Raw genomic sequence first — 133,090 nt, 5'->3', positions numbered from 1 at the left:
ACCGCATTTCCCACGGACGCTGTTTCGGCCCCGGGATGAGCAGGAGCTGCCACACCGGCTGCCCCGGGGCTCCGCCAGCCCCCCCACGACTCAACCCCCCTTCCCGAGGCGTATACTGAGACCTGCACGTCCCAAAAGCACCAAAGGGTTTGTCCCACCCCGAGCCGACGGCAGCTTCGCACCGTCCTCGGCGCTGGGAGACCCACCTCTTTCACCATCCATTGCAGCCACCGTTCACTTCTAGGTCAAAATTCTTGGAAAATCATGCTACGAGGCAAGGTTAATTTTTCCAGAGGTTTATCCTGTTATCAAGCCCCACCCCGTACGGCTCTGCCCCGATCCCGGCACACACAGTGAGCACTGGTTTGGCCATGGGACACCAGTCTTCCCACCGCAGCCCAGCTCACAGCCCTCTGCTAACCAAAGCGTCCGCTGGTCTCGGTGGAAAACAAGACTCGGTCGTTTGCAGCACATTTCCCTGCTGCACAAAGCGACTGGCAAAACCCCTTTTAGCCATAAATATAAATCGGGGGCATTGCAGGGATTGCAGCTCTTACATTTGACTTTATATTTTCAGCAAACACGCTGCCAGACTCTTCCGAGGAGTGGGCGATGAATTGCCAATCTCTCCTTTCCCGACAGGCAGGAGACAGTTAGCAGAGGAAGTTTGCTTCAGATCATTTTTCTTCTTCTTTTTTTTCCTTTTTTTTTTTAAGCACCATTTTCAGCGAGAGGGGTTTTCCACCATTCAGATTCATCTTCCACTTCTTAGTTACAGCCCTCAAAAGCTACATGGAACGCAATAACCAAAAAGGGACAGAAGTCCCTGATCCTGTTACCGAAGTAAACCTTCCTCAGACTTCCACAAAAAGATAAATCCTGGGCAAACTGCCGAAGAAGTGCAGTGAGACCAGCGCTGAGCAGAAGCGGAGCAGACACCCCAGCTCCCACAGAGGGAAGCAGGTGATACCCCTGGGACCAATGCGATTTCAGTAATAGCTTTTCAAATGCTGAACTCTACTGCTTTCATAACTCAAGTTCACATTTTCTGTGGGTCTCTGTAATTAAGATACCTCATGGGAGAAACAGCCAGGTTACATCACCCATTCTCTCTGTAAAAAACAAAACAAAACAAAAGAGAGAAAACAGAAGGGGGATCTGAACACGTGGAGGTAGAAAGTTATAAACAAAATATTTAAAATGCCCGAAACCTCTGAAAAGCACATCTGATGGACCATTTCTTAACGAAAAAATCTCTGTTTACATAGGTGAGGTCAAGCTAAGGCTATTCTTCCTCCCCCTACCCATGGCACAGCTGGACACGCACCCTGTGCTGAGGCTGTTAATTAGAAATTCCTCAACTTAAATAAACAAATTCAACAGGAAAAAAAAACCCTAGCAATTCTGTTTTATTGCATTTTTCTCTGAAAGGGCAGCAGTATCAGCAGCCTCCAGGCTGATTATTCTGGGAATCCGCATGATGAAACTTGTTCCTTTTGCCCTGGCTTCTCAGAGGGGCCTCCGAAATGTCAGATTTGAATACAGCCTTGCATGGCCATCACTATTTCTTTTCTGGTTGAGTAACGCATCGGCTCAGAGCCCGGGCTTCAGCCTGTACAGAACGGCTCGCAGGAGAGTCCCAGGGGCCATGGCGTTATCACACTAATGATTTCGGAGCAGAAAGCCACAGCGGGGACGCGTGGGAAATCCCCCAGCGGCACCGGTGATGCTGCAGCATCCCTTGCGGCACCGGGGTTGATCCGCCATCACGTGCCATCACGTGCGGCATCGCCAGCTGCGGCACATGTTTTTCTGCGAGTTGGGGGGTGGAAAAGAAAGCCCGGGATTTCTCAAGCCACAGCGTAAGCTGCTTGGCACCGTGCAAAAATACATCTCAAAATTCCACCGCGTGAGTGACCCAGCCTGACGTTTGGCTTCAGGCCGAGGGCCTGATGCTGCTGTGGAAACTGAGTGAGGTTGCCTCCATAATTCACCCCGACGGTCATGTTACGTTTCTGAGCAGCTGGTTTGCATTATCTGATTTCTCAAACCGTGATAACTAGTTTCTGTCTTATGACCATTCATAACTATAAAGAGTTTGTATTTGTTACATCGGTCAGCACGTTGATGCTAAATCATGACAAAGACAATACTCTCCAGAAGATCCACACCCCAATAATACCAAAACTAGAAAAAAGAAACTCATCAAAACAGCACTTGTGAAATGACTTGTTCAAGACAGGAGTTACTCAAAATTGCCTCTGTAGGATGCTCAAAAAAAGGCAGTGCAAGAAATATTTGGGTAAGTCAAAACGGGCCATATATTCATGGGGTTTTTGCGTACTTTTACATTCTTAACTTACCTGCAAACAAACTTGTCTGAGAAAGCCTCGTTCATCCTCCCTGCTCGCTCGGAATACGTACTCCCCACTCCCTGAAACGCCAGTGCTGAGATCTCATTGGTTTCTATAGGGACAGAAACAGGACAGGGCTGTGAGCATCAGAAAATCCCTGCCAACAACTTATTTTAGGAGAAAAGAAAAGAAATGAAAGGAAATAACACCTCCGTTTGTAACTGCTGCCTTGCGGAGCAGGAAATAGCCTCGCCTGGACGAGGGCAGCATCACTCTCCTGGCAGGCGGCCTGATGCTGCTTCAATGGGCTCGTTAGAAGAACCAGCAACAAGAGGATATTGTAGCAGCACTGACCTCACCCACCACTCCATGCACCCCTCGCAGAGTGGCTTAAAATGGCAAAGTACATGCAACCTGGGGGAAAAAAGCAGAGCTCGCTCTTCTAGGTTGGCAGAGGGCACCCTGAAATCCCAGGGCAGGACATTGAATAGGGATGTTATTCTCTGTCTGCCTTATAGACTGCAGCAGGCTTCCAAATTGGGAGTTTTATGTATGCAATTAAAAAAGTGCAAATATTTCTCAGCTAAGTTAATCACCAAAACACTGAATCTACAGATGAGAGGAAGTCTCCATTACTTGATGCTTTTAGGTGATGACTCCAGCTTGATTTAGATCAAATGGAAGTTCTGGGACTGCTAAGAACTTCTTATGTAAGGCGCTCTCTATGTCATATGAGAAGTCACATTAGAGGTCACAATAACATCTTCTATTCATGATTAGTAACCTGTTTCTGAACACTTAGATGTTACAAGACAAAACAATGACATTGGTTAAATTTCCAAAGAGTAATTTGGGATTTACCTGTTGAGGTCGATATGAGTCACATTGCAAATTCTGACAAGGGTGCTACAAGGGTGCTAGGAAGCAGGTTTCCAGAAGTGAAAAATCCGACGTCAAGCCTTGCCAGCGAAAAAAATTCTTGAAAAAAAAAAAAAAAAAAGGCAGTCCACTTTATGCTTCACCCATCAGGAACTGTTAGTCATCAGCGATGAGGCTGCTGAGAGAACAAAGACCATTGCTTCAAAACTGCTCTTCACACAAGGTGAGCAAAAGGCCACCAAGTCACTGCTTCCCCCAGAGCGTCACTGACAGCAGATCTCCCAAACCTGAAGGGATGAGAAATGGGGAATTTTTAAAAAGGAAAGAAAGAAACACACTATTATGATAGCCTGGAAATCTAGGGGATCCTTCAAGCTATATCTAGAATAGATAGTGCATAAAATACACAATGTTCCTTTGTCTGAAAGCAATGACAGAGACCAAGAAGGCAAAAAAATGTAAAAACCACCCACATGAATGCTTGCCAACATAAGAAAAGCTACACACAGGCAGCCCCTTTAATAAGAGGTGTGAGATGCCATCCTGCTCCAGAGGATGGGACCTCTGAAGACCACCGAGCCCAAGCCCTGACTGTGCAGGGTCAGCCAGCGCAGGTTGCCCAGGATCACGTCCAGGACAAACCTTTCCACATGCTACGCTGTGGGGGAAAAAGCATTTGCCTAAATGCCTCTGTTTTACCGCAGAAACGCAATTCTGCTGTCCTGCCGAGTATTTCTTGTGAACATGCAGCTCTTAGAAGTTTGTGGGAGGTGGGGTAAAAGTGTATGAATGGCTTTTGAGTAACACTTTTTCCTTCCTGAAACGATCTTCTTGGCAAACATGAAAGCTGCTTCCTAAAGGTTTAGAAATACACCCACGTCCCCCGGACACTCTTTAGGAAAAGGTGCTTTATTCATTCATGCAACCACTCTGTAGTACTGCAGAGTCAATGCATTTCCACAGCAGTAAGCAAGAGTGAGTCAGAGCGAAACTGCACTGTCAAGATCTCTGACACGGCAAAGGAAATACAGGTAAACACAGCAGAGTATCATCCGTGCGCAGGCCAGAGTTTCCTTTGTGGAATGGACACATCTGGCTTACGCTCGTATCAAAAAAAAATACAAACCAGGTTCCAAAACAGAGAGGAGGGAATTGCACAAGACTGAGAACCGCTCTGCACACTCCGGGTGTCAAGCTGAAATGACTTAATGGAGACCCACAGATTGCTCAAAATAAGAGAAGTTTGGAAACGAGCGCTCAGCTCCTCGGCAGGAAGAAAGGAGGCTTCCCGGTGCCGCGCCGCTGCCGCACCGGCTCCCGCTGACGGCAGAGGAGATTCCCTTGTGCCCAAAGAGCCTTTGTTAGCATCCCCCAAAAGTACCAGCACCCAAACCTACAGCTGAGGCTGAGAGTGACCGCTCTGCTGCAGGGGACCCGATGTGCAGAGGAGTGCCCGGGGCTGCATCCTTCACCAAAGGGAGCGGGTTTCGCTCCGGGCTTTGGTCGAGGGCCAGGCTGCCCACGGACCCGCTCCAGGGCATTGCCTCCTGACAGCGTCACACCCACTGACCTTACCCCGTCAGTTTTGATGCCCCGATGAAACTTAAGCAGCCGTCCAGGTCTTGGCAGTGAAGTTTTATTGACCCATGGCAGATCTGAGCTAATCCAAAACAAGCAAAAAACCTCCCAGGGTGGGAGCCAAGGGGGAAGCAGGGAAAGGTGGGATGCTACCAGTGGAAATAGGTTGAGTTTAAAATTACTCGGTTTTGTCTGAGCCATCTGCTGCTGCTCGCTCTTCTCCTTTCTGACAGCTTCTGCTGGCGGCTGCGTTAGAGCAGGGAAAGAAAAATTGGTCACCAAATATGACACACACTGTCATTCAGATAAACTAGTGTGCCTGCAGTGATTCACCAGGAGCAGGCTTCCTCATCTCCTCTGGAAGAGGCAACATCAACAACAAAAGGAAAACAAATCAGAACACAAAATCCCACGTTGTCTCCACCTCAAAACCTTCAATTACGAATGTTTCATCCCCTTTGCTCTGACTCATACATACGTATACCAAACATTCCTCTCTTTTGCTCCTAGAAACAAAAAAAATCTAAACATAGGGTAACAAACAGTACTTTGCATTTTTCCAGCATTTTTTTTGCAACAAGGTCCTTCACAGAGGTTTGCAAATTCTACTTAAAAGAAGTTCAGTGCGGTGAAGGAAATGAGAATTGATTTGTCTAAAGCAATGTATTGGAGGCAGGCTGGGAAGAATGCACTATTTCAAAATAACACAGGAACTTTCAAAGAAAACCCTCTGATTTCCGAAAGGCCAACTTCATCTCCACTTTCTCTTTCTCAGACAACAGATTCCCAAATTCATCAGTGCAATCTTTATCACAAGGAAGCAAGGGTGTGTGTACTGATATATATACAAAGAGAGCATGAAAGAGAGGAAAGCGGAAAACGATACACGTCAGAGGAATTATCTTCAGCTCTGAAATGGTAATTTTATCAGAGCTGGGACAATAAGTCTCAGTTAACACAGTACACCCGGTTCATAGAGCCAGCACTGGGTTGCTTGGATGGGGCTCGCATCCATTTCTAGGAAACGAAATCGGATTAAAAAGCCAGAAACATGAGTTCATGACCTGCTTATACACTTTAACACCACACACCGATGTTAAACCAGTGGTCCCCATGGCACAAACCCTGCTCCCACCCAGCTGCTGTGGGTAAGCGGCCAGGCAGCCCCGCACGAGCCCAGAGGGACCCGAGCAGCAACGCAGCCCAGCCGGGCTGGGCTCCTCCACCGCATCCCGGCACATCACAGCACTAATCCCGTTGGCAGTTAGGCACAACACCGGCCGAAGTTTGGGGGCACAGCCTTTGAGTTTGCTGAAGGCAGTGAAAATTCACATTGACTTCAACAGACGTACGCGTTAACTGAAAAAAAAATTTAAAAATTAAGATTTAAGATTATTATCTGTATTTGCAGTAGAGCATTAGAATGCCAAAGAAGGTGACAATGTATTCGTGCAGGTTCATTAAAAGCAACGCTGCTGAATTTTGCATGGTGCTCGAGATCCTAAGTGCAGGTTTGATATGGAGGTTTAAAAATAGAAACACTTTTTTTCCCCTAACAATAGGCATTCATCTAAAAATAAAAAGCAACTGTGAGAATACAGAAGTAACCTCACACAGCACCTTTTCTTCTTCGCATTATATCTGAAGCTTTCCTCTTCTGCCACATTTAAATTTACAAGAAGCAAGCAATGAAAAAAAAAATGCAGAGTCTAAGCACAAAAGATTTGATGGGGTGTGAGGAGAGGAGGGGGGTCAAGAGAACAGGAAACCAAGTTGACGGGAAACCCAAGTGACATTTGGGTTTAATGAATGACTTAAAACCCCAATATTGCTCGCCAGGAAATGGGGAGAGGAAATTGAGCGATGTTTTGAGAGTATAAATTAGGGGCTCCATCAAGGTGAAGGCTGCAGATCTGCTTTTTACCCTCCTGTGAAATTCAGCCGAGAGCTGGACCGAGAGGCAAGCAGCTCCCTTGCACAGCATGCAAACCTGCTCAGCCCTGGTCTTGCTGCTCCTGGCTGCCAGCACCCTGCCTGCCAGGTGCTCGCCTGCCCACCCCAGCTGCCTCCACTTCTCGGAGCTCCTGCCTGCAAAGCTCAAAGAGCTGAGGATCAAGTTTGAGGAAATTAAGGATTATTTTGTAAGTATAAGCCTGCTAGTCTCTTCTTCTCGTTTTGCTCTTTTTTTGCAAAGTTCAGTGATTTGGGTGAGGGGGAAGACAGCTTCCTCCTGGCAGAAACGATTTGGTCGTGCATTGTTTAACGGGCCGATGGGGGTGAGCAAGAGAAGTTCAGTTTCATTGCACGCCGAGAGACAACATGCAAGGCTTTTCTTCCTAGTTTTAGTTACAATGAACTCAAGAGATTTCATAATGAATCTTTGTGCACCTTACTAGCCAGACTTCCTCCTAAATGTCTCAGACCAAATTATTCACTGAATTAATCGGAAGGAAATAGTCCTTTCTTCAGGGCAACGAGGTCCGGCCTCACTGAAGTCAATGGTAGATGGAAAGGGAAATCTTTTGCTACAGACTTTTTCTTTGAAAGAACCACAAAAGCCCGAAAACGGTATTTTATGACTGGTGAAACGCTACAGTAACTAGCACTTGCTTTGGTGCCTGTAAAAGGTCACTGCTTTGCATCGCAGCTAATGGGAGCCTCAGGGTTGCTGAGAAAGCAGCACAAGATGTGCTCAGAGCATTTGTCATTGCATCAGTACCGATAGAGATGGTTGGTCGCATCTTTGTTACTATTTTAGTTGTTGTCAGTGTGTTTTAGCAAGAAAACAAGATAATTCTCCAGATTAAATCTCAAGCTAATGTGATGGCCATTTAAATCTTGCTGTAAATCTCCCAGTTAACGTTGGGAAGGAATATTTTTAACCTCTGAGGAAAGTTTTTAAGTACCTCGGTGCCATGGGGGGATGCTTTGGGTGGTGCCAGCTCACCCCCCCGCAGCACTCTGAGCTTCCAGAGCTGATGGTGCAACAGAGGCACCACAGGAACAAACACCCTCTGCAGATCGATCCCTTTTCCCCCATTGACTGGAGACTTAGGTAACAAAACCAGGGGGATTAACCCCTCCTGCCGGCAGGCAGCCCGGCTGGGCTGGATTACCTGGCTTCCAGGGGCTGCCGTGACCTTGACGCCTATCTGCAGAGCGGTGGGGTTTGCATCAGCACTCTTACACAAACACCCTCTGCAGCTGAAGCCAGCGTGCAGCGCTGGCAGCCGGCGGGAGGAGTTTCACACTAACAAAATCGATGGCACTGAGGTTTGAGATTTCATTATCTTGCTGTCTTGACCTGATGGTCGTTGCACTGCAAGGTTACGGACCAAAGAATTGGTGACTCCTGTGTCCGGTGTTACTGTGCTATGCACGCAAGAGTGCTGGGTGCTCTGAGCCTTCGCTTCAGGGAGACCGTAAACGCAAACAAGCAAAACGATCGTTTGGTAAGGCAAAGTGAAAAATAGTGGTGACTGCCTGTCTAAGTAAAGCTCATGTTTCCATTGCATCCTTTTACAGCAATCAAAAGACGATGAACTTAGCATCCAGTTGCTCAGCTCCGAACTGCTGGATGAATTTAAGGTAAGAATTATAATTCCCATCTAATTAAGTCCCTTACCCTTCTTCATCCTTCGGTCAGTGTTTTGTAAGAAAGGAAGCAGATTGGAAATTGGGGCATTTCCTAATGTCACACAAGGACAGTTCTGCAGCCAAGCAGTAACACGTGTGTCTGCAGCAGGGCTGACGCATGGTTCCCCCCCCACGGCAGCTGCAGCCAGCGGTGCTAACATGCTGCAAGCGCTCTGATCGCCACCGCGATTTTGATTTTTTTAAAAACACCCATGCACCTCGTGGTGCTGGTGGCCGGCCCCAACACAGTTACCTCCTCTCGCCCCAGGGGAGCTTCGGCTGCCAGTCGGTGTCGGAGATGATGCAGTTCTACACGGAGGAGGTCCTGCCCAGCGCCATGAAGACCAGCACGCACCACCGGCAGAGCATGGGCGACCTGGGCAACCTGCTGCTGAGCCTGAAGGCAACGATGAGGCGCTGTGTGAGTGGGGCTCAGCATCACGGGGGGGGGATGAAATCAATGCTCGGGTGAGGCAGGGCCAGTCCCAGACCAGCAGCAGGGTGGGGAGCGGGTGGTGGGTCTTCCCAGGAGCGGGGGGCAGGAGCGGGGGTGTCGGGATGGTGCGGAGGAGCAGGGCTCCTGGCAGGCAGGGGCTGGCAGAGCCCGTAAGGATGGGGTTTCTCCTAACCCCCGCTCTCCAGGCTTTCATCGGTTAAATCAGGATGACTCAGAGGCTCTGGTCAGGAGCACCACTTATTTACAGCCAGCCCCATCCAACGGAGTCTGGCTGAAGAGATAAGGGGAGGGGGGGTGGAGGGTCTGTCCCTTACCTGGGTGCCGGAGCAGCGTGGCTCTGCGACGATACCTCCCGAAACGGCGGCTGGTACGGCCGTGACCCCATCACCCGCCGCAGGCTGAGTCAGACCGGGCGAACCCTGCCCCGGGCAGGGAGAACCGCAGGGCTGCCCTCACCCGGGGCCGGCGGCAAGGGGCACGGGGCTGGGAAAGGGCTCGGGGTCCGGGCTCGGGTCGCGTTGGGTTCCTTTTGTCGGTGCCAAGCGGCTGCAGGTGCTGCCCCGGAGAGCCCCATGGCCGCACGTGGGGAAGGGGAAGGTGGAGACCGGTGGGGCGGCAGTGACGAGGGGCAGGAGGAGGGGAGAGCGGCTGCCGTGCGCCCCGGGAAGGAAACCCGTGTGGTTGAAGCCGTTGCTCTTGTCTCTTTGCAGCACAGATTCTTTTCGTGCGAGAAGAGGAGCAAAACCATAAAGCAGATTAAGGAGACGTTCGATAAGGTAAGGTCCTCGCTCACATGGCTGCGCTGAGGTTGGGAGGAACCCACCGTCTCGGGCAAGGCAGTAGGTTTTACTGCCGGCTTCAACTTAGGACAGAGAACAGAAGCCAAAAAAGTCTATAAATACTTAAGGCAGAGAAATCCGGAGAGCGATGCTCGAAGGAGCAGCCAGCAGGTTCCCCTGAGGGGTTGGGCAGAGAAGCTGGAGATGTCGGTGGGAGGAGAATACGTGTAGCGATGGTACATCGCGTACGTCGTCACATTCAGACTTAAACAGATCTGGCTTTCACCTGCAGATGAACGAGCACGGAATCTACAAGGCCATGGGAGAGTTTGACATTTTCATCAACTACATCGAAGAGTACTTGCTGATGAAGAGAAGGAAGTGAAAACGTCCATGGGTCTGCATCTTTCACACAAAATCCTTCTATCTTTTCAGAAATCACTTTAGGCTGCAAGAGCTCACGAGAGATTAAGTTATCTTAGGGTTCAAGTCAAGAATTACAGGTCAATAACTTCCAGTTTAGTATTGTATTTAAAAGTTATTTTTTTAAGAACTGAATTTAATATTTATTACTTCTAATACCTCAGTGTTTATGTTTACAGTATGTTTTGAAGAAAAGGGTGATGAGCTTATGAAATACTATTTATTGTCCAATATTTTTATACTGTTTATGATAGTGCTGTTTTATTCATAGCTTCAAAACACCCAAAGAAGCATTCTTCTGGGGAGCAGATAATGAGCAGCGCTTACCCTGAGCGCAGTTTCACTGCGCACGGTGGCCTGATCAGGAGCAATTCCGGCTCTGAGTTCAGCAAAGTTTAATTTTAAGCAAATGAGCACTCTCCTCACGTTCTATCCCTCTATTTATTTATGCAATCAAATATTTTTATGCATAACAATGTCACTGCCTCTGTTTCTGCAGTTGGAATTAGGCGCTGAAATATTCAAAATTATGCCATGGCCTTGCACTGAGAAAAATAACCATAAATGTAACCAAGGACATTTTTTTTCTCCTGTGCATGCAAAGCAATGGGGAGGAGTACCTGCACTCCTGTGAACAACATGTGATCATGCCACAGCAATAGATCGGTTAACCCCACCTCTATACTTCAGCCTATATATTAGTCCAGATTAAAGAAAAAAATAGTAGTAGGAATGAAATATTTGGTTCTAATAGAACTTGACTTCAATGTTGCTAACGACAGACTTCCAGAGCTGCTGGGTTGGCCACCCTGCACTTTCGAAAGTTAATCTTACTATTTTCCAGTCTTTGATTGGGTTTTACTTGCTGTTTTGTTGGGTTCTTTTTTTCTCTTTTAGAAGTTAGAGGATATTTAATTAACCACCATTTTAAGGTGGCTTGGGTAATTTGCATTCAAATTTATAAAGCTGCACGCAGCACTGACAGTATTCAGGTTTGTGTTATTTCTAATCCTGCGCACGAGGAGCCACAGAGGCCGAGTGCTACGGAGGGGAGGCTGCAGCGAGAGCAGCGTCGGTGCCCCTGAGAGCTCCTGAGTTTCGGGCTCCCTTTCCTCCTTGCCTCAGTCTCCTGCGTGCCCCCATGGCAGGAAAATGCCATAAACCAGAGGCATATGCTTCTAATATTTAGAAGTATTAGGGCACCAACATGATGAAACGCTGTCGGTTTGTTGTTTGCTTTGTAAGTTACCACTGAAGAGAGGTTATTTATACTTGATTTATTCTATTTTTAAGTTAATGGTAACAGAAGGGCATTCCTGCTGGCAGCCTGCCCGCACAGGAACTGGTTATCCCAGAGCGAGGGCAGCCCCAAAGCAGGAATGCTGCTCCATGGGTCGCTCCTTCCGCTGAAAGCAATCGGGTGGCATCAGCTCAAGTGCAGCATGGGAGCCAAACACTGTAAAACTTTAATTAAGCTTCTTACTAGGAAGCATTAAGCTCCTGTTGAGCCAAGTCTGTACTCGTTTTTCCACCAAACATCTTGACTTCAGTGTTGTAGGAGAAGCAAGGATGGCTCCGGAGCCGTGGCGAGAGCCAAGAGCATCAGGGTCTCCATTCCTGGGGGGGAGTCGCGTTGGCGGGGGACACGGCTTCTGTCACTGTGTGAACGTTTGCATGTTTATCTGTATGAAAAGAAATCTTCTATTTTTGCTAATAAAGACCTCATAATGAGTAAAGCCTGTGTTCTGTTCTTGCAAGTTAACAGGGCTGTAAATCAGCACCAGCGCATAGGTGCTGTGCCCACTGTCACCATGCCGGGGCAGAGCCCAGTGGGCACGGATCCAGGCGAGGAGGACCACTGAGGATGTCTTGCATGCATTAATGACCAGGGAAGCAAGAAGGCTGTGGTCCTCACATTTAAATGCAGATTTCTGACAAAATTTGCTGGAGCAAAATGCCTGCCAGTGATTTCTTGCACTAGAGGAACACTGGCCCCAAGGTACTCCGTGAGTCACTCCAGCCTCTTCAGCCTCTAACTCTAGCACGTGTTTCAGCCATTGCCCTTTTCAGAGCAGCCTTTACAGTTAAACAACTGGTTGTGTGCCTGAATGTCATCGATAATCACCAGCGCTTTAACATCCCTGAGCCTCCCTGGCCCTGATTTACAGGAGACAGCACTGCTGCCTCTGTTTATCTGCTGAGAAGTTTTTAGCTTCTTATTTGTTCTCAGTCAGGATGAGGCCTTGATACTAGATCAGATCGTAGATACTAGCTAAAAACTAGACTGATATAAATTAACAACAGAACCGCTTGCTTTTCCTCAGGCTGAGGATTATGTATCTATGCACATGGATCCATATGCATGGCAGCTGAATCCCAAACAAAACCGAGCAGGCATGCATGCGAGAATTTACAGCTCTGTTACTAACAAACCCAGAGTTGAACCACTGTAACCATTTCCAAACTCCAGCTCACACCGACAGGCCTGGGCGGCTGCTGGCAGGTACCTGCCCGGCCACGTTCCTGTTTCACTTTCGAGCCCTTTTTGTTTTCACCGCTCTTAGCCCTTTAGTTGCAAGTCCAGCAGGCTCCAGGTTTCTTTCCTCACTGCATTAGAAACAAAAGTTTTTTTCAGTTAATATGGTGATTTCAAAGTCTGTTTCTGCCCAGACTTCAGTCTGGCGTTGGTCAGTGGAATTGCTGAATTATCCCAAGAGATTATTTGTGTTCTCAGTAAAACCTGCACTTACGAGCACTGCTTGAAGCTTCACTCCAGGCAGATCTGGTCCGCATGCTCCCCTGACCCCTCTGCACCTATTTTCATCCCTTTTATATAACTTTTCTTCCCTAGGGAGATAGGAAACAGCTCTCGGAGCCCACGTTGCCAGCTCGAGGCAGGAGCCCAAGGACCCTCGTGAGCGAAACCGGTGCCTGGGCTCTGCCCTGCGCAGAGAAAAGGGCAGCATCAGCTCAGCTGTGGTGAGTTTTTCAGTAAAGCTCAGTCACTCTGGTTAAAGTAACCACAGGAAGGAAGCAGATGGGATGCCTCTTGCTGTACGGCGAATGAAGGTTTCCAGTTACCTGATGCTACAGGAGTCATTTGATTCAGAAGAAAATGGAGGCAGAGCAAGTCAGCAATCTGGACGGGAGGGCTGACTGCTCGCCAGGGCATCAGCACGAGAGAGGAGCCGACACGATGGGGACATGCAGCTCCGCTCCTCCAAAACTGGGTTGGAAAGCTGGAGGGACTGCGGAAAGGTGCTGCGGGGTTCCCAGCCAGGGGCACGGGTTCGCTCGAAGGAGAGAGAAACAAGGGCCAGGGGACATTTAGTGCTAGATCACCACGCAAGCCATGTGCAAATAAGCCTGTGCCATTTGTCACTAAAACACGGGAATGTTTGCATCATGATGCAGATCTGGTGGGCAAAAGCACGCAAACACACCTCTGACTAAACATATGTATCATCTCTAAGAAGTTTTAGGAAGGGTGTTCTGGAAATCCCAGCAGAAGCATCTGGGCAACCAAAGGCACCATCTACCATGGAGAAATGACATTTCCAGTGGAGGAACAGTCGCCGTGATTCATCTCTGGCCATTTCCTCAAGCAGCCTTTTCCCATTGCTAGACCAGCCCTGTCCACAACAGTCCCTCCCCGCCAGGACGCACTGCTTAAAAAAAAGAAAAAAAAAAAAAAAAAAAAAGACCACAAACCCAAAGGGCAGCCTGCAGAGCTGAGGCACCCAAGGCACCGTTAGAAGTCATCCATCTGACTCATGACACCTACCTCAAACCAGAATCACAGCACCAGCATCACCCAGCTCCCCGCTCCCGGCATCTCGCCAGGCTGCGCCCAGACCTGATGCCTGCTGCACCCTCTTGGGTCCCAATGTCAACTAACATGTGCCAAAAACATCAGTGTTTGGGGGAAAAAAAACAAAAACAAAACGTCTTTTACTATGGCAGCGTGATGCCATCACGGTGCGAGCTCTGTGCGTGCCGTCAAAGCTGACTGAAGCAGCAGTGGGCAAGATGAGCTGAGCCGAGAGCCGGAGCGGCGCTGGGGCTCAGCCCTGCCTCTGCTGTGCCAGATCCAGGGCGAGCCGCAGGATGAGACCCCAGGCACAGCATCCCCTCTGCAAAACGAAACGGGACAGTGCTCCCCTAGCACACCTCTTCTGTGTGCAACCATCTGCTTCTCCTGCAAAAGCTGCTGCAACGGGGAGGCTGCATGCCCCGGCGCGGTGCATTATCCCCCATCGCTTAGTGCTGATGTAGTTCCTGCCAATCTCCGTGTCAGTCTTGGTGTTACAGTAACAGCACAAGACTGTCACATAGATCAGAGGTGGTGGTTTTCTGTTTTTTTATCCTACAGAAGCAAACGGTTTCCTTGCTGGGTATCTTCTTCCTGAGAGCTCAGCCCACTGCCTGATCAGCAGCCCTGGTACCTGGGAGCCTGAGTCACTCTCCCACCCTCGGCCGCTCCTGCCTGCCTAAGCAAGGCTGAGCTTCTCACGGGGCCAAATGCTGAGTCTCAACCGAGCGCTGCTAACACCACAAAGATTTCCGTCTGGTGCGGGCTGCACGTGGTTAAGCCACTTTTTGGGTTAAAATAAATGTTTAAATACAAAACCCTAGAGGAAAAGAATCGGACACTTGGTCTAAATACAGAGAAGGGAGATTATCAGACCTTCAGTTCCCGAGGGGCGGTTGAAGAGCAGAGCATCACCATCAGGCCAGAAACAAACCCTCTGGGAATGGCGTGGCCAATCCATCCCATTAGAATGCAGCCAAAACTACATAAAGATCCCATTTCTGCCTCCCAGCACACCCCATCGGTCAGTGGCACTGGTGCTGCTGCCTTCAGACAGTAACACCAAGAACCACCGCCCGATTTTCATTTTCCTCTTTAGAAAGTCCAGTCGGTGCTCACTCAACAGAAGCTCCATCTGTGGTTGAAGCCGCACGTTTCCGACAGCCCGGTGCGGAGCAGCGAGCCCCGAGTGGGCTCTGCGGCACAGGACCGGTGGACGGGGACAACCCACTGCGGCTGGCAAAGTCCAGGCTTGCCTAACAGTGCTGTCACGCAGGCAGGGGTTTTCATGGTGAAACTGGCTGAGCCGCAGCGGATGAATCACTGCCAGCGAGTGCCGGAGCAGGCGCATTGGTGATCGTCCCCGCTGCCAGCAGCATGGCGTTTGCAAAGTGCTGCAGTGCAGGCAGGCAGTCACTTCTTCCACTCTTCCACCCCCGCGCCCCATCAGAGAGAATCCCGGCTCGTGGGAAGATGCAACACCCAGCCAGAGAAAAGAGAATGTGGATGCTGGGTTTGCACAGGGAAAACGTTAGTAGTTTCACAAACGCTTTAGATGGAGAAAACTCCTGAGGACTCCAGAAGTGCCAGAGCATCAGCTGCTCCCTGGTAGACAAGCAAGTTTCACTTCAAATAAGGAACATGCTAAAAGTGGCAACACATGAGAGCATCTGCTGCCTGAAGAAGCTGTTTCTTCTGCTTTTTCTTTTTTCTCTTTAGAAACTTTCCTGAAAGCCATAAGCACCCTGGTGCTGGACAGTATGTACTTGCTGTCAAGAAAGCAATTTAACTTCTCGGTCATCTCCTGTTGGCCAAATCAGCGAGGGCGTATGAGCTGATCCCAGCTGAACTGGTGGAAGTGTCTCCTGAATGCAGCAAAGCAGATACAGATATCTCCTCTCAGGGGCTGGGTATGAGGAACAAAATCCCACTGGCCTCTTTCTTTTAACAAGAAAAAAAGGTGTTTCTTGGCACAAGGAAGACAAACACCTGCTCCGGGACCCTTCAGCCTTCTGGGGTGCCACGAGGACCAGGAACCTGGCTTTTAGTGATACGAGGGACCTTAAGCACTAAAGGGACAAAATCAAAAAAAGTAAACTCTATTTTAACTGTTTTTAAATGGCAAAAGCTTTCAGAACTTTCCTGATTTCGGCTGTGGTTATAGTTAATGCTTGTCATTTAATTTTAATTGGCTGTACCACTCAGCCCCATGCAGCTCGTGCCTCTCTGCGTCCTAGATTTTAGCAGCACGTGACTGAAATTGGGGCTTTTGTCATGAAAGAGGTCAGGCAGAGCAGCGAAAACAGGGTGGCATGCCCCGGCTGGGCACACACGTTCCCCAAGGGGAGCAGGGGGAAGCAGGCACGGCCCCGGCTTTGCAGGCTGCCACTTTCTTACCTCGGCTGTGCCTGGGTGGCGAGAGCCTGACTAATACCGGGTGCGGGTGGGCGCAGGATTACTAAAGCCAGGAGCGTGATGCCACCAGCACCCCGCTCACCGCAGCCACGTTTTCGGTGCTTGGGGGCCAGGTTTCTGGGAAGGGCTCATCTCCATCTCCCAGGGCCAGCATCCCGTGGACCCACTGGGGCATGGCCGGAGGGCAGGACGCCAGCCCCGAGCATCTCTTTGAGCTCGGGGAACCGGCACATCCCACCCCTCCCCGTGGGGCACCACTTTCAGTATTTCAGCAAGCGAAATCTAAGCCCGACACCTATTCATCTGTGCTCTGGCTTTACCCGTAAGGTGGAGGAGCGGCAGCTCCGGCTGTCTCATAGCGAGAGGCGTGCAGGGGCATGCGCGTTCCACCCCGCGGCGGGGGGTCTGGCACACGTCGGGTGGCCGGGGGCTGCCCTGCCCCGCTCTCGGCATCGCCGGGAGCCTTTTTGGTCTCAGCATGGGTGAGGGTGGCAAGCGGGGCTCCCACGGGGATCACATGCGAGGCTGAGGAGTGGGTGCTCTGCTTTCAAGGAGCAACAACGGTTGCTCAGTAAGTGCAGGTCCTGCCTGTGCCCCTCTCTGGGGACAGAGCCCAGAGCATGGCACGCTGCAGGGTGGGAACCCCACAAAGCTATGGGTTATATAGGAACAGGCCTTGCTCCTTTAGCAAGTCAAACAACTGTTCAACTGTCGTTTTGTCCCCTGCAAAAGCCCAACCATCAGTGTTCTGCAGGCTTTAAAGTTTGAGGGCAGATTATTCGGGAGAAAGGATTTCATCAGCTGCCCCAACATCAACATCTCTTCTCTCCTCTAACACCACGCAGCGGAGTTTGTCCTAGCCCTTTTCTGAGCTCTGCAGGTTCCCATCACAAACTCATCTACTCTCCAACAGCATGGGAAAACGCAAGGCAAATAATAGAAAAAAAGAAGCGTAGGTTAACACCCCCCGCAAAAAGAGCTCTTAACAACAAGCAAGCATACTGACTGTTGGTCAGGCCCTGTACCTGGCCGTTTCCACACGGCTTCACCAGTAAGGGTCTCGCATTCCAGTGCGGAGCTTCAGGAGCCACCCGCCTTCCTCTCCAGGTGCAGCACCAGGACAGCGATGGGAAGCCGGAGCCGAGCAGCCCCAGGGCTGCACCCCACGCTCCCCGTCGCTGAATTCCCCGGGTTACATGCGTGGCCGGTGGAGACGGGCATCCCAGAGGGACGCATCCAAGGCCGGCGGAGGGGATGCAGCCCCGACACACAAAAACAGAGGAAGCGTTGCACCGTTTCTGCTGCTGCCGCAGATAATGTTTAGAGCAGAAAGTGAATTACAAACAAAATTAATAAAAGGGGCTACGGGGTAAGCAAAGCCAAGCAATTCCCCCGGTTGCACCTGCAGCTGGTGAATGGGGGTTGTGCAGGGCTGCAGAGACTTTTGGGAGCGAACGGGCCGGTTCTCAGAAAGGCGCCTGGTTTCGGTGAAGCTCCTTTCCCATGCGGCGTGCTGGGCTCTGCCGCCAGCCGAGCCCCCGGCGCGCCCCACCGCCCGCCGAGGAGCCGAGCACCTTCTGCCTGCATCTCCTCCGCACACGGGCAGTTTCGCAATGACTAAGGACTGGTTACCCTCAGCGATACAGAGACCCGTGGCAGGCTGGAGAAGCAGCCACCTAACAGGAACAGCAGCCGCTTGCTTTCTCCTTTGCGCTAAATCGCTTTATCCTGATACGTCCTGAGGCTTTGGGGAGGATTCAGCTCCTGATATTGAAACTCAGCCCCAGGGTGGTTCACATGACGCCTGTCAGAGCGCAAAGCGGCAGACTGACAATGTGATGCCGCAGAGATGCACGAACCCCATGACATTTTTGGGTCCTATCCCAACTGGCAATCTATTAATTTGTGAAAGAGCATGGTACAGATGCACTGACTCACTCTTGGGGCTATTAGATGATGCAGAGAAAGGAAGGGAATTTGTTGAACTGGTTCCCATCCATGCCCGCTCTTCGGGTGCTTAAATCCGAGCCCTTCCCTGGGCTTTCTGATGGAAGAGGAGACGAAGATTCCAGCCCACAACGTAGGGAGAAAACCTCAGTTGGATGGGGACAGCAATTCAGCGGTTTAACCCAGCCAGTTCTCATTTTCCACCTCTGCCTTCTGTGGTCTGTTGCCTTTTGCCTCTTGGCAGGGTCTCTCCACCATTTCATCACACCCTGAAGCAACAAAATAGTCGTCTTTGCTCCAGACAATGGAGCTGGACTACAAGGTTCCTTTCCTGGCAGTAGTGCCAAATTTCTTTTTCCTTGAGCTGAAACTTCATTTCCTGAATCTTTTGCAATGCTGACCCCAGCTGCTGTGATCGGCACATCTTGCACAGCCTCTCCATAACCTGCTCGCAGCTTCCCACTGCTGGGTCAGCCAGAGTTGCTCTGATTTTCAGGGCAGCGAGGAACACCTTTGCCTTTCCTGGTTGAAAAAGGTGCTGCAAAAGTCTAGAGCAGGATTCTTGTGGGCCTGTTGTAACCTAATAGGACAATTTCTGGAGAGCACATTACTGTTAGTGAAAAGTACATTTTGTTCCTGGGCACCTTACTTGTACAGCTGGGTTTAAATCGTCAGCCATCTCCGCCTGCCATTTTACGGTCAGCTCCAGCAAACCCTCAGCAGAACCCCTCTAACCCCAGGTTCAAGCAAGCCTGACAGTAACAGGTCCTTTACGAATCTGGCATTTTTGAGCATTAAGGAATTTAGCTGTGCCAGCACGGCTCATCCCAAGCTCCACAGCAGGAAATCCTGACAACCCCCTGATGTGCCTTATCCCGATTCCTTGAAATACAACCATCATCTGATTTTTCACAGAAAGTTTTGCTTTTTTAAATTGTACATCTTACCATCAGCTGTACCTGGGGTACAAACCAACCTAGGACAGAAATGCAACCTAAGTCAAAGCCTGCTTGGCCAACAGAAGACTACAGTTAGCTTCCATTAGATTTAGAGCAGTCTTGCAAGTACTAATAGCCCATGTATGGGAAAACATCTACTCTCACTCAGTCATAATCCTTGTCCTTAGAAAACTAAGGGCACTAGCAAAATAGCAACCATGCACAACCGCTTAGTACTCCTCTCGTCTCAATTGCACAACGTGCCTTCCTGTCCCACACATCCCCAAGGGCCCCGAGGACAGTTTGTCCTTCTGGGGTTCTCCAGGGTTGGCCAACACTATGGGAGTGCAGCAAACCGCCGCTGCAGCCGTGTCTCGAGGAGGGGGAGATGCAGTGCTGTCAGCTCTCCGGGCCTTGCCTCTGTCCTTGCAAGAGCAGCAGCGGCTTCTCACATTGACAGACTAGGAAACAGAGATCTTTGTGATTCACCTCTCAGGTAGTAGCAAGCACTGATGATCTACCTGGAGCAGAGCCAGGCTTTTGATCAAAACCAATCCCCTCGATAGTGAGAAATAGAATTTTTTTTTTCCTTAGCAGGAAGTTTGCTACTAAAAATAAGAAGGTGGGGTGAGGAAAGAGGGTTTATTTTCCTACTAACTACTAAAAATTAAAAATGTTGCGGTGAATCTTTCACACATTCCTTCAGAGTCAGCAGGTCACACGTACAGTCCCTTGATTTTGTGTGAAGCGTTAGGCGGCTACGTCATAGCCCATACGTACATGGATTACGTGGTGGACGAGGATGCTAAAAGGTTACATTAAATTTAAATTCAAGTTGAATTCTGCAGTTTCAGCTCCAAAATGAGACACAACTATTGGCACAAACCACATCCCTTCAGCATCTGCGGCAGCACGGGATGCAGTTGGATACCTGAGAGCTTTCATTTGTAATTGTGAAAGTACGCTCGTCAGACAGGAGGGCTGTGTTTCGTTCAGGGCACCCAGCCTGGCAGCGTAGGGGAAAGGGAGAGCTGTGCGAGTGAGCATCGGCTCAGCTGGGGCTCCCTGGAGGCAAAGGTCAGCCCTCCTGACCAGCTCCAGGTACGAGGTGTGGAGATGAACCTGCCCAAAGGCTCTCCAAGCCCGATTCTGAGCCATAGCAGGAGGCTCCTAGGACGTGGATAAAATGCAGCCAGCCCAGTGCCAGCATCACAGGAATGAGAGCAAAGTCAGAGGTCCCACAACAGCACAGGGCATAGCAGGGAAAGAGGCATCAAGGTCATAACCCAACCGTGTAAGAGGACAACAGTCCTCAGCACTCCCAGAAGACCTTAAATGAAGTTCAGAAGCAAGTCCTGGGTGGTGGGAAACCTCAGGAAGGAAGCTGCAGGCTGCTTTTGTCATTTTGCTTGGATCCAGGCATCTACTGTGTCTAGAGCCACAAAATACAGCCTTCGAAGCCCAGGGATGCCCTTCGCAGTCTCTCTGTGACATTTCTCCAAAGCTGGAGACAAACCCAGGGCAATGGGAGAGCACTTTGGAGGAGGACTGTATGAGCAGACACCGGGGAGGGTGTCCAGCTGTGGGTCCAGGTTCTGGGAAGGAGTAAGAATGATGACCGAGGAGCAAGAGCGATAGCCAAGGAGCCTGCTGCTGCAGAAAGAAGGGACACTGAGGCACACTTTGGTGGAAGCTGACCCAGCTGGTCCCTCACGTCGGGCTGGGGGAAGCACGCGTGCCCAAGGCACTCGCACACCAGAGCAGCCTCTGTTCGTCACTGTCACCCAAAAGCACTGACAGTGGTCACCAGGGTCCAGATGGTGGGTGTGGGATTTCGTTGTCTGCATCACCACTCCTCGTTTCCAGTTAGGCTTGAAGTGTTTTCAAAAAGAGTTAGCAAGAGAGACTCTCACATGCTTATCTCATTGCCCTTTATCTTGGTGGCTCATCTCCAGCTTCTAGTTAAAAGAAGACATACATGGCTGATTTCAAGTCAAGCAAAGGTCAGTATGAACCAGGTGACAGCAGTACAGGTGTGCAGACATTGCAGGGGTGTTATTTACCTGCTAGAGCTACTGAGGAGGAGATTAAGACCTTCACAAATTCAGTTCTGTCAACTTCCTTCCTCCTCTTTCCAAATAACTTCTAGTTTCAGAGCATCTCCACTGCGAAAAGGGGGAAAAGAAAAAAGCCTTATTCAAAGCTCCAGCCTCTCCCCAGCACACAGGCTGGCAGAGTCGCTCCGATTCACAACAGCCGGTGCCCTGGGCCTCCCACCAGCCACCCCATCATTGCAGCATCCCCCCTCCCCACGGGAGCTCTCTTGGCTGCAGAGACAAACCGCAGATCCCCCAGGGGAGGAAGCTCTGATGCGATAAAGCCCAGGGCAAGCAGGGCAGATTACCTGCTTTTCCTCCATGCGGATGCACCCTCTTTGCCAGCCCGGCAGCGACGGCTGCTCACAGCGCGGGAGCCTCAGAGCCGGGGCTGGCACGAGCGGTGCGGGGGCTGCAAAACCCCATCTGCCAAACGGGGCCGAGCGAGCTGGAAATATCGCTGTGAAATGACAGCAGTGGCAGTGCTTAGCTGGGTCACAAGGTAACAGGGGATCCACCCGTAGCAGAAGGCTCAGATATGTCCTCCGCGAGGACTTAACCCTGCACCAAAGCGCTGGAGAGCCCGGGATGCCTGTATCATGGGTATGGGGATGTGGGGGGGGCACTGGGTGCTTGTAAATCCAAACCTGCTTCACTGGCCCCAGCCCTGCCCAGAGCATCCCCATGCTGCCCCTGCCCCACGTCCCCAGGTTTCCGTACCCTGCTCCCACCGCAGCTGGCAGGGCGTGCAAAGAGTTGTGGCCACCATCTCTCACATGTCCCACATCGGTGCCTTATTCAAACATTTTATATCCTGGCTCCCCTTTGAGTGTTTTTTTCCCCAAGCATGATGTGTAGCATCGGTCTCATCTCCCCCAAACAAAACTGGATTCCTCCATGCTGCTTTTTTCATCCTTACCTGATAACGGTGAGCAAACGGCACCGAGCATTCCCCCAGCTCGCAGTTGCCCTCTCCTCTGTTCTTCAGCCTATTTATTTACAGCGCTTTGTGAACAAATCTGTCTAAAAATTTTGCTTTCAAACCCGAGGCAACAAAATATCACCCTGTATGAGTAAGTGTCTGTTCTCACCCAACGCCCACACTGACCCAGCTATTCCTTTTAGTATCAACAGCTTTACAGAAAACAGACCTCTGTTTTTATCCACCTAGACAGACACTATGAAAGCACTGACAGAAAGAAAGAGTCTGGCGCGTGCTGCAGCGAGCGCACGGCCCCTCCAAAGAGAGATTTCTGCTGGGGCAGGAGGGAGAAGCAGTGGGTGGAGAGGGGTGACACCGTGCCCACCCTTTCCTCTCCTGGAGACGGGAGCAGGGACACGCAGGAGACCCCAGGGAGCCGCAGCAGGGCCACCCTTGGGAGAGCTGCTCTCCGCTGCTGGCTTCAATACTAATGCCAAAATGGGGGGGTGGGGGGGGTCGTGCAGCCCTGGGAGCAACCCCCTGCCCCGGGCGGGTGGTGCGGGTGGCTGGGCAGCCGTCGGTGCCCACTCCGCTCTGCTCTTCCCTCCCCAGACACAGACAGAAAACATTTCAAGCCGCAAATCTTCCCGCCGGAGTTGAGGTTTGTGTCAGTAAGCACTGTAATTTCCAGAACAGGCTCTCAGTAATAAAGGAAACCTAAACCTCAGCCCCCCACCCCCCAAGGCAACCTTAGGGTTTTATTACTAGGACTATGTTTGTTTAGAAAATCTTTTTTTTTCCAAAACATTGAACCTCCACAAGCCCGTCAGACCTAACAGCAGCTGCGGGCTGAGCCCCTGGAAAAATCTGCCTGCGCTTCACACCTCTCAGCGCTGTGCACATTTGTACAGTCCGTGTTTCCACTTCGGTAGAGTGAACGGCATCATGCAAGCAGACGTGATTTACTGTTAGGGTTTTAGGTATTAGCTCACTGTTTTGGAACTTGGCAGCTGAAGACGCGACTTCTCCCTGCTTGGCTTTTGCAAGTGGGAGCGGAGGAGGTCGCCGAAGCTCCTCTTCTCATCCGTCACCAGCTCCCATCTCGCAGCACCTTCGTGGGATTTTACTTCGTTCCTTCCTGCCCATTTGCACAGCAGCATCACGCAGCCGCACTTCTCGGAGCAGCTCACGTACCCTCCAGGAATAGGACGAACGCTCCCGAGCCTTCCCTGCTTGACTGCCACACGGCCGGTGCCACCACTGCTCACACCCCGGCGTTAAAACACCTTCTTAAGCAAAAGCAGCAACGTGCCATCCTGCACCCTCCATCCAAGAGGCACGGCCTTGTGGTTAAAGCAAAGCTGGGACTTTGGTTTTGGGATGCTGTGCCAGCCGCTCAGCGCAGCGCACGGACCCCACAGCTCCAGCCTCTCCTGCCTCCCTTACACCCGCAGGGGCGAGGGGAGGTGACACCTCGACAGCCCAGCCCCGGTTTACAGCCCCCAGCCTGTAACCGCAGCTCAGCATCGTTTACACCTTGAAAAACACGACGCAAATCCAGCCGGATTTCTTCTCCCACCCGTTGGACAGCGAGGGAGCATCCGGAGGCACTCAGGTCCGGGCTCCATCAGCTGCAGAGCCGGACACGGCGCTGCCTGAACGGGACCAGGCTGCTCTGCCAGAAAGCCCATCGCAAGGCTTGCTCTGCCCCGTCCTGCCTGCAGGCAACTGGGGGCCATCGTGGCGGTCACAGCATAAAAATCGCAGGGACAGAGCACCAGAGGCGATAATGGGATGCTGAGGGTGAGGGGTCCCACAAGGCTGGGCTGGGGCCACTGGTGCACCCCGCATCCCACCGATTACACGGGCAAACTTGCACTAACCTGAGCTTTTCTAAACCCGCACAGGGACAGCACAACGTCAGGTTTTGCAAACGCGTTAAAGGCACCATAAAGAGATGCAGCCTACCAGGCTTTTCTAAGACAACTCAAATGTTTCCTCCTGACAGATACAAGAGCAAGCTGTTTGGCAGGGACCAGCATGTAAAAAGTGCTTGTTTAAGCATTTGTAAGTGCAAAGGGGCGGGTTTGCGTCAGGCGGAGGCAGCTCAGCTCGGGACCCCGGCAGCTCCGAGTTCCACTTTCAGCCTCTCACGTTACACTTTGTGCAAACGCCGCTGCACGATGGTAGCGTTTTGCTAACTTGTTGAAAAGACGAAAGCTTTTCAGTCAATGCATCTCCAAACCGCAACATGTGCCGACAGTTTTACTGTGCTGCCGGCGCATGGCCGGGGCTGGAAGCTGCCATGTGGGACCTGCAAACCACCGCGGCCAAACTCTCCCTCCGAGCTGCTGCTCCTGCACGCGTCCCTCCTGGCAGCACCCCGTGCTGGGCTCAACTAAACCCCATAGGCGACAGGGAGGGGGAACAAAAAAAAAAGAAAAAAAAAAACCAAAAAACCAAAACCCCTCAGTTGAGCAAGAAACAGAGCAAACCCTTGGCAAACCTAACGTTTCAAGGTCACAAGGAGTTGAGGCGTGGGGAGAAACTTGGGACTCCCAGGACCAGAAGGCTTGCAAGAAGGGAGCAGAGCCATGTACCGCTCCGGGAACCGCAGCTGCTGGGACCGCAAAGCTCCAGGTCCTTTGGGGGCCGATGCCGTCCCCTCCCCACCACCACCTGCACACGGGTTCCTGTCCCTGCGCCTCAAAATTTGCCCTGCGTAAGCTGGAGGGAAACATTTTAGCAGCAGCAGCAAGAGGTCACAGGGCTGACTTCACTGGAGAGACACTTAAAGGCATAAAAGAAAAAGTAGTAGGACCTACAGAAAAGGTCTGTCTGTCTGCAGCAGCTATCCTGCGCCACGGGCAGGGGCTGCACGGACCCACAGCTCGCCAGGTCTTACCTGGGCCAACGCGGGATCCTCCCAGGCCAAGAAATGCTCCAAGTGACGGCTTTGATGAGCTGCTCAGAACTGGGGAGATGCTGGGGAAGCCCCCGGGACCAGCCCCGCTCTGCCGTCAGCAGCGGGGGTCCCGCACAAACAGCCGGGCACAGCCCTGTGGTCTGGTGCAGCACTCCAGACCCGATGGCACGGCAGTGAGCGTTGGAGCAGATTCAGGCTGAATTTCACCCAGATGTAGATTGAAAAATACCTCTGGGCACTCCTGCGGGTGGGGCGAGAAAAGCCTATTGCATCCCATCAATCCCATTAAACCCAGCAAGAAGCGGCGTGAGAGTCAGGGCTGAAGACGTGGTTTGAGCAAAGGAGCCCCCAGTAACTGGGGGGGGGGGCATCGGGGCACCCCCCTCCAGCTCACCGTGGCTGGTCCAAAAACCTGCATCATCCGCACCACAGCCTGCCTGCAGCCAACCTGCATTGTGGGGTGCACATCCCACCCCACATTTCTATATCCCCAAAAGGCCCAGAGGCACCTGGAACACCGGGACCCTTTCCGGCAGGGAAGGAAAGGCTGGGAGACCCCCCGCTACCCTCCCCACGTCCCCATCCCCAGCACTTACTGCCCTATCCCAGGACGTGCCGGAGCAGAACCACCAGCCGCTTCGCCCCAGGGATCTCGTGTGGTTCTGGGGTACCCGGGTGCTGCAGGCGAAGCAAAAACCCGCAGCCGGCTCGGCGGAGAGGTTTCAGCAGCTCTGGCAAGGCTCATTCCGCCAGCGCTGTCAGAAAACACAGCTCCATCGGTCGGAGCGAAAAGAAAACTAACCCGGCTCCAAGCGTGAAATAATGAAACAAATAATCAGATAAAGCCCTTTGTATCGCACGCTCGGAGCCTTCCTGCTCTGTGGTTTGGCAAAGCCCGTGGGCAGCGCTCCCGTACTCCCACCTGCCCAGCGCTCAGCTCAGGGGCTGGAAACTCACCCGGGGGGGGGATGCTCAGGGGTCCCCAGCCCGGCCCCGAGTCCCCCAGGGAAAAGCCGCACGTGCGGGAAGCGGAGAAGCGATGGTTTGGAGTCAAACAACCCAACGGGACCCGTCCCAGCCCCTCTGCGGCCCCCACTGCTGCACCCGCACCCCCCCTGCGCTGCCCACCCCGGCAGCCCCTCCGCTGCTTCTTCACCAACAAGAGCAGGAGGAGGAGGAGGAGGGTGATGAGGACGAGGAAGGCACCTGGGGATCTCACCACTTCCTCCTCTCCTGCAGGCACTGCAGCCGGCACCGGTCCGAGCAGCAGCTCCCAGCAGCCATAAACCCCGGGGCTGCCAGAACGGAGGGGACAGCGGGGACCGGGCACGGCCGGTGGCAGCCCCAGTCCCCAAGGGCCACGCGTGTCCCAGTACCCGCAGCCGGGCCACGATGTCGGATGCGCAGTTCCCCCTGCCGGCACCCAGGCGCAGCACCCGCATCCCACGACGTCCCACATCCCACAACGTCCCACAATGTCCCACATCCCACAAGGTCCCACGATGTCCCACAAGGTCCCACGACATCCCACAAGGTCCCACGACATCCCACATCCCACGACATCCCACATCCCACGACATCCCACGACGTCCCACATCCCACAAGGTCCCACGACATCCCACATCCCACGACGTCCCACAACGTCCCACATCCCACGACGTCCCACAACGTCCCACATCCCACGACGTCCCACAACGTCCCACATCCCACGACGTCCCACAACGTCCCACATCCCACGACGTCCCACAATGTCCCACATCCCACGTCCCCAGAGCCCCAGCCCAGGAGGAGGCACACCTACTGGGGAGAAAACTATTTGCAGCAACCGGGATAGACACGGCCACAAGATCTCGAGTGACTGTCCCCAAGCCAAGGGATTTTGCAAGGACTGAAATGCTGTGTCCCCAGAGAACAACCTGGGGGAGCTCAGCTGGTTTGGTGGAAAAAAGAGCGATTTTGAGACATCAGGAGAGCGGGCAGCTGCCCAGCCTGGAGCACCGGGGTGTTTCTTCACAGCCACGCAAGCAAGGAGGAGAGACTGGGGTGACGTGTTAAGTGTCTTTAATCCAAAGGACTGAAGAGCAGACCGGGAAGATTAGTATAAGCCAACAGACAAAAATTAAAAAAAAAAAAAAAAGGGGGGGGGGGTAAAAACCGGTTTTTAAAACAAATTAAAATTCCATACAGTGTCTAAAAGATCACCTAAAAACTAAACATTGCCTTAAAAAATTTTTTTTCCCCATTCAAACACATTTAACGCAGTGAAACATCGTGACAAATAATAATAATAATAATAATTCATGGACTAAAGACTTCAGAGCAGCCGTCCGGCTCCTGGGGAGCAGAGGATCGCTCCCAACCCCCCCAGGAGCTGGCGGCAGGAGCAGCCCCCTCAGCAGGAGCCATGCCGGGGCGGGGGGGGGGAGCAGCACGACCCCCAGCCCCAGCCAGGGAGGGGGCAATGCTGCCGTCCCGGCTCAAGCTATGGCCCCACGCCATCTCCACCCCCTCCCCATGCCACCCGCTTTTCCCCAGGGACGCCCCAGCACAGCATTTCCCCCGGAATTGGGGGCTGCGGGAGCCGGGGGTGGGGGGCGGCAGGGGAGCATCTTTTCCCCATGTCCCTGCAGAATGGGGGGGGATATGGGGGGCACTGGCCTCCTGCTCGTCCCCCCCTTTGCCCACCCCTGAGGTCAGAACTGGATTCCAGGCACAGGTACAGGCTGCGGTGGCCACGGCGGGGCGGTGGGGGGGGGACGGGACACCCACGAGCAGCTCCGCACCCACGGACGCGACACACACCCCACGTACAGACAGACAGCGACACAGACGGCGCTGGCGGGGAGCCCTGCGTGCCGCTGGATAAAGTCGAGGCTTCCAGGTCAGGGAGGGGTGGGGGGGTGGTGTTTTTTGGCTACCCTGCTTTAAAAGCAGCGGTTTTCCTGGCCAGCGAAGCACGGCAGCCACGGGGACACCCCCCCCCGCACCAGCCCTGCCACGCACAGCGGGATGGGGGAGAAGGCAGCTCTCCTTCCCCTTCCCCCCCCCAACCCGCTCCCCAGCCCAAAGCCCATCTCTAGCCAGCATCCACGCAGGGAACACGCTGTCTGGGTTTCAGCTCTACAGTAGTTTTTAAAAAATATTTATACGTTATATACCCTAAAAAGGTCACCACAGGAATTTCCATGTCTTTGGAAGGAAGGAAAAAAAAAAATAAAAATCAAAACTGTTTCACAAAAGAAAAAAAAATCCAATTATCGGCGGCATTCACCTACAGGACAAAACCCCCGGCCGCAGCATGTGAATCTGACGGGGGGATTTTACCGCCTGCTCCGGAAAGGCCAGAAACACAGGTGAGTAGCTAAAAATAACTAGTCTGGTATAAATGTCTGAATTCCATGCGCTTGATATAACAGTCTGTCTCTTTTTGTCTTTTTTCTTAAAAAATATATATATATAGTTATTGCTTTCTCAAGGGCTGGTGGGCGCGGGGCACCCTCAGTGGGGGAGCGTGGCAGGCTCGGTGGGGTTTGCTTTCTTCCGCCTCTTCATCAGCAAAGGGTTTGAGGAATCTTCGATTTTCTTGATCTTGATTTGTTCGTAGTCCACTCGCATGGTGGCCAGCGCGCTCGTCATCTCCTCCTGCGGGCAGGAGGCACAGGCAGCGCCGTCAGCAAAGCCCCTGCACCAGCACAGCCCCCAGCCCCCCGAGACCCCCAGGGCAGCTGTCCCCCTCCAAGCCCCCATGGGAACAAACTGCAGCAGGGGCCGAGTGTCCCACCGCCAATCTTTCCAGCCTCCTCCCGAGCACAGATCTCCCCAGGAGCCAGCACCCTCGCAGCGAGCCCGAATTCGCCCGGTTTGCAATGAGAAGGCAGAAGCGTCCCCAGATGGCACCCGGGGTGCAGAACATTTCAGACAGCAATGGAGGGAGGTTTTTACCTTCACATCCTCCCACAGATCCTTCTCCTCTTTCAGCACACGACTGGTGTGCAGCGGGGTCTGGGGCACCTGCATGGATTGCTGCCGAGAGAGTGGAGGAGTGTGAGCTGGGAGCTGCGGGCATCCCATCCTCATCCCATCCCATCCTTACCCCATCCCATCCCCATCCCCATCCCACCCTCATCCTCATCCCCATCCCCATCCCATCCTCATCCCCATCCTCATCCCCATCCCCATCCCGCTGCCTGATCAACCCCGCACTCACCATGATCCAAGGGTGGTTCATGAACTCCGTTATCGTCATGCGCTGGGTCGGGTCTGTCTTCAGCAGGTTGCGGATCAGCTGCTTAACTGGAAGGATTTGCGGAGGGCTGGGCATTAGCAGGTCCGAGGGGGGTTCTCCCCGCACTCCAACCTGAGCCAGCAGCCCCAAAACAGCCTGCATGCACCTTCCATCCCCTGTGTGCCGCGGACCTCACCCTGGTCAAACCCTTCAGCAAAAGCCTCTTGAGCAAAGAGGCGAAGCTGCTGCCTCACCGAGAGGCGAGCCGTGACGTGCCCAGGCTTCCCCCAGCCTTCGCAGCGCTGCTGGACGCAGGGCTGACCCCAAAGGGAGACCTCAGCCCAGGGACAAGCTGTCACGGGGACCGCGTTTACCTTCCTCCGACACTTCGGACCATTCGGGATTGGGAAACTCGTACTGGCCCATTCGGATTCGCTTCTTCATGCCGGGCGAGATGGCCAGGCCGTGGTTGGAGTAGAAGGGGGGGTACCCGCACAGCCTGCACCGGGAGAGGGAGCAGACGGTCAACGCGTCGCCCCGGCAGCACCCACGGGGCACGGGGCAGTGCCAGGAGCAGGAGCAGCGCAGCTGGGCAAGACTCAGCCCCGCTGGCCCGCCGACGAGCTCGAGAGCTGCATCCCCCCCTTCTGAGCCCGGCGGGATGGAGAGGGACCCGTCAGACTCACAGAATGTACATGATGACGCCGAGGGACCACATGTCGCAGGACTTGTCGTACTTCTCCGGACCCAGCACCTCCGGGGCTGGTAAAGAAAGAAAGAAAGTCCCGAGTCAAAGCGGCAGCACCAGGCGAGAGGGATCTGACCATCCCATGGAGCGGTCAAAGAGCTGCCCGCAGCTCCGCGCCGTCTCGGCAGCCCTGCTCAGGGCAGCGCGAGCGCTGCTGCGCGGGATTCGGCACGGCGGTGCAGGCAGCGGAGGCAGGGGGGTGCGGGGACGTGCTGCCTTGCAGCCCCGAGCACAACACGAGGGGGGCTGCAGCACGGGTAGGAAACATATTGGCTTGCGCACGCAGCCCGTCCTGCACCGCACCAACGAGCGGCGAACCACAGCACCCACCCGCACCCAAAACGGCCCCCGGTCCCAAGCATCCCGCACAGGAGTTGCCCCCAACACCAGGCTGCGACTGAGGCTCCGGGCTGGATGCAGAGGTGATGGGCTGCGCATGGCACCGTCCAAACCTCCCCGGCTCTGCCCAACAGCCCTGCAAACCACAAGCTCAGACCCCCCCCCCCCCCCCCCCCAGCCACTTACCCACATAGTACGGCGTGTAGCACGGAGTGGCCAAGGAGTTGTGCGTGGTGGTTTCTTTAGCAAAGCCAAAGTCCGTGAGTTTTAGCACAGCATTGGGCCTTTTGGAGGTGTACAAGAGGTTTTCCGGCTGTGAAAACACAGGGAAGAAGTAGTGAGCCGAAAAGCCGGAGCAGCCTCGGCACTGCCACGGGCCGAGCAGGGCTCGGCACCGCCGGGCGAGCGTGCAGCACGGTACCTTCACGTCCCGGTGTGCAATGTTGATTGAGTGCAGGTACTGGATGGCTTCCCCAATGCTCTTCATTATCTCTGAAGCCTCTGAAGCAGGAAAAAAAAAAAAAAAAAAAAAAAAATCAGAAGCCCTTATAAGCAAGTTACAATGAGCACTACTCCTTGGGTTACTCTTCAAACCAGGGGCCAAAGAGCCTGGCTGAGGCCAAAGGGGTTTCCTCTACCTGAAAACCCCTTTCCAAGCCGGGCCCCCGCCAGCACCCATCTCCAGGTCAGGAGCCTGCAGCAAACGGGAGAGAAGCTCCCAGGAGAAAGGATGGGGCAGGCTCCAGCCTCTGACCCCAATACCCAACCACACAAGCCCCAAGCTGGGGCTCATTCTGGGGTGGGGGGGCTGACCCAGCCCCCAGCACCACTAGGGACCCCAAATCTGCAGGAAAACCAGCTGGGAAGGCTTTCCCCATAGGGTGGGAAGCCAAAGGGCGATGGGCTCAGCATTTAGGTTGTGCAGACACTTTTCCTGGCCACAGGAGCAGAGGGGATGAGATTAATGAGATCTATGAGAACCACAGCCCCTGGACTTCATTTTTGGAGGGAGGTGGGCGTTTCTGAAGGTCGCTGAAGCTCCTGCCTGTGCTGGAGCGGGATGGACGGGGTGCAGGGGCAGCTGAGAAAACATTCCCTAACCCTGCTCTCAAGTGAGCGTGAAAAGCAGGGCTACTCGCACCCACATTCCTCATTCCCCAAGCGCAAAGCCCTGCTGAGGATTCAGAAGAGCAACTGAGGGAACAAGCTGGACCAAAGACACTCCTATAAACATCAAGACATCATCCAAAGACGAAACCCCAGGTCCCCGCGGGCTCCGTACCCCGTTCTGTGAAGGCCTGGTCTCCCCTGTCTTGAATTCGGCTGAAGAGCTCCCCGCCGTCCAAGCTGGAAGAGAAGCACGCGGCGTTAGATGCTGCGGCATCCGTCTCACACGGGCGCAAGTGGTACCAAAACCTCCGATGCTCAGCCAGGAGCTGCACGAGCTCAGCAAGAAACGAACCCCTTCTTCATCCAAGCCCTTGGGTCGGTGCTTCTGGGTTTCAGAGCCTCCTCCTTCCAGAAATGAGCAGGGCAGAGGCTTCGTGCTGGCGGTGGAGATGCTGGGTGCAAGCGGACGTGGTCTCCCCACCAGCCCACAGAAACACATTTACAGTAAAGACAGCAAACATGGCTCGAATGTGGCGAGAGCGCTCCCAGCACGCCTGGCCTTGTTTAGTTCAGAAGCCAACCGCCTCGCCGGCATGCTAACCCCGCGCAGAAGTGCTGAGCAAAGATCGCGGCACGGGCGAGGTGTCAGCGGCGCCGAGATGGGCTCACCGATGGGATGGGGGAGGCAGAGACTGAATCCCCCCGCAGCAGAGCAAGCTCTCACGCAAGGTGTTGGAGAAGGACCATGGAAACCTTGGCGTGGTTCCCTCCCCAGTCAAAGGCTCCCCAGGTACCCTAAGGAAAAACTCGGCTCCCAGAGATATCAGGGGTGGGATCAGGGATAACGGTGCTTCCTGCCCCTGCCTTATCTAACTCGAGCAGAAACAGCTTCTGGCTTTCCCAGCGCAGATAGCATCTCCAGCCAGCGCCCTTGACATTCGCTGGACATCTGCAATACAGATAGCGCGCAGCCGCCGGGGCCAACCGCCGCACGGAGCTTGCGAGGAGACGCACCGTGCTCATACTGAGAGTCAAACGCTGCCTCGTGACAGGCGTTACACCCAGAGCATCCCTCGGACAGCAGGGACCTGCCGCAGAGACGCGTTGCAGGGAGCTGTCGCTGCCCCGGGGACTCGTTTCCTACCATTCAGCTACCGCTTTTCTTCCCACGCAAGCAGATGTGCCGCACAAACCTTTCCCATCCCCGGCTGCCCAGCGTCCTGGCGCGGTTCTCAGAAGCCTCTTCCCACACAAGAGCCGCTCGGGCGGCTGCCGTGCCGCCTGCCCCGGTGCTGTTCACGGCAGTCCTTGCACCCGCTGCCCCCCCAGGCAACCTACCGGCTTGCCAGAGGAGAGGTTTTGGCAAGGAAGCTGCATCAAATCACAGCTGCGGTTGGGATGTGGTTTCAATACTTTCCCCTTCATTCCTCCTCCTCCCCAGGTTATATCAAACATCTACCCAAATCGGAGCCGCTCAACTGCTGCTGCAAGAGGTGCAACGGCGTCGAGAGATGCATCAGCTCGCCTTGGCTGCGCGCTGCCCAGCAGACCCCACCGCAGGCTGCCGGGGTGCCAGGAACCCGCTGCCTACCCCGACTTTCAATGGCCAAAGCGAGTTTGGTTATGATCTATCTGCAGCGAGAACCACGGGCCTGAAGCCTCTCAACAGCCAAGTGAGTTTTCAGAATGACTCAGAGCCAGCGCAGCTCCCGCCATCCCTCCAACGCCAGCAGCGCAGCACCTCTTCCAGGGCTTGCATCCCTGCGGCTCGCAGGCTGCATCCCCCAGCACGGCATCTCCCCGGGGTCCCCAGCACCCCGGCAGGGGTGCAGGAAGGTGCTCGCCCCCCCTTTTGGCATCACCCCACCGCCCCGCAGGGCTGCGGGTGCTGCTGCGGGGAGAGCCCACCCGCAGCGGTGCCGATGGGAACTCACCACTCCATGACGATGAGCAGACACTTTCTCCCCTGGTAGAGGTTCTCGTAGACGTCCATGATGCGGACGATGTGCGCGCATTGCGACGCCCTCCAGTGCAGCTCCACTTCCCTGCGGGCCTTCGGGCAGTCCTGCAACATCTGCGAGAGAAGCGAGACCCCCATCAGCCCCCAGCCTCCCACCCAAGAGGAGCCGGGCCGTGACCCCCCCCACTGGCACGGTGCCCACCCAGAGAAGACGCAGGGGCGAAGGCCAAGCGCAGGTGCTCTCCGCGGGCGAGCTCCGGCGCGCTCTGTGCAATGCCTCCATCCCCATCTAGTGGGAACAGCGCGAAGCCGCCCGCTCTCATAAGCTTCTTGCCCTCCTTTTCCAAGGTTGGTAAAAGTTTATCCCGACTGCCTGCCACCTCCCTGCCCTCCGAGATGCTTCCCCGGTGCCCAGCCAGCCTGTGCCACCAGCCAGCAAGACTTCCTACTGCATTTATGAGCAAGCTTCTGCGCGCTAGTACCTACACCGCTGCACCCCTGGGTGCCACCAAGCATCCTCGCTCCCCTCTTCGCAGTCCCCTGCCAGCGCTGCCCACCCACCACCTCCCGTTCATCAGCCTTCCACGCCGGGGGGCTGGCGGGACCCCCCTGCTCTGTGCCCTTAATGCACAGGTTGGGCACAAAAGCACCCTCACCGCGGCTTCAGAAGCCGCCGGCAGCCAGCCACACGTGCCTGGGGAGGGGACAAAGCAAACAGCCAGATGTTCCCGAAATAGCAGCTTTTCTCACAAGCGGCAGCAGCTCTTTAATGAGGCCCCTGCCCTTCCCAGAGACAACTCACAGTTCTCAGGTGCAGGAAGGATTTGCTCGTCTGCCACAGACTATTAATTACCATGTTTGTCAGGATAAACAACCAGCCTTAATTATTATACTCCTAAATATAGAGCAACAAACGTGTCTATCTTGAGCACAGTTCATTTTCCTTCCTGTCTCCAGCAGCTCTTGGGGCCGGGCTCAGCAAAACTCCCTGGAGCAGGTCTGCACCTCAGTGCAGCAGCTAGCAGGGGCATGTGGAAAGGCATCCCACCCCCGCGTGCATCAGAAGGAAACAGCGGGTTTCGTCATTTTACCAAGACAGAGACAGAAATGTACTTTTTGCCCCTCTGCCCTCTCCCGGCCGAGCTCCCGGGGCTGCTGGGTGAAGGCGAGTGCCCAGGTGACAAGCGGCAGAGCATCAGCCCCCGGGATGCTTTGCTGTCCTGGCAGGACCCGAAACGGTGCCCAGCACACGGCAAGGACCCCTCTGCCCCAGGAGGGATTTCACAAGAACAAGGATTAACGCTTGCTGCAGCCCCAAAAGACGCACACTGCCTGTTTATAAATGAAACGCTTGCTGACGGCGCTCGCCTGAGCCCTGTCAGAATAACGGCAATTTGCATTCCTGCCTGCAACAGCGCTTGCCCTTTGCCACAGGGAAAGGGATAAATAGGATGCGGGCTTCAGCCACCCACCCGTAACCCCGTTACGGGGGTTTTGGTCACACCTCTCCCACCTCCTCAGCTCTCCTGCTTCCCGGCGCGGAGCAGACCCGTGCTGGTGGATGGGGTATGGGGCGGCTTCTGGCACCAAACCGCCTGGAAGCTCAGTGAAGACCAAAGTGGGCAAGCCACCCTTTGCACAACCGTTCAACATCATTTGCACCGACAGCCTTGGGGCGAAAAGAAGACAGGGCAGGAGGTGGGACAGCCCCTCCTCGCTCCTCTATTGCTTAATTACCCTAAAAACCGGATCCTGCTAATGCCGAGGCCGTAAGCAAGCGCAGTGCCAGCCCCCCCAGCAGCCGCGCAGGCAGGGAAGGGGCCTGGATTAAAGCCTGGCTATTTGCAGCTCCGCTCCGAAGAGCCTGGCGTGGGGAGCCAGGAAGCTGAAGAGAAAAAAACAATTTGTAATTATGCGCTGGGAAAATTGAACAGCAGGAAGCAGACAGTTAACATCATTCTACACAAGACAAACAGGAGATGTACAGAAATACATATCCAATTTTTTTAGAGGTCACTCAGAGTGCTTTTAGAGGAGCTTAATTGCGTACCTAATGAACTAGGAGGCAGCAGCCTCGATTACCTGTACCGGCACAGCCCTGACGTTTGCTTTTGTACTCAGGCACCCGCAGGCGAGCAAACAACTGCCCCAGCGCTCTCAAAACACCCCGGCTGCAATTCAGCCACACCACCAGCCGGCCTCCCTCCACTCCCCTGCCAGCGATGGGATGGAGGGGCTGCTCACCCGGCTGGGAGCAGAGCAGATTAAGCCTCGCTAAGAGAATGATTTGGTCTATTTAGGAAATGTTCCCAGTAGCAGGTGACAGCGATGTGACGGGGAGCTGAAGGCTAGATGCAATGAGGCTCTGTGGGGATGGCCATTACCACCGCGGGGGGATGCAGGAGGGACACGGCGATACCCAAACCACGGTAGAAGCAACCCACAAGCCCGGCATCACCCATCGCACCCGCACAACCTCCATCCTGCCCGCGGCACAAAGCGCCGGCCCCCAGCACCCCGTGCCGCCGGGGATGTACAGAGCACGGCGCTGGGGTGGGAAAGCACCGTTTGCTCCTGGTCCGGGCACGGCAGCGCTTCCACCAGTTTCCCTTCTTTAGGCGGCAGCCGACAGCTCCCGCAGCCGACGACTTTCCCTCCTGCTCCCTCCTCGACCACAGTCAGCAGTGAAACCACTGGTGGGTGATGTCCTGGCGTGACAGGCATCGCTCCGGTCACGGGAACTCCACGTCGAACATATTTGGGGGGGTGTGGTAACGCTGCCCAAGTCCCTAATTTAGCTCCGGTATCCAGGGCAGCCTATAGCTGCAACAAGATTTATATTTCTTGGCTTGCAGCGAGGAGGCTGGGATGGGAAAAGCACCCTGGGTTTCCCTGAGGTTCAGCAAGGGTGAAGTGCCCCCACCCCACCCCAGCTGAGGGTACCAGCCTGGGGATACTGTCCCCTCCCACCGGCTTCAGAAATAGGAGATTTTGCAACCGCAGTAATCCGGAACACAACCAGACTTAACCCTTCGCAGAGGGGAGACGGCAGCAGACGGACAACCTGCTAGAAACCCCTGACAGCCCACAGCTGCTCTCAGTTCAGCTCTTCCCTCTCTGTTATCTCCTGTTTCCCTTCCAAGGGAGGGCTCCTTGGAGATCAAAGTCTTCGTTATTCCAGATGCACTACCTGCTTGCTCTCACCGGAGCAGAGAGCTCCGGCACCGAGGCAGCAGCTGAGCCCAGCAGCCCGGGCACCGCAGCGGGCAGTAATCGGATCCCCGAGTTACACAAGCGTCCCCGGGGACAAGGGCAGCGCTGCGGAGGGGGCTCAGCCACCGCCTCCGACCAAAACCGGGTCTCGGGCACAGAGGAGTTGGCGTGCGTTTCCCTTGACGGTGGTTAGGTGCTTTAGGTGTTAGCTTTGCAGCCGGCGCAGGTCTCCGAACCTCCTCTCATCGTCAGAGAGCGATTCCGCGGCCAGGTATCCCTTCGGCACTACACGGGACAGGGGACAACCAGGAGAGCTGTGCCACCCCAGGGCCCTGCACCGTCCCGTCTCCGCTTCCCACTGGGACACCTACCCGCAGGAAAGGAGGGAGAGCAGGGAAAGGGCCGCTCCACCCTCATCGCAGTTAGGGAGGAAACTCAGATTTCAGCCGCGTTTCAGCCGTATTTCAGCTCTCCTTGCAGCAGCTTGACACCTCCGAGATCTTGGCAGATGGCATTTGCTGCCATCCTGTGCCTTGGCTCAGCCCAGATCCCCCAGGAGCCATCACACGCTGCGAGAGAAATTAGTTACGTGCAAAGCTAAACACACTCATTAGCTTCACTAAAACCCTCAAGCTGAGGGCTCCGAAACCGGCCCCGTCAGTGGACGGCACAGCCCAGCCCCTACGTGCTCGGGACCCCCCCAGCAGCAAAGGCTCTTCCCGGGCTCCTGCGGCAGCTCTAAGCTTTTCACCACCTTTGAAAGACAAACCCTGGAAGCGGCTCCTGAAAACAAAACAGCTCATCGGGGCGTCTGCAGGTGGGCATCACCCACCCACCTAATCCAAACCCCGGCAAGCTGCCTTTGCGGTGCAAGAAACAGGGCTGCAAACCGAGGGGGCTCCAGCCAGCCCTGCCGCTCTACTGGGTCATCGAAAATGAGCTTCAGCTCAAATGAAAGGGCTGGGGCCCCATCCCGCTTGCTCGGCACCGCGTCGAGCTGAATTCCTCCCCCCCCCCCGCCATCATCTCACGCCAAGCGCAGCGAAGGTGGGTGGGTGCAAGGAAGGAAGGAAGATGCCAGAGAAAACAAGGGGGCTGGAGCCACCCGCGCTCACGTTCCCTCGCCCGTGCGTTGTCCTCAGGTACCACTGGTTCAGTCTCGCCTCCTCCTCCTCCTGGGATGGCGTGCCACGAATCGCGGCAGGTTCGTAAAGGAAGCTCCCTCCTCCACCGGCACGGCAGGACACCCCAAATGACCCCATCCCACTGCTACTCGCCGTGGGTGCCACCGCAGCCCCAAACGGTGCTGCCCCTCGGCGAGCCATGAGAACAGACCGCGATCGCTCACATTGGCAAGATATCCCTGTCCAAGAGCTTGCAAGGGAAAACTCACCTCCCACGGGCAATTTCCATGAAAACTGAGGATCAGGCACATATCGGCACGCCAAGCTGTTCATTTTCCAGGGCTGCCCCTCTTTGCTCTGGCTCCACGCTCACCCCAGGCGCTCCAGCTGCTCTTGCAAGCAGGGTATTTTTATTTCCGCGTGTATTTTGATCAGACCCGATTCACCTCGGTTCCCAGCAGAGCAGCACATGCTGCATGCCTTGCCTGTGCAGCAACCACCCCTCGGATGACCGCCTGCAACAGGACCCGCAGGAGCGTGCCCATGCCCCACGCCACCCCGAGGAGCTCCCCTCAGGACCTGTCTGCACCACGGGGGTTAAAATAAACTCTTCTTAAGTTGCAATAAAAATAAACCTACAGTGAAGAAAGGCAGGCTATCATCCTCCCAAGTTATCAGCAGGAAAGCAAAGCAGAGGTTCCCCTGCCTGTGTTGCACACTCGGGCTCCGGGTTCGCCTGGCCGGGCTAGCACAGGGCAAGGAGCATTTTTTCCTAGTAAAGCAAAAAGGTATCTCTTCAAAAGATTTGCCTCTTCTAATCTTTCCATGCGAACTGGTTGCCAACTGGCATCAGCTGCTTAACGCGTTTGTAGAGCTGGTGCTGGATGCTTTGCACATGCTGTTCCCACCTCGCAGCGCCAGGAAGGCAAAGCCCCGTCACCCCCCGCACCCTGCTGCCGGTCCCCAGCGCCCGCCCGACGAGGCACAGTGCTGGGGGACCTGCATTAAGCTGATCATGGCCCACATGTCTTTTTTCTGCCTTTAATGCCAGTGCATTTGGGGAGCCCCCAGGTAATCGCCCCACAGTCCCAAAGCTGCTCCAGCCTCTGCTGGAGATGCTTCGGAGGGAGCAAGCAGCAGAAGGGCATGGAAGCAGCAAAGCTTTGTTCTACTTTTACTGCTTACGAACTCCAGAAGAGAAATAAAATCATGAGTCCCAAAGCCTGTAAGAAGAATTACGTTACCAAACACAGGGAAGTTTGTGGTTCAGTCACAATGCAGTAACAAGGAAAGGTGCAGCTCGGGAAACCTCCCCCACATTATCGTGGCTCTTATATAAACCTTTACATTAACCCCATCCCCGCTGCTTACATCCACTACGACCAGCAGCGCTCGGAGGCGATGGAACTTTCCTAAGCTGGGGATCATTTCTGCTCTGCCCATGCACACGGAGACACACAGTCCCTGCTTGAAGAGCTTTAAGCTGCAAGAGAGCAGGCAAAAGCCTCATCCTCACGTTCGTTTTGCCCAGGGAAAGCCGGGGAGCAGAGGTGACATGTCTGGAGGAGGAGCGGCGCGTGGGTCCCGCAGCGTGCCCCAGCCTGCCGTGCCGGGGCGACTATTTACAAGGGTGGCTGCTGATCCCCGATGGAGATGGCTTCATCCAAGCCTCGTGGTTTGCAAGGCAAGAGGACAGTACCAGCCTTCTGGAGGGATGGCGGCTGGTGCCATCAGCGCCCAGGCAGATGCCGAGGCTCTGACCGTTCGGGCAGGACTCGAGCGCAGCCGGCTCCGTGCATTAGCGGCTTCATCCCCCAACGCTGCGAACAAAAGGTCATCCTCCGCATTCACTTGCCTCAGGGAGGATGGAGAGGCTGGAAAAAGCGTCCCAGCGAGAGAGAATTATTCAGATTAGACAGCGCTACAAACGGGGAGCAAGACTGGAGACGCAATTCAGGCCGAGCAAACACGAACTGACACACACGCTCGAGCTGCTTGGCCGCATTCTCCGAGTCTGAATTATCGGAGCGCTTGGAGGAAGACCCGGAGCCACCGCGGCAGGAGCAGGGAAAGCTTTCCCACCGTGCGGCCCAAGACAAGCAATAAGCCAGGCATGAAGAGGCTGCGTGCGCGAGGGCCGAGCTAAAAACCCCCCCAGAAGCATCTTGCACGCTCACGGAGGCAGATGTCGGAGCGGGCAGCCTTGTCCCTGCTCCTGTGGGCGATTTTGCAATGGGGCAGAGGATGGAAACGGGGCGAGGGAAGAGGTGGCTATTGCACCACGCTTTCACAAGGAGACCCGCCGCGCTGGGGCCTCCCAACGCTTGCACAACCCTCCGTGCCCCGTGTGCTGCCAGCTCCCCTGCCCGCAGCTCCCACGGGGGTCCATGCCCACCGGGGGATGCTCGGGACCCCCCACCCCGCAGTCCCCCCCCTTCCCCAGGGCATCTGCTGAGCCTTTCTTCGCCCCCACTCTTCCCCGCGACAGATGCGGCAGCTATTCAGCCTTTTCAAGCTGCAACAAAAGCCTCTCCAGGCACACAAAGGCGAAGAGCAGAAGAGAGGCCCGGGTTTTAATAAGAGCCACCTGCCAGGGGCCCGTGCCCCCCCATGCAATCGGGGCGCTGCCCGCCAGGCAGCCCCGCTTCGCAGAGCCCATTGCCCAGCAGCAAAAATATTCTTGGCACGTTGATTTCAAGGAGATGAAGCTCCAAAGCGGGTACCAGGAGCGGTGCCCTGGATGCCAAGGGCCACCAGCGCGGTGGGGACATCAGGGATGAGGGCGTAGGGAGGGGATGGGGAGGCAGCGGGCGGGAGGGGGCTGCAAAACTCATGGGAAAAGTCAAAGCAGGTAAATGGCAACAAGGCGGCAGCACGAAGCATCCCCGCTGACTCATGGCAGCAGGCTGGAGCTGGTGTTTAATGAAGAGAAATAAATAGTTTCAGCCTCACTTATCCAAGAAAAGCAAATTTAGGGACCCATTCAGTCCCAGGTTTTTGTTTTTGGGGATCATCCTCCTCCTCCCCATACATCAGCAGCAGCACTGGGTGTTGGTGACCCACCCCATGCTCGTCTCTCCAGGAGGCACCGGGGCTGGCGTTAGGAGCCAAGATCTCAGCCCAGGCACTAGCGACGGTCCTGTCACGCTGGGGGATGCCCTGGGATGTCCCAGGGAGCAGACCTGGCCGGAGCAATGGAGCCATCACCCTGGCCAGGACCTCCTCGTGAATCCAGTGAGGAAGGGGGTCGTCACGGCCAAAATGCCCCAGCCCAGCCCGTCCCTTCCTACGGGCATCCGAGACGTCGCTTCCCACCAGGAGCCACTGTGACGCCGGGCTGGGAGATCTGAGTGGAGAAAGGAGGCAGCTGCTCTGGGGTGGGGGGATGCTCAGGGACCCCTCTCTGCAAACCGAACCACCGCATCCCCCCGCACCTCCACTGCAGCACCTGCCAAGGACACGCTGCAGCCGCCAGGGCCTTTTATCCGCACAGTACAAAGCAAAAGGAAAATAAGAAACCCCGGGAGGGGCGGATATCTTCATGTGAGGCACGGCTGCGGCCAGCAGATCTGCTCCACGCACAAACCCCTTTATTGCTGCCTCCTCGCAAAGCTTCGGGGCCGGGGTCAGCTCCTCCTCCCAACCCCTCCCCAAACCCCATCCCTTGCCAGATTTCCTACCGGAGCTGGCGAGCTCGTGAACGGAAAAGCACGCATATGTGTTTTTATGATAGGAAGCGGTTGATATGCGCAGGCGCGATTAATACAGGAGTAAACAGTAATGTAAACCATTAACTCAGTGCTGACCTATGTCCTTTGCACTTCCCTCCTGCAGGCACAGCTTGAAAAAAGCCCTTATCGTCACGCCGGAATCCTCGCTCCCCAGCACGGTACGGTGCCGTGTCCGCCAGCCCTCTGCACTGTGGCCGGGGGCTTTCCCTCGCAGGTCAGAGGGACCGGCTCAGCCTCCGCCACGCAGCCCACGGAGGGCACCGGGCGCTCGAAGCATCTTTTTGGGTCCCTTGCTCCATCAGCCTCGCAGCAATCCTGGGGACAACCTGCTCGACCTCGCCATTACCTCTGACCCCAGGGACAGCTCGGGAGGGGATCCTCCACACCTACATCCCAGAACTGCTTTTATTTTTAGACATGCCCACCCATTCCTTACTTTTAAGCTGGAAGTGATTTAGGGGAGAGGCTCAGACTGCCCAGACCCACGCCTGCGAGCGGAGGAGCCATGAAGCCCTGCCAGAAGCCCCACAAACACCCGCCGCTTCCCAGCAGCTCCTGGGTTCATGCTCTGCACAAAAATGAAGTTTCTTGGGGCTCAGCCATGGGCAGGACCCTCCGTGGGACAGACGGGTGGCTGCCACCCCCTCCCAGCCCAGCGATCCCGCCTGCTGCCTTTCAACACAGATCTTAGAGCCGTGTAAATAAGTATCTATTAAAAAATACATATATATTTAAATAAGAAAAAAACCCAAACCAAAACACAAAGCCGCATCGAGGGCAACCACTCTGGAAGCACCATTCACCCCCGGCGCTGGAAGCTGTACGGCCTCAGGATGCATTTCCTCCACCAGCGCCAAGCCTGAGGAGGGTTTCGTTTACGCGCCCTCAAAGCTCGGTGACAACAGCACGTTTTGCGTCATTCTGTCCTTTCCCCAGATGTTTACTTAATAGACTTTCACCCTCGTCATGGGCTTTGTCAACACCAGGGCACAGCAAACACCTTCCTGAGATGAGGCCAGGGATGCACAACCCGGCTGCGGTGCCCCGCAGGCAGCAGCTCTGCCTTCGCCGGGCGATCCCTGCGGGGCTGCAGCGAGGAGCAGCCCCCGGCCGTCGGGACCCACGACACGAAACCTTGGAGGCACCCGAGCGGTGCCGGTCTAAGGGGTTGGCATCGTGCTCCTGCAGGGTGAACCCGCACCAGGCACGACGTCCAAAGCGGTTTGGAGGCGGCCAGGGACTGCAGCTCTTCCCTGTGCGAGATAAACAGTTCCCGTGATGGGTGGCCGCCGCTTTTGTTGACAGCGGGGTTTGTTTTGTGCAGGGGAAGGCCAGGACAGGAGCGACACGGGGATTTCGTAACTCGCCTTTGCCTACGCAGGTGCTCGGCAAGGCAGGGGCTCCGCAGCCACCAACCACCCTCCTCCCGGTGCTGCTCCCTCCACCTCCGACATGGCACAACAGATATAAAACCTCCAATGCAGCCAGCTCCGATGCAGCAGGGTGCACGAGCCCACCTCCGGGCATGCACGGGGCAGACGGTACTCCGGCACGTGCGGGGCAGGGAGAGGGGCTGCTGCAGCTGACCCACAGCAAGACCCGTAACGAGAAGGGTTGCTAATGAAGGGGCAGAGGGACCGGGGAGGATTGCACCCCGCTGGGTGATTAAGAGCTGTTCGGGGGTACGAGTCACCCACCACCCTCTCCTCCGCCATCACCCCCAGGCAGAGCTGCTGACGGCTCTCACTCGCCGCAGCCGCCCTGCGCTGGCGAGGCTGTCCCTGCACCGCAGGCTGCCCTCCTCCTCCTCCTCCTCCTCCTCCCATCACACGGCTCTTATGCATCCTCAGCGCGTAACGGGACCTGCCGAAGAGCTGGTGCGACCACCCGTTTGCAATGAACCCACCTGGGTTAAGAGCCAAGCAACGCTCCAGACTCGAGACCCAACACTACCTATGGTCACGCGCTCCCACTTTACCCACCACAGCAGTTAGTATTTTAGGGGAAATCCTGGGCCCTGAAGCAAAGCAATGCTCCTGCCACCCCGCAAGCCCGAGCAGGGTGCTCCTCCTCCACCAGCCCCTCTTCCCTCTGCACCAGCCATCCTGAGGCTCCTTCAGCCGGGAGGAAAACACAGTTGTGCTTCTATTTAGAAAAAAAAAAAAAAAACAAAAAACCTTCTTTGCATCCTGCTGGCACCTCGTTAAAGCTCTCGGGACACGGTGGCTATTATTAGCTCCCTCCAGGCTTTCGGCAGCCCCGAGAGCCTCTGTGGCACCTGTTGGCAGCAGCCGCGCGGCCCCAGAGCCCGGGAGGTTTGGTGAAGCCCGGACGGAGCCCAGACCACCAGCGTCTCGGTCAGCACCGTAACCTCAAAATACCTCACTCAGCCAACAAGCGTGCAAAACTCATCACGAAGCGCCTCGGTGCACACGCCTCCGAAAACACCATCAGAGGAGAAACCTGCCTTCACCCCCTTGGTGTTGCCAAGAGGGAAATGCCGGTATCTCCCATTAAAATACCTGCCCAACAGACAACGGCACAGAGTAAGGGGTCAATAGCAGAGCTTTTATGCTCTCGCATCTTTTCAATATACAGCAAAAACACACGCACTCTGGGAAAGGTTTGCTGATCCTCCCACGGATGCCCAGTACCCCACTGCTAGACAGTGTCTACCAGCAGGCTCCTTGATTTCTTACCAAGTACAACAGAAAGCAAGCGCTTTGGATGCATTTTGCCTGTTAGATTAGAACAGAAAGTGGATAAAAGGATAAAAGCAGGGACATTTAAACAAACTAACAAAAAAACCCCCTACTCCTACAGCTACTGCTGCTCCCCTGCCAGACCAGGCTGTTCATCTTGGGCATCCCATACCCAGCCTTTAAAAAGAAACCTCACCCGACAGACAGCTTTACAGTCACCAGCTCACCCCAGGGCAGCATTAACCGGGGCCCCCGGGGAAGCAGAGGGCACAGGGTGGCAGGGGGAAGCTGGGGGCTCCTGGGTCCTGCTTTGTATGAATTTAAGCTTTTTCAATCCCACTTATTCACAAAAAGGGCTTAGGGCTGGGGGGAGCCAAAGAGCAGACAGGCCAGCCTTTGTACGGCTCGGCCGCCCGCCCACCCGAGGGCTCCAGCAGCCCCCACGTTTCCCCGTGCAATCCCTGCAGCAGACTGGAGCACACTGGTAAGCAGCAGCGCTGGCATCGCCACAGCCCCTGTGGCCCTGCAAAGCCTGGAGCAACGCCTCGAGTCACCAGAGCCTCTGTTTCCTAAGCAAGAGAGAGAAATTAAGTCTTCAACAGCCTGTATGGACGGCACCCCCATTGCATTACCCCCACCTCTTCCGCAATGAGGTTAAAGGCTCTTTCCAAGGCTGCTGGGAGGGTTTGGATTCAAGGTGGGTACAACAGCCAGATGTTCATCGCTAGTTTGGAGTTAAGTCACTAAAACCCTCGAGGCAACACCACCAGGTCCCAGCCGAACCCTCCTTCCAGTGACGTTCTGGTTTGTTTCAGTGCAGTCTTTGGGGAGAAAGAAATGCGAAAAGGATGTTTTGGTAAAAGCCAGAGGTGCTTGACCTGCCAAGCACAGGCTGCCCTTACTGCCGGAGCCCGGCAAAACAGAGTTAACTGGCTACACCGAGAACAGCCAGAAAACTCTCCTTGCTCTCGTTAGCTGGACCCCACAGGGCTGGAGCCCTCCCTGCCCTGCAGTTCCTTGAGGTGAAGCCCAGAAACAGGAATATCAGCCAAAAGCACTGCCCACCGAGGCACACGGAGGACGTCATCTTCTGTGAACTCTTCCAGACTGCGGCGGAGGGCGCGAGCCATAGACCTGCTCCGAAGCTCCCGGCGAGCAGCTCCAGCTCCCAGCCCTCCCGCCCCACAGGCACCAGAGCTGCTGCTCAGCAGCATGCAAAGACCACATTTTAATCCGTTCATAAAATCCCCAGCATCTTACTCACCAGGCTTCATCAGTCCACTGTTTGCATCTCTAACGACATGCATCCGAGGCCGGGCTGGCCGTCTCCTCCAGCAGCGAGGAGCTGGGGAATAGGAGCATCAGGACACTTCCAAAAACCCCCAAGGACCTGGAGTGCTTCCCTGCTGAGTCCCACCACCCACAGAGCACCTCGCATCCCGGCAGAGAGTTGTTCTTTATCAGCAACTCTTCCTTACAACAAAAGATACTGGGAGTTTCAACCCCAAAGTGGAATAAGCAGGGTGGGAGAGGAGACGAAGAGGGAGGTGTCAGCAGTCCCGCTCCAACAGAAACGCAGAGCCCCTCACTCCAGGAACAGGGTTGTTCCTTGCAGGGAAAAGCACTGAGGACAAAAGCAAAGGTCTCTGCAAGCCTCTTCCAAGCTCCTGGGACAGCAAGGAGGAAGACGTCCTCTCCCGGAGCCCAGGCAGGTGCCCGGCCAAGGGCTGCAACACCCCCAGGCTCCCCAAAACAGCCGTTCCCCCACGTCGACACCGCTCTGCCCATGGCACGGGAGCTATCCACCCAAACCCACCGGATTTGCGGCTCCCATGACTTCCAGGAGATAACCTGGGTTTAAATTTCCTGGCAAGCCCGCCCTTCCCAGCACCGCGGCAGAGCTACTTATGCAAGAGCCGCCCGGGTTTTCTTAGCAATCTGCCCAGCGCAATGGGCAGCAAGGTTGCGAAATGGCTGAAGAGGAAGAGAGAGTCACACCAGAGCCTGGAGGGAACCGGGCTGCCCGGAGGAGGCTGTTACAGCCGACGATGACTCCTGCAGCCTGGCCGTATCTGAAAGCAGTGGCTACGGGAGCCAGCACTCTGCAGATGACAGGTTGCTGACACCCACAGCGGCACCGCCTGAGAGCCAGCACAGCCCCTACTTTTTGCTAAAACAAGCGGAAATACAAGAAGTTAAAATTGTTCTTAAACGCTGAGCTGGTAGATGCAATAAGGCTGTCATTACTACTGAAAATAAAAACATATCCCTGCTACCAGACCACCTCCCCCTCGCTTTTTATTTTATTTATTATTTTGGTTAAATTAGGTTGAGGGTAACATGCATACTTTCTGGTTTGTTTGGATTCAATTGCATCTGCTTTCCCCCCAGCCCAGCCGAGATACCCCGGGCAGTGCCACTTGGACCCGGCTCCCACCCGCACCTATGGGCGCGAGGAGCGACGAGCTGCGGCTACTGGAATTGCAGGCTGACGGGACGCGCTGCCAAATTTCCACAGCAGCCTCAGCTTGTGTTCCAGCCGCATTTCCCCGAAAACACACATTTGGCAGGAGGTCCAAAGGAGCCTTCCGAGAGGCTGCCCTAGCTCGGTGCCGCGTACCAGGGCCAGAGGACGCCGGGAGGACAGCAGACGGGCAGAGCGGCTGCTCCATTTCTGAACGCTCAGCAGAAGATGCTCCCACCCGTGTCTGCCCCACAGAAACCCAGGAGGTGCTGCAGCCCTTGGGACAGAGACAGCGCAGAGTCCCGACCTGCCGTTACACAGATTTAGCCCGTTCCAGCGTGAGAGGCATATGGCAGTGATGACCCCGGGCCCGACTTACCCCCCTCTTCTGGGGCCAGGGAGAGGTTGAACCGAAGAGGGGCACCCACTGGAGGTGGCTGCAGCCAGGGGCACACAAAGCAAGGCAGCAAAGTTAATTATGATGACGAAGGAAATTAGTCCATCCCTCCGCTGATCCCGAATCTATAGCCCAAACCAGGTAAGGATATCTAGCAAGGGCAGAGCTGTAAAGTCCCAGCCTGGCTGGGCGCCCCAGGAACATTCAGATCTGGGTTTGCATTTTGAACTTTATCTCTAGTTTAGGCTACAGCTCGCTGGACAGCCAGGCACATAATCACATGCAGCCCTGACGCCAATGGCTTAAATAATCTCATTACATATGACGGCAAAAGCTGTGCCAGCTGCAGACCGCTTGAGCCAGCGTGCTCACCTGCCCTCTCCGCTGGGAGAGCATACTTTGTCACAGCAAAGCAGCGTGCTGACGTAACACCTTAATTCACTGGAAGATGCCGTCGTCCTCCCCGGCAGCATCAGACCAAAGACGGACACAGCGGAGCTCCACGTGCTCCCAGCAGCGCTCAGAGAGGAGCCACACTGGCATCCCATCCTGTATCCCCCTCCTGACAGCAAGTACCGTCCCACCACCCTCCAAATGACATTTTTGTGGCTCACAGCATCTCCAGCAAAATTCGTGTTTCAGGTCCTCTCGGGTTGGGGGGATCTACCAACACGCAGAGACTCGCGGCCGTTAGTCCCTTCCCAAGGCCACAAAGGAAACAGCAAGTTAACGCAACCATTAAACCTGCCAGTCGCTATAATCCCTACCTCAAATTGGTAAGATCTTAAAAGGCTGAAATCTTTGAAATGACTCAGCCATGAGGTACAAAGAAACAACAGCTTAAAAGGCTGTTAAAGCTCTCTGCATTCAGACTTGCTCTTGCGTGCCCTGCTCTAACCCCCACGCGCTGCTCCCCGTCCATCTCCGTAGGGGAATCGGCCGCTGAGACGAGAAACGTCTCAAAAATGAGCCTCCAGGCACCGGTCACGCACACAGTCCTTGTGCCAGCCAGAGCTGAAAGAAGAATATATTTTAGCATCCTGCAGCCATGAAAGACGAGGGGCATCCATGGAGGGGACGGGACCCACTTTCAGTGGGATACAGGTCTCAGGGGCTTTTAAAACCCAACGCCAATGTCACCACCAGAGATGACCACGATGCTCAACAGCTCTGGACCACGCTGAAACGCTGACTCAACATGACTGCCCAGGCTCGAAACAGGTTTCTTGGGGAGCGGTCAGGCAAAGCTGCGTTCCCGTACCAGTCTCTGGAGCTGGTGGGGAGGGATTGCCCTGGTCCTCACGGATCCACCCCCCCAAACCCTCCCTCCTCCAAAACCAGCCGGCGCGCTCAGCCGGGTCCCGAAGACCCTCTCCCAGTTCCTGCCCCGTCTCTGCTGCCCGCACCCCTGCCCACAAAGGGCAGAGGAGCCGAACGGCGTGGGGCAGACATGGGGCTGCCCGGGGGGAATCTGGCAAAAGCGGGGCCCCAAGAACCAGCCCGTGCCGGGCTGCGGCAGCCGCCCTCGCCCGCTGCAGACAGCCCCGGCGCGGCGGAGGGGAGGCAGCACGTTATTCTTGGAAACCAGGAGGTGAGGTCATGCTGCCTGAATGCTGCAACTTGAGGCCAGACGCGCGGGGCCAGTTGTGCTTGGAGAGGAGCCTGACTTCTGCAGCAGGCGGCCGAGCGAGGGCCGTCTGCAGGTTGGGAAGCCGGTTACGTTCAGAGCTAGGAGGAGGAAAGGGGTTCTTAGTGAAGGAGGGCTCTTTCCTCCCAGTTTCTCAGCAGACAGTGCGAACTCCAGCGAAGGGATGGGTTTTAAAATAGCATCAGCTACTGCCTCTGCTGCAAAGCCCTCGGACCACCCCGGTGTGGGGCACACGAGCCCACCATGAAGGCTCAGGAGACGCCAAACGCCAAACCCAGAGCCACTCTGCCCTCCGTGCCGCTTCCGACCCAGCCACTCCTCCGGATGCCTCCCATGTACCTGCACCATCCTGCAAGCCCGGCATCGCCCATCCGGAGTTCATCCATCCCATCAGATCCCAGACCACATCCTGGAGGTTTCTGGGAATAGAGGAGTCACCAACTCACTCTTTCAGGCTTCCCAGGCGGAACCTTCTGGGAGTTTTCATCACCGGTGCCTACCCGTCGCCCAGCAAACGCGCTAGAAGACGACCTGGCTCTCAGTCTGCACAGCTTCAAATTATTATTTATACACTGCTTTAAATGCTTTGGAATAGGCAGCACGTGTCTGATAAAGCTCAGCGCCTGCTCTGCACCGCTCGCTCCCCCGAGGCAGAGCCAGCACCTCCGCAGCCCGGCAGAGGAGCACTGTCCTATACATGGGGCTTTCCTGACGTGTGCGCTGGCAGATGGCAGAAACCTCACCAAAGACCGGCGGGAGCTCAGTGCGAATGATAAAATAATCGTTTTACCTGGCTGTATTCAGCTATGAAATCACACACACAGGGGCTGTATTTTTGTCCTGCTGCCCGTGAAGGATTCACCCCGGAGCAAGTAGCTCAGCTCCTAAGCCCGGGTACCGCTTCTGATGGGCTGCAAGACCTTCAGTAAATCACTGCATCTCAGTTCCCCACCTCTGAAAATGTGGGAAATACTGATCTTCTTTTGCAAGATCTATGGCTGATGGCATCAGATTATTATTAAGAAGAGCCCCGCCACTTGCTGAGCACGTGCCAAAGCAAAAACCAAGTCCCTGCTCCCAGGCCGTTATCAGTCCATCTCAGTCATAGGTTTGACTGCTCAGAACATGTAATGTATTTAGAAGAGATTATGGCAAATCCTAAATTGTTTAAACAAACTCAAACCCCAAGTCACTAGACTCCTTTGGTCAATGAGATAATAAACCACTGCCTTGGAAAAGCCCCAATGATGTCACTACACTTCCACAGCTTTTCAACCACGGCTTGCACAGAACACCACAGCAAAGACATTTCTGATTATATAAAATACATGGTAGAGTTCAAAAAAAAAAAAAAAAAAGAAATCCCCCCACTGAGAGAGGAGCAGAAGTACAGCAGACACACAGAGAGCTGTTTCCCAGGAGCGTGAGCCCAGGATCTTCATCCACTCCATCACTTAGGAGTTATTTTTCCAGCTGGATGTTCTGGGGGACAAAGCATTTGGTCTCAAATGAAGCTGCAGGAAGCCATGGGAAACAGGGTGCTTTGCTCCTCTAAACATCTCTGTAAAACACCCTAGCCATGACAGCAGAGAGAGCACGAGGCCACCAGCTACACGAACACGCTCATCCACAAAGCCGCAGCTACAAGATGCCTGCCCTATTTCCACGACAGATATCTTAGAAGAATAATAAACCGCAAAAGTACTGGCCTCCTTCCTCCTTCTCCATCAGAGGAACCATCGCTCACAGATTATCTGATGAGGCTGAGAGCGAGACCGAGAGTGTTTTGCAAACGCGCCCCAAAGCGCCGAGGGTGCTCCAGAAACAGGGCTGCCAGAGAGGGGGCAAGTTCGCAAGCAGTCTCCACCACCCTGCGAAGCTCTTCCAAAGCTCACCAATCCAGGTGAGGATTTCCTGCTCTGAAGTTGGGGTTAGGAGTGAGGTTTGTTAATTTGTTTTAAGGGAAACCTGCTCCACAAAGAGCTCTATCGAGTGACGCGCGTGACGGAGAAAAACTCGCCACCTGCCATTACTAGTCCCCACTCTCCGGTCTGGCTTACCTGTGATTTCCTCACCAAATTCAGGCAGCCAGCCATCTACCCAGTATCTTGCCTAAAGATTAGTCTTAAAAGTGGAATTTGCAGTAGGCGAGACAGACCTCGCTCCCAGCCCCACTGTCGCAGTCTGCGTCACTAATGCCAACAGCCTGACCACAACGAACAACGCCAAGTCAGGTCAACCATGACCTACATACAGCAGGCTTTACAGAAATTACAAACCTAATTTTGCCTAATAATAAATCACGCCAAGGCACAAGGAAGAAAGGGGTGAGAAAATACCTAAACCTCGCATTTCAGTTCCATTCATCACCTCTCCACGGACTTCATGGTCTCACCCTGCAGTAAATCACTGCGCATCAAACAGAGTCGGGTCACAGGTGAGCGGGACTGTCGGTGGCCTGCTTCCCACCAGATAATTCAGGGATGCCACACTTCAGGTATTGCTTGGTACCAAAAAATAAAATAAAATTGGGGGTGGGAAACTGCAAAATAAACAATAATGATCTATAAGAAAAGTCAAGGAATATCTCCTGTTTTCACCTAGGTACTACACAGCAAACAAAACTACCATCCATTAACTCGCGCGCAGCACCATTTTATTTAATGATGCGTCTCTGCCACGGACTATTGGACTGGCAGGAGAAGAAAATTGGCTGTAACATTTTCACTGCTGCTGGAACACTGTCTCCAAGCTCAAACTCTCCTGGAGCACTGAAAAGTTCTCTTAAGCAAAGTGACTCTCAGCAAAACCCTAACCTAAGTGCATATCTCAGTTTGGGAGAAAGAGGTTTAACAACATAATAGTTGCTCATGATCCAAGAGGAAGCACAACGTAACCAGAAGACACCGTTAATGTCAGGGAGAGACACAACTGTTTCCCTCCAGTGGAGGTTTGCATTATTAAACAAGATTTTGGAATAGTAAATGTAAAGAGCAATGTTCCAAATGGAAAGGTTTGCTACACAACCAAAGCAGGCAGCACAGAGAGATTTCAGCTGTGGCTTCTGGCGATGGGCCATCAGGATTCTTTTAAGCATCATCTGAAACATGACAACCCGATGCAATCACTTCTGCGGATCCTGCTTTAGGTCATCTTTCCACACTGATGCAGTCCATGAGTAATTCGGATCCAAATACCTCTCCGCAGGTCTCTAACAGAGGCGTTATCCCAGCTGCATACCAGAGGAGGGGATGAAGTCAGCACGCATCACGTCTAAGGCATCACCCCCACCATGTTTGGGCTCAGCAGTTCAGTCCAAATATCGTAACCAAATAACCCAAGCCCGTAGCTCACACTCACCAGGGCAAGCCAGGTACGCACCGGCTCGTCTAAGAGCCCAAACTCACAGCGTAGCAGTTTTCAAGGTGCTGGAAGGAATCACAGCAGCAGCTGTGCCGCTCTTTGAAGAGCCAGAGACGCGTCCAACCACTCAGCTGAACTCTTCTCCCCCCGGCAGGGATGTGTGAAGAGGCCGGGACAGGGGACAGGGAAGACGACCAACGCTTTTCCAAAACAGCGATTCAGCATCGAATACACCTCACCCTCCGAGAGCCACGCAGACACTCTGCACCACCCTCCTACGTTACAACGCAAAGTCCTGTGCTCCAGGATGCTTTTCAACACGGCTAAGGAACCGACACGACTCACGGCGCTAAATCCTGACCCCAGCGGCTGCCCCGCGCTCTGGTACGGGCAGGGTAACGGCACCAACCCCAGGCCCCCACCATCCCACCCGTGCCTGGGCAGAGGGGAACCGCCGGCGTTCGATCTCCTCATGCCATCCTTCCCCTTTCAGGGGCGCAAAAGGGAAGTGCTGGAATCTGCACTTTAAACACGTGAGTCAACCGCAGAAGCGAGGAGGAGCCCGTCTGTCAAAACAGAAGAGGTTTTCACTAATTTCCAGCCAAACGAGATGACAATACATGTCGTCTTGGAGCATGACGTGGTGCAGCTCATGAGAAATGCCTGCGTTTCCGAAGGAAAAGTCAAACTTTTATTGCTCGACTGACCCCCCCACTTAATCACGGGCGTTCAGCACCGTCCCTCGCTGACCCCACCACCCCTGCGGCGCGACTTGTGCCTCCAAAGCCCCTCGTTCATTCATTCATTCAGGTTAGGAATCCCAGATACCAACAGATGGGCAGCACTAAAAACAGAAGAGGTGGGGGTTACAGATTTAGGTGGGGTTTTTTTAGCCTTCACAGTTCTCAGGGTAATGCCGTGGGTTTGAACAGCTCATGCGTGGGCGCAAATTGCATCGATGCTAGAGAACACGGCGCTCCCGCCGAGCAGACTGCCTGTACCCGCGTCACCCAGCGCCGTGCTTGGCGTGTCGTGAATCCATTCAAACTTCCCGAAGTCCCTCCGGCAGGGAGACACGCTCCCCCCTTCGCTCAAAAAGCTCATTTGAAAACAAGGAAACCATCGCATCACCTAGCGTGTGCTAAAATACACCTTTGCAGCCGCTATTTATCTACGCGTCTTTCAAACAGAAGCAAGTTACGGACGATGAGTAAATACAATAACAATGAAATATTCCCTGTCTGAAGCTGGGGGATGACAGCCGCTCGGTATTACACGCTGTTCCGTACGGCTGGAGCCAGGAGAGACCTGCCATCAAACAGGGACACCAGGGCAGCTGCCTGCGTTTACGCAAAGTGCTACGAGCGGCTCCGCGCAGGGAACCCCGCGTTCTGAGACATGAACCCCACGTTCCAAGACGCGGACCCCGCGGGGTGAACCCTGCGTTCCGAGACACAAACCCCGCGTCCCAAGATGTGGACCCTGCGGGGTGGACCCCGCGTTCCGAGACACGAACCCCACGTTCTGAGACGCAGACCACGCGTTCCGAGATACAAACCCCGTGGGGTGAACCCTGTGTTCTGAGACACGAACCCCAGTCCCGAGATGCGGACCCCATGGGGTGGACCCCACGTTCTGAGACATGAACCCCGCGTTCTGAGACGCGGACCCTGCGCCCCGAAATGCGGACCCCGCTGGGTGAACCCCACGTTCTGAGACGTGGACCCCACGTTCTGAGACACGAACCCCGTGTTCTGAGACACGAACCCTGCGCCCCGAGATGCAGACCCCGCTGGGTGAACCCCACGTTCTGAGATGTGGACCCCACGTTCTGAGACACAAACCCCGTGTTCTGAGACACGGACCCTGCGCCCTGAGATGCAGACCCCGCTGGGTGAACCCCACGTTCTGAGACACGGGCCCCCTGGGGTGAACCCCGCGTTCTGAGACAGGGACCCTGCATTCTGAGATGTGAACCCCACGGCGGTGACACCGGCCAGGCCGAGGGCTCCTCTCCGCTCCGGACCCCCCAGGCACGCTACCGAGATGTCATTTCGCTTCGTTTCACATTAGAAAGCCGGAAAGCCACGTCTCGGCGCTCTTAACGGGGGGAGAAAAAAAAAAAAAAAATAAATTAAAGCCCGGCGGGACAGACGGACGGGCAGCAGCCGGCTCCATTGTCCCGCCCGGCTCCGCCGCTCCCGGTTACCGCTGTCGCTGCCCGTTTTCCCGGGACCCCCCCCCCCCCCCGCCGTCCCTCCCCGCAGCAGACATCTTCCATCACTGTCAGGCAGCGCCGGCGCTGCCCGCTCCTCCTGCCCCTTCCGCAGCCCGGCGGCGGGGCGGGGGCAGCCCGGAGCCGCCCGCCCGTCCGTCCGGTCCCCGGTTCCCGGCCTCCCCCCCACCTCCACCGCGGCGGGCAGCCCCCCCCCCAACCTTCCCCAACTTCGCACCTTGAGAGCGAACTTCTCCCCGCTCTTCTTACTGAAGATCTCCAAAACTTTCCCGTTGATGCCCAGCCCCAGCACTTGCGTGGTGACCTTGTAGTCGTCCGTGATGGCATTCTTCCGGATCTGCAGGCCGCCCTTCACCGGGAACGGCGGCGGCGGCGGCCCGTGGGGGGGAGCGGCGGGCGGCGGGGGCGGCGGGGGTTGAGGCGGCGGCGGGCTGGGGAAGCCGGCGGGCGGTGGCGGAGCCCCGGAGAGCATGGCGGGCGGGCGGGCCGCGCCGGGCGGGCTCCGGGACTCTCGGCCGGCGGAGCCCCGCGGGAGCTGGATGGGGCGGCGGGGAGAAGGGGAAGGGGGGGGGTATGGAGGCGGGGGGGGGGGGGGGGGTGAAGCAGCGTCGCCGCCGCCGCCGCCCCCCGCCGGTGCGCCCCGGCCCCGAGAAGAGCGATCGCTCCGGTGCGGCGGCGACTCCTCCTTCCTTCCTTCCTTCCTCCTCCCTCCTCCTCCTCCTCCTCCTCCCGGCCCGGCTCTGATGTCAGCGCCTCGCCGCGGCCGGCCCCGGCCGCCGGGGGAGGGACGGGGCGGGGCGGGCACCGGGCCTGCGCCCGCCGGGGCTGGGGGGGGCTGGGGTAGGGGGGGGGGGAAGGCAGCTCGGCTCGGCCCCGCCGCTTCCCCCGGGGCGGTTGGGGAGGGAGGGGGGTAGTTCTTGCGTTTCTGAAGGGGCTGGCGGGGGGGGTCTTAGTGCTTGAAAGGGGCTGCGGGACATCGCCGGCGGGGGGGGGGGGGGGGGCAGAAGCGAGCCCCCGGCCCCGGTGGGGTGCGGGTCTCAGCCGCCTGCCCCAGAACCGGCGGGTCTCCTGGAACCCGCGGTGGGATGTCAACAGGTCGCGGCGTTCCCAGTCACACACCACCCCCCCCCCCCGCAGTGACCCCCAGTTAACGCGTCTGTCGTCTTCCCGGTGCTCCAAAAGCATCCCTAACGTGACGGGATTGCTCTGCCGAGCCAGGAACCACCGGTGCCCGCACACCGTGTTCTCCAGTACCTCCATCCATAAGCGATGCCCGGGAAGACGAGAGATGTCAACACCGCCACAGGCACACAGAGCACCAGGGCCAAGGCAGGGGGTGAGAAACCGGTCCAAAAAGAGTAAAGGCCCTCCTGACCCTAACAAATTAACCCCTATTTCCATGTTCAGGCCGGAATCCAACAAAGACACTGACAAGGCTAAGAGAGAAGGGATCCGTGCCGAGGTGCAACGTGCCGTTGAGCTGCCTGGCATCCTGCAAAATCCAATGAACATTTCTGCAGCTGGAGCACAATGGGAAATGAAGACTTTTCATTTATGGACACAAAAAGCACAGCCTGCTTATCACTGATAATCCCTGTTTTCCAAGTAAAGAACACGTTGGTTTTGACATTCATCCCTCTCTTACCCAGCTGTACCACAAAAAGCAGTGAGTGCGCCCTGGGGAAGAGAAATGAAGAAACATGCCCAAAGCCACACCAGGAGCAAACAGCAGAGCCTAGAGCAATCTCCAGAGGCCCAGCCGCTGCTTTTTGGCGGGCGGTACGCGTCCAGCCCCACACACAAGCCCACCCTGCGTGGCACAGCCGAGGGGCTGACATGCCACCGGGGCAGCGAGGGGCAGGACACGCTCCCAGGCCCTGCGGATCGGGCAGCCGTGTCCACGGGGCTGCGAAACGCCAGGCAGCCCCAGCCCCAAGCCACGCATGGGCTCCAGTCTCCCTGTGAACCACAAAGAGCTCTGGAAGCCCCTCTGAGATGCCCTGACGGAGGGTCCTGGTGAGAAACCACCATCTCCATCTGCACTCATGTCAGCAGTTTCACTGGTGTCACAAGGACAGAGCAAGGCATGGAAGTGGGACTTCCCTGTTCTGTTTGCAACTAAAGGAAAGCGATAGCAAAATAAAATGACCACGGCATTCAGGAGAGGGAACGCCAGGCCCACGGTACACAAGACCCACACCAAGTCCTCAACAAGCAGCTGCCACCAGAAGAAAGCGGAATCCAGAGCCTGAAAGGGGCAGGACAGAGAAGGGCAGGACAGAGAAGAGCAAGCCATCATCTCTGCCGGTCCCTACACACAGGCAGAGCTGCCTGCACCGGAGCAGAAGGCATCTAGTCCTTGTCTGCCATCCCAGCACCTCCTACGATCAATAACATCCTCTCGGATTTTTTAGTCAAGCCAATAAAACCACCCCACCTGTTAAAAAAGCCAGCTCACGCTTTTCAAAAGCCAGTTTTTAACTAGTGACTGATCAATAGCTGGGTGAAGCAGCGGATCCAGCTAATCAAAGTACGTCATTAGCAGCAAGAGACAGAGCGTCTGTCGGGAGGTGGCAGCGATAGTCACCAGATGGGAGAGTGAGTAAACCTACACCAGGCGCTGGCGGCTTTATAAATAAAACTCTTGTCGAGTTGCCTGTGCCTCTTGCTGCGGGTCCCGAGTTTCCCCCGCGAAAGCCGCGGAGCAGCGGGAGGCCTTCGCCTGCTCCCGGCACATCGCGGCGTAAGCGTTTGCAGCAGGAAAATTTCCTACTGGGAAAGTGGATTAATTCTGGGACTCGCAGCACCTCCCAGAACCTGATCCTGCGTCCTTCACCCCAATTAACAAGGGACTTTGGGGGGGCTCAGAGTTAGATCCAATGTACCCTGTAACAACGGATCACAGATCAAAGATGCTTTAAAGCTGCCAGCACACTCTGTGGGGTTTTCCCACCATTTGCCTCCCCTTACTTGGGCTCGTCTCGGCACGTCTGGGGAAATGAGCCTTTAAGCCCCAGTTTTTCTTTACAGAGGAATCTGGTCAAAGGAAAGCGATTGACCCATTTCGCTACTCCGTTTCCTTTCGCTTCGCTCATATTTGCTTTGTAACCCGACCCCGCAGCTATTTCAAAGATAAACACCACTCCCGCGGAGGCACACTTTGGGGTCCCAAGTTTCCCATGGAAACCTCCTCCATTTACTCATCCGACGGGAGGGGAGGGCTCCCCGCTCCCATAGAGGTCCCGGCCAGGGCAGCCCTCGTCCCCCCCCCCAAAAAGCCGGGGCACCCGGTGTGCTTGTCCAGCCTGGGGGGAGTGACCCCGGGGGGGGGGGGGTGACCCCTGGGGGGGTTGTTGAAGCGAGGACACCCAGCAGATTGCAAACCTCATCCCTCCGAACCGCGTCCCGCCGCCGCCACGAGGTGGCCCCCGGCCCCCGCGGAGCCCGGCGGGGCCGCGGTCCGCCCCCGGGGGGTTGAGGCTGGGGGGGTCCGGCCGCTTCTCCGTCCCTGCGCTCCCCCCATCACCACCCCCGTACGGGGGCGAACGTTTTGCAAGGTGCGTGGACCGCGGGACGGAGCCCTCCCGGGAGGCAGCCGGCAGGTTTGGGGTCCCCGTCCCTTCGCAGCCCCGGGGCAGGGTGGGACCCAGATGTACCCCCGACTCGTGTGTTCCCCCCCCCAAAAAAAAAGGGAACCCCGTCCCGGTGTGCTGCGTGGCAGGTTGCTCTCCCCCAGCGTCTCTCCCCCCATCCCAGGACAAGAGAAAGTCTCTCCGGGCTGCAAAGCCGCCCTGTTCATCCCTTCCCAGGGCAGCTCCCCAGGCCTACTAGGAAGGAGGCCAACACCGTGATTTATTGTGCAGGACCTGCCAAACGCTTTGCAGACCGTCTGGGCTGGACGTGGAAGCACCGAGGTGAGCAGCACCCAGCCGCTGGCACACATATTCACAGCCAAACGCTTTCTCCTAATCCTGCAGATGGGCTAGAAACAGGCTAGTCCTCAGATTTGGGGACCTATTTCCAGGTTCTCCATTAACCGATTAAAATGTGGCCCAGAAGCACGGAGGTATCCATCTCCCCTGTGATCTTTCAGAGGCAGAGGGATGCAAGTGTGGAGCGCAGCCAGATCCCCTGCCATCCACCCACTCCCCTCCCAGCACATCACGCAGCTTTGCACAGCAGAGGAAGAACCACCATACGGGGCCCACCACAGGAGCAACCTCTTCTGCACAGCCCACCAGATCTGGCTGCTTCAGCCTTTGCCGTTTAAAAAGAAAAAAAAAACACAACCCAAAAAACCCTCCCCAAAACAAAAAACCAAAACAAATTAACCCCCCCAAACACCAAACAACGACAACAAACACCAAACAAACAAACAACCCCCTACGAACACCAAACCTAGCAGCAGTGGCCTCCACTCCTCAGCCACGAAAAAATTCATCTGGATGTGAAGGGGAAGCGATTTTTCCCTCCTTCCACTCCCAACTCCATTAGAGAAAAAAGCAATGGCCAGCAGCAGGCTCAGCCTTTACATCTACATGACACAAGTGGCTGATCTGCTAACGCACTTTCCCTGGCAAGTAATAAACTAGATTGTTATTTGATTATAAGAGAGTTACCAGGAAAAATAGACCATGAAGATTAGGGTAATGATCATTAAGGCTGTATGCATCCTGTTCTCTCTGGGTAGATTTATATGAGCACAAGGCTTGTGAAAAGCTATCCCACTTAAAAAATGGTAATACCTTTAAATAATCCCGCATGCTTTTAAGATAGGGGTAATTGAATTGGAAAGATATTGTTAATCCCCATTACAGCTGTTAATGTCATTCATAAAGCAAGAGGAGGATTGGAATAAGGATGGGAGGTAGCACTGGAAGTATGACACTGCAAGTTTTTTGCCATGCAAAGGGAGTGTAGTGTAGTTCTCTATGTCGGCAAGGGAGACGAGCTCCGTGCAGACATGGTGGGATGCGAGGAGCTGCTGCCCTGCTGTGCTCTGAGCAGCCAGCCCAGCTCTCCGAGTTGCTTTGCACCAGGCTCCATCGCTCCAGGAGCTCCAGCTCTGCTCCGACCAGCTGCTCCGCTCTCCCAGGAAGCGGCTGCATCTCAGTGCTTGGAAGTGATCCTTGTGCATGGTTTGCATATCTATTTATAAAGCACTGTGGGATCCTTTAGGATGAAAGGAGCTATTATAACCTGGATTTATTACCCAAAAAGTAACCATGAATTTTTTTTCCATTTCACCCTTCATTTGCTTGTCTCGAGACCAGCCTGAGCAACAGCATTTAGATGGTGACCCTCTCCCAACCCTGTCAGAGCAGGGGATGTTTCTGGCTGGCAATATCAGTCCCTTGACAGGGATATTCCCCACTGGCACCACCCTGCTGTGGCAGGAGAAGGAGAAAGGCCCCTTGGCACATGGTGGGACGAGGCAGCAGCTCCAGGGCTGGGCTTCCCCTCGGCAGATTAGCACCCGGCAGGCTCCGGCGTTGCTCGCATACCTGAGCGGGACGGCTCCGCAAACCCTTCCCGCTGGACATACTCTAGCTGACACACAGAGCCCATAATTGCAAGACATGTCAGGAAATATTGGTCAGGATTATATCTGTCTGACTGACGCATACGAGGATTTTCCTCCCCCTTCCCTGGCCAGCCGGCCACCCCTAGACACAGCGCAGGGGAGGACGCACACCCCACGGTCGCTGGACTCCGGACCAGCACTCAGCGAGACCCACGGGACAGACCATCGTGCCATGGGTGCATCTTACACGAGTCCACCTCGGGCAGCGTCCCCACTGCCTCAGGGAGCATTCAGCCCAAGGGAAGAGCACATTAAAAATACATAAAAGCCCCCAGCCCTGACCCGTTACGCTGCTTTTCTCAACACAGGGTGACTTTTCCACCTGGAAACTGTATCCTGATTCATTGCCCACAAGATGATGCCAAATGTACTTCCTTAACTTACAGTCACAAAAACCGCTACTCAGAAATATAGAAATATAGATCTTCTAAAATAATTTGCTTTGAAAGGGATGTAGTCCAACTGACAAGCAAAACCACAGATCCCACACGAGGGAAAACTGAGCTTGCAAGCAAATATTAGTTCTTGCCTAAGGCACATCTGAGCAGCAGAGCAAACCCGTGGCCTTGGAGTAAGGAGCAATCAGCATCTCATGTCTCGCCCTTGCATCACTTTTTCTAAATGCAGATTTATTTTATTTATTTTCTAAGAAAATCCACAGCAATGCCACTATGGAGAGAGGACGGGATTTCAGCTCAGCGATCAGAGAGCCTCTGATCGTTTGATTAAAAATGGGTCCCTCGTGTGCCAGGGATCCCATCAGAGAGGCACCCAGTTCTCTGCAGCTCCTGGGTCTGTGCACAGCCACCGTGGTCCCTGGGGGTCTCCAGGCAAACGTGTCATGTTTTGTAGGACAGAGCTGTCTGCTTCGCTGCCCGCCACCTCGATGACAGGCGGGAAGGCAGATCCTGCCTCATGCCTCCACATCACTCATCGCTATATGCAATTTAATGGGCAGCTCTGGAGCAGAGATAGGGAGCCCAGAGGCTTCTCTGAGTGCAAAATAACTCGGATGAACTTGAACAGACTCAGCTCCTTGTCAGCAAGAGGTGGCATTGGAGCGGGTCAGACTTCTAAGGTCAGAAGCAACCGTGTGCTCCTGCACGGCACAGAGACCCCTCGCAGGGGCCCAGCCAGCAATATTTGTGACCTGCAAAGATTGCCAGAGGCCCGACAGAAGGAAATAAGCTAAACCAGACCCAGAGATGGACCGACAGTCTCCCCAGTCTTGCCCCAGCCTGAACCCATCGGCCAAGGGCAGGTGAGCCACGGGAAGACGCGCTGCAGGATCGCCCAGAAACTTGGCGATCGCCTTGGGGGTAGCAGCAGGATGGGTGAAAAACATGGCATAACCTGGAAAAGGACACGGGACGGGCGCAAGGCCAGAGGAACGGCGGCACGCAGGGGTTACAGGCACTGGGCTGGGGCAAAGGGGCTTGCTTTTAAACCGAGCATCCTGAGGTACATTTTCCCAGGACAGCAGCTCACCCTGCACTGCGGAGGGACGACGGGGCAAGACCCCGGAGCAGAGCGCAGGAGAGGGGTCTTCACGCGAGCCGAATGCAGCCTGGCAGGGCCCCCACGAGCTGCAGATGTGCCTCCTCTCCGTGCCACCTCCCAGTGCACTTACATCTGCTGGCATCCACATATAACCCAAATCCCCGCCGGTCTGCCAGCAGAGAAGAGGCATTTGTGTGACAAGATTACAGAGATTAGCTTCATTAGCATAAATAGCTCCTGGGCTGGCCCTAATCCAGAGGGACATATGCAGCCCATGTGCCACCACTTGCAGTCTTCCCTGGCCTGGCCTGAAGAACCTGCGTGAGCTGGAGGAGATGATTTTCACCAGTGTCTCTATGTCAGGGCAGGCACCGTGTGCCAGTGGGGACCCCGCAGATGCTCCCAGTTCAGCCCAGCCCCTGCTAACAGGATGGCCACACTGGGGTGGCTCTTTCTGCTCCCGTGGCTGCCTCTCAGCCCAGCGGTCGCTCTAACAGGAGCGCAGGGTCCTCAGGGCAGAGTTTGCCCTCTGTGTTTTTTGACACAGCCTCTCCAGGTGCCTTGTACAGCAAACAAAGGCGGTGCTAGCTAGCTATAACCTAAAAATGCCCCACATACATGACAGCGACTGCTCTCTGCAGGTTTCCGTACAAACCTGGGCAGTTACGCATCCCAAATGGAACAGCTTTCTACACCCCGCTGCTTGACTTTCACCTGCAGAAGGCTCGCTGCTGGGAGCCCAGCTTACCTGCGAGCAGAGCCCAAAGCGAAGCGCTGAAGGGCTCGCAGGGATCAGCTGCAGGGCAAGCGGAGACTCAGTCCTCACCCCTCCACAGCAGCAGTTACTCCCTGGTAGGAGGGAGGACTAGCACTGCTGGAGGGAAGCTTCTTCCATAGCAATTAATACCATTAATTCCCAATAATCAGCAGCTGGACCTCACTGAACCCCAGGCAGCCACGAGCGCTGCCTGCCCTCCCTGCAGGGAGGGGGGAAAGGGGAATGCAACCCACGAGAAGATAAAAATTGTGTGGTCTCCTGAACCCCACGAAAAGGCGGCCGAGAGGGGTTGTGAGCGATGCCTCAGCGTAAAGCACAGAGCGGCCAAAGAGCTGAGGGTCGGCACCGGTGCGAAGAGCCGCAGCCGGGGTGCAGGGACCCCCGCAGCCCCCGCTCTGGGCACGGCCGAGGTCAGGGGCTGGGGGGGCAATACAAGAGGCTGGCGGTGGCTCACCTTGAGCCTCCCACCCCGCCGGTTCAGCCCTCACCTCTCCCCTTCGCCTTCCCGCACGGGTGCTGGCGGCAGCGGGGTGCTGACAGGGCTTTATCTGGGTTTCTGCGGATGGTGGAAAAACACTTGGGCCACCGAGCAACAGGCTAAAAGTGCCCAGGGTCAGGCCGAGCAGCTGCCGGGGGCCGTGCTGGAAGGGCTTTGCTCTGAAACCGCCGTATCCGCCCCAGCGTGCTTAAACCAATAACACGAGATTACATTGCAGCAGGCTGGGACCTGGCATGCGGTGCAGGCCAGAAATAAAACTGTTTGTGTAGCAACTGAAAAAATAGCAACAGGAGCTAGGTGAGGTGTATCTCTCTTTTTTTTTTTTTTTTGATGCCAGAAATATTTATTTATTTGGGTGGAAGAGATTTGTTTACAATTCAAAGGGGTTTTGCTTGGGATGTGAGCTCCCCAGGCTGTGCTCCGGACTCTCCCTGTGCTGCAAGTGGCAGCGGGGGTGTTTCCATGCAGGTCTGGACTCACTGGTCCCAGCACCACCTGCATTGCCCTTTCATGTACCACAGGCTTTTGGATGCTGGTGTACACTGAGAGATGCTGCATATAGCACAAAACAGAGCTAGCAGGATGCAGATACAGGCTTGAACGAGGCTGCACCCCAATGTTCAGAAGACATCACCTACATTGCTGTGTTCTAGTCCCTTTCCAGCTGTTATGCCCACCTTACGGACAGGGAAAGGGAGTCACTGGGCTTCTTCAGACTGACTTCAGGCTCAGGACTGAGCAGTGTGCCAACGCACCCCCTGCGGTGGCAGGATCCGGGTGGAAGGAGCAAGCACCACGGCCGGCAAACAGAAAATAAGGCAGATGGCCTGATAAATGAGTCCAAACCAGTTGTATGCAAAATCAGAAGATAACCCTCTTGCAAGCGTAGGGCCCCTCTGCTCCGCTGCTCGGGGCAGCTCTCCCAGGGCTGCGGTTTCCTGCGTGAGCTGCAGACGGGCGAGCGAAGCACAAGGTCACCCCGCGGCTGCGGGCAGAGCAGGGACAAACCTCCCATCTCCCACGCCTGCCATCCCTGCCGCTGGCGGTGCTTAATCCCTCAGCAGTGCCACGTAGGAAGAACTCTGCAAATGGCATCAAGGAGGTCAGAGACAGGGAAAGGAAGGGGGGGGGGGACCACGCCTGAAATTGGGTCCACCAAAAACTGCGTTTGTTGTCGTCCTATGGGAAAGTAAAGCATCTTTCTGTAATGTTGCCTGTTCGTAGAAAGGGCCATGGAGGAAGACCAGAACCTGAGAAAGCATTTCATAAAGGCTGTCTTATCCGTTGCGTGTAATTGGACCTAACAGCGTGAACAATGCATGGAGCTCTGGTTTTAGTTTAATAGGAAAAAAAAAAGAATCATCAAAGAATATTTATAAAAGTTTGTGTCATTCTTGTGCATTTCCCATCACATGGGGATGTGTCAAAGGCTCATGCTTAGTCCAGCAAGTGCTGAAGAGGGGTCTGGAAATAGTTAGAGCAAAGCATGTGATCTCACTGGACTGGGGAAAAGAAGAAGAAAATCCAACTTGGAGGTCTTGGCTTTCTCTTACCCTCCTGCCATTTTATTGCTTCTCCTAAAAGCACCACCAGTGTCCCACGCAGTGAGAAATAAGACGATGAGGGAGGTAAAATGCTGCTGCACATATAACTGCAGCCAGAACATGTAAGCAAGCCCTCGGTGGCTCAGCTCCACGCAATTGTCGCTGCAAAAAACATCCTGAATCAGCACCAGCTGGCTGGAAAATGAAAGCTGGGCTGTTTGCTCCCCTCTTGCACCTCCCAAAATAACCAGCAGCTTCCCCATACTCACCCCCCCCAAACACACACACTCTCTCCAGCCTTCCCCAGCAATTCAGGGACCAGCAGGAGCCACAGCCGGCACAGCCAGTGTGCCCAGCCCGGTCCTCCCTGTGCCCCTAGAAGTGACTGGATTAAAGAGGCATTTTTGAAGATCATCGGTGTATAAGTATGTGGAAAGTGTTGGAAAACACGGTTATCCCCTCCCAGTGGCCGGTCTCCCACGCGGAGGCTGTGCGGTGCTGCGGGGCACCTCCAGCAAAGAGGCAAAACCATCTTAAACCGCCCCCCTTGTTTCCACATTTGTCTACATCTAAAGAAGAAATTAAGCACCTAAATCCTATTGGCATGGAGCAAAAGGTGGGCAGCACACTTCTTCAGGCACCTTCAGAAGCTCAAGCCCAGAGGCAGCAGCCGAGGAGCTGCACGAGCTCTGGGGCTGCCCATCTCCAGCCCCTTTCTATCCCATTTCAGACAAGAGCTTCATCATGTCATCAAGACCAAACTATGCCAAAGGCTTGTTACTCCCTGAGCTCCCCACAGAGCAACAGCAATGAAGGGAATTGTGAAGGGGATATACAGGGGATATATGGCTCACGTCTCAGAGATTCAGCCTCAGACAAAAAAATATCCCTCTCTGCTTGCTTGCACATATTTATTCTGTGCTTATGGCTTTGAGAGCAGAGAACTTCTGGTGTAAATTACTTGCATGACCTTTCCTGTTCGATGACTTTACAGCTGGCTGCCCACACTTCAAATATGATTTCATTTATGCCATCCATCATCAACACCTGCTGGAGAGGCTGGCAGCTTCTATCATTAACATTATTGGTGCTACTGTCACCCAGCGTTATGGCGGTGGCTGGACAGAAGATGGGCACGTATGCAGGCTCAGAAGATATTACTGCATTGCACCGCCCCGGGCAGTGCAGGACGTGAATGAGGACCTTGGGCATTATCGGTCAGACCTGTGATAGTATTGAGTGAAATACTTCTTTTGTCCTCTCCTTATCCTTTTCCCACACCAGAACGAGCAGCATGAGCTGCTGAAGCTCCTGCTGAGTGGGGCAGAGTGGAAATCCTATTTTTCCAATTCTTTTTCCTGCCCTACAAGACCTTCTTCCACATGGCCACCCACCGCACAGCCCTCGAAGGCCACCAGCCGAGCGCAATGGTCCACCCTCCCAGCTCCTTCTTGGTTATGACTTCTTGCATTTCCAGGGACGCATGTCCACAGCAGCCTCCCTGCAGCCAGAAAACTGCCCAGGGCAAGAACTGGCTGCATTATTTCTCATCTGGGGATCCCCTGGCTCAACAGCACCCTTCTCTGACGCAGCGCATCCGAGGTATTCTCGCAATGCAATTAAAATTGTGAAGAACTTCATATTAAATTCAACCTGTTTTAGAAACAATGTCACTGGTCTTTATAACAGCCTCCAACAATAAATTCTGTGGGCTAATGAGGCATGTGCTTTATTTCTTTCAATCCCTTCTCAGCTATGCTTAATTAATCTTAATTATTATGATCATGGTCTCTGCCGCCTTACCTACAACCCACTTGCCCAGGAAAACAATTCTCCCTGATACGCCTCTCCTCTACTGGTAAAGCCAAATATCAGAGTTTCCAAGCTAGTGGGAGGAATGCAAATCCTTACATGGCTCCGCTCCTCAGCAAGAAGCTGGGGCTGACTCTCTGTCATCTTTAGAAAGCTCCTCTCAGCAGTTAAGAATGGGCAGACTTAAATCGGGCAACTGTTTCATCCCCGCAGACAAAGCACAGAAGCTGAAGCACACTTAAGGGACGGTTCACTTAAACCCCTGTTGTGAGAGGCGAGGGAAAAGCTGTGGAGTGCTCGTGCCGATGACCCCATCTCCCTGCAGTGCTGCGCTGGAGCAGAGAGCCAGATCCCAAACCCTCCTTTGACTCCTTGTAAGTTCAGACTTCACAGATGCCTTGGGGCACAGACTGCTGCTGCTGCTGCTGGCTGCAACTGCATGAAGTATATCCCTGCACATTTATGATGTTTGCATAAACACTGGGGAGAGACAGAAGTGGTACCACAGAAAAACATTTAGTGTACGTCATATGTGCTTTGTTTGAAGAACATGCATTCATGTGAAGAGAAGAAAATGATCTTCAGAGGAAAAGACATTTCTGAGCATCTGTGCATGTGGTTGTCCTAAAAAGTGTTTGTAAAGCCCGTTAGGCTAATTTGACGAGAGGAAAGAAAACAAACCCAATGCTGCCTGCCATTCATTCATATATATAGTCTGTGCAGCAAAGAACTTAGTTTATAAAAAGGATTACATGAATCATATGAAGACTAGCACTAGCTTGCTAGCTGATGTTTAAAGAAAACCTAATTATGGGCAAAATTCACCTCTTTGGTCCACACAGCCTTGAGCCACACGCTGACCCACACCCGTAAGAACAGCGCGCGTGTGTAAGAATCGAAAACAGAGCTCAGCAAAGACTCCCCATACAGACTGACGTTTCATTGGTACCACCCGTTCCAGCAGACAATTTACTCGAGGGCTCCCTGAAGAGCCTGCCAGGCTGCTCATCGTCACCAGCGCAAGCCGGAGATGCAGCCCAGCCCAGCCCAGGACCTCGAACAGGCTCCTTGTCGCTGGACACCCAGCAGCCTCGCCTCTTGGAAGGAAAGTCCACAAACATCCTTCCCCTTCGCTCCAGCCCGGTGAGCGTAAGGACTACTGGCAGATTTAGCTTAACAGCCGCTGATGTGTTCGGTACCATCTTATAACCCTGCATACACAGCAGGGTCAAGTGCTGCACTCCTCTGGAAGGCAACATCCTGCACATAGCGAGCCCGGGCATCGTTAGTTATTTATACCATTACTGTTACTAGAAGGTACATCCCAAGTTTTCAGTCTGGTAATTTTGAGGCCCTTTGGAATGGCCCTAGGAAGCTCTTGGCTCTTGTTTTCAGAAAAATCAGGTCCCTTTAAAACGTAGCAAGCAGAAGACCCAAATTTGAAGCTCCGTAACAGCTAGCCACCATTGAAAAGTCTTGGCTTACAAGTATAAATTAGATAGGCAGCTTAAAAAAAGCCCTCAGCCTGTGTCTTTAAAGTGTCAGCAGGCAAAAATTAAGCTGGACAAATTTGTACTAAGCAACAACTCGTTTGCTAGACTGATGCAGCTGCTTTTTAAAGCACTTTGTGCTAAATGAATCTGCTATGTGGAATGGCATCGCCCTCTTACTATGCAAAGGTTGAAAAGTTAAACCCAGCGAACCAAAAGGAATATTGCTAAATGCAAGTAAATTTCTTCATCTTCTGCCTGTCAAAATGATTCAAGAATCTCCTGATTAATTTTTCCTTCAAGAAACCACACCAATTAATGAACAGCAACAATTAATAATGGATGGAAGATACCACGTGAGCAACAACAGGCCAGACTCCAGGCTTCTGCCCCACCATCTGACTCTTTGTGCAGAAATGCAGATTTTATATTGACATCCCTCAGCATAATTTAGACTGGCAGAATTATGCGCATACAGGTTTAGTATCGGATTCCCCAGTTCCTCAGCTGGCATTAAGCAGCGCTTCTCTTTACAGCAGCACACTGTCCAGCTCCAAACTCCAGAGCAGTGATTCTCTCTATCACACAGCATTTGTGATACAACACCTTATCAGATTACATCAACAAGCATTACAGCATGGCAAGATAAGCTTTTTTTTTTTTTTTAAATGAGGTGCTGTGCCTGAGAAAATGCCACTCAGCCATACAAAACCCTCGTACAGACTGTCCCATGGAAATCAGTAACCATGGCAGGCTGAGCAGGCACTGGGCCTGCAGGCTACATAGCTACATGTACGTATACACATATACTATAAACAAAGACATTCAAAGAACACTTAAATGTCTGCGTGTACATACTTGTTACTGTTTTCACACTGTAAACTTTTTTTAATCAAATATTTGCCATTCACCCACATTAAAACAAGTAAATTAAAAATTCACTCAGTACACTGTCTGCAAACTTTCTGCATGTAACATGCATTGTTTAATCATATAGGTCACAGCTAGAGACCTTTTTATTGCAGCATGATTTCATCTTCAAACTATTCCACTATTCACTTGTGTACAGTAGGTTACCCATTTATAGGTTTCTAATAAAAGCAAATCTTCCTTAAGTGGCTATTACTGGATTTCTCCTTTCAGCCTAGGGATAAGCAGGATTCTGGGCTTTAAAAAGATCACTAGTAGGCTGAATAAGAAAGTGACAACTGAAGAATGTCATGGCAAAACGTCAATATGTTCTAATTACAGCACCGTTAATGAGAAGAACATTTCTCATATCAGAGCACTCATCACATTTAGCATAGACACACTGAAATCATCTATTCACATAGAGTCTGAAAATTTTTTACTCATCTCTAGTTAGATGCCACAGAAGGTAGTGTCTGGCAATACAAGGTAAGTCACACCATCTGGAAATAACTAATACTTTTTTTAAAAAAATCAAGCACTTTTAGGAATTTGCACAGTCTGTTGCTAAAGAAAATTACGTATTTATTTTCTTTTAAAAATGAACTGAAATACAACTTTAGGAAATATCTGTTCATTACATTTAGATACATAGTTTGAGACTGACTTATTTCCGAAGTGTTCCTTCACAGAGAGTTATATCCACATGCACCTTAAATGTTTTCTACATTCTCCACCATATTACATCTCATCACAATATTTATAATAAAAAGGCTAACCTGTAAATTCTTTAGACGTTGACATTTATTATGAATACCTGCAATGTATAAGAAACCCTGAATAGTAATTTGATTGCACCGAGACAGATGTAGGCTGGTAAAATAATAAGGCACAGTACTATGTATAGGGAACACGGGTTATTCTTTTAGCAACACAGACTTACTGACCTAGTTAGCCTGTCTGCAAGAACTGTATTTGGATTAAAGTCACTGCACCCTCTGAGTACAGGGACAATGTTCACCTATCCAAGACTGCTCTGATGACCCAAGGATTTTACATGTTACAGTGGGAGTTAAAAAACTGTAAGATATCCATGGAGTTTTAGAACATATAAGGGCTCTTTTATGGGAAGTGTGAAGTGTATACATTTCCCCAAACCCTTATCAAGTTAATTAAAAAAAAAAAAAAGTAGTATCTGTGATAAGCACTAAGTATAAAAACAATATGTCCAATTTTCAAAACTGTCAAGTACCCACAGCTCCAAGTGCTCAACACATGCAAAAGCTACAGGTTTTTTCATTAAAGTCTTTCAGCACAGTTTGTTTTGAATCTCAGCTGGGTACCGTAGAGAAGTACCGCAGATCTTTCCATATTATTTGGGCTCTCCACTTCCACAACAGTATTAAACTTTGGCAAGCAGGGGATTTGTATCAATCATTTCAGCAGAGATCTCTGGGTGCAGAATCAGCCTTTTGCTTGTATGGCTAGGATTAGTAAGACATTGCTGAGATCATCATGTATATGTTTCACAGCCAAAACAGCTATTAGTGTTAAACAAGAGAAAAACAGAAGAGCTGTAGTCTGCAGTGAATATCCCTTTAAAAAGGACCCTAGGTTTATTTCGGAGGTAGTTTTAAAGAGGATGGCCATTGCAAAGAACCTCTACTGATAAATTGCTGCTTAAAAGTTTTCAACTGCATGAAAGTCCTAACAGGTCACAACGATTGTAAGCGATTTCAGATGGAGCAACACACTCACTCTTCCACAAAAGTCACCTTAAAGCTTTCCAGTTAGTCTGCTGTGAATTCTTAGGACCCCAGACAACTAGAGTTCCTATTCAAGCTGGATGGGAAGGACAAAAAACTCTAGTGAAGAGTATCTGTTGTACGCAGAAGATCTCTAGAATCAGGTCACTGTTGTGAAACAAGCTTCCCATTCAGCAGCTGGCATTAGTAAGACCAAACCAGCAAAGAACTAAACGCAGCCTGGGTGGGTGTTTGCCTGTGGTATCATGTTCTGCAGGGAAGAAGAATACTTCACTGTCCCACTGAGTTCAAAGAAGAACAAGTTTCTCCCTGCAACTTGGACAGGCAGATAACATTTGGACCCCAGTGTAAAAGCAAGGTGTATCTGTCAGATGTGATGCTCATGCCTTGTCATTTGTTTATATAAAAATATTGCTAAAACCAAACAGCTAAAAATGCAGACAGTAAACAGAGCATGTTATTTACAATACAGAGACTAGCAGTGTAGTAAAACTGAGGGAATGTTATAAGAAACATTTTAAAACAAGTTTGGGTGACTTTTATAAATACGATGTCTGTTTTGCTGTAAACCCAAGTAGTTTGCATTTGTTTTGTGCTACCGTCCTAGAAGAATGTGATTGAAGTTCCAGTGGAACCTCACTAGTGCTGGCAGATTAACAAACTTGCAAAGCAAAGAGTTACTGCAAAAATAAAAGCTGTTCTGTTAATCTATTTAGACAAGTTAAGTTTAGTTTTATACTACTAACCAGTACCGCAACTAATGAAAATGATGGACTTCTGGTGATTTCAGACCTCGCTAGTGTTTAGCTTTCCAAAAAACAAAGTGTGACTTTGGGATTTGACTGCATCTCGCTGAACACAGCCACTGTGACCATGACCACCCGTTATAAATGACATCGTCCAATGACGCAGCCCGTGGTCCAACCCTCCACACATGGCTGTGGGCAACTCCTATGCTAATTCACTGGGAACTCAACAACTTAAGTGCTTACAGGGACAATTCCTCAGCTCTCTCCAGATATGATATTTATTAGCTCACTTGGAGGGCTCTCCCAGTTTGGGAATACCATGTCACACTATTCACTGAAAGCAAACATTTTATAAAAAAGAAAATAGGGCTTAGTAATCGCAAACAAGACCAAAAGATTCTCAGCTGCATTCCCTGGGTTACAAAGACGTCCTTTGCAATATAGCAAAAATCTGCTGAGGCTGCTTCCTTTTCCATCTCACCTATTATGGCTGTATGGACAAGAGCCCCAAATTAGCAAGACAGTTAACTATGCACTTCATTTTAAAATATAGTAGTCCCAAGTAAGTAAGATCCAATCTTAAACATACACAACTTATAACAGGCACCTTGTGCAGTCAGGTCACGCTGAACACATTTTCTAGATAAAAAGCAATGTTCTTGCCAGCTAATTACTTTATCTGCAGTTTTACAGCACCAGCCTTAAGTGAGATTACTGTCTGTACACCAGAGGCTGTTACATTAGAAGTTACCTCACAGTAACCAGTTCCCAGAAGTCACAGGAGAATGATTATTCTACATTTGGCATTTTATAGATGAAAGTGGTTTAGAACTAAGATACTGCTCTGTGTTCCTACGAGAAGACCTGTTTGTACAGCTCCTAGCACACCAACACTCCGCTGTCTTCTGCCAGGCTCCAGACACTACCACCACTTTACGGTCTCTATATAAAGTGCTTTTCTATGCATCTTTCCCTAACAACCTATTGCTCCTGAAAGGTTCCTTTCTCCTTGCTCACCAGGTGTATTTTGCAAAAAAATGTATAAAGAGCAGAGGAGGAAGAAGAATGTTTCTGGCTTCTGAAAATGTGCCACATCTATTAGAGATTCTACGAAAATCGATGGTGTCTTCTGCCACTTCCCCCCAAAATCCACTTCCCTGATTCTCCATTCAAATAAAACTCCACTCAGCCGAGCAAAATAAAAAAAATACCAGTCATGCATCATTATGAAGTGAACTATGAACATGCCATACACGCTGGTATTATTTGTTGCTGAATGGATAAAGGCTACACTGTTATTTTAATGTTATTACTAAGCTTATTGAATTTACACTTATAAAACAAAAGTACTCAGAAAAGCTACGTACACGAGAACCTCAGTTTAAACAACAGTCCTGGAAAGTCTGGAGCTTTGGCTCTGACTTTTTGACTTTTTATACAGGCCTCCACCCAGCATTTCACCAGTGCTGTAATCAAATAGAGCAGAAGAGAAAATGCAGCCCCATCTTCTCAGAGGGAGGGTCTTATATTGAACATGTGGTCACCTTATCTTAAAATTCACCCTGGTCATTCCTTTGTTTGTATACTGAGAGTCTCCTTGTTTTAACATTAAAAACCTGCTACAGAGAAACTCATTATATTTAAACCCTTCTGTTCATAAAAGCTCTAAATTGTATTTAAAACTGTGTTCAGGCACCTGGCAAGAGATCAGATGTTTTTGTAAATGGACTTGGGCCATGTGGCTGCGAGAAGTAACAACCCAAACGAGTTGTGCTGTTGTCATTACAAGTCACACCACCTTTTCATGTTCTTGGAAGATAAAGGAAGAGGAAATACAAGCTTATATGTTTCAAGAATGAGAAAACGTAGGCATCTCTCTCTCAAAGACCTGAAGGAATACGATTAGAAATAAAGCAATTCTTCCCGTAATGTATTTTGATTTGGATCCACCAGTTCTTGCACCTTATCAGTCTTTTCTGATAGTTCACAGATTATGCTTAGATCTCAGAGCATACTTCCAACTATTAAGCGTGCCCTCCCCGCCCCCATTTTCTAGTTACAGTCCTGGGCCTCAAAAACTTTTACTTGCCTGATAGGGGTGGCATGTTTGCTTTTTATTAAAGAGCTCCATGCAATCAATGGAATTCACTCCACACACAAAAAAAGAAATATTTAAAATGACCAGAATCTCAGACGTATATAAAACAGCTCTTTAAGTTCAATATTTTTGTTTTGGAAACAACACGGGAAAACAAACACACACACACCTGGCAGAACTGATGTTTTAAATGAGCTCCAAAGAAACATATAATTGATTCATTAGCCCTGAACAAACTGGCCCACACTTGTGATGGACCAGTCATGATCCTGAATTCCCCTACCAGCTTTCCATAGACTTTTAAGGGAAATAGTGTATAGAAGTTAGTAGTTCTATTTAGATATATCCTGTGTTTCGTGGCATTTCTATGCTCCTTTGGGAAAAAAACCCCAACTATTCAGATGATAAAATTTCAACACCAAATTCCTCTGGTGTCTTACATCCCATGGTATTTTTAAAAACCTCAGTCAGGATAGATAAGGGAAAAGCAGCGCAGAGAAACAGAATTCTTCAAACATAAGTTAGCAATTTGCAAGTAAGTTCCTAATGCATTACATTAACACATTTGTGCTTTTGACAACAGATGTAAAAATTCTCCCCAGAATAAAAAGAGTTCAGTTGGAGGTTAACTGAAAATATGTATTTTAAATCCATTTCCCTTGCTGTCTTAAGCAAAAGAATGTGTTAAACCGTCCTGATAAGAAACAGTTTGATTTCTAAAACAGCATTATTAAATAGCACGTCTGCCAAACTGTCATTTTACTGAACAGCTGAGCTGACCTACCCAGTAATGTAATATGCACCACATTGTGAGTGAAACAATTAGATAAAAGTTAGCCCTTTTAAATGTGTACATTTTGACTGAACTTTTTATATTCAAGATTTAGCCTCTAATAAAAAGTAAATCCATTAAAAACCTCTGCATTTAACTTCCTTACACATTATTAACAAACAATTAAAATACAAGGTATGTATTCTGGAAATACATAATTCTCTATTAGCTGACCAGCTTGGGTAGCACAGTACATAGAGGTATACTGCCATTGGAGTCAGATGTTAAATTAGCCCTCAGCTTGTTCGCTACTCCAACTACAGGAGGCAACTTGGAACCTATTCCTGTGAAAGAACTTGTATAGCTAGAAATCCGTTTATTGGAGGTTTTATCAGTGCTGGGTGGTTTGGGCGTTCGTTTACAAATCCAAGGGTGCCTTAAAGCTTGACTCGGAGTCATGCGTGCGGAAGGATCCCAGCTGAGACATTCTTTTAAGAACTCTATAAACAAGGGATCGTCACAGCCTTTCAGTGCCGTCACCCAGTCTTTGTTCCCTGGAGCGCCTCGTATTTTACCCCGGCGTGATCGACTGCCATTAAGGGTCACTCTTCCATCTGCATGTGTAGTTACAGTGCAGTAGCGAGGATGACCCTTAGAGTTGATGAAGTTCTTGGCTCGCTTGGATTGATCCAAAAGCTTCTGAGGTGGCATTCCAAGAAGTTCCATCATACAAGCCAGTTGGTCTCCCTCATCCTCCCCAGGAAAAAGAGGGTATCCAGTCAATAGCTCCACCAGAATACAGCCAAAACTCCACATGTCTATGGGCATCCCATAGCGACTTCCCAGAATTACCTCGGGTGCCCGATAAAATCGAGACTGAATATATGTGTAGACTCTTTGGTGCTCAAAACAGCTGGACCCAAAATCTATAACCTTGATTCCACTCCTCCCTTGCTGTTTTAGGAGGATATTTTCTGGCTTCAAGTCACAGTGTATGATTTTGTTTCTATAAAGGGCATCCAAACACTGCAGAATAGAGTGAGCAAACTTGCGTACCAGTTGGATACTGAAGCCCTGAAACTTATTTCTTTTAATCAGCTCATATAGGTTCATACTCAAGAGTTCAAAGGTCATACAGATGTGGTTCCGAAAGGTGAAGCTTTCCAGCATGTGAATAACATTCATACTGCCTGTTTTGTCCTGCTTCTTCAGATGCTCCAGAATCCGGATTTCTTCCGCTGCTTGGCGATGGAACCTCTTTTCATTGCGAACCATCTTTAAGGCTAAGTGTTGGTGGAGTTTGTGATCGTAGACTTTAGCAACTTGTCCAAAACTGCCCTTGCCAATGATTTTGAGTACTTCATACCGGTAAGCAAGATGGTCATGGGGCACGTGAATGTAGCTGCCTTGGTCATCATCATAACCTCCATTGTTGGGACCACCAATTACTCCTTGCCTCTTTTTTGCAGCTGGACCCACAAAGTAAATTTCAGAAAAATTAAATATCTCTTGCTGCTCATAAGCAGATAACTGATGTTTGTACTGTTTGACAGCTTGCTCTGGAGCTTGGGAAATGGCTTTATGTGCTTTTGAGGAACTACCACCACCTTTAGAAGTGCTTATGCTCTCTATACTTTTATCTTTTGTCAGGGAAGGAAGAGATCTTTCTGAACCAGTAATTCCTGCAGACTGAAGAGTGCTACTCCTTCTGTTGCCACAGTCTTCAAATAATTGCTCCACTTTGACCTGACTTCCAGTCAGAGGGTGATCCTTCATTGCAAGTTTGTTGCTAGAAACCTACAGATGGAGGGGAGGGAAAAAAAAAAGCTTTACTTTATCTTTTAAAGCACAGACTGAGAATAAAATCAATACCACGTTAAACAAAAACAGTAACATCAACAGGTTTTGCATTTCTATTAGGAACAAATATAAAATGCTGGACCTAAACTAACTCAAGTTACAAGGGCAGTTATAGAAGGGTACACAAAGAGAATGCAACTTACTGAAACAAGCACTTGCACAAACGTAGTGTACTTTTAAGTCCATAAAGGGTAAACCTGAGAGAGTTAAACACTCAAACAAGGACACAATACCTATCTCTACTAGTATGCACATAGTCAGCAAACAGCCGGGGGAACAGCTATGTTTAGCTTTAAACGTGGGTGCAGCAAACACAACCAACGACAGATGCAACTTGCACCTGTCTAAAACATGCAACATCACATGAATGTGCAGAGAAGTGTCAGGAATATTGCAAAGACAAGTGTGCCAAAGGAAGACAAAGAAACAACAGCAGGTGACATAAGGCTGGTGTAACCAAGCTGAACGAGGAGCAAAAGGATGACAGAGCAAGACAAGAGAAGCCATACTTTTAAAAAAAAAAAAAAAAAGTTTTTTCTTTGAAGGGGAAAATACCACCATAGCCACAACTCCCTTTGAAATCATGATAGCTGCACAACTATCTTAAGACAGACTTGGAAGCTCTGAATAATCGAGAATCTCTCTTACTCCAACTCAGTTGACAGTAGTCTCTAACCACTGCCTCTTACTGCCTTATGTTAAAATATTTACATCTGAAATGAATGCATAGCAGGTGAGAAAAGCACTGTGAAATTTTTCAAGCTTGTTGTTTTTACAATTTAGTAAACACCGAACTCCCTGGAGTTCAGTTCAGTTCCTTACTAGAACAGCAGTTATTCCCCTTTTCTACTCACTGATGCTCCATGCTGATAGACAGCAGAGAGGTGTTGCCTTATCCTATGCAACACTGAAGAAGCCACGACTAGAGTAGCAACATCTGTTTTCCATTTTGTCCTTTAATCTAAAAATAAAGATTTGAGACACATGCCAAACCAAATCCCTGAAAACCAAAATAACTACACAGGAATCAAACAAAAAATAGAAATAAACCTGCAGATCCACAGCAATACAACCAAATTCCTTTTTAGTTACATACAATCCACCATCTCGGCACAGTCCGTAAAGAAGGGAAGTGAATGTTCTTGCCAAAAACAACTACACACGTCTCTTTTAAGAGTCTGTTGGTGCTGCCTTGAAATGTTAGCTCTTGCTCACAAGCCCCCAAAAATGGGCATTTCCTGCAGAAGCCAGTCCTTATCAATGGTGACTAGGGGCCATGGGATATATCCTACTAAGTTCCGCTATTCTGCATCCTATCAACCCCAAAATACAGTGTACTGTAAGAGACACGCCTTTCTAGAAAGTCTTAAATAAAAATACAAAGCCCAACCCTGGTAACTTAGAAGAAACGCCTTTTTCTTAGAATCTGGCTGAACCTCTGAGATAAGAATAGCATATTTTCAGAACTGGCTAAAAGACTATTCAGTCCAACAGACTCAAACAGTAAGTTTACAAATAAATAGAGAACATTATGCACCGAACAAGGTTCACACTTGTTTATTTTCTGAAGTTTTCCGGGGGGGGGGGGGGGAGGAGAGAGGGGGAAAACCAAAACAAAACAAGCCTGTCCTTCTACAGTAAAAGTCTTATTTTCACCTTTGCAATCAAAACTTGATATTGTTCCTACATGGGTTTCAATTGTATGCGCAACAGAAGCAGCTTTTTATCGCTGTGATTCAGAACAGACACAACTGCACCTCTGCAGCCAGCCACCCTGACGCAGAACATTGCCATGGCAGTTTGTATTAGCAGGGCTCTGCGGAGCAGCCTTCTCTAGCTGGATGAATGAATTACAGGACCAAGACTTCAAAACCTGCTACTGTATTGCAGAAATGCTACTTATTACATCAATTTCTTTGGAGTATTTGATTTCCAAAAAACGGTGTTAGCAGTCTGAATGTCATCAATTGTAGCAACATGATGAAGTGTGAAAGCCTTGCAAACAGTGCTAAATCTAAATATTCTCTATTCAGGAGCAATAGCAATCTCTGCCAGCGCTGCTGTTTGTAGCAACATTTTGTACCTTTGAATCCCCAAATAAACAAGGAATTCATTATTCCATTTATCCTGGAACTATTTCTTAATGAAGAAACTACGGCTTTGGATCTCAAACCCGACTCAACAGCCATTCAATAGTAAAGGACTACATTTTCATTCTTAGACAACTACCAAAATCATTTGCCACATGATGATGAGACACAAATATAGATCAATCTTAACTTGAACTCAGGAGAGTTATGCTTAAAGTCAGATGACTTCTGGGTATCATCAGCTTGCTTTCAACAGCTTGCTTTTACAAATCACAGGCTGCACAGGTTTTGTTTTATTGATAAAATGCTATTAGCAGCCAAGAAATTAGACGGACAACACAACTGGCACCCTGTTGAAGATTTTCACATCCTTACAAAACTTCATTCTAATTGAGAAGGAAACAGTTAACCCAGTTCCTACACAATTGGTTTTGCAAAAGCACGTCAGTTATTTTCTGAATACTGCATTAAACAAACTGAATTAAAGGCAAGTATTCTCAAAGCAGAGATATTTATGTTCTCTTATAGCTAAGATGAAAAGAACGGACAGCTGCAGACATCAGAACTCTTCAATTCTCATGTAACTTTACACCGTAATACAAAAATCTTGCAAGAAGGAAACCAAATATCACTTAATTCCAGATACTTTCCCACTAAAATTGAGCATCATTATTTTCATCCTTGCATGCTTCATCTCAGTTCATGCTTGCAAGATACCACTGAGGTTGTATTTTTCGATGTGTCATCATGGCAAAATAGGCATTTCATAATCCTTAATCTTGCCTTAAGAAGTTAACAGGCTTGATGGACAAAACACAGACGAAGAATGAGATACACCAGTGAAACAAAATATTCATAAAGTTATATTTGTATTTAACTGGATAGTTCCATTCTTCTGATTTCTGTTCAGTTATGAACAACTGAAGTTACGCTATGACATAAACACTGCAGTTTAAAAGTTCCCACGTCCAGGCAAAAAAATCCAAGCCACTACTCTTCAAACTCAACAAATCTCTAACTTTCTTCTACTCTCCCTCAATATTGCCAAAAAGGGAAAACACAGACCCATGCTACTGAGTTTGCTCAGCAAATGGCACAGACCAAATTAATTACTAATATCTGTTACAATAAATTCCCGCGAGGTGATGATTTTCAAATGCATCTTACTCGGTGAAATGCCTATTTTCACTTTTCAGAGAGTGGGGTTTTTTAAGCTCAAGCTCCTTCACTTCTGCCAGAATTCAACAAGAGCCAAAACACATTTAAAAACCATATAAAGGTCAGATCACTGTACAGCTAAACATGACCACTACTGCTCAGTTGAATCAATTTAAGGGAAGATCTCGTAACTTCACATCTGCTGAGGAAACACAGCACTTACAAAGAAGCACATTAACACCTTCAGTCCATAAAGAGCTATTTCGCTAGCAAAGGAAGTGGCAGATAATGCCAAAGTTTTCAGAGGAGAAAGATACTTTTGTAAGATGTTTGGCAGCCACACAAACCCACGCTGCTCCTTCTGCTGTTCGTAAGTACTTATCTCTCGGAATTTTCATGGGGGAAACTAAAATGGAAACGTGCAAGAGGTAAAGCCAAGCATGTGTGGATTTACATACTTATTGACATATGAGGTGACATGACAGAACACTTCAAGCTTTTGTAAAATAACTTTCTTGATTAAAACATGAGCTAAGGATACTAAGATAGGATTTCTGAGGCTGCCTAGCAAGTTCTACACGGAACAGAATACCACATCATTTTTATGCTTAGTAAAAGCAATAATGTTAATAAGTTACTATAAAGCTGCAACATCCCACTTCTTTAATTTATTCTTTGTAGGGAGATGTCCAACTCCTTGGTAGTTCCCACTGCCGCACAACACAAGGTGAGGACCCAGACAACTTTAAAATACTCACATTAGATCTTCCAAGGGAAGGAAGTCCTGAGGGGCTGTGTTCTTCATTTGTAGACTCTTGGTACCTAATCTGATCTATCCTCATATAGGAGTCATATAATCCATCTCCAAACCTGGCTGGAAACATCCCATATGCAAACCAGTTAGTCACAACAATTCACATTGATACAGACAGACAAACGCTGCAACGTATCTCATTTTGCACATTTTAGTCTGCAAGATCATCAGTTCTTGTTCATTTATTAAGTGATCTTTGGAATTTAACTATATTTGAGTACCACAACAAAGTGCGAAGCTCTTGGGAAATCTTAGTTTGTGATACTTTTCTTTTAATTTAGAGCTTCTCTTTTTTTAGTCAACTTCTGCACTGCAAATACATCCTTCAGAAACATTAACCAACACACTCCCCGTTTTCCCTTAACGAGGATAATCCCGAACTAGCCTCATGGAGAACGACAACAGAAAACGAGCATACACTTAAATACTTGATAGGACTATCCTTTAAAGTAGGTTATCCTTTAAAAATGATACGTGGGAATTACCGTTAGCAGACTTGCTGCAAGGGGGGGAAGGGGGGGAGGGAAGTCGGTTTGCACCGTAACTGTTGGCAAACACCGTTAAAGAACCGAGAACTGCAACGTGTAACGCGACCGACCCCGCACCGCGAGCTCGGCCGGTTTGCGAACGGCAGAAACCGGGAACGGGGGAGCTTCCCCCGCCCGCGGGCCCTCCCCGAGGCCTCGGCACCGCTCCCCGCGGGACCCCCGCGGCTGCCGCCGGGTCGTACCGGGGAGGGCCCGGCGGCCGCCTCAGCCCTCCCTCCCGCCCCGACCCGGCCCCGCCGCCGCCTCACCTGCCCCGAGGGGCGCCTCCGGCTTCCTGCCCAGCAGCATCGTGGCGGGGGGGGGGACGGCCCCCATCCCCCGCCGGGCTCCGCACCGCCGCCGCCTCCCGCCCGCGTTCCGCCGTCCAGCGCTGCCGCGGCGAAGGCTCTCCTCAGGCTGCGGCCGCCCGCCACTGGCCCGGCCGTTGCCACGGTAACGTCGTCCCGTCCCCCCCCCCCCCGCCCACCCGCCGTCGGGCGGCGCCTGCGCAGTGGCGGCGGCTCGGAGGGAGGGAGCGGGCCAGGGGAACGGGGGGGGGGGCTTTCGCCGCCCGTAGGCCTCCGCCGGTAACCGGCAGAGCAACCTCCTCACCAAAAAAAAAAAAAAAAAAAAAAGCCGTTACGGTTTAAAATCCGTATGCGAAACGGTGGGGTTTCACTGCCCGTTTCTCGCCTCTCTCAGTCTCCCGGTACCCCCCCCCCCCCCGCCCCAGGGGCCCCCTCGCAGAACAAAGCGTTTGGGGAGAGGAAAAGGCTCCGTCGGGCAGAGAACCCGCAACGCCGGCCAGGCGGCTCACGGCGATCGCCTTCCCCCGTGCGGAGCCCGAACCCGCACAGGCCCCGGGGCGGGGGGGGGGGGGGGGGCGGCGGGAGCGAGCCGGGCGGTCTGAGCGAGGTTGGCGGGGAGACGGTTTCCAGCCGGACGCTTTTGTACCGCGGGACGGCGGCCATGGCGGCCGCCGCGGCCTGAGGGGGGAACGAGGCGGCGGCTGGGGGGCGCGGGCCCGCCATGTTCTCCAGGGCGTTCCGGGTGAGATCCAACACCGCCATCAAAGGGTCCGACCGGTGAGTGCTGGGCCGCAGCCCCCCCCCCCCCCCCCCCCCCCCCCCCCTCCCGCCGCCGAGGACGGGGAGGCCCGGAGGCGGGAGGCCGGGGGCTCGGCTGAGGGGAACGGCTCGATCCCGCTGCCGGGCCGGCCCTCGGCGCGGCGGTGCTGGCCTGCAGTCGCCGTCCGGCGTCGGTCTCGGGCGAGGGCAGCGGCTCTGCCCCCGCGGAGAGGCGGGGGGGGCGGCCCGGGGCAGGCGGGGAGCTGCGGCTGCGTTCGCCTGGCACCTGTGGTAAACACGAACGGTTGAAGGTGCTGCCCTCCTTAAACTAGACTTAAATGAACGGTTTCATCCAGGCCTAGCTGATCCTTCTTTACTTTTATGTTCTCGCGCAGCCGTGCTAGGCCACGCAAACCCGCCTTGTGCCAGTCACCGTGTCTTAAACGTCAGTTAAAAATGGGGGGAGAGGGAAATCTGGCTGCACCCCTGCTCCTCCGTGCTGGAGCTGTGGGAGGCTGTAGGTGACAGGCTGGGCCGAGCCAGCCTGACCCCCCCAGATCTGTGCTCAGGAGCTCAGAGCAGTAGTGAAACCACAGTGCGAAACGGGGGCGAAGACAACAACAGGAGCTGTAAGCAGGTGTTTAAGGAAGAATACGAACAGGGCCAGCATATTTGGACTTTTCCCGGTATTCTTCCAGCGTGCAACTATCTCATTTGTAAAGCCAGACACAAATGCTTCAGATCATCTTCTGTGGAAAAGTGGGAATCGCGTGAACAGCCAACAGAATAGTAACTACTGATCTAGGAATTATTTTGAGGCATGGTCTAGACAGCTTTGTAACACACTTATGACTTTATCATTACAGGAGAAAACTACGAACCGATGTTGCGGCAGCTTTTCCTAACCTTAGTGCTGAACAATTGACTGAGTTTATTCCAAACAAGGAAGAGCTTAATGTCATCAAAATATACTCTCACAAAGGGGAGGCCATCACTGTTTACATGAATAACAGGAACCCAATACTGTTTGAAATTGAGAAAGCGCTGTATCCAACAGGTATGGGCAGTGAACTAGAATAATCCTCCCTCTTTACTTACTGGGCACCAGCCTTTCCCCAAAAGATTTCCTTGTCTCTGTCTTAAGTACTTATCACTATTGTATCGGTATATTTCATAATATTTAGCACATTTATTCTGCCAGCACCTTTGCGACATCGGTGGCATTTCTGGATTCTTTCTGCAAAAAGGCAACTGACGTGCTCAGAGGTTAAAAGACTTGTTTCCCGGTTTCTAAGTCATAGTTTAGCATCTTAGCCCCTTTTCTCTCTTTTGTCCACTGCAAGGTGTAATTCCAAGAAGCATGATGTCCACTTGCAGGCAGCCCTGGAATTAGGCAATGAATTGCTCTGATATTCTATGCTTTTATTTTTCCCATACCCAGCAATTCTCCCCTGTTGGAGTAGCATTTTAGTGCCAAGTGTCCTTGATTTAAGGAAAGTAATGCAAACATTTATCTATATCCTTTATACTAATTCACAGGGGCTTGAATTAACTAGCAGTTTATTTTTCTCCATCACATCTACTAATTACTGTAGGGTTGTTCTGACTTCACATTTCTTGATTACCTGAGTAACAGGGGAGTGCTTAGTTGTGGTTAGTATTGTACTGCTTAGTCTTAAAGATGGAAAGAAGCAACAGCTAGAGAAGTTTTTAATGATGCATCTTTAAATTTGGTTCTGTTTTGGGACAGTGTACACTCTGTGGGTCTACCCAGATCTTCTCCCTGCTTTTTCAACATGGCCCCCTGTGCTACAGAAACTAGCAGGAGGAGCAGGTAAGAGGACTAGAACTTCGTCACATTGCATTGCAAAAAGGAGTTGCCTTCAGGGCTTCTCTGATGTTATCTTGGCCGGTAGCAAAAATGTACCTGAAACAAAAAAGTATAAAGAATAAGTACTCAAAAGCAATTCATGGTGATGTCCTAAAAAGGAAAATAAATTAGCTGTAAAAAAGTCTGTGAATGAAACAAAGCAGGTCAAGCTGTTTAAATGCAGTAACCTGTTCAATGTGGGAGTCTCAGACTTGGAAATGTCTTCTCGGGGTGATAAGCAGCTCTGAATTGGGACACAGAACTGCCTGTGTCATTGGTCTGTCTTTTTTGTAACTTTCCTTGAGCAGCTGAGTTTCTTTGCTGCCACCCTGCTTCCTGTCAATTCAGAGGTGAACTAGCTTATCCTATGGGTAAGAAGTGAGTTTATATTGGAACCTACAATTGTAATCGCTGTCAGGTAAATGGTGGATTGTGCAGGTGAGGTTGGATTTGAATTCCTGGATTACTGGCTCCACCACCTAATTATGGATCAAGACTAAAAAAGAAAGGATTCTATTTTCTGGAACCTGCTTTGGACGCAGTTCAGACTCATGAGAATCAGGTCTTTATAAACTTTAAATTGCTGAACCGCTCAACCAGAAAAAGATTAAATTGCAGCCACTGCGGCCTTAGTCTGTACTTGGAAGTGTACGTGTAGGAAGAGATGTCTTTTTTCCATTACACAGTATCTAAAGTAGAACTCAAGCCCCTCTGTTTACTTTGTTTGCTTTTGGGGAAATAAAGGGCTTGAATGTGTAGCTGTGATAGACATCTGAGCAAGCCTTGCTGCTGGCTTGTAGTGACCTAGTTTCTGGGAAAAAAAAGTCTTGCTAATGGGGGAAGAGGGCTAATTGATGAAAGAGGGCTGCGGGTCATTCATCTCCCATGGCAACCAGGCTACCTCTGGGTATGGTCCAAAGATAAGAAGCTGGCCACGGAGACAATGGCCAACAAAGGCAGAGAGGAGAGGTAGAGCCACATCTCAGAAAGAAGAGGAAAGGCATGAGACTATCCAGTGCTGCAGACGTGGAGGGAGGGAGCAGATTTAGGGACCATTCATTTACAAAGAGGAGCATCAAAGGAGTGCTATCCATGAATTCAAATATTTACTGTCTGCCCTGGTTATTTACATAATATACACATGCTACTTACCTTGTCACGTTAAGGTCTTTATGTGATTTCTGTCCTCAGAGATGTGGAGCCTTGATTGCAATTGCAGAGTTCATTCTAGATTTGCTGAAAATAGTTGTGACAGTGAATGGGAGGAAAAATATTGTTGGCTTCTTCAGCATACACATTAAATCTATGATGCTGAGAAAAAAGTGAGATGCCTTCAAAACCAAACCATGGAACACAGGTCAGTCCATGAGACTGCAAGCTCTAGACAATTAGAGCTGCTATGAGGGAGAGCAGATGCTCTTTACATAATTTGGTGATGACGTGGTGCCATACGTGCGGCATGGAAAACTGTTCTTTACTCACATGCCGGTCTATTCATCCCAGGTATGGAAAGCAGAAGGAAGCACACAACAAGTTGTACTGTTTCTGTCCAGGTTAGCAAGGAGATGGTTAAGGCTGCTTCCTCATGCTAAGGAGAGTTTACAGCTGAGTGCAGGCAGCTATTGTGTCAGATCAGGAGGGTTGGGTCAGCAGTGGCAAATTTTAGGCAATTCTCTCTTCAGGGAGAGCGCTACTGGGATAACCTGCCCCTGGGACAGCAAGAGTGAAGGGTCATTCCAGACACATCTCCTTGTTCCTTTCTTTTTCCATGTCATTAATGAAGAGTAATGCTCTCTAGGCTGGAAGCTCGTACCTTTCTGTTAAAAACAGTACTCCCTTTGGGCCTGACAATGCAAGGGGCTGAGCATGCTTAGCTCCTCTGCAATTTTTTGGGATGTGCCCAGCACCCTTGTGAACTGGATCCCTTACTCCACAGGGTGGTAGCAAGATGTGCTGCCTTACTAGGAGAAACAGAGAATCATGTTTTATCTGGCATGTGCTCAGCTATTAACAGGCTTGTGTTTTTGCTGAGTAACAGGAAGGATGGGGGTGGAGGAGGTAGTGGCTGAGTCTTTCATTGAAAAATGGATGTGCTTTATTCTTTTCTTCAGATCTGATGCTGCCAGGAGTTGTAGTGCCATCTTCTGGCTTTCCTCAAGTAGAGCGGGGCACTCTCTGTGCTGTCACCCTCTTGGGAAACAGGTACAGAGGATTCTTTATTCATACCTTTTCTTAGAAACTAAAAATGAAATGAAGCTATTTTTTACAGCAAGACTCTGGGGGTTTTGAGGAAATAAAAGCAGAATTGTTCTCGTGCATTCGATGCACTGTGGGCCTAAACAATGGAAAATACAGCAGAAAAAAAAATCCACTGAAGTTTCTGGGTTGGGATATATTTGAGCTCGGGCGGACAGCTTTGCAAATTGGTTCTTTTGGACCTGCAGGGGCACAACTGGTAGATTTGTTTTGAAAGAGTAATTTTTTTAACAAAAGATTGTATTCTACGCAGTTGTCTTTTTGTCCATGAGGAAATTCAGAGTGAGGGAGCAGTGCTAAAGCTGTTGGTTTTTTTCCCCACTGCTAGTCTCTTTTGGCAGTGCTTATGCTTCTTGTAGTTTATTAAAGCAAAGAATGCATCACTGCACAACCTTCACTTCAGTATCACAGCTGCACATATCCTTGGGATTCTTTGGAAGACTTTACATACCAGAAAGATGGGACAAAACCAGAAAATACCTAGGTGCTTTAAAAAAATGCAGGTGGTAAAGAACAAGGACATTGCAAGAGAAATTCGGTATATCACAATGGCTCAGTCTGTCTAAGTAGCACGGTGTATGTGTGCTGTAACACTCCCTTCTTTTCCCAGAGCTCCAGTAGCAGTTGCAGTTGCCACTATGTCCACTGCGGAGATGCTGGCTGCTGGAATGAAAGGGAAGGGCTTTGCTGTGTTGCACACTTACATGGATCACCTCTGGTGGGTATATTGCCAGGCATTTGGTAAAATGTGTCACAAGTCTCATGTGTTTACTAAAACCAACATCTGTGCCCCAGTAAGTTTAATCTCTTAGTTCAACATATTGAGTTATTTGGGTACAGTTTAGATATGACCATCATTAAGGTTTCGGCTACATGGTTTTGATGGCCACACTTTTCTGACAGAAGCAGGTGTCTGTCCTGACATCTATCCATTCTATACATATCGGAAATACATATATAAAATTACTCATATGATTCAGTTCCTTCAACCTGAGTGTAATTATTATAGAAATGAAGCTAGAACATCCCTGTTACTCTGATTTTAGAAAATCTTGTTCTATCAAAAGTGAACTTTGAATGGCTTTTGCTTAAAAACGGCCAACTGTGCCCATCTCAACCAAATAAATGAGTTGCTCTGCATTTGGATTCAACTAGTCTACTCGGTTTTAACTTAAGATTCGTGGGGGGAACATGGAGTTTATGGAGAAAGATGAGTTAAAAATAAATTTTATGGTTTTGAGAATGTGGAAAAAGATCCATGCAGCTGCCAGTGCCTTTTATCATGGTGACATTTGTTCATTGTCCTATGGGTTTCAAAGCAGTAAACAGAAAGCTATGTTATGCTTTTTCTTCCTTTTCTAGGGAATATGGTGACAAATCTTATCCTCCTACCTTAGCTCCCTTGGTAACAGATTCTGCTGAAAAGGAGAGTGCTGAAGATGAGGAAGAGATGGAGGGGAAAGAGCCTGTCATCAGTTTCTCCACTGACCCATTGCAGCATGTGGACGTTGGTGATTTGAGCCTGAACGGGCAAGACAGTTGTACAATACTGTTGGGAAAGGAGGAACTCAATGAGAACAGAGCTGCAGAAACAGCTGAAGACACCAACACAGAGGTTCAGCAGGAAGCTGAAGACAGTAGGACTCCACAAGGTATTTTTGCATACAAATGAAACCAAACTATGCCCCTTTGGTTTGCTGAAGCCCATACCCACAACCTAGATTACCGTGCTTTCTAGACAGCTCACTGTGAGAACGAGGTAGAGACAGGTCTGTGTGGTCTGAAGGAACTGCATGCTGTGTTCTGAAAGACAGACTACTCACGGCTTGTCCTTTTTTTTCCCTGCAGAGCAAATGGATGCATTATTTAATCAGTGCTTTTTTCATGCCTTAAAATGCAAAGTAAAGAAGTCGGATCTCCCTCTGCTCACGAGCACATTTCTACGCAGCCATATGTTCTCATGCTGGTATGTGGTAAGAAGATTGTCTTTGGATTTGCATGCTGGGTTTTTATCTTTAAAACTGTGGAGATCAAGTGTGATATTTAGGATGAAGTTTTTGACTCAAAAATAAAATTCAGTCCTTATCTAAGGTTACCTGAGATTATGCTCACTTCTTACACCAAATGCTTTGATGTGAGGATTGTCCAGAGCAGGATATGTATGCACTTGGTAGCTAACTTGAGTTGGCTGACATTTGTTTCAAGATCATTTAGTCACTTAAATGGCTGTTTGCCTATCCATAGGAACATCAGCACTAGTTTCACCATCATATTCTATTTGTTAGCTTGTTTGAAGTAATTCTTTCTCTGTATGATTTGTATTTCCGCTGTTAAGAAACTTCTAGCATAAGTAGCAAGATTTAAGAAGAAATGAAGGGTGACTTATAACTAAAGAACTTTTAAAAAATCCATTTATAGCCCTGCTGGACAACAATTGGACATAAAGAAATCAAGCTACAAGAAGGTGAGATTTTTCTGTCATTTTTTTGCATTAATGTAAATAAGGTATGGAAGGAGACAAAAAGTTTGAACTTGTAATTGTTCAAGTGTTAGTAAAACAAACAGATAAACAAAAAGCCTAGAAGCTGTTATTAAAAGCCAAGTTCTTTTTCTCAACTCTCTGCTCCTGTGGGATCCAGGGAGAAAAGTAATTGTCCTGAAAACATGAGCATTGATCTGCTTTGAATGCAGCTAATGCTATCTGCCACTATATACTGCGATAGCTATTAAAGGGTTCTGATCTTGTTGGATGGACAGTGCAATTGCAAGAAGAGGCCATTCCTTTTCTAAAGCTCTTAATGAACAAAAATGAAGAGAAAAGAGACAATATTGTCCCTGTTGTGTAGATGACAAGGAAAGACAAAGTGCATTGCCAAAGATCTCCCAGTAATTCATGTGAGATGTACTGTGATTTGGCTAAGAAAGTCACAGAACAAACAGATGGCAGACCTACAAAAGGAACACTTGCTTTTACTCTGTTTTAGAGCCAGACAGAGGTACTCACTGCTCCTTAGCAATTGCTGTGTTTAGAGAAGCAAAGGGGGGGGGGGGGGGGGTTGTTTTGGTTTGTTTGTTTTTTTTTTTTTTAAAGAAGTTTTTCTGATTTAGCAAGTAACTTTAGGGCAGTCAAATGCATGAACAGGAATTTTAAATGCTTGACTCCACATTTCTGATTGTTGCTTCCTTCAGTTCTCTAAATTCCTGCAATGTATGCAGCACCAGAAGATCTTACAAGTGAAGGAGCTGAACAAAGGTGTCGAGAGCATCGTGGAAGTGGACTGGAAACATCCAGAGTATGTAGAATATTGTACTCTTTAAAAGAGCTGGTAGTCTCTGAAAGAAGGGAGTGGAATCTGCTACTTCCAGCTCTATTACCTATACTCTACTTGAATTCCTGTTCTGAATAGCTGTAGCAGCCCTCATTTCCGAATCTTAATGTGCTATGGAGGGGTTTTATACCCTGCTTCTGTACAACATTGCTTATGTTTCCTGCTCTTGTGAAGTTCTTCCAGGTAAACTATATTCTTCCTTCTTTACTCAGTGGCACTGAGCATGCTTAAAGTCTAATGACAGTGTCGTGATCTCCGCCTTGCCTTTCTTGTCAGTTGTGCATTCATCCATAGAACTTAAGATCAAAAAGTACTGTTAAATGATCTGAAAGTTGCACATGGCTCTTTATCCTTGTAGCGGGTGTACAAATTTTCCATAGAAATGGCTTTGAAAATGTTAAGGAGGATTCAATTCATTGCAATTTGTTGCAGTGTTAGAATGACAATTTCTGGCATCCAGTTTGGATACTAATAAAAGAGTTACAGTATCAAGCCTGTTAGCAGTCACTAAAAAGTACATTCCTTTGACAGTGTCTTGATAGTTTGCGTGAGTTTGTTGTTGTTGGGGGAAGGGAGGCAAGAAGCTTTGAAACCCACCAGGCAGTTTTCCATCTATTTTAACAGTGACTATAATGGTATGACTGTTTTATGCCCTCCCAGTTTAAGCAGGTCTCCCCCTCTCCATTCCATCTATGTGCTGGGACAAATCATTGTTCAGCTTTGAAGTGAACTTACCTGTCTAAACAATAACTCCAGTAAAAAGATGACTGCTGCTGAATAAATGCTCATGAAACTACAGTCTCAGAATGTCATACAGGATCAAATCAAGCGCTTTGCAAAATCAGAAGCCAAAGTTATAATCTAAAAAAAAAAAAAAAAAATCCTGTTTTCCATTACACATATTGATTTGCAAAAATACTCTTACCCTTTCACTTACTTATTACCCAATTCCTTTATTGGTGTTTCTATTATCTTTCTAAGGTTTAGCAGATACCTCACATCAAGAACATCCTACTTGTTCCTTCTGCATATTGGCACGTTAGCTCTCTCTTGAAATTTCCCAGCGCGCCTGAGGGTTCCTCTTCTGTAACATCTCCTTGGCAACTAATGGAGTGGAGAATATTTCAGTAGATAGAAGCATATCTTCTGCATTTGGAAAGAAGCAGAATTACTTTGACTTTTTGCATTAACTTTTCTCTCATTAAACTTGGCCTTATCATTAGGAGACAGGCATACTCAAACTCAGTTTGCCAGTTCTCTTACCTGCGAGCATAGAATCTGCAACTCTGGTCAATGAAAGGAGACTCCAGCTCCTGCAGTGATACAGTTCTTACCCCTCTCTTCCAGAATTGCCTTTTTTCAGTGACCACTAAAGAATCATTGTACATTTGTGGAGAGTACAGTTGGGTTTTTTTAATTTAATTCTAGCAATTCTATGGAATGGGGCAGCATCCTTTGAATTATGGCAGTTGTCTTTAATTACGAGAATCAAATATGCCTAGAATAGGTGGAGAGATTGACTTTTTCCCATCATATAGGGCTTTACTCAGAGTGAAAAGTGTTTAATATCAGCTGAGTTAAGGTGCTTATTTATGTGTATCTTCTTTGAAATGTGTACAAGGACAAATTTAGTAATGTAGCTAATGCTTCAAAATACTGTTCTTTCACCACATTCTTTAATCCAGAGACACAGGCCCCCCACTGCAATGGAATGCATTTGGAGGAACTGACATACTGTACAACAGACCAGAAAGCTTTTTGTGCAACTCTGCTAGGTTTTAGTTTCTCAGTGAAATGGAGGTGCTAAGTTTCAATCCCTTTCACTCATGCCAAATAATTCTCGTTTCAGCATTAAAGCATTTGCAGTACCCGAAGGATTTTCTTCAGCCTCTGCTGCCCAAGACAGCAAGAGTGAAGACAGAGAAAAAGTGTACCATGCTCCTGAAATCATTCCGCTTTATGGGGTCTCAACAAAAATGATCCCACTCTTTCAGGAATCTGGACACAGGTAAGCACTAGAAAAGTACAAAAAACCCCACTGTTACGCAAAGAGAGAGACTAACAAACCTATGCTGCTACCATTTTGTTAGCCCTTATTGGAGGGCCCTGCAATGCTGTCAGGAAAGGTGATGGGAAGAATACGTTCATTGCTTCACAAAGGGAAGAAAGAGAAGAGGCTGTGACAACTGCATTCAGCAAGTACTCACATCACTTCTCCCACAGCTAAGGAGGTGATAGCTCAAGTGTCAAAATTGATATATTTTACTTGGATTGTCTTAATTTGCCATTGGGTAAGGCATATTCTGCCCACCTACAGTATGGTTTACTGAAAAGAGGATGCTCAGATAATTTAAAGAACTCACTTGCCTCCTTGTGCCCTAATCTTGTCTGTTTTGATGTAGTTTAGATAGCACTCGGTGGCAGCCTCTCTCCAGCTGAGCACTTTTGTACGTTATCCACTGTCCCCTGAAGTTAGGGGTGCCATTAGGGTCATCCTCTCAAACTAGGTTCCCAAAACCAAGAGTTTTAGAGTCTCTGTAATTACTGCTGTGAGCCTTTTATCTGGTATACAGCAGCTGAGGCGTAGTAAGAAATCACTCCCTAGCAGATGTGTTTCAATATTGAGCTGTTGCTACCAAATGTTGTCAGGGTAGTTGGTGTCTTCTGTCTTAGTGACAGAACCCAACACCTAACAACTTAAAGTAGTAAGTGAAAAAGTTTTCTTTCTCTTTAGAAAAGGCAGCATCCTCTCAAGCAGCGAGGTGAGAAACATCATCATTAACTATGTGAAGACTAATGAGTTGGTTGATGAAACAAACAAAAAGTAAGTAGACATGGAAGTTGTCCTACCCTGCTTCCGCAGGAGATGCTGAAGTTAGAGGAAAAAAGTGAACTTGTTCGCTTCTAACGCGTGTTTTTGTTTTGTAGCTTTGTAAAGGTGAATGCCGTTCTGTGCGACTGCCTGTTAGATAAATCAGAACAAGATGAAATCTCAAAACTTAAATGGGATGACCTCTTGAGCAGGTGACTTTTCCCAATGTAGTGTTTCAGTATTACACAGATATATAGCATGCAACTCAAAGCCACATGTTATTGGAGCTACCCAAGTTGTAACTTCCTATTGGTAATACAACAAAAAATATCCAGAGACCTTTACTTGAAGGATCTCTCATTCTCCACCACTTAACAAGCACCTAGCATTAACTGTTGTCGTTAGGGTTTTTTTGTTTACCTGCTAACCACTTACTTACTAGGGAAAGCTTCCTAAAGAAAAAGTGCCTGGTTTTGTGTATAATCTGTATGTACATATTTATAAAGCCATCCTTTTCAGTAGATAGCTGAACATGCCCTTTTTAGGCCATGCTCATCATCCTGCTCTTTATGTGCAGGACAACTTCTGCATTTACAACCTAAACCCACCTTCTAGATCCAAGAGGCCTGACTATCTGACACAAGACCATTGCTTCCATATACTGAAAAACTTTGCCTAAATATCCCCAATGTGTTTCTTGCCTTGAGCTTCTTCTTCACACAGTGCTTCCACAGCACTTCCAGCAGCTTCCTTTATTTCTGAAGCCAAGTTTGCTCATGGGACAGTAACACAGTTTATGCTGAAGTTTAAACTGAAGTTGCTTCACCTATCTGTGAACAATACAACTGAACAATAGCTTAAAGACAAAATTAAAGAAGCTTTTCCTCTACAAGACCCAATTTATAAAATTTTACCAGTAACAGTCTAAGCTATAGTTTTTGCAAGTCAGACTAGCTTTCTTTTTAGTCAGTCCCTTTCTTTAAATAATAGCTAGGATGCAAATCTTTGCATGAGATCATCATGCATTATCTTCTTAAGATAAAAATTTTTCTCACATGTAGAATCTTGGCTTTCATGTAGTCTCAAAAACCTGTGAGAGGCTGCAGTGGAAAAGCAGAGTTAACATCAGCCTTGCAGTACTGTATAGACTAATTGGATGTATAAACTTTGTTCAGGTGCCTTGAACGACTGCAGCCCTTACACCAGGTAACATTTTTTGGACAAGAACCTATTGTGAGGAAAGGAAATATTGAGGCCATCGACATAACCATAGCACAGAGATCATCAAATAAAAAGGTAAAAACTAAAATTAGGGGTTTTGAGCAGAAGCCCAGATTCTGAGAGCAGCTTTGGCAGCTCGTTTTTCTGGGATGAATGAGACGTGACTTGCTAATACCTACAGCAGTGATGTTTGCAATAATTATTAAAACCTGTAGGTGACAATTATCAAGAACCTTGAGCTGTATGGTCTAGACCCACAGTGTGTGGCCAACATTCTGCAACAGAAAGTACAAGCCAGTGCCACCATCACCCCAGTACCAGGAACAAAAGACAGAGTTCAGGTCCAGATCCAAGGCAACCAAATCCATCATCTGGCCAAGATGCTGCTAGGTAAGTCGATTCTGGAACTGGGCTGGGACTGGTTACAACAAGATACAGATTTTAATTCTTGAGCTCTGAATATTTACCTGAAGTGAACTCTTGGTTATGTTGCAGAAGAATACCAGCTACCTCGGAAATATATTCAAGGCCTTGAGAAGGCTCCAAAGCTTGGCCGGAGGAAGTAAGAGAAAAATCTACTGTAAGAATTACTCAGATCTCATTATTTATAGAAGTGTTCTGCCAACAAATCAAGGATAAGGTACAGGCTCTATTCATTCAAAAATGAGTCCTGGATGTCTACAAGGTCTAGGATTCACCCAAATAATAATATTGCTCCAGCTGTCCATTTTTCATAAAAATAAAAAGCTGAATAAAACCCCTAGCATTATCCTCTTCCATGTATTTTCTAGAACTTCCTAATGGTGCACTGGTTTTCTGGCTACAGTGGCTTTTGGCTAGTTTAATATTTTGCTAAAAGATGCAAAGCAAGAGGCATGGTAGTAGAACCTCCACTGAAATGTAAGCAAGTATATTCCAACACATTGTTCTAGAACAGTCCAGTGTGTTGTGCCATAGGTTGTGTATGTCAGAAGTAAAACCCATTTGGTTTTAGATTTTATCCTTTTAAACATTTCCAGGTATTAGTATCAGACATTCCAGCACTGAGAATGAACTCTGTTAGCTGGATTTTTATGGTTTATATTACTTTTATATATAATAAATACATTTTAATTTATGACATTAACTGTAATTTATCACAGGTAGATATGGGTAGCAGTTCTGTCAAATCCAGGTAAAATATTAAGAGATGATTATGGACATCTTTGGTCAGGTTTCACAGGGGTAGATGTTCTGTACCTCTTTCTTTAGCTGAAGCTTAAACACTTTACAGTAGGGTTAAGAAATTTAAATTAACTTCTAGGAAGGATTCCTGTATTTTCCCTTTAGATTTAATACATGAAAGTTCCATAGGAGGGCGCCAGAAAAGGAAGTTAAAGAGATTTCTTTACTGACAGTTTTATTATCGTTGTCTTTTTTACACTGTCTGCATATGAACAAGTAGTTTCAGAACCTTCAAAAAAGCTGGAAGAAGTGAGACATTTTTTAAAAATGCCATAGAATTACTGGGGAGTAGTAAAAATAAATTACAGCATTGCAAAAATGCATTTCACTTTGCCATAGAAGCTTTACTATTCCATTCTATACACATTATTTTACATGTTTTACAATAGACGTGAAAAATAAATTCACACGAACTAGGCAAGACAATATACTAACCAAAGGCACTGCCAACAGTATTTTGCGCTTAAGGAAGGGGCCAATACTTCTATCCTAGCCACAGCTCAACTGACCATTGAGAATTTGAGTTTCAAGATCTACCAATTCTTCAAATGCCCCATATCGCCTCAAAACAAAAGAAACAGCCCTCCTCTTTGCAGGAGGTTTTCAGCAGCATTCACGGTAATTGCATAAGAAGCCATGCCTTCTACAAAATGTCAAAGACATGCTGGGTTCCAGGAAGGGAGAGGGAGACAGTCACCAAAACTCTAGTAGAAAACAACAAGAAAAAAGAAATCTTTACAACTTTTAGCCAGAAAGATAAGGGATTTAAAAACAAGTATCTGGATCTTACTTCTCAGAACCAATGGCAGTTTTTACAGTGTTCTTCCTCTTGACTGAACAGAAGTATTTATACAGTGCTTTCAAGACTCAAAGCACTAGATAAATGTTATTTAAATTACTTCACAAGTGCATGGTGAAGTAATAAGTATTCTTGTAAATGGACAAACAGCCCCAGAGCATGAAAATTGTTGCTCTATTTGGGCTGCTGCCACATTGTTAAAGGTCATCTGGGTGTAGAGTACAGTACAGCTGGGAGGCCCGTCCTGCACCGCGTGCCAGAGGCCATAGCCCTGTTAGCAAACCCTTTTATACTACTGACTAAACCATGAGCTGGAACTAAGCTTGCAGAAAGTGGCATTTATACAAACCAAGGGGCTTTAAGTGATGCTGTTACTCTCTTACGGTTTATAAACAAACATACTCAAGTACAAATCTGGAAAAAAAAAAAAAAAATCCCAAGCAGTCACCTTCAAGAAAGAAACAAAACAGTTCCTCGTCCCTCTATGGACAAAAGCAGCCTCATCACAACAGTACTTTAGGTAACTAGGGGGACAGGACTGACAAGGCCTCTCGACAAAAGCCCCTTCCAACTTCCTCCTTAGCCCAAAATGCAAAGTTTTCACACCTAAGGAAAAAAAAAAAAAGGCACTGAGGTAAATTTTAGACTCTTCCACATTGTCTCTGTGGTAACTGTTACCCAATAACCTGTTGCCTCCCTTCCCACTTCACGCAGGTGGGATCACAGCAGTCTACAGTGAGCTCAAAGGGCCACTTGTTCATCAAGTCAATATGAAACCCTTTCACATGCTCCATCGGAATCTGGCTAGTATTAATGTTCCGTTTTCTCTTTATGCTTTGTTGTGGTGCCCTGTGTAAACAGAGGGAAGACTTGAACCTGGCTGTGTGCAGCGTGCTTGGTACAAAGCACTGAGAGTAAACATGGGGACCATCCTCTCTCAGACTGGCATCCCTGGAGCCTTCAGTGATCACTGCATGGCATCAGCAAGATCAGGGTCTCTGGTTAGGGTTATGGCAGTAACCGAGGCTCCAGCTCAAGGATTTTTATGAAGGATGCGCAGTGCATGCATTGGAGACGGTGGGAGCCCTGAGAGAGGGAGAGAGACTTCTGTCCTCTCCTAGCTCCATGTAGAGAGCAAAACCTGGTGACCATCCCGGACAAGGAGGCAGAGCACCGATTGTGAGTGGGGAGGGAGGGAAGGAGAACATGACATGTACAGAGTGGCACAGGGCAGGAGAGAATGGCGTGTCATGGACAGGAGCAGTAGGAAAGCAGTGCAAGGAGGGTTAGCAGAGGAAGCACAGCATGAGAGAGTGGTGGGCGGAAAGCATCTGAGGCTAATAGTTACCTTACTCTTCCTGGTGCTAAGGCTTTCCCACACAGGCAGCCTGCGGTGCCACCTCCACACCCTGGCCCTGGTTGGAGCTCCTCTCCCTCAGTGCCAGACCCGTTCATAGCTCAAAATCAGTTTGAGTTGTGAAAGGGATTTTGAGTTTTCCTGCGTTCATCTGTTGGATATGTATTGCTAAACGTTCAATATCGAACCATTGGCCTGTGCCCCAACCATCATCTTTACACTTTTCAAACAGAATTTCTTAAAACATAGGTCCCAATTCCTATAGAGCAGAAAAAGTGGTAAAACACTGGCTCAGCTAAGCATCAGGGGTATCTGTTTTCAAAATTGGAAGTTAAATAGAATCAAAATGGATGACTTCTCCTGGAATTAATATTACCAAGTTTCAGTAATACTTACTAACAGACTGTTTGGGTGTTGCAGCTGCCTTGGTGTCATAACTTGACATTGCCCTGGCTATCTTAGCCCTGAACAAGTCTGTCCGGCACTGCTTACAGCTGCAACACCCACGTGGTTTGGTGCAACAACCTCCTCCACTTTTTATCTGCTGCTTCCTGTGCTCTACTTATGAAACGAGAACTCGGCCACGTGGGCTCACGCAATGAGCCGCAGCACCTCCAAACAAGAACAAGCAAGTTGCTGGGAGGAGTGTGAACAGCAAGTGTTACCCTGCTCAAAACATTAGCCAGTAGATGTTCCTGTTGGGCTTAACACCAAGCATTTTCCATGAAGCTTCTCCATCTGATGGTACAGCTGAAAAGCAAACCAGCAGCTGTGTTTGGTTTGTTGACAGGCACAGTTTTAAAACAGGCTTCCTGTTCTTTGACTGGCTCTGGTCCTGGGATAAGAGGTTTCAGAAGAAGAAAATGCAATACGCTCATTTTATGGGTGCTGTGAGCCAGTCCTTAATGGAAGGATGAAGAGGGAGAGTGACTACTATAAGGTGTCCTGAGAAGTGTCTTTTCATTTTAAAAATAATATCTAGCTTAGTCTGATGCCCAGTGCCTCCTGAAGGGTTATCCAGGCTTGCCTCTGGCTTCTTTCAAGGTCTGTTGCAGTCTCTGTTTAAACTTCTCATACTTCCTTTGCACTTGCTGGATTTTGTCCTTTTCTTCTTTGTCCAGTATCATCAAGAAGTTCTGTAGCTCTGGGATGGAGAATGCGTCCCACTGCAAAAAGAGCAGAAACAGAGGGAAAGTAAGCACACACCATTCACTTTACTGCTTTTATGGGGGTTTTCGCCTGAATCTGCGAAGAGGAACAATAAAAGGCATGTAAACATGGATCTGATCTCCAGATAGCTTAATCTCACAGCCTCATGTGAGAGGAACAGGATAATGGGCTACACCATAAAGGACCATCTCAGTCCTGAGCCCCTGAGACTGTAGATTTAATAGAAATCATCTTTACTCAGGTGAATTAAAGCTCCCCCTGCAAGGAATGACACAGCTAACTAAGGAATTGAAAAATATATGGGAGTAACTGATGTAACATTCACCTGCACTTCTTGTTACGAAGGGGGAGTGAGGTCCCAGGAGGCAACGCTAGCCAGCAGGAGCCAATTCTCTTTATTTTATTGCAAAATTATCGAAACTGTTCGAGCTTCAGTAAAGCTCGTGGCATGGGGTGCCAGCAGACAGGCTGCTCCGGCTGTCACCTACAACAGCGTCGGGCTGACAGCAAGGAACAGGCAGGCCACAGGCTGGTGATTGCAATCACTTAATAAATACTGCTTTATGTCTGCTCAGCACTGCCGCGGGAAGCCAGCATTCCTGCGGCATCCTTACCAACTGCAGTCCCGCTCCTCTGGCAGCACGGCACGTCCTGAACCACCCCGCGGCATGGATCTGCTCCCAGCATGGGAGGCAGAATCCCACAGGATGCAGAAGCTCCCAACATTTGCCTTCATTGTGGTGGGGAGCATTATTGCAACCAAAAACTGCTTGCGAATTTATTACCTGAGTGTCCCTGGCTTCTACTTAAATTAGTGGATTACTTACAACAGTGTTAAGCTAATCTAATTGTTGAGGATTAACTCTGGGGTAGCATTGCTTGGTTCTGTAAACAGATTATAGGTTGGCCATCAAAACTGGCCTCAGCATTTTCACAGCTCAAGTTTAATTTTTTTAAAAATCAACATAATTTAGGAGCAGTAAGTGACCAAACTTTTTTTTTTTTTTTTTTTTTTAAGTAAGGTACAACCAGTCCATTCAGCTGGTAATTTAAGTTTGGAGAAAAGCTGGTATCACACTCAGTATTTTAGAAGGCAAACCCATTAGAGGGAAACAGCCTTGCTTGCGTGGCACCACTTCACCCGTGCTGCCTCTGCCGTACATCTCCCAGCTCCGCAATGCTGCCACACGCTCCACAACGCTCTTAACGTTCATGTAAAAACCAAGAGAAAAGAGTCACCAACGTACCTCAACTTCCCCTGTTTCATTTTCCTTCAGCACGAAACTGAGCACATCTGTGTCGGGACCTGCCAGCAGCCGGAGGTACAGGGGGTACTCGGTGAGAGGGAGCTTCTGGAAGAGCACTAAAAGGGGACAGCAGACATCCACAGTGAGATCTTGGCTGCCAGGGCAGACGAAAGCTCAGCAGGTCAACTGGAGCATATAAAAGCGGTTCATGCCGCTCAGGATCATAGTGGAAGTAGCTGAGTCTCTAACGCAGATCTGCAACGATCTCTGTTAAGTCTTAGGTGGCTTCAGCCCCCTTCTGGAAACTAGTAATTCCCTGTTAACTTAAGTAGCATCACCTCCTGTGGAGGTCCAGCCATTTATTCATCTGAAATTTAGACATTTCCTACCTGCCACACCACTGAGTCCTAGAAGAATGCTTTGGGTTCGTTTCTGCAACACAAAATAGTAAGCAAACCTGATCAGCCGCAGGAAAGCTGGCAGGTCTGAGGGTACGAACTCACCTTGCCCATCTTTCCGCATCTCCTTGAAAAGTGCAAACTTCTGAGGATTATCCACCACCATGAATTTCTTCAGGAGCCCCTGGATCACCTCGCTCACCGTGGTCGTGCTGCTGATGTGGAGCTGCTTGATGGCATCCAGCGGCAAGTAGAACGAGGTTCTCTTGTCTGTCATATCAGCCAGGTTCACCTCCTTGAGGGCATCGTAGATGGACTGCGGCCGGATCCCTGCCGGTACCGTCACGGGGCGGCGCAGTTTCAAATGCACTTTAATGAAACCTGTGTACGTCCCATCGTCGTTCTAAAGCAAAGGAGAGGGGGTCAGGCTCCAGGGAGCCTTTCCAGTCCTTCCCCCCCACTACAAGGGGCTTTCTGGTCTACAGTGGTACAGCCTGCGGGGTGACTGCAGGACTTTCCACCCCTCGGTACTGCTAGGAGTTGGAGGGTTTGTTATTAATCACGTTAAAAGTAACCAGTAATTTCAGGTTAGTCACTATTGATTTTCTCCTGTTCCTTCCACTTGGTAATGACTCATGTCTATGCAATCTTGTCTTATTTAAAACCAACACTGCTACTAGTCAGTTATGGAAACCATTACATGTAATTTGTAGTTGCACTTAAGCGAGGATTTGAAACCTCTGGGAAGGTCTCTACCCTCATGTTCAGCAGGATCTCTCAATCATATTCCTCACGTTTTATTCCCCACTTATGGGATTCTCACATCAAGTAATAAATCATCATTCAAGATCAGCCTGTCTCACAACAGGTTCCCTTACCCTACCCTCAGCTCTGCAAAAATGCAGAAATCAAAGAGAAAAGCCTGGCTCTGTACAGTCCATCTGTGGGTGCCAGGCAGGAACAAGCCAAGGGATCCACCTCAGGTGCCGGGAGCACTGGCCTGTGGTCCCACCAAAGGGCCACCACCAGCGGCTGAGCCCCGTTGAGTCCCAGGACTGTATCGAATCCCAAGACTGTATTTTTGCTAAGCCTCAAGCAAAGTAACTCAAGAGTAACTTTTGGGTCCCAAATGACTCCTATAAGCCAAGGGCTGATAAAAATCAATGGGCGAAACATTCCAGCTGCAGTTACTGTGCAGCCTTCACAAAGGAAATGGTTGTAAGATCTACTATTTTAAATACATTTCAGTTTATTTTCAGATGTTAGCAAGCAGCAGGGAGTTACGTAGCTGCTGTTCTTGGAAGTTCTACAATTTAATTATTTCACTCTTTAAGAAGCTTTTCCCCCCCTCTCTATAAGATCCTGTGAAGTTTGTACCTTTGCGGTACTCCAGTTTGTAAAAGAGGTTATTTCCTTGTCTTCTCACCACATATCATCAAGGCTTTACTTACAGGTGGTGATAAGCAAGTCTGCAATCAAAGCTTCAAAATATAAGGCACCCACTGCGGTTCTTAGACCTCTGCTTAAGCAAGCCTGGCAGTGGAGAGGAGAAAAGCATCTCTTTTGAGAAAGGCTTTGTGTTTCTAAATACACTTTGTGTTTCTAAATCCACTTTGCGACAGCTGCTGAACTGCAGTGTCGCAGCCTGAGTTTTTACCATGACTCATCCCCGCTAGAACAACATGGGCTCATCTATTTGTGGCAAGTCATTTGTAGCACACACTAGCCAGAAATTACTGTGCCAGCGTTCCCAGTCGAGATGGGATGGAGGCAGGGAAGGGTTACCTCAAGTGTCGGTGACTAACGCTAAGGAAACCCAAGCAGGACAGAGCAGAAGAAAAAGCAGATCAGGTAAGGAAGATAAGAACATCTCAACAGCCACAAACCCTCTTGCCTTGGAGACGCCTTCCTACAGGCTGGCTCAGTTCACAGCCCAGAGAAACCAGCATCAGTCTTTCTGCATATTAGGTAAATAGAGCCCCACACATACCAGCTTCATCAACAAGCAGTTGGTAACTTTTGCATTGTATTTTTCAATTTTCTGTTTGATCTCCTGGATGGTCGGAGGCTCAGGTTTTTCTTCTTCTACTGTTTGTGTTACATTCTGAAATCAGAAGAGACAGGCTTTAGCTGTTTTACGTATTGGGTAACACTGCATCTGTTCAGCTCTACTTTTTCTTGGGAAATGCAGGAGCAAAGAGGCTGCGCAGATCCTGAGCTCACGCTAGCAGCAATGGCGTAGGTGGAGATGTTCCCGACGGCCAAGAGGCAAAATGTGCAGGATGCCACGTCCCTGCCCCAAACCACCTCTATACACCAGTAACCGGCAGTGGCGGGTAACACAAAACCCACCAGTTAGTGGGACACTGAGGCACAGAGCAGTAGAGACATCCCAATACAAACCAGGGCAAGGAATCCAGCCTCTAAAACCCGCTTTCAAAAAAAAAAAAGCCACTTGCACCTCCAAAGTGTTTCTTTGTTTCTTGCAATGCAGTTGGAAAAAAAAAAAAAAAAAAAAAATCACATCCTATTTCTAGTATTCGTGGCTCTGCCTACCCAAGCCAGGCACCCCCTTAAAAACCCAGGGTGCTCCTCAACCAGCTTCCAGCAGGTTCACCCAGGCAGAACCTGAAGTTAAATCTCTGCTGGATTACTCCTCACTGCTCTTGTCCAAACCTTTGGAAATTATAGCTCAGGGCAGCAAAATCACACAAGCAGCAAGCCGGCTGCATGACTAATAAATCAGCCACTGCAAAACCAGTTGAGGCATCCCAGCCCATGTCAGAAACCATTCAGCGTCTGCCCGTGCGTGGGCTCGCTGGGAGGATGACGGCTGCTGCTTCTCGCTCAGGTTTTGGGGAATTTCCTTTTGGGAGGCAAAGCGACAGATTCCGCATGTAGGTGGGCTTTACTTGCAGGTCACACATGCAAATGTCGCTAATGAATAATGGGAAAACACGATCCTGTCACGGAGAGGCAGCTCATGGGAGCTTCCCAAATGCAACCCAGGGTTTAGAGCTTTTAAGCAGAAAGACAATGAACGGGTTTGCATAAAATGCCGGAGCAGAGCCCAGCACTGCCAGCAGCACGGGCTGAGCCGACTTGGGACAGGGGGAAGAGTCCAGGCCAGGAGGATGCTGCTGTGGGGTCAGAGCGGCTGCAAGACCTGTGCTAGAGGGGAGCAGGACCAAGGTGCCCATTACAGGCCATCTAAAAGTGGAAAAGTAAGGTGCTTTCTGCAGAAGAGTGCCAGAACATGCATCTCTAGGGTATGCTGGAAGAAAGCATGCAAACCACCGCCAAGCCCTGCCTGCCCCTGCGCCCCACTGCTCCCGCCCGGCCCCAGGGAGATGTCTCCGGCCACCCAACCTCCCTGCTCCCAGCCTCAAAGGCAGGCAGCATGTTTGGCTCGCAGCAAAGCTCTTGGGACACGCGAGACAGGGAGAGAGCAGGAACAGTGTCGGGGGAGCCGGGAGGGAGGCTCTGACGAGGCACCGGGAACACGCAGTTACAGACGGTTTTCTGCAGAGAAGGTTTGTAGCAGCCTCGAGCGAGAGCCTGAGCCACGCTCCCACCTCCCATCTGCCCAAGTACCGTGGCACAGGCTGCAAAGGCCCACAGGCACCCTGGAAACGAAATGTCAGGATGCGATCCTCCACCATCGCGCCCAGCGTGACGGCAGAGCCCAGGCACGCTCTGGCGCTGCAGGAACACAAGAACCGGCGAGCTCTTTTCCAAAAACCTGCTGGAAGGCAGGAGAGGATGTGCCAGCACTTACGGGCAGGGATTTTGTGTGTTCCCACCCTAAGAGTTCAAGTGCAGCCTCGGCAGCTGCAGAGCCCCTCGATGCTCCCAGGGCCGTCCCCAGGTGCCTGTGCTTTGCCTGCACCATGAAGGGGGGGCAAGGAGGGGAGGGAAACCCAGAGCACAAAGCTAAAGCTATTGAGCCACAGCCATGCTCCCAGCAGACAGGCAGCAAGTGCTTCTGGGGACACCCCCCTGCATCCCATCCCCGTCCCCTGGGGACTGTGTGAACAAGCCCAAAGCAGGTACTCAGGACAAAAGCACCCACTCGCCTTCAGCATCCAGCTGGAGCAGTCTGCTGCAGAGTTAAAGGCTCCTGTAATCGTGAGATGGAAGCAAAGGCTCATGTGACCCTGAAGTAAATTCAAATTCACAAGTGGGCTAAGAAAATCTATTAACAGAAATTAAACACAGGGAGCTAAACTAACCCAGGAGTTCCCCGGCTGCATGGTAAAGCGCAGCAGCCACCTTTGGGTCTCCTCGTGGGAAATAACCTGCTGCAAGGACAGGACCGCACCGACTGCACCGCGGGTCTCTGCGGGCAGCCTGCGAGGACAGCCGGCTGAGTAGCGTTCCCTGTGACGTACCGCAGCTGAACTCCTGCCCTAAGCACATCTCCAGCCCAGGGACACCGATCACGTCAAACCATGGTGTCAGACGCAAACCAGCAGCAAGAACTGCAGCCTGCAGCAATACCCACTGTTCATCTCTTTGCACGATGGCTGGAGCTTTTCACCAGCTTCTTCAAACACTGCCTCGCCGGCAGCAGGATGCCGGTCCGACAGTAGGACACCGGTCCGACAGTGGCATTCAAGAAGCCTCGATGACTTTATCGCTGCAAGACCATTGGAAACTCCCTACATGAGGCTCATCTTGTGCTTCAAGCTTTGATGCCACTTTAGCCCAGGTTACCCAAAGCCCTTCAGTGGAGGGGCCTTCCATCCAGCCGGGAGAGCAGGTCTCCTCTAAAGCACAGCCTTCAGCATCCCCAAATCCAGACCTGCTGCAAACAAGCCTGCGTGCATCTTGGACTATGCTCAGTAGGCTGGATTTCCCAGCGCAATGCTCTGTTGCCTTTCGATAATTCACCACCTTCCCCGGAGACAGGCTGTGAATACACTTCGCCAGCGCTGCCTGAAACTGCGAGCAGCGCTCCCATATTTTATGTGGGCTTGCTCAGAAGTTAGCATTAGCGGAGAGCAGAAAGTGTGAAAGGATGTGCCATCAAGGCCGGAAAGGCTCAGAATGAAAACTGTAACCTCTAAGATGGAAAAAAAAGGGGAAAAAGCAACTTTGGGAGCAAAGCCCATCTATTCCCAGGCAGCCCCACAGCACATGACACCAGGATGCAGCAAGCTGTAAATAAGCCAGTGTCGCCCCAGGCTACCCATGATATTTCTTTTAGAAGGAGAATCAAGCACAGGACAAACTGAAACCCTGGCTGCAATCTGGCAAGACTGCTACAGTCCTGGGACTCGAGAGCCCTGAATTCATTCAGGTGATTCCCAAGTGAGATTTCACAATTTCTGCTTGAGACTAGCAAACAGTACGAGACCTCTCAAAACACCGATCTGGAGCAGGAACCCAATGGAGGAACACTGACATTGTATTAGAGTCTCCTTGTTCAGTGCCTTAAGGAAATAAAAGCAAAGCTTTCCTGGGGTATTTAAGAATTGCACATAAACATCCACTTATCATAATGACAATTTCAACTCCCCAATTTGTCAAAGTCCTTAGGCACATGCTTCACTGCAGTCTATTGACTCCAATAGGTCTTACATGGCCGCACACAGGTGCCGGGCTGGCATGGGAGTCTTTAAAAATAATGCCAAGGGTAGAGATTTTCAAAAGTGGCGCTGGGGAAAAGAAAAAAAAATGAAAAATGACGAAAAACTTCCCTTTAAGTTAACAGAAGCTGTGCACTCAGAAACCCTCCACTTCCTCATGTCACCCATTTCACAGCACTGGAGACAAGCACAGCTGTGCTGCCACCCACCAGGGCCGGCCCCCACCCCAATCGCAAGCGAGCAAGTGCTCGGAGACCCCCCAGACCATCCCCTCCTGCATGCAGAGAGACTTGTAGCTGCACGGCACAGCTGCAGCGGTAAGGCATGCTGTGCACGTACGCTACACTTCATCTGTGGCACAAACACGAGCCGGTGCAGACCAGCGTCCATCCAGACACGCACGGCAAAAGCGAACAGAGCGGCTCGGTCCGTTCCTGTCACTGCAATTTGCTTCTCCCCAGCGGGGCAAGGCCCTCCCCTCTTGTGATGTTTCCAGCTGAGGAAAATAGCACATGCCAGCAATTAAGAGCTTTTGGAGCAGCACGTGCGCTGATGCCGCCCGGTTTCCATGGAGGACGCACGATGCACCCAGGACGGCAGGAGCCTGGAGCGGTGCCGGTCCCCAGGGTTCCGCAGCAGGCACAAGGCAGATGCTAATTGCTTCATGCTCCAGGGAACGAACCCAAATCCCTCGCAGAAGGAGGAGCAGGAAACCTGGCTCAGGAACACAGCGCTGGTGGCACCACGTCACAGGTCTCGCACCACGTCCCCGCGCAACTCCATCAACAAACTGCCGCCCAGCCTTCGGCGCCCTGCCTTCCCCATGCATGCATCTTGGCAGATCAGACATACCTGCTGGTCTCTGGGCTTGCTCAGCCCCTCGACTCCCCCCGTGCACCCCGACCCTGGCAAAACGCTCGTAACCCCTCCAGTGTGGCACAGGTCAGCTGCGCTGCAGAGCTCTGCTGAGCAGCCTTCCCTCCCCAGCGCTCCCACGGCCGCGGGACCCTGCTGAGGCACCCAAAGCTGCCCTGCTGCTGCTGGTGGAGAGTGAATTTTGCTCCCAGGAGCTAGGATCAGCCGGCGGCTGGGATATGCTGCTCGGGCAGGAGGGTAGTTCGGCCCCTCTCGCCTGCTGCTCCTGCCCTGGCAGCGCTGGGGAAGGCAGGAGGCAGCTCAGTTCCCACCCGCGTGAAGGTTTTCCCAAATCACCACCTTCCTCTGCCCATCCCGGAGCTTCTTGATGCTCAGACTCTAGTCTGGGAAAACGTATTAGGAAAGAAACACTGCCCGTAATTTATTTATTTACCACATCTATTTGTTTTGACTAACCCAAACATAAGCCAAAGCATCCACAGACCCCAGGATCCCACTGCACACAGGAACGTACCGGCACCTACACCCGCTGCTCAGCCAGCGTGGCCAAACCCCGAGAGCAGCACAGCACCTCTGCCATGCCGAGCGTTCATCCGCGGCTGGAAGAGTGAACACCCTGATGTCAGGATTGCCCCAAGGAAATGGGATTCCAACCCTTGGCCGTCACGGCTCCAACAATTTACATGACTGTGCGGCCACAGCTACGGTAACAGGTTGTTCTCTCCCCTTCCATGTGCAACTCTAATTGAAAAAGAAACCCTGCATTATGACAATTTGACAAATACAGGTTTTAAACGGACATATTATGTTCTCTTAGGGTCATTTTATAAGTCATCTTCCACCCAGCGTGGAATTAACTTGCTTTTATTAAGCTCCCAGTGTCAGTGACAGATGGTTTAACTGTTTCCACTGCAGCACAATTTAAGGTGGGCAGAAAGCAACCAACCCGCACTGGAAAACAAAACCAGCAACTTTGCACAGGGCTCCTGGCTCTGCCAGCAGCTGCGACCTGCGATGGCTTTAAAGATGCGTCTCTGGAACAGCAGGTTGTGTATATGGCATAAAGCAGCATGGGACTCCCAAGCCCCTCGTCCCTTACACGTCAGTTGTAGTACAAAAACCAAACCAGAAGTTGCCGCTTCCACACTGTTAACATCTAAGTGGGCTTGACACGTAGCTAGGCCAGTTCTTACAACCGCTTGGATTTTAAAAGGAAAACTGCCATATGTTACGAGAATCAGCTGGACCAATACTGCAACAAAACACTGCCAGCATTGCAGAAAAGCTCTTCACTTCCACCCCAGGGACAGCATGGGAGCAATCCTACCGCACCAGCTTCCTACACCCTCGGACTCAAGGGAAAGAAAGTTTTAATAATCTCTTTCTACGCAGCAATCCCACCACGGGGCTGACGAGCACGGCGTACACGACAGCGCCGGGACAAAACCCGAGGGACACGCTCCACCCGGGGCCGAGCGGCGAGGCCGCTGGAGCAGAGCTAACGCACACCCGAGCCGGCTGTCCCGTGGGACACAGCACGGTGCCGTCCCGGCTCCGGCAGCTATTTAGGGCCGGGGAAGCCCTGTGGGACCATAAAGGGCACTGGGGCTCCAAGGGCTCACCCCTTCCTGCCGTTCATGGTAGCGATGCTCGGGCACGGCTATGCCACGAGCCCCCAGCAGTGACCACACCATTCATCGCCAACCCCCTGCACACCCTGCGGCTGGAGACTCTGCTTTTCTGTTTTCCAGATCAAAACCCGCCTGCAAGCAGGACCCAAACCGGCCCAGCAGCACCAGCACCGTGGCAGGGGAAGCCCTGGGAAGGGCGGCCATGGCCCAGGAAGAGAAGTGCTGCTCCTTCCATCATGTACGATTAAATCGGCTCCTTCTTGCTCTTCACGAATCTATCCGGACCTCTAGTTTTGCAAAGCTTCTGGTGCAGAATACGCAATTCTGACTGAAGGAAGAAAAACAGAAGCTATTAACCATAAACCGTTGCCACATTTCCTGTTGTACCGGGACAGGATGAAGCAAGCTGTTAACAAAACAACAGCTCGGTAATTCTGCCTGCGCCTAAATCCTGGCAGTCACTGCTGGACCTGTGGCTCTCCTGGCTGGAAACTGGGAAAGAATGACATTAGCCACCCTCGGGGATGACCTGGCCGCGTGGCAGCACACCATGATGTCTGTGTGCCAGCCTGCAAAACCAGCACATTCCAACTGCCTCCATCGTGCCACCCTCACATGCAACTGGAAGGAAAGTGATGGCGAGGCTGGAGCTGCCAGGATGCTTCCACTCCTGCCCTGTTAAAAACCTGATGCAGAACATTGCACGGCAATGGATGCCAGAGTTTAACCACCACTGCCAGCTTGCTGGCGTCACTTAAATTCAGCAGGGGAGGCGTTTACCATCCCCTATGAAACTGCCATAAAGTAACGTGCAGACAGTTGTAGTCTGCAGTGAGACATAGGCACCCATGGGCTGCACAGGACCAAGCTCAGCCATGCAACCACAGTGGCCCGGGGCACCCGCAGCAGCACAGAGAAGGGAACGTGCCCATGTTCTCCCCTTGCCCATCACAGCCTGCTGCAAACGGGCTTCCCTTCCATAACCTACATTATTTCTCAATTGTAAGAAACATCAATTGTAAGAAAAGACTGGAGCCTCATCTGGCACTTGGGCTAATGCTCGGCAAGATAAAGGCTGCCCAGAACAAGCGCCCCGAGAAGAGGCAGGCAGCTGCGATGCACAATGCCCATCGCCCGGGGCTCAGGCAGCCGTGGTCCCAGGGAGTTAGCCACACCAGCCTCCTCTTTGCAATCCACCACTCATCTAATGAGCCGTGAGCTTGTGACAGGCTATTACGGAGGAGGTAAAAAACCCATGGGCCATAATGATTATGGTGACATACTCTCAAAAGAGTGGTTCTAATCCAAGAAAGGCAACAACGAAGCCTCTGTGACAGATTTTTCTATTTATCTGTTTGCAAGGATGCCAGGAGAGACACGCTCCACATCCAGCTGAAGAGCATCCTTCCTACAGCCTCTCACCTTGCAGAAGTCAAGCCCCAACTTAAAAACCTTTTTAAAGCAAGCAAAGGCAGCAGCTCTGCACCACACCAGACCTCTCTGCTGGGAATAACAGCTCTAGGTGGGACCTGGGAGCCTTCCAACACCGCTGCAGCAGTGCAGAGGGGATGGTGCCCTCTCCCCCCAGCTCCCAGTCCCACCACAGCCCCAGTCAGCACCAAGGAGCCGGTGTGTGGTTACAGCTTGGATGCACAGCTCAGGAGGTGGAAGACCGGCAGCTCATGAACCGTGGCTTTGCTAGCCAGAAAACCAGACATAGAAAGGGCCGATAGGTAGAAAGGCTGAGCGTGCACTTCCATGGGACTCTCCTTGGAGCAAGGGCTGTCTCCCCGCAGCCACAAACCAGCCTCAGAGACACTACCCCTGCCCCCTCGCTCCCAGCCAATTTTCCTCACCAGCTATTTAGTTAATGAATTTGAACAGCGGAACGGTGGAGAAGGACTTGGCACGACATCACCACATTCTTGGCAATGACTGTCTTATCTAGAGGCAGGAGTGGCCAAGTCCTCCCTGGTGTGCTCGGGCACAGGTCCATCACCATTTACATCAGCATCGCTGTGACAACTTGCATTCCCAAAAACGCAGCCCAAGCTCTCCCTTTGGCTCCTATGTTCAGGTTGCAAGAGTATTTAGAAGACCTCTTCCGAAGCGATTTTACGCCTCAGGGCATGAATCCTCAATTCTTCTCCTTATTAAGGAAAGATCTGTCTTAGAACATCAGAAAACAAAGCCTAGAGAAGCGCGTCCGAGCGCTGCTGGCCGGGGAGCCATTCCGAGGAGCATCACCAGCTCACACCCTGTGATTACCACTATCACACCGCAGCACAAAGGACTGGAAAGAAACGTGAACGCTTCAAATTGGACCCAGAAACATGAGAACTAGCAGCTCAGAACTGTAAATCCAGCTGCAGCAGGGAGCAGTGGCAGCTGAGGTGCAGTGGGGCTGCGGCAGGACCGCCCAGCCCCATCACAGTCACCAGAGAGCTGGGACATCTCTGCTTTTGCACAGCTCTCCATCACCGCCCAACACCTCCCCCTTCACCGCACACTCCCACGATACACAGCACGATACCGGGAAAGGATCAACCGCTCAAGCGTGGACAGGTGAGGGGGGGAAGAATCATACAACAGATTTGAACAAACAAAACCAAACCAAACACCCCAACATATTTCACTCCCTTTGAGAAATTCAAATGAGATGCTGTGGTTTACTTTGGGGTTCAGAGGAAAAGGCAAAAGATAGGAGAACAGTGCACCTCTAGAGAAGGGGAGAAGGATCGTTGCTGCATTTCAGAGAGGTTAGAGGCAAGTGGAGGTGGGCTCGGTGTTTTGATTGCCATGGAGATTTCACTTAGAAACCGTTTTTCCTGCCACATCGCTGCTCAGCAGAGAGAGCTGAGCAGGTCCTCCCAGGGAGCTCCATCTCAGGGGGGTCTGGGCTGGACAGGACCCCACGGCTGCACACCCACGCCACTGTCTGTGTGCACAGAGATCAGCCCGGCGAGACCCCAGCCTGGATCAGGGAGGCTGGGTGGATCAGAGGGATCTGCTGATCCTTAGGAGCAGACATTTGGGAACCGATCACAGCCTTGCAGGGCCAGGAAAAGCCCCTTCCCCCCCAGAAGAGGTGCCCCAGGGCCGCTCCAGGCTGCGCCGGACCCCCTGCAGACCTGCCTCCCCTCTGGAAATCACTCCGTGCTCTGACGGTCCTTTGAAAGACAGAGACAACGGGCCAAGGACAGGACCCTGTGCCGGTCCCTTGCCTCTGGCTCCTTCTGCATTGCACCAGGCAGAGCGATGTCCCCTTTGCCCACCCACCACAGGCAACATAAATTCCTGCTGGTTACCTGCAACCCACAAACTGGTGCAGATGCTGCACCTGACAAGCAGCCAGTTTGGGGACTACGGGGTTTCTCCAAGGCTGGACGGGATCTTGGAGATCACCTCCAGCCCTTGCTTGGGTTTCGAGCACCTCCAGGGATGTAGCCCCCATCGCAGGCATCACCACATGCTGCCGCCGTGGAGGGCTCGAAGAGAGGGAGAAAACAGACACGGAGCCAAAACCAGCACTGCGGTGTCCTCTGACTCCCCTTGCCCGAGCTCACGTAACTCCCCGCTGGCCGCCCCCTCCCGCACGGGGCACCCCCCCGCAGCGGTCTCTGCTCTGAGAACCTGGTAGCAGAGAAACACCCCCCGTGCATCCCACCGCAAACACCTCCACGATGTCACAGCTTCCCTCTTCTTCAACGGAGAAGACTTTTGCCTGCTGGCTTACCCCAGCTCATGTTGCTCAGGGTCCCCTAACCCAGGAGCTGCTCCTATCATCCCCATCCCTGGATTCCACCCCTGGATCCCACCCCAGGTGAAACTGCATGGTGAAACTTGCCCCCTTCTCCTCTAAGCCAGCTCTCCCGGCAGCCACTGATGCAGGACTCGAAGAGCAATTTTGCAGAGTTTTAAGCAATCACGCTTCAGGCAGAAGCCACTGAAGCCATTCAGCTGAAGAGTCACGAAAATGCCAAGTAATAGATCTCCAGGGATGAGGTCACATCTGAGATCTAAAACAGTTCTTTGCTAATGAAGAGTGATTGCGCTGATGGTTCTGAAAATAAAAAGGAATTACAAAATTCCTAGAAAGAGGCTCTTCAGATTAATTCAGTTATTTCAATCAGAAAAATAATTTCTCCAATCATAGTGATCAAATTCCAGTCTCTATTTTTTTAAATGGTGGGAGGTCTCTGTGTCCCCTCCTACTCCACCTACAATGCATTTCCTCTACAGAGATTGTTTCCTAGGTCTCGTAAGGCATGCTTCCCTAAGTTATCCGTTTTTAGCTTATTCCTGCCCAGCGCAGGGCATGCCCATGGGCGGGTGGCTGCCGTTGCTGCAGCGCTGACCACACTGTGCATCCTGGGCTCGGGAATCCTTCCTGGGCATCTAAGGACAGACAAACGTTGCTGTTCCCAAACACACCCAGCAGGTTAGCTCACTTTTGGGTCCAAGCTGATGTTTTCTGCCCACGGCCAGGAGCAGGTACCGTACTTGGTGGTGAAAAGCAAAGCTGTTGCCACAAGCAGCTCTTGCAGTGGTGGAAATTCAATACCATCACACAAGAGCAGTGAGATACCAAGTAAAAAAGGGGGGACAGGGAGTGAAGCAAAACCCAAAGGAGATGTCCACCTTGGGGCTGCGCCTGTCCCTCTGCTTTGCTGGCTGCTCCCCAGGCACATGCTCTCCTTGCTGCCCTCCACCCGCCGTCCAGCCCAGCCTCACTGGACCACCACCTCCTCCTCCTCCTCCTCCCCACCGTGCTCCAGGGCTAGCTCCATCCAGAGCTGAGGTCCAGCCTCATGCTCCTGCAAGACCTGCACCACCAACAACCCCCCAGCATGCCACGAACCCCCCCAAAACCTCCTTCCACCAAGGCCTGAGGATGGTTTCCACCTCCCGCTGGAGAAATGCGAGGACCCACCTCTGCACACAGACCCATTATGCAACATGATTTGCTTGAGCAGCAAATTTTGTGGGGTTTTTTTTTTTTTTTTTTTCTTCATGCACAGGAACCATTTCCTCCCCGTAACACCAAACGTCCAAAAGGCTCCATCTTCTCCAGCAGCCGCGGGGTCTGTCACCTACACCGGCCACATCCAGGCGAGGAGCCGGGTGAAAGGGGCTGCCGCAGCCCCCGACCCCTCTGCGAGGGAGACCTCCCGAGCACGAACGGGATCAGGCTGATTTGGAAAGGTAGCTGAGGATCTGCAGTGCCCTGGCTCAAAAAGAACAGCGTTAAACCGGTGTGGGGTGCAGCGCCTATTGCACTAACACCGTCATCTTTTACATCTCCTACACAAATGAATCATCAAATGACATTTAAAAACCAGCAGTACGTGTCGGTTAATCATAGCGAGAGGGAGCTGCTGGCTAACAGGGAATATCCCGTGTTAAACCCAAGGGAGCATTTCTTCAAAGAAATTAAAACAAAACTGCCAGTTGATTGAAACTCTCCCCCCAGAGCAACCCCCCCCACCACCAAGGAGAACAGCCCAGGTCGCCGGGAGAGCCCTCCGGACCCCGCGCTGCAGAAAGCTGAACCCCAAATCACCTGCTGAGGATTGCAGCTCAGCAACCTCGGGCGTGCAAATATAGCAGAGCCCGAACAGAAGCGCGTTGGTGCTGATGTTTTGCAGGGGAATTTCTAAGTGAAAAAGCTGCTCCCCGGGTCAGATCTCATCTCGCAGCGCCGCAGGGCTCTTGTTCCTGAGCGAAACCCCCACTTCCGCAGCAGCGCCTTCTCGCCTTCTCCTTTTATGCTCAGTTCTGGTTGGGGCCCCAAAGTTTATGATGGGGATGTTCTTGTGTTTTGGTTTTTTTTAAATAAACACTTAAACATGAAGCAGCTTTGTCAGCGTTACCAATACAGAAATCTCCTCCTGCCCAGCCAAGCGCTCTCTCCTGCTCCAAGGCAGGTACACATGCACCCAAGCGCCCAGAAAAGGACCAGATTCATCACTGTGTTAGTAAGTTTGCAGATTAATTTAGTCCTGTAACTTTCCCATCTCCCTATCCACCTCACAGGCACAATTTTCACCAACGATGCATATTTCGTGAGGCCAAACCACATGTCCCTGGCCGGGAGCCTGACCCGTGCATGGCAGCTGGCAGGGCTGCTGCCTGCCCCCCTAAAGCTGAAAAAACCACATTTAGAGTCGGCTCCTCCACCATGGATCCCCCAGGAAGGGGCCAACCCGGCATGCAAAAGGTCAAGACGTGGCTGAGAAAAATCTGCAGCAGTGCAGACCCCCTGCACAGGAGCGGGGAGCCTGCAAGAGGCAGATCGAGCCCTCCTCCCCACCAGCAGCTCTGCCCTGACTCCAGCTGCAAGCTAATTTTGGCAGCACCTGCAGCCAGACGTGCAGGAACACCAACATCTCCCCTCGCCGGCAAACCCCCCCACCTCCCACCCAGCACAGCCCTTCCCACTAGTTTTTAAGCTGTTACCTTGGCAGGGACCTTGTTCGGCGTACTCTGGAAGAAAGAGGTTTTTGCTGTGAAAAAGCAATCCTCGAGGTCTTCATCCAAGCTACAGTACCCGCTGCTCATGCTGCTGCCGATGGTCATCGAAGCCCAGCAGAGGCGAGAGGCCGAGCGTGCAGAGGGCTCGCCGGGGGACCGGCGACCATCGGTGGTCCCCGCTCCGGCTCCCGCACCAGCAGCGAGCCCGCTCTCACATCCTCAGCTCGCCGGCGCTTATCTGCAATAGCTCCTTCTGCTCATCCTCCAGAGCCAGCGGAGCTATTTCTCTTTAACAGGCAGCCGTGCCGGGTAACCCTTCCCTCTCCTCCTCCACCCACCTCCCTGCGCAGCAGCGCTGGGGTAGCATGGAAGGGGCAGACCTGCAAATTTGCTCTCGGTGCCCGGCTTCGCTCACCACCCGCCGTCTGGTCCCCCGGGCTCCCGTGCAGCATCGCCTCCCCTTCCTGCGCTCGCCTCGCACCGCGCAGCCCTCCGCCACTTCCTCTTGCAAAATTTCTCACCCTGCTGCACGCCGGGGCAGAGGCGCTGGGCTTGGCCCTGGGCACTGCCCGGCCCCCGGTTACCCCCCGGCACCTCCTTTGCTACCCAAAAATACATCGCCATGGCAGGCTGGCTTCTCGCTCCTTCCCCGTTAGCACGTCCTCGAGAGCTGCGTTGCATCGGCTGCCTTGGGGAAGCAAGCCCAGGCTGGACCGAGCCTGACCGCGCTGCCGAAAGATGGTGGGGATGGGGGGAGGCTGGCGAGGACGTGGCCAGGAGCCCCCGGCCACCAAACTCCGGGAGACAGCGGGTGCCTCTCTGCTCTGCGGCTAATTTTAGAGCAGCAGGAGTGATTTCAGCAGCGCCGGCACCCGGCTGAGGCAGCTTCGGTTGCAGCCCAGGAAAAAGCCATTCAGCTCTCCGGTCCTGTTTGCAAGAAGCACTCGCTCCAGACTGATTAAAATGCTGTGTTGGCCTTGGAAAGAGCCTCAGAGCGACAGCATCATCCCTGCTCCCCTCTCCCCCCGCAGTCCTGCGGAAACCCAGCCCGGCACAGACCCATTCCCTGAGCTGCCACCTCCGTCCCGCTCTCCCCCGTCCCCTCCAGAGCCACCACCATCCCACTAATAACCTGTGTTTTACCCAGCAGCTTTTAAGGCAGCAGTGACCTCCCTCCTTGGTGAGGATCGCAGGTATTTCTGGAAAGCTGGGCAGGGGAAAGGCTCCGCTCCCCACAGGCGATCATCCTCCCTCAGCGGGGGCTCGCATGAGGGGCCGCGCATCCATAGGGATGCAGCACACCCCTGCACGGGTTCTCCCCACCCACTCAAAACCCAGCGTGTGTTCAGGAGCAGGTTGAGGGGACTAAGAAAAAGCCTAACACACCATCTTAAAAAGGACTCCACTTAGGTAATGCAGTATTAACGTACATCCTAACAATTGTCCAGCATACTTCAGAAAAGGAAGAGGGAACAAAGCCTGAGAGTATCGTGCCACCGAGTAAGTCCATCCTATGCCCACGCTTCAGATACTTCACACAAGACCTGGCCAGCCCATCCAAGAAAGAATAAAGAATTACAGGAGGTACCACAAAGGGCAGGGCAGGCTAGAGGTACAGGAAGGTTTCCATGCCTGGGGCCAGCCTGGATCTGGAAAAGAAGGACTAGAAAGAACATAGATGTGATGGAGAGCTACAAAATGGCAGGAGACGTTTACACAAAGAGTGCGGTAAGTTTAACACCAAAAGGAGGAGTGCTTTTCCAGGCCATGCACTATCAGATTTGCAGAACTCATCACTAGGTGTTCTGGTGGTGGATGTGCACAGACTCATCAGAAAGAGCTCACTGACAGCTATTAAAAATGACGGTTCAGACGCAACCCCAAGGGAAGCCCACGAGACTGCTCGCAGGGAGGCCAGAGCGGCAGCACACCTTCAGAGTCCCTCCTTCAACATCCACCAGCCGAGCAGAGAGAAGACACCGCTGTGCCCAGATGGCTGTTCTTACATTAATTCCTTCGTGTCCTTTTCCAGGCACAACTCTCACCATCGCTAAGTGCTATTTTTACACCAGGCCAGCGAGCGGGGGGGACCTGGCAGGCAGCAGCCTTGGTTCTGCTCCCCAGCTTGACTACCTGCAGTAGGACCATCAGCAAAGCCCTCCCATAGACCGGAGTTATCGCTCGCTCCTTCAGCTCACGGGGCCCCTTCGACTGGTCCAAAAGGGCTCCAAGGTCTTCGCACAAGCCACCATCCATGCACAAAAACCTCTTCCCCTCTTGATAGGTTGCAGATGGTGTTTCATATCCTTCCATCTGTATCTGTCAGCTGAAGGACTTAAATTGCTTCAAGCCTTTGATAGCTCTGTACCCCACAGCCAGCAGCATCCCGTGAATACAAACCAGGATGTCGATGTAAAGCCTAGCGGGAGGACGCAACATCTGCATCTCAAAGGGGAAGGCAGGAATCCAAACGGCATATTTACAAAGCAACTTGTGACACTGCAGATAAATAAGCTATCCTCTTAGCAGCACGCGTACTTCTGCAGTGGCACAAACCTCCTCAGCTTCACAAGGCTATATTTAGAAGAGAAAGAGGCTTAAACTGAGCATGTACAACACGGGCAGAAAGTGAGCGTTGGGCCGATGAATGGCACAGGCGTCTGATCTTCACGGAAGCCTCAGCCCTGGGCGTTTCACAGTGGGAACAGGGTGCAGCCAGTTTTGCAGTGCCCCATGCAAAGCTGGATGCGCTCCCACTGCTTTGCTCCATGGGCTTCTCCAAGGAGCCCTTGCTTTTCCACTGTGGTCCACCTGCTTGGGAGATCAGCTCCATAAAAAAACAACCAAGCAAAAAAACCCAAGTAGTTTGGACCCGTTGGTTCAGCAGCGGCTCCAGTTAATAGCTTACCCGCACAACAGCCCCCAGAAAACCCACCCAGCAATGACCTGCACCAGCTCGCAGGTGGGAAGCGCATGACCAGCTCCACCAAAACCAGGGGCCAAACTCCTGGTGCTGCTGAGACTAGCCAAGGCTTTTGTCAGCTTCAGTGGATTTCACCCAGGGAGGCTAATCTGGGACCCAAATGTAATGCACTCTTAAGTACTTTGCTGGATCAAAGCCCAAATTATTAATACCCGGTATTACATGGTAACAGTACTTAACTATGTGATATTAAAGTAGCTATTTCTATGATGCTTCTAGTTTGCTTACAGTTGATAATACTATTTAATGACTTCCAACTATGCCAGCTATTAAGTAAAGTTTCTTGTGTTTTCAGTGTGCAAACCCCTTCCCCTCACCCCCAGTGTATTCAGGCACCCCATTGGCTCTTTCTGGAATACTGACACTGTTTTCCCTCCACCCTCCTTCTTTCGAGCAGCAAAACCTGCCCAACCAACAGAAACACCAGGAACATGGCTGTGTAATCAGCTTTATGGGCTCAGATCAGTAAACTTGAAGGTGATTTTTCCCTGATTATCCATTATCCACAAATGAGAACGGAGCTTTATTGCAGTGATTTACCCTCGGTCACCCTCACACCAGCCCACACACCTCCCAGCCCCCCCAGCCTTGCAGCCTTTCCCAGCACAGGTAACAAGACTGCAGACAAGCGCTTTGCTGCGCAGAGGGTTCAGAGGTGTGATCCCCGACCAGGACCTCGGGATGGGTTTATGGATTTGTGTTTGCTGCTGTAATTGGAGAGACTTTTGTTTCCTTGGCACAGAATGCCTCCTCCCTTCCCGGGATCGCACCAGAGACACGTCAGAGTGATGAATTGCCACGAAGCGCAGGCTCCGTGTTTATTATTAGGACCATCAATAACCCTTGGCTGGTGTTATCACCCTGAAAAAGAAACAAGCCTTTCTAATTTTTCTAAAAATCAAGCTTTTCTCATACTGCTGAGGGAAGCCCAATGACATCCAAAGGAGATGTAAATACACACAAATCTCACTTCACGCCCTTACAAAGACACCTCAAGGCTCACTGGAGAATCCACTTAGAGTCCCTTTGTAATGCATAAGATAAAACTCATCTAACTCCAGGCTCCCTCCTGACCATTTTCTTCTGAGCAGCAATCACCCAGCCACATGCCGACAAGGCAAAGCTCTGCAAACCTTGCACAGCAAAGCGCAGACAACAAGCAAACTCCATCGCTGGCTCCTCACACGCCCAAGAGAAACCCCACATCTTCTTTGAAAAAGTGCACATTTCCATTTCTAGTTTTGCACAAGTGCATCAAGGTCCTCCAAAAAGAGGAATATAAATGCACGGTTATAATAAAGGAGAGGATACAGTTTTAAAAAAGCATATAGAGATTGAAAAGGCTCTGTGCAAGTCAAATCCACTTTAGGCAGGTTTCTAAGCAATGTTTTAAGCTTCCAGCATTAAGTATCTTACATCTCAACTTGCGTGGCATCGTACAGTCTCACTGCACCCTGTCACACGTGTGGCAGCCTGTTCCAGCAGACACCCACACCGGCTCACAGGCCACTGCCGGCATCACAGACACCACGGGACCCTCGGCGGGATTAAGCAAACAGCTAAGCCTTCCGGAGCAGCCCTGCGGATTACTGCACATCCCTAATACAGATTGAAGAGTCTCAGTCCCCCAGGACTACTGAAACTCTTAAAACAAGGTTATTAAGCCAGAGCTCCTTGCAAAATCCATGCTCGCACTCTGCCAAGATGCAGGAGAAATGCACCTCTGCTGCTTCTTTTCAAGCACTTTACACCCGGTGCTGGGACACAATTTAATGCCGGTATCGACCCTCCCTCGCAGGCACCTGGACACGGCCGGGCTGCAGCGCAGGGGCCGATGTCCCCGCAGGGCACGGCTCCTCTCTCCCCCTCTGCTCGAGGCAGCCTGGCCCACAGCAGCGTTTTAAACACAACACAGCTCCACACGTGCATTTACAGCGAGCGGGATGCCTACATGCACAACCTCCATCGTGCCACATCGCGCCCACCCAGGCAAGCTGTACCCACTCCACAGGCAACTCATTAGCGAGCCCTGCCTGGGTCTGCAGGACCGATGGGCTGACCTCTCTGACAAGCCCTTCCTCCTGTAAAACCCTTCGGGAGCAAGAAATCAGGTCTCTGAAGGAGATGCGATGGGTCACCATGAGGCTGTCGACCCCCCCGTGGAGCCCCCCCCGGCGTACCTGGGTGCAGGGCGGCAGGAGGGTGCTCTCGGGCGAGAGCTGGCTCTGGCACTGGCCCGGCCGGCGGCAGTCCAGCTGGATAAGGCTGCGGCACTCCTGGTGGCACGTGTATCTGCAATCTGCACAGGGGAAAAACGAGAAAGTGAGGCACCCGAGACCCACAGCCTGCTGTGGAGGGGCAGGGGGGGAACGCCGGGAAGGGACCGGACTCCTGCCGGAGGGCAGACCGATGCTCGTGGGCATGGGCATGGCCAGAACTGCCAGCCAGGGACACGTCCCCATTCGGGTACATTTCTGCAGATGGGGAGAGGTACCAGAATACCTCGTCCAGAGAAAAAATTGCTCCTTTGCCCTCTCCCCAGGGAAAACTGTGTTTCTTGCTGCAGTGCTGCGGCACGGGCAGAGTTGCTGCCATGCGTCCTGCTGCCTTTCCCCTGACCTGCTGGCACACTAATATACAAAGTAAAGAATATGCTCAAGTCCCACCAAACCACGGGGTACACCGCTCCCCAGCTATGCTCCTCGGAGATGTCACCTGCACAGCGCCTGCAGCACAAACTTAGCCACTTCACGAGGAAAGGATACTTCATCTTCCAACATCAGGAGGGAAGAAACATTTTTGTGTTAGACAGAAGCTAAACTATTTAAGGTCACTAAATAGGAACGCTTCAAGAGCCAGTTACAGTGACCGAGGCATGGATCTACCATCAAACTGCCAAAAAGCCACCCCTGGAGAGGGCAGGGACACGTCCCGGGCTCCAGCAAAGGCTGTGACCTCCCGTCCCCAGCACACACACTGCCCAGGTACAGTAAGGCATTTACGTAGCGTGTTTTCTTTGGATGCTGACCCATCCTGTAAGACATTAACTAGTTCAAGGAATTGCACAGACGACTCTGCAGAGCCCAGGTTTAACCTCTTTAGGCACAGGGTCCCGCTTGCCCACGGCTGCTGAAAGGCAGCATTCGGGACAGCCAACTCCATCTACCAGACACAACAGTTATCATATATTCGTGGCTATCGCTCCCCCAGCCCTTTCCCTCAAAGCCCCGACTTCTCCGTACCCTCCTGACTGCAGCTAACAACCTCCTTCCACTTTAATGGCCCTTCTGATCCTTTTAATTTTTAACTGTCGTACAAACAGCATTAAATTTACTTTTTACGCTACCCAAAATTCCAGAGCGGTCACCAACCTGAAAAAAATAATATCCTAAAACCAAGGCAAGAGAGTTCACTCCACAGAAGGAAACAGGACTGAGCACCCGTCCCTGCACCAGCCCTGCCACCCCACTCCAAGCTGGCGAGCTTGTATTTTAAATACCCTTTTTTTTTTCTTTTCTTTTTTTCTTTTCCTTTTTTTCTTTAGCATTTGGGTCATTGGTTTTGAATATCTCAGGCTTGCAGGAAAGCAAAGGAATATCCCGTGTTTGCTCTGGAAACAGCGATTTCTGCTCAGCTCTGCTGAATGCTCACATGCGGGAATGCCTGAGAATGAATGAGAGGAGCTGAACCACTGCTGGGAGCTGGTGCCTGAGGGGGGAAAACATCAGTCTCTAGGGGAAACAGGGAAATCATTTATCATTTAACATTCATCTGGCATGAGCTGTCTATCATTCTCCTATTCCAAGTCAGTTGTCTCAAGTAAGCCTGGGGGAAAGCAAGGAGACTTGCACTTTTTTTTTTTTTTTTAATTAGAGATAAGCTGCACAGTTACATGGTAATTTAATGCATGACCTTTTGAGCAACTGGAACAGCCTTTTAATGGGGGACATTTGCCAAGTCTTTGCTGCAGGTGCCAATATGAGGATGCTCCGGCTGCAGGTTCACCTGAGCATCTGGCGCCAGCAGAAAGTCCCTTCTGCCTATTTGGTCCAGAATTTTCAGATTTGGGCAGCTGCCTCCTGCTCCCCTGGACTGCAGCCTGCCAGGGCAGGAAGGCTCAAGCATCTTTGGTGAAGGAGACACATAGTAAGAGGTCTGAAATACGTAACACGGACCACAGAAATTACAGCTTTCAAGCACACCTCCAGATCAGGCCCAGTACGGCCAGGCATTTCTTTACGGGATTAAAGTATGACACCTCCTTAGTCACCGTCACCTATTAACAGACCTAATCGCTCAGTATCCGGCAGGGAACACTAATTTTAGAAACGCAGCACAGCTTTACGAAGCAGCCACGTGACAGGTTTGCCAAGAGGAGCAGGATGCCTCCACTTAGGCTTGAAGATAATTTCCATTCAAGTCAAAGCAACACTTGGAAATGTAGTTTCTTTAAAAAAATAAAATAATGAGTCAGATCATGACACTGTGAAAAACTTTGGTGGCTGAAGGGAATTTCCCTTTCTCCATAGATAAAGTTTCTCAGGGGGATAAAGCTGGATAGAGTAAAACAGTCCAATACAGATGCCCATCCAGATGCCTAAATATAGGACTGCAGTCATCCTGCCCGCCCCCATCCTCCCACTCCCACCTCCCAAATACCGCAGATGCTACGAGGCATCTTTCGATCCAGCCCACGTGCAAGGCCCAGATCTGTAGGCTAGGGAGACAAAAGGAGAAGGCGCGGGTCTGTGGCAGAGCGGCCAGATCCTGGCCCCAGCAGTGACAGAAGCTCCAAGAACCTGACCCCAGCCAGGCTTTCACCTAAAGAAAAACCTCCTGCAACCCCAAAGCAACACCGCATTGGAGACCAGATATGATTGCCCCCCAAATTAGAATGGAAAGGGTCTGAAGTGTCCCAACACCTCCTCTGGGATGGTCTTAAACTCCGATTTCTGGCCAAAGTTTGCGGTTCCTGCAGCAGTGCTGGGCAACTGCTCTGCCCTGGTGAAAATGTGTCCCTCCTGGCTGCCCCCCCATGGCAGGGCTGCCAGCCCTGGCACGCACAGGACCGTAGCACAGGGCTGTTGAGAGGGCACGCTTCAAACAAGCTACAGAAAAACCCCTTGTGTGATGTTAAAAATGAATCATGAAATTGTAGGAGTTACGTTAAGGCTCCAGTTCCTGGATCGTTAAGGATCCTGCCATTCATTTCAAAAACAAACAAAAAAAAAGGCAAATCAGAAATGCTCCCAATATTAGCAAAGTTAAGGAAAACCTTTGAAGCGTGACCCAGCTGCCATGGGAAGGCTCAGAGCCACCAAAGAAAGAAAAATAAAACATCATGAATTTTGAAAGCGGTCTGAGACTCCGCAGGTGTTTGAGCACTGAAGTGGACAATGTTGAAGACCGGCGATTTCTTCCATTCACCTTCCAACTCTGGAATCCTTCAGCCAGCTTGCACACACCTCTAAATGCAGGCTACGCCTGAGGTTTGATTTTGCAAGCTGTGCTGCTTAAGATTGAGGGCTGGGTGCCTCTGCCCTCGCTCGGAGGAGATGCCTGACGTCACTTGGGATAACCTCAGGATGTGGCCCTGCGACATCACAAGAGCTGGCAGGAGTCTCCGGCTGCCGGGAAGGGACAGGGCAGGACCTGCAGCATCGCCACCAGCTCCGGCATTCACACGGCAAATGTGGGGAAGGGTCTTAAGTTTTCCTGCGAAGCGCTTTCCGACATCCCCCGCGGCAATGATCCAGCACCGTCTCTGCCCCAAGTCTGCAGCTCCATCACTGGAGGTCTCAGCAGTTTTAGGTCTAAACCAGATGGTTTGGGTTTCCTTTGCAAACACAGGTGAAACCCAAGGGTGGCTTTCTGTTCAGAGCAGACAAGACCCCCCCGGTGACAACAACCCCTCTGAGAGGTACCTGCACCGTTGCAGGGTCCGGGATGTAATCCCAGCTGCCAGGCAGATGCTCTAGAGCCACTACTTATACTAAAAGGCAAATTTTTGAGCGGCAAGGGGGGCAGCACCGATGCCCCGAGCCACGCTCTGCTACAGCGCTCCCGCGAGAACGGGGCTGCAGAAGGAGCCGGAGCAGAAGTTGAAGCCGGCCGGCGTCGCCGGCGCGGTGGCAGGAGAGTGTGCCGGCCCCGTGCCAGCCCGGCTACCTGCCAGGCAGGATCCCGCCCGGCCCTCCATCGCCCACCGTGCTCCCCGGCACAGGCAGGGCAGCGCCGCAGGAATCCCCCAACGCCTAATTAGCAGCAGAAAGCCTGCGCGCAGCGGCCGCCAGCAAACACGTCCAAACGCACCGATTTACACCACCACCTACCTCTAACCAGCGAGACCTCCCTGCTCGGTGTCCTCAGCAGCCGGAGTCCCTCAGACCAAGTCTTTGACTTGGGAAAATGCCTGAATATTTTGCGAATTCTCTTTGTTACAAGCCCAAAGCATGCAGCTGCCCCTGCTTTCCCGTCTGTCATCCTTGAGAGAGGAGATCAATAGCTTCCCGGGCACGCGGAGCCAAGCGGGCAGCTCTTCAACGCCGAACGCTGCCGAGATGCAGCATGCATCGGTGCAAGTTACGTCTGCTTCCACGAGAGGCCTTTCCTCCCACGGAGATAAAACATTGACATTGTCCATTTACAATCCGCTACCATTTGACAGATTTTTTTTTTTTTTTTTTTTTTTTTTTGAGCAATGAGGCAACATGCAGCTCAGAGCTTGTGCATCTCTGGGCTTGTCCTGTTAGCCATGGAAAACTTTCTATTTCTGGGGCTTTTTGCTTGATAAGATAAAACAACCCAACGGAAGAGATTAGAGAGAGAAAGCGCAGGACCCAGCCATACGCTGGAAGGGCTCTTTCCAATATCCCCTCTTCACTTTGCTGCTTTTCCCCTACGGTCATCTACAGTTTAAGGAAAATAAAGTCCCCAATGTTTAATCAAAGGTCAAATTAAAGGAATACACTGAGATTAACTATATTTATAATATTGATTTAAACGCTGCACATAGTTAGCTAGGCTTTTAGATCAATACTACAGTCCTTTCACAGCACCTATCAGTTACAACTATACCGGGTGTCAAATGATGGGGTGGGACGTAAACATCAGTTTAACAGCATGCTTGAAATCTGCCACTTTGTACCCTCTACATCACGACTGGCCCCTCTCTGCTCAGGACTCCTCTCACAAACAGACCAGGTTTCCAGCACCCTGCACAACACATTTTTGCTTTTATACAGGGAGTAACAAAGATGAAATTGAACTAATCTTAAAAATCACACCAAGCAGCATAAGCAATGAGTTAAACAATACAAGGGACTTTCTTATTCACCCCCCGCTGCCCCAACACCTAGACAGCATCTCTTCAGCGACACATATCCCCACTTCCCACACCGTGACCAGCAAACTCAACTAAACTTACTGGACCAGGGACAAAGAGGGAAAAGAAAAGGGACCGCCCAAAAACTAACCTGCAAAGTAAGACCTGGAGCCTCGGCTGGTATTGCTCTCCATAAATCCTTCCCAAGGCACCGGACCGGATTGCAGCAAGAAACACGTCCCTGAAGACCTGAGCTGCTCCCGGAGCCCCGGCAGCCTGCCACACAGCTCTGGGCAGGTCACCGTCCCTCCCCACACCTCCATCTCCCCTCGGGGAGCCTCAGCGGGCGGGATGCACCCCAGCACCCCACCCCGTCCTCGTCCGACCTCAGCAGCGCCCGCCCGGCAAGAGCCACCCCAACCTGCCCGAGTCACCCGGGAGCAGGAGAAGCCTCGGGAGCCTGTCTGACCCAGCTAAATAGGACAGAAATGCAAAGTACCGCGCGTCCTATGAACTGTTAGCAATTACGCTTTACAGTGGCAAGACCGGAGACACGACAGAGCGCGGGAGGACGTGTTGGAAGAAGAGAATGTAAAAAACCACCACGTCACGGAGAGTGACGGTGGTGCGAGCAGAGCCTCATCCCGGCGAGGCTGGGCTGTGCCTTTTAAGAGCGTCCACACCTGCTAAAGAATTCATTATCTTAAGCAAACGTCTACTTGAGAACCGGTAATATTAGAACTGTAGTTTGCTCTACAAACTAGGAAGAGAAGTGGTGTGCGTTTAACCAACTTACTCCTTAAGGAAATAGGTCCTGATTCAGCACGGTACTTGACCACAGAATTAACTGCTCTGAGAGGTAAGGGTGGCTTCAGACCGGAGGCATAAACCCAGACGCACGCTGAAGTGCTTTACTGAACCAGGTCCATGTCGCAAGACCTACAGATCAAAATCTGACTTCAGGTACAACTGCATTTGCCACCGAGATCATCAGGCGCCGGACCTGCTCCGAGGTTTTCCCAAGGCAGTGCCTCACAATCACCTTCCCGGCCGGGAAGCACAGAGAGCTGGAGTGATTTTCTTGCAAAGCAGCACGTCAGCCAACAAAGTCCCAGTCTGGTAACACCGTGGCCATCAGAGCGTGGCCGATCGGGGCGGGCATCCAATTCCAGCTGCCAGCGGTTCTGCCGGGGAGACCACAGCTCCCGCAGCCGACCGAACAGAAACTGTTTATGGTCACTCCACGTGCAATAGATTCATCCGGGTTAATTCACCTGGGCCAAAGGAACAACTCCACAGCACTCCATCAACATGACCCAGGAAATACGTGGGCGGTAAATCACGTCCCCAGCTGCCAGGACAAGAGAGGCCACGGCCACGGGGGAGCCCTGCCAGCACAGACACGGGGCTGGCACACGCCTGGGGTAAGCACCGCGGCCAAACCAGAGGATGGAGCAAGGCGAAAGAGCGCTGCTGAGCGATCGCTGGGACGGGTCTTGCTGCCGGTTTTGCTAACGGCTGCAGTACCAGAAACAGGAATTTCATATCAGCACCTGCATCACAGGTAGAGCAAGTATGAGAAAGTCCCCTGGGAAGAACCAGTCCATCTCAGGGTGAACTGGGATGGAAAGGGAGCAAAGCAGCCGACCCATGTGCAGGTTAGGCTCTCACATAATTTTTCTGCCTTAAGCTACAAGATGCCCAGTTGCCAGTGACCAGCCCACCCCACGCAGCACAGAGGGACCCTGAGTCACCAGTGTGATGCTGCCAGGAAAAAAAAAAAAAGTGCAAAGAGCAAAATAAAACACGCTGAAGGCTTTGAAGCTGCGTTAGTCACCACTGCATTCAAACGACTGCACTGCACCCCACCAGAACAAACACCAAAAAACCCCACAGCAAAGACGCACCTCCGCAACCTGCCCGTCCAGCCCCCTTCTCCCCAGCTACAGCAGCCTCTTGTGTCGGGAAAAGCTGCCGGCAGCAGGACACATTTACACTCCTACAGGGAGATTATTTTTTTTTAATATTCATTCAGGCTTTGAAAGGTGCCAGCAGCACAAAGCCACATACTTTAGATAGGAGATATTCAAGACACAGCATATAATGCCACAGCTACTACTCCTGCCCAACTGCATTCACTTGGAGACTGAAAAGAAGTATTTTTAACTAACGCCAGCAGGACAGCCTGGGGTCAGTCGCTCCCAAGCTCCCACCTCCCCATCCCTTCACCTTGATGCCAATGGGAGCAGCGTGCTTGATGTCTGTCACACACAGGACCGACCTAGAGGCTCCCAATAAAGGCAGTGAAAAGGCTCCCCTGTCTCAGACAACATCTGCATCAGCCCCAGATGCAGCACCCGTGGGTAGGACTTGAGCTAAAACCTCAGTAAGAGCCTGTCCGCCACCTCCAGAGCCACAAGACTGATTCAGGACAGTCTAAACCCACCAGATGCCCAAGGAAAGCCACCCAAAGGGATAATTTTCCTGACTCTGGGACCTGCCAGGTCTCTGCCCCTACCCCTTCCACCCAGACCCCCGGCTGGAAGAGGAACCACAGAGCAAGCATCCCACGTTAGTCTTGGAAAGACGGCTCCACGCCACTCGAGAAAGGGGAAACAGACCCGAGGGGATTTCAGTGCATCGCTGGTTGGCATAAAAACCACGTGGCCAAAACCCCCTCCTTGCTCAGCAGCGGGGCCGGCTCCCACTGCCCCTTCCCTTTTCCCTGTTTCCCCTCTTGCTAGAGCCAGGCACCGTCCCACCCGCAGCCACCCGGGACACTGTGCCCACGGCATGGACAGGAAGGGACACAGACCGTTTGGGGAGGGAGGAGGAAGAAATACCACTTTCCTGTTTTACTAAAGATGATCAGATTTGATGTAAATAAAAATAGGCCAGAAGTATACAAACAAAAACCTGAATATCCTCAGGCTGCAAGTCAAAAGCAAACAAGCAGCGACTCTGCATCAGAAGAAAAAGAAATATTCACCAAGGGAGGACAGCACACCCCGTCTGCAGCTGTTGGGCATTTTTAAAAGGATACACTATTGGGATGGCAGGGAATGCAGATGATGTTATGAGCATCTCCACTGTAATGTCCACTCCCCACCCCCCCCCCCCCCCAGCCTGGTTGTTTGGGGAATTTTACAGGCAGAACTACTCCCACGGTCTGAATAATTCTCCTCTGAAATGAAAAGGGAAATAGAGTTATTTAAGATTTGTTTCAATATAACTCTGGAAAAAATCCTGCCCGAGGAGAAGTCCCTCAAAACAACTATTTATAGTATTTGCAACACCACAAAATTCTGTGAATTATGACTTTAGATGAGGATTTTGAAACACACAGCCCAGTACCTCACCTCGCGCATGAGCCCCGTGACAGCTTTGCAGGGTGTCTGGTGAAAGACAAGAGCCCTGACAAAGTTTGTTGTTCTTCAAATAAACCCACACTATTTCTTTAAGCACGTTCATTCACACATTTGGTCTGCTGTGCCAGGCACAGCAGAGCTGCCAGCCCCAGGGAATATACTGGCCCTTACCAGGTTTGGAGGGAGTTAACCAGGAACAGCAGGCAAAAAGCAAAGGTACACACCAGAAAACATATTTACATCACCATCTTTCAAACAACGCACCATGCAGCAAGTTCACCAGCCCCGGCATATTCCTGTGTCACGTTGCGCTGGTTGCGTGGTGATGGCTGGGTTACATTTAATTAACAGCAGTCAGTGCTAAAACCTTAATGCGATGCAGCAGGGCCATATGGTGCGACTGTCTCTCCCAATCGCCTTTCATTTCCAAACGGCACCAGGAGGCATGTGTAAGAGTCCTGCTCACACCGCGCTACGCAAATCACTGCTAGAAACATTTAATTGATTCATAAGCTAAGGAAAGCCAAGCGTAAGAACCAGAACGGGCTGAGCGAGGGACTAATTGCCCCGGCGAGGCTGGCGTTACAGCACGTGTCTGGCATAACCCCCCAAACAAACCAGCAAACGAGCAACGAAGCCTCCTCCAGAGCTGCCAGCTGGGCAGCCGGCCCAGAGCCCGGAGCGGGATGCAGCTCATTCCCTCGCCCCAAATAACGACCAGCGCCAACGACCTGCCCTCCACACCGACACTGAGGGTACGGGCGGTCTTGTGGGCACAAGCCTGGGGTGAATGGCATTGGCATTAACTGCTTCGGCCAAAAATCAATAGGCTCAGCTGACCCTGAGTAGCAAATCTTCGAGTCGCTCAAGCCCAAGTGCAGCACTCCAGCTGCATCGGAAAAGACAAGCTTCCACCCTGGAAGCCTGCAGCAGGAGATCTGCTGATGGACCCAGCTGGAAAGGAGCAGTTTCACTGCCAGCAGCAAGCACAGCACCCAGTACCAAGTTACCTGTGACACTGGTTCGCTCAAACCTCCTCTGCCCTGGCACCCCACGGCCTCCTCATTTCCCCACCCGCACCACCACAGCCACGACAACTAATATGGGTCACATCTTTCCGAGGACCACACAAACACCCCGTGGCCTGAGAGCAGCACCCCAGGGACATGGGACACAGAGGTTTCGTGCCGCTGCATGGCCCCAGCTGAGTCACCTCGTTTGGCCACTCTGTGTCCCCTCCCACGCGATGGAAAGATTAATCTCTCCTGCAGAACACAAGCATGGATACAGCACGTGTCTGACATGAGGAATATGCATCTCGGTGAATCTCACTGGCATGAGCCCTCTTACCCGAGTTTAGGCAAAGCAAAGCGTGTCTGACAAATTTACTATTTCTAGAGGAATTTACATCTCACCGTAAAGCTTTACGAACACGAATCCTTCCTGCTCACTGAGATCTGCTGCTCAGCGCTGATACCAACCCCTTCACAACCCTGCCGATTAGCTGATCGCCTCCTCTTTCCCGGAAAAGCCTCATTTCCCAAATCCGTCCGGCAGCGCCTCACCGCACCCGTCCCCAACGCCCGGTCCCGGTGTCCAGCCCGGTCCCCCGGGGACAGCGGCCCCTTTGCGGGGAGACCCCGGCCAGGTCCCTTCCTCCATCCAGCTCCCGGAGCGCAGCACCGCGGGGCACCGGGGACCCCCCCCCATCCCTCCGCCCCAGGGAAGCCCGGTGCAAGCCCGGCAGGTCCCCGCGGTATCCCCGGGGGGGGGTGACGGGGGGGGGGGGGGGGTGTGAGGGAGGGAGCGGGGCCGGGAGGAAGAGCCCGGGCGAGGGCGCAGGCTGCGGGCCGGCAGAGTCGGGCAGAGCGGCAGGCAGGGCTGCAGTGCGGGATGAAGCGCCCGGGCAGCGATGCGGGCAGGGCTGCGGGGCAGCGAAGGGCAGGCAGGGCGCAGGCAGGGCGCAGGCAGGGCGCAGGCAGGGCGCAGGCAGCACTCACAGTCGCAGCGCAGGGCCCGCTCCCGCACCGCCTCACCGCACAGGTCGCACCAGCCGCGGGGCGGGGGACGGAGGACGAAGCGGTGACCGCGGCCGCGCTCCGCCGTTTCCCCCGGTACCGTGAAGATGCTCCGCACGTCGGGCAGCAGCCGCGGGGTTCCGCCGCGCCGCCGCAGCCGCCGCCGCAGCCTCACCGCCCTGGCCCCGCCGGGGCTCCCCGGGGACCGACCGGTCGTCGCCTCGGGGGGGACGGGGGGACCGGGCGGCGGCCGCCGGCGCCGCATGGAAGCGGGCACGGAGGGTGGCAGCGGGCGGGGGGGGCACGGCCCCACGACCGGCGACGCCATGGGCTGGGAGAGCCGGGCGGGTGTGGGGCAGCGCAGGCGCCTTGGACCCGGCCGGGGGGGGGGGTGGGGGGGGGGGTGGGAGGAGACACGGCCGGGGGGGGGGTGAGGGGGGGTGGGGACCGAGACCGGCCCTACGGGGGACCCCTCCCGTGGCGACTCCCCGGAGGACCGACCCCCGGGTCGTCGTCCCCCCGCGGGAGCCATCGCCGTTGGACACCCCCCCCCCCCACCCCGCGCGTTCCTTCCTCGTGGAAACTCTGCTCCCCGTGGGATCTCCCCCGTGGGAATTCCCCCACCCCGCCTCCCCCTCCACGGGACCTCTCCCCACAGGACGCTCCCCCCCCCCCCCGGGACCTGGGCTGTTTGGGGAGCTCGTACATCCCCCCCAAGGTCCGGGTCCCGCGGGGGGGGGGATGCAGCACAAAGCGGAGCCGGGGGCTTTCTCCTTGAGCGCAGCCGCATCCCACCCCGTGGCCCGGGCTTTGCCCCCGTGGGAGCTGTCAGATGAAGCTGAAACAGGCTGGTGCAAACCTTCAGACCTTCTCCTGGCGCAAGGCGGGTGCGTGGACCAGGCTGTAAGGGCAGCTGGAACAAATTTACCTTTCCCCACTGCAATGACAGCAGGGCTCCGGAGCGACGCTCAGGGCGGTGAGCCGAGGTAATTATCTCTCCCAGACGAGGCTCTTGTGGTTGTGGGAAATGCGAAAAGGAAAATATTATGGCCAAATTTTGAAGTGGCTCCAAGCAGGCTCCAGCTCCGAGGACACCCGTGCCTGCCTAGCTAGCTTGCAAATCTCTCCCCTGGGCCAAGGAGGTTTTGGGGGTGCACGAATGGGGGTGGCCGGACCAGGTGCGGCATGGTCCTCTGCCGCTCCGCCAGTCTGATTACTAAGTGACTCTCTCCTCCTTTGAACACAAGGGCTGGATATCGCACACGATGCGAAGGTCCCCTGGCACCGTAATGCCTTCCCCGCTGGCTGGAAGAGGCAGGAGCTACTGCCCTTTTCCCCCATGGTCATACTGGTTTGAAATACGTATCTCGGAGAGAATTGCCCCTGAACTACTTTGGTTTGAGTGAGAGCAGCCAGGTAAAGAGGCAGCTGCAGTGAGTGCAAGTGCTGGGCTGTGTGAATCCTGGCTTCTGCACTCGCGGGAAGCTGAATTTGATGCCTCTCATGAATTCCTGAGGACAGGATAAGCCAAGGATATCTAAATCCTTTTCAAGGATTTTAATTTGAAGGATGGATTAAAACACTGGCTCTCAGTTACAGAAGACTAGTGCCATAAGCAGTCACTAATAAGAGCTTCAAACTAAAGGAGCAATAATGCAGCTTGAAAAATTCTAGTTTTGTTCTGTGCTAAGTAGCAAGATTAATTTTTGGAAGGTCTTTTTCTTCCCTATTCAGGATCCTGATTCACTTTCATGCGTCCTCTGCTTCTGCTTGAGAACAGCAGCAGATTTATCCCTGGGTAAATTGCTTCCCCGGAACTTGGTATTTTATCCTGTGTTCTTCCCAGACCATTGATAGTATAAGGAATCACCTGCAAGAAAGCAGACGACCTTTCTGAGGGCAAAGATCTACCTGGCACCTGGCTGGGAACCTGTTAAAACCGTTCTGGATGTTTGCTTTTCCAGTGCCATCCTGAGGCACAATTTCAGTCTCAGTTTTGCGGCGTCAGGGTGGAGGAGGCAGGAGGGAATCCCCCGCTGATCGTGAAGGACTTTGGTTTCCCTTGCCCCCGAGGAAATCCCCAGTGCCTGGGAGCCGAGCGGCCGCAGCGGGAGTGCATGCACAGCCTGACTGCAGCTTGCAGCCAACTTCCCGCAGGAGATGCTCCAGTGGAGGCTGACATCCTCAGGGAAAGTCCTCCCCGATGCCAGAGGACCCTCTGCCCACGGGTCACATGCGTTGGCCCCTTCTTGCTGGCAGCTGACGTGGCTGTGCCAGGGCTGGCCGGGGAAGCTGCAGACCCCAGCTTCTAGAACAAATAAATGTAGTATCTTCTGTCGACGTAGGAAGCTTTGGCTCATACCTGCACGAGACATGTGGCAGAGTTGTTACCCTTCTCAGCTGTCTCTGCAGGTATTCAGGTCTGACAGCCTCAGAAGCTCTTTTAGGCCAAGGGTTAAAATATTTTGGGAAAAAAAAAACCTAATTAACATTGGCAGGAAAATTCCTGTTTCATTTGGATTCTGGGAGTCCCCTTTGCAGCTGCTGTGTTATGGCAGTTTAAGCATGACAAGGGCTATTAGCAAAAACTCTTTTTTCTTTTTGCCAAGAAATAAATCCCTTTTTGTTGAAGCCAAACATGTTCCAGGTCAAATGCTCAGCTGGTACGAATCAGTGCAGCTCCACTGAATCCGAGGAAGTGCGGCAGGAGACTCTGCCTGGGCTCCCTGCCCTGCTCCTACAGGGGATGTCAGTGAATTCGAGCTGGCTTAAAAATAATTTTCATTATAAAACTAGGAGAATCCTAGAAAATAATTTGCGGGAGAAAAGCTTTTAAGTGATTGCTTAGTTCCACCTCTTCTACAGTAAGTAGTTGGGTTTGACAGTCAGGATGTTGGTTTTTACAATTAAAATGAATGGCAAAGTTTGGTGCCAGATTCCACTCAGGAAGGTTTCCTGGCAGGGGGAGCTCCTGGGCGCTCTTTGCCTGTTCTTACAAGAAAGCAAAGCCGGGCACAGCCCCAGAGCTGCCACTCCTTCCTCATTTTGCTCCCTTGCTGAGACTCGGGGCAGCGCTGCAGCAAGATGTTCAGCTCCAGGGGTGCACTATTTTGCCTTACGTCTCCATATGTGTCCCAGCAGAGGTTAGAAATATCTGCTGCTACGGTCAATCCAAGGAGCACCCGTGGCCGGCCACCCCTTGCTCTGTCCTTGCTGCAGCTCTGCTTCTGAGCACCGTCAGGCAATGAGAGTCCCGGCTCTCAGGGACTGGGGATGGCCTCCGGGCAGCCAGAACAGCCACGGCAGGCCCAGACTCGGCTGAAGGCTTTTGGTTTAGCTAACGTGTGTCCCCTCCAGAAAAGAGGCTGGAGAGGAAACTGAGGGAAAGGTGAAGGGCAGAGTCGGGTGTTTTGTTTTCTATGGAGGGACGGGTCCAGGCAGGCACTCTGAGCATCCCTACTGCTGTTGAGTCAGACACGTTTGCTTGCCCAGATGATGGCTCAACCTCTCCTTCAGATGCACAATCAGTCCCTGGGAGGTGCAGCAAGTCCCTCACCCTTGGACTTTGCTGGTGCCAGTGCTGTCCTTTAACCCCAGCAGCCAGCCACAGTTTACACACTGGTAGGAACCGGGCAAACACAGAGGGAAGAGCTTTGTGCAGGGAACAGGAATGAATCCAAGCATTCATTTCTCCTGCCAGGGCA

The 133,090-nt window shown here is 51.5% G+C and overlaps 5 protein-coding genes and 1 long non-coding RNA gene across 12 annotated transcripts; 2 read left to right on the top strand and 4 right to left on the bottom strand.

Annotated features, from left to right (window-relative positions):
* Positions 1 to 280: 280 nt before the first annotated feature.
* LOC128154520 (uncharacterized) lies at positions 281 to 3,499 on the bottom strand. The gene is made up of 3 exons (XR_008239365.1): positions 3,216 to 3,499; positions 2,364 to 2,466; positions 281 to 1,112 (listed from the first exon to the last, which is right to left on the bottom strand). It is a non-coding gene; the product is annotated as an uncharacterized LOC128154520 (long non-coding RNA).
* A 3,294-nt stretch (positions 3,500 to 6,793) lies between these two features.
* On the top strand, positions 6,794 to 10,233 carry IL10 (interleukin 10). The gene is made up of 5 exons (XM_052815917.1): positions 6,794 to 6,952; positions 8,337 to 8,399; positions 8,716 to 8,868; positions 9,615 to 9,680; positions 9,976 to 10,233. The coding sequence occupies exons 1-5, from the start codon at positions 6,794 to 6,796 to the stop codon at positions 10,066 to 10,068; spliced, it is 534 nt and encodes a 177-aa protein (XP_052671877.1). The 3' UTR covers positions 10,069 to 10,233.
* Positions 10,234 to 28,269: 18,036 nt separating this feature from the next.
* On the bottom strand, positions 28,270 to 55,144 carry MAPKAPK2 (MAPK activated protein kinase 2). Of its 2 annotated transcripts, none has more exons than XM_052815291.1 (10): positions 54,639 to 55,144; positions 33,518 to 33,657; positions 31,756 to 31,820; positions 30,895 to 30,974; positions 30,660 to 30,786; positions 30,073 to 30,148; positions 29,761 to 29,885; positions 29,369 to 29,454; positions 29,104 to 29,184; positions 28,270 to 28,803 (listed from the first exon to the last, which is right to left on the bottom strand). In XM_052815291.1, exons 1-10 carry the CDS (start codon positions 54,891 to 54,893, stop codon positions 28,660 to 28,662), a joined length of 1,179 nt encoding a protein of 392 aa, XP_052671251.1. In that variant the 5' UTR covers positions 54,894 to 55,144; the 3' UTR covers positions 28,270 to 28,659. The 2 variants fall into 2 exon arrangements, with proteins under 2 accessions (XP_052671251.1, XP_052671252.1); XM_052815292.1 differs by lacking the exon at positions 54,639 to 55,144 and adding an exon at positions 38,150 to 38,206.
* A 13,955-nt stretch (positions 55,145 to 69,099) lies between these two features.
* On the bottom strand, positions 69,100 to 80,775 carry DYRK3 (dual specificity tyrosine phosphorylation regulated kinase 3). 3 transcript variants are annotated; one of them, XM_052815001.1, is made up of 3 exons: positions 80,641 to 80,775; positions 79,789 to 79,904; positions 69,100 to 75,719 (listed from the first exon to the last, which is right to left on the bottom strand). In XM_052815001.1, exons 1-3 carry the CDS (start codon positions 80,705 to 80,707, stop codon positions 74,148 to 74,150), a joined length of 1,755 nt encoding a protein of 584 aa, XP_052670961.1. In that variant the 5' UTR covers positions 80,708 to 80,775; the 3' UTR covers positions 69,100 to 74,147. The 3 variants fall into 3 exon arrangements, with proteins under 3 accessions (XP_052670961.1, XP_052670963.1, XP_052670962.1); XM_052815003.1 differs by lacking the exons at positions 79,789 to 79,904; positions 80,641 to 80,775 and adding an exon at positions 76,833 to 77,137; XM_052815002.1 differs by lacking the exons at positions 79,789 to 79,904; positions 80,641 to 80,775 and adding an exon at positions 76,879 to 77,137.
* Positions 80,776 to 81,260: 485 nt separating this feature from the next.
* On the top strand, positions 81,261 to 93,689 carry EIF2D (eukaryotic translation initiation factor 2D). Of its 2 annotated transcripts, XM_052814643.1 has the most exons (15): positions 81,261 to 81,456; positions 82,305 to 82,495; positions 83,189 to 83,272; positions 85,420 to 85,510; positions 86,175 to 86,282; positions 86,927 to 87,216; positions 87,413 to 87,530; positions 87,983 to 88,028; positions 88,754 to 88,857; positions 90,743 to 90,901; positions 91,628 to 91,717; positions 91,822 to 91,917; positions 92,881 to 93,001; positions 93,142 to 93,316; positions 93,422 to 93,689. In XM_052814643.1, exons 1-15 carry the CDS (start codon positions 81,401 to 81,403, stop codon positions 93,490 to 93,492), a joined length of 1,800 nt encoding a protein of 599 aa, XP_052670603.1. In that variant the 5' UTR covers positions 81,261 to 81,400; the 3' UTR covers positions 93,493 to 93,689. The 2 variants fall into 2 exon arrangements, with proteins under 2 accessions (XP_052670603.1, XP_052670604.1); XM_052814644.1 differs by lacking the exons at positions 81,261 to 81,456; positions 82,305 to 82,495 and adding an exon at positions 84,500 to 84,665.
* A 610-nt stretch (positions 93,690 to 94,299) lies between these two features.
* RASSF5 (Ras association domain family member 5) lies at positions 94,300 to 129,734 on the bottom strand. 3 transcript variants are annotated; one of them, XM_052814645.1, is made up of 6 exons: positions 129,369 to 129,734; positions 118,857 to 118,975; positions 101,112 to 101,225; positions 99,227 to 99,524; positions 98,724 to 98,839; positions 94,300 to 97,472 (listed from the first exon to the last, which is right to left on the bottom strand). In XM_052814645.1, the coding sequence occupies exons 1-6, from the start codon at positions 129,712 to 129,714 to the stop codon at positions 97,320 to 97,322; spliced, it is 1,146 nt and encodes a 381-aa protein (XP_052670605.1). In that variant the 5' UTR covers positions 129,715 to 129,734; the 3' UTR covers positions 94,300 to 97,319. The 3 variants fall into 3 exon arrangements, with proteins under 3 accessions (XP_052670605.1, XP_052670606.1, XP_052670608.1); XM_052814646.1 differs by lacking the exon at positions 129,369 to 129,734 and adding an exon at positions 124,152 to 124,284; XM_052814648.1 differs by lacking the exons at positions 118,857 to 118,975; positions 129,369 to 129,734 and adding exons at positions 113,679 to 113,931; positions 114,837 to 114,853.
* Positions 129,735 to 133,090: the final 3,356 nt, after the last annotated feature.

This window comes from Harpia harpyja, chromosome 19, assembly GCF_026419915.1.
Source record: "Harpia harpyja isolate bHarHar1 chromosome 19, bHarHar1 primary haplotype, whole genome shotgun sequence".
Classification (NCBI taxonomy): domain Eukaryota; kingdom Metazoa; phylum Chordata; class Aves; order Accipitriformes; family Accipitridae; genus Harpia; species Harpia harpyja.
Note: the sequence above shows the minus strand (reverse complement) of the source record. Positions and strands in the feature narration are given on the sequence as shown.

Coding starts and splice junctions, on each gene's coding strand:
- DYRK3 (XM_052815001.1), bottom strand. CDS start 80,707: ATGGGGGCCGTCCCCCCCCCCGCCACGATGCTGCTGGGCAGGAAGCCG. Junction 79,905..80,640: donor GGAGGCGCCCCTCGGGGCAG/GTGAGGCGGCGG, acceptor GGATGTTTCCAG/CCAGGTTTGGAGATGGATTA. Junction 75,720..79,788: donor CTTCCCTTGGAAGATCTAAT/GTGAGTATTTTA, acceptor CTCCATCTGTAG/GTTTCTAGCAACAAACTTGC.
- RASSF5 (XM_052814645.1), bottom strand. CDS start 129,714: ATGGCGTCGCCGGTCGTGGGGCCGTGCCCCCCCCGCCCGCTGCCACCC. Junction 101,226..118,856: donor TCCTGCCGCCCTGCACCCAG/GTACGCCGGGGG, acceptor TTCTGATTTCAG/AATGTAACACAAACAGTAGA. Junction 98,840..99,226: donor GATGCGGAAAGATGGGCAAG/GTGAGTTCGTAC, acceptor GTCCCCTTTTAG/TGCTCTTCCAGAAGCTCCCT.
- MAPKAPK2 (XM_052815291.1), bottom strand. CDS start 54,893: ATGCTCTCCGGGGCTCCGCCACCGCCCGCCGGCTTCCCCAGCCCGCCG. Junction 33,658..54,638: donor GGGAGAAGTTCGCTCTCAAG/GTGCGAAGTTGG, acceptor CTTCTCTCGCAG/ATGTTGCAGGACTGCCCGAA. Junction 31,821..33,517: donor CTGCTCATCGTCATGGAGTG/GTGAGTTCCCAT, acceptor CTTCTCTTCCAG/CTTGGACGGCGGGGAGCTCT.
- EIF2D (XM_052814643.1), top strand. CDS start 81,401: ATGTTCTCCAGGGCGTTCCGGGTGAGATCCAACACCGCCATCAAAGGG. Junction 87,531..87,982: donor AGCCATATGTTCTCATGCTG/GTATGTGGTAAG, acceptor ATCCATTTATAG/CCCTGCTGGACAACAATTGG. Junction 88,029..88,753: donor AGAAATCAAGCTACAAGAAG/GTGAGATTTTTC, acceptor TGCTTCCTTCAG/TTCTCTAAATTCCTGCAATG.
- IL10 (XM_052815917.1), top strand. CDS start 6,794: ATGCAAACCTGCTCAGCCCTGGTCTTGCTGCTCCTGGCTGCCAGCACC. Junction 8,400..8,715: donor AACTGCTGGATGAATTTAAG/GTAAGAATTATA, acceptor CTCTCGCCCCAG/GGGAGCTTCGGCTGCCAGTC. Junction 9,681..9,975: donor TTAAGGAGACGTTCGATAAG/GTAAGGTCCTCG, acceptor TTTCACCTGCAG/ATGAACGAGCACGGAATCTA.